The sequence below is a fragment of the Salvelinus fontinalis genome, chromosome 14, assembly GCF_029448725.1.
Source record: "Salvelinus fontinalis isolate EN_2023a chromosome 14, ASM2944872v1, whole genome shotgun sequence".
Lineage (NCBI taxonomy): Eukaryota > Metazoa > Chordata > Actinopteri > Salmoniformes > Salmonidae > Salvelinus > Salvelinus fontinalis.
Window position 1 is genome coordinate 47,601,482 of NC_074678.1, and position 140,134 is coordinate 47,741,615.

General features: G+C 42.7%; 2 protein-coding genes across 6 annotated transcripts; one reads left to right on the forward strand and one right to left on the reverse strand.

The window, feature by feature from the left end:
* The first annotated feature begins 19,788 nt into the window (after positions 1 to 19,788).
* LOC129811032 (choline transporter-like protein 5-B) lies at positions 19,789 to 81,138 on the forward strand. Of its 3 annotated transcripts, none has more exons than XM_055862134.1 (23): positions 19,789 to 19,974; positions 50,594 to 50,642; positions 59,225 to 59,298; positions 62,025 to 62,109; positions 62,784 to 62,868; positions 62,992 to 63,120; positions 66,491 to 66,551; positions 66,739 to 66,862; positions 67,498 to 67,530; positions 69,794 to 69,877; positions 70,039 to 70,151; positions 70,454 to 70,591; positions 70,918 to 71,017; positions 71,180 to 71,272; positions 71,572 to 71,659; positions 71,975 to 72,237; positions 74,067 to 74,161; positions 74,272 to 74,375; positions 74,517 to 74,590; positions 74,706 to 74,776; positions 74,973 to 75,061; positions 75,145 to 75,229; positions 77,667 to 81,138. In XM_055862134.1, the coding sequence occupies exons 1-23, from the start codon at positions 19,938 to 19,940 to the stop codon at positions 77,789 to 77,791; spliced, it is 2,199 nt and encodes a 732-aa protein (XP_055718109.1). In that variant the 5' UTR covers positions 19,789 to 19,937; the 3' UTR covers positions 77,792 to 81,138. The 3 variants fall into 3 exon arrangements, with proteins under 3 accessions (XP_055718109.1, XP_055718110.1, XP_055718111.1); XM_055862135.1 differs by lacking the exon at positions 77,667 to 81,138 and adding an exon at positions 75,792 to 77,498; XM_055862136.1 differs by lacking the exons at positions 67,498 to 67,530; positions 77,667 to 81,138 and adding an exon at positions 75,792 to 77,498.
* Positions 81,139 to 81,188: 50 nt separating this feature from the next.
* Positions 81,189 to 94,169, reverse strand: LOC129811033 (LIM/homeobox protein Lhx8-like). 3 transcript variants are annotated; one of them, XM_055862140.1, is made up of 9 exons: positions 93,920 to 94,169; positions 93,145 to 93,225; positions 92,649 to 92,795; positions 92,326 to 92,447; positions 91,678 to 91,898; positions 90,861 to 90,964; positions 90,485 to 90,580; positions 82,478 to 82,667; positions 81,189 to 81,772 (listed from the first exon to the last, which is right to left on the reverse strand). In XM_055862140.1, the coding sequence occupies exons 1-9, from the start codon at positions 93,992 to 93,994 to the stop codon at positions 81,693 to 81,695; spliced, it is 1,116 nt and encodes a 371-aa protein (XP_055718115.1). In that variant the 5' UTR covers positions 93,995 to 94,169; the 3' UTR covers positions 81,189 to 81,692. The 3 variants fall into 3 exon arrangements, with proteins under 3 accessions (XP_055718115.1, XP_055718113.1, XP_055718114.1); XM_055862138.1 differs by lacking the exon at positions 93,145 to 93,225 and having other exon boundaries at positions 81,193 to 81,772; XM_055862139.1 differs by lacking the exon at positions 93,920 to 94,169 and having other exon boundaries at positions 81,193 to 81,772; positions 93,145 to 93,907.
* Positions 94,170 to 140,134: the final 45,965 nt, after the last annotated feature.

The window sequence follows — 140,134 nt, forward strand, 5'->3', positions numbered from 1 at the left end:
TACCTCTGGCACTTTAGTCAGACTGCCAGACTGTGCACCAGAGCCAATCAGGAGAGAATACATACAGGTCAACGGTGCCAATTGAAAGTCAAGGGGTGTGTCTGTGCCTTTTGGATTACTCTCTCTTTACAGAGAACCCCTGTGGTTCAAGTCAAGAGCTACCCTTCCCATTTCAGTCTGCTCTGCGCATGTCTGAAAGTGACAGAGCCAGCAGCCAAGAGTTTTTCACAGTATGTCATACAAAATGATTACACTTGTGAATGTATGTAAAATCCTAATATGTATTAGATCCAGTACAATGGAATAACTGAGACCTGAATTTGAATGCAGCGTGTTTCGATTCCTCCTTCTCTTTCTGTCCAGCAGGTCAACCAAAAACACTGGGCCTGATGGTTCATGCAGATACTGGGGAAGCAATATAGAAATGTATTGATCCCTTAAATGATTTTACTATTAAATGACCCATATCACAACCCTCATACCTCTTCAAAAAAATGTACCTAAATCAATTTTGGAAAAAGAATTTTACTCACAAAAGACGTAGGAATTTATTTTTCCAGTTAGAAATAGTAGGCCATGCATCAAATAACTATTTTCATCAGAAAAACGAACCCTCAAATGCACTTTAGCATTTTGTAAGTTGTCTGCAGGTGGCTTGTTGTGAATGCACTCAAATATCAAGTCATTATCAGGTTATGTAAACTGCGTTCTAACACTCAACGTAGAAGGATTTGTCTTAATGTACAGTATATGAAAGTGATGCTATGAAAAGGATTCTTTCACGTTATCAAGCTCACTCTGACTGACAAATCCCTGCCTATTACTGTGATTAAAAAGAGCATATGAAATTGTTTTTTGTTTTTCATGAGGCTTACCTGTGCGCCTTCCTTTAAGAACCTCTCTTTGAACACCTCTCCTGTCCTTGATCCACACCACATACAGCCATTTGTGGATCTTTTCAGTGTCCATGTGAAAGATAGTTATTGCGAGGATGGAACATTTGTTAACTTCAAAATTTGTTTTTAACACCCATGTAAAATGAAGGCCTGCAAAGCTTACAGATTTAAGTCTAATAGCATGAGATGAAAGTAGACAAACATCAGAGTGTACGATATGAAGGTGTAGTCAGTGGACATTCTGAACCTTGTTTGAGGTCCGTAGGTCACATGACCAAGGAGCTATTGAAATTCTAAATGTTTAAAAATTAATGTAAAATCATGTGAGATGAAAATGGATGAACTAAATGGTGTGCAATATAGAAGGGTAGTCAGTGGACATTCTGAACTTTGTTTGAAGTCATTAGGTCACATGACCAAGGAGCTATTGAAATGGTTTGTTTTGACAAATTCATGTAAAAACGTGTGAGATGAAAATGGACAAACTAAATGGTGTGCAATATAGAAGGGTAGTCAGTGGACATTCTTAGCCTTGTTTGAAATCACTTGGTCACATGACCAAGGAGCTATTGAAATTTGAATGTAAATAAAGTTTGTACTTTGTTTACGCTCCCTAACTAATTCAACTAGGAATAAAAAATGCTGCTCACATTTCCACATGTTTATTAGCTTTGGAAAGCGAATAAATGTCCAAATCGTGAAAATAAGACCTGTGCAGTGTTGTGTGCAATTTTTCCAATGTCATGACACTTATTTGCCAGGTCGCAATTGTAAATGAGAACGTGTTCTCAATTTGCCTACCTGGTTAAATAAAGGTGAAAAAAAACAAACATTTGGAGTCTGTGGCTCAAGTGGTTTGAAAGCTATTGAGGTTTGAAAGAGCGATTATCCGTTGAATATCCAACTTGAAACTGTCTTTACCTCGGTGGTGCTTATTCACTGTCTTGAGGATGACAACCTGGTGTTCCTCAAAGTAGATGTCCAGCCCAGTCAGAGCAAAACACACCATCATTCTGGCTGGATTCTTGTATCATCTGTCGGCACGGTGGAGACTGCAGGGTGTTCTTGTGTTGCAGGGCAGGGGAAATCTTGCAGTCATGCAGATGTAATACTATGGAAGGTAGCTAGCGCGCTGTTTTTTTATTTATCATAACCCTTTCTATGACTGATACGTTTGACGTTAGCTAGGTTGTGGATGTGTCACTGCAGTGCTAGCTGCGCCACCAGAGTCTCTGGGTTCGCGACCAGGCTCTGTCGCAGCCGGCCGCAACCGGGAGGTCCGTGGGGCGACGCACAATTGGCATAGTGTCGTCCGGGTTAGGGAGGGTTTGGCCGGTAGGGATATCCTTGTCTTAGTATGTAAAAAATGTAATAAAATGTATGCACTCTACTGTAAGTCGCTCTGGATAAGAGCGTCTGCTAAATGACTAAAATGTAAAATGTAAATTCCACTCTATGGAGTATTGGTGTCTCTGAGGAGTCTTTGGCCTGGTTTGCTAACTACCTCTCTCAAAGAGTGCAGTGTATAAAGTCAGAACATCTGCTGTCTCAGCCACTGCCTGTCACCAAGGGAGTAACCCAAGGCTCGATCCAAGGTCACACACTCTTCTCAATTTACCTCAAGCAGTAGGAAGCTCTCTCATCCATTTATATGCAGATGATACAGTCTTATACTCAGCTAGCCCTTCCCCGGATTTTGTGTTAAACGCTTTACAACAAAGCGCTCTTAGTGTCCAACAAGCTTTCTCTGCCTATAACCTTGTTCTTAACACCTCTAAAACAAAGGTCATGTGGTTTGTTAAGAAGAATGGCCCTCTCCCCGCCGGTGTGATTACTACCTCTGAGGGTTTAGAGCTTGTCACCTCATACAAGTATTTGGGAGTATGGCTAGATGGTGCACTGTCCTTCTCTCAGCACATATCAAAGCTGCAGGCTAAGGTTAAATCTAGACTTGGTTTCCTCTATCGTAATCGCTCCTCTTTCACCCCAGCTGCCAAACTAACCCTGATTCAGATGACCATCCTACCCATGCTAGATTACAGAGACATCATTTATAGATTAGCAGGTAAGGGTGCTCTCGAGTGGCTAGATGTTCTTTACCATCCGTCCATCAGATTTGCCACCAATGCTCCTTATAGAACATCACTGCACTCTATACTACTCCGTAAACTGGTCAACTCTGTATACCCGTCGCAAGACCCACTGGTTGATGCTTATTTATAAAACCCTCTTAGGCCTCACATCCCCCTATCTGAGATATCTACTGCAGCCCTCATCCTCCACATACAACACCTGTTCTACCAGTCACATTCTGCTAAAGGTCCCCAAAGCACACACATCCCTGGGTTGCTCCTCTTTTCAGTTCGCTGTAGCTAGCAACTGGAACGAGCTGCAAAAAAACACTCAAACGGAGACTTTTTATCTCGATCTCTTCATTCAAAGACTCAATCATGGACACTCTTACTGACAGTTGTGGCTGCTTTGTGTGATGTATTGTTGTCTCTACCTTCTTGCCCTTTGTGCTGTTGTCTGTGCCCAATAATGTTTGTACCATGTTTTGTGCTGCTACCATGTTGTGCTGCTGCCATGTTATTTTGCTACCATGTTGTTGTCATGTTGTGTTGCTGCAATGCTATGTTGTTGTCGTAAGTCTCTCTTTATGTAGTATTGTGGTGTCTCTTGACGTGAAAGTGTTTTGACCTATTTTTATTAACATTTTTATTTTTAATCCCAGCCCCCGTCCCTGCAGGAGGCCTTTTACCTTTTAGTAGGCCATCATTGTAACTATGAATTTGTTCTTAACTGACTTGCCTAGTTAAATAAAGGTTACATTTTTTTAAGGAAACCGTGTAAACTAGTCAGCTGTGTACACCATGTAAACTAGTGTTCTGTACTGTAATTGACAATTCTAACAGTAGTATTTTGTTGAATGTGCAGAATGCTGTGTATGGAGGATTGATAGGGGTGTCTTGTACAGATGAGCAATGACAGTGGAACTCAGGGACGCAGCGGAATTTAGTTCCAAAATGGTTGAGCGAGATCCGTTTCAAACGTCACAAACCGAGTGACGAGTTCTCTGACAGCACCCCAGCCGCTTCTCCATCTCTACCTCCAACTCCTGCGTACCACTCCCACAGCACACTTTAGAAGAGTTTGGAAAGGGCCAAATTTTCCAGTGGGGAGTCTTCCGCACAAGTGCATCAAAGCTTAACCAAACAGTCAAGAGGTTCCAGCAGCAGCCACAGAGCTACAGCAGCCTCATGGTGAACACGGCATCAACATGCGGTGTCAGAAATGCTTGTCATTTTATGACGTTTATGTTAAGCTGGAGGAGTGTAAATGTGCAGGCTTGGAGGAGGTCACGAAAGCACAGATTGCCTCCCATGCGTGGTATGGCGCGCGCAAAACTTCGGATCACTGCTAGCTCAGCAAAGAAGGTTCTTGTGCGCACCTCAACAAATCCCGGCAACTTTGTGCGGGAGCATCTCTTCCCCAGGTTCCATAGGAACTCCGCAACCACATATGGCAACGAGAACGAGCAGGTGGCCTACACATGGACGGAGAGCTGTGGGTTTAGTCTGGAGAGTAGAGGCACAGTAGTGAGTGTCAAGGAGCCATGGCTTTCTGCAAGCCCAGATGGAGTGTTAAATTCCCAAGAGCTATTAGAAATCAAATGTCCTGTTCTGAGTAAGACGTGTGAGTCTCTGACTGACCTGTTCTCTGGCAAACGCACCGATGTGAAGCAGGTGGATGGGGTTCGTCAGCTGCAACCTAATGGAGCCCGTGGGTACTACATGCAGGTGCAAATGGGCATGTTCTGCACAGGACTGGAGAGATGCAAACTGCTTGCCTGGGCTCCATCCGAGCAGATTGTTATTCATGTGCCTTTTGAAGTGAAGTGTTCTGTGCTGATGTTATCTCTAAACTGAAGGCATTGTATTTCACACATATACTGCCAAGGACAGTAGATGAGTTCCTGTCAGGCAGACTACCTCTGTGCTCCAAATATGTTCATCTATGTGGTATCTAGATGCCTAATACTTCAGTGTTTTTAAATAGTTCCTATATTTTGTGCCTTGTAAAGCTCTCTGTCAGCTCTACCTTCTTATCTAAGCATAGCTCTTGATTGGTGTTTTGTTAGTCTTGCACAGTTCTTTTCATATGCACATTTACCTGATTATATTTGCATAATTCTTGTTGTTTAAAAAAAAAAAAAGATTTCCTTGTACAGCTCTCTTCATACATGTTTATCTAACTCCTTATGATTTATTAATATTTGTATTGTACCTTGTGTACCTTTTCCTCATATGGCACTTCATGAACTTATCTAAGCATACCATAAATTCATCTTGCACTTGGTGTTAATAAAAACACTGTGAAATTAAACTTTGTTGACATTTTCTTTTGATACTTAACATTTTGAAATGAAGGACGAGGAGGCATGTCTAAAGGTTTCAAATTGTGTTTTCAGTTTGATTCTGGGTTTTGGTTTTCAAGGGCACAAATTTCGAAAGCAGTGTCTTCCCTGTTCCCTGAAAGCAGTTGTCTTCACTGTTGGTCTGTTAGAGACATTTTGGTGTTGAAGAAAATGTATTTGAAATAGATTGAAGAAGGCATGATAACGGCACCTATTGGATGCCTGTAAATAATCAGGAACAGGCAAAGTTACAGTGTATTTCTAATGTAGGAACATTAAAAATGATTCACATTAAATAGGAATCTATATATACACACAGTATCTCATGTGGATAAAATCATAGTGTATAGAGTTACATTTCATATGTGTCAACATTATCACTGCTCACTCGGCATCCTCATGGATGATCTCACCATGCATGTTAACAAGTGCTGCACAGATTCTATGGACGTTGTCCATTTTGTGTGTCAGGTTGATGGGAACAGTCTGGGAGAGGATTTTGAACACCTTGAGTCATCTCTCAACATGTATACGTACATTAGCTATTCTTCTCGTGCTTGTGACATCCTCGTCAGACAGCTGCTCTCCTTTCTGAGTGAAGGCTGGTATGGCAAGGTTTTACCCTCCTCTCATACAGCAGATCTCGGATGGTGAAGCCCCTGTCTACCATAACGTCATCGCCAGGCCTAAGGTGTTCCAGGAAGCCAGAGTTTTGGGTGATGAACTTGTCACTGCATCTGCCCCCACATGGAGCAATGGCAACCAAATACTGTAGAGTATTGCTGGAATAATAATGGCTGTATGACTCCCCTCTGGAATCGAGATTGTGTGCTTTCTGATGAGTGGTTTCAGAGCTGTCAATGATGCAAGTGGTGTTGGGGAACATCTCTTTAAAGCACTGAAGCATTGTGTTCTGGATCGTCTCCCTCGGCAGCCATGGAATGTAGTTCCTCATGTGCTCCTCCATTGTGTCAATCCAATAGGAAAGGATTCTGCTCAATACTCCCTGGGACACAGCAAAGTGTTCAACAAGATCAGCCTGGAGTAGATTCAGATTCATCAAGGTTATCAGTATTTGATCAGTGATATGCATTTTGAAGTTAGTCGTGTAGAACTGCTGCAGAAACGCTACATGGTCAAAGAAAACACAAAAAGGAAGGCCAGTATACAACTCTGAGCTAGTGTCATTCTTCAGGATGGTGTCGGTCAAAGGCTCTGCACCACCACATTGGGTTTGTTTGTTGACTGGTTCTCTTGACACGTAGCTGTGATCAGTCAGTGCTGGAACCTCCCATTAAGTATCAGCATTTTTATGCTGCGGTGGCATTGGCACACAGATCAGACTCTGCATCCCCACAGACTACCTGGCCTGATGACAACAGTCCTCATCTGTCAAACAAACATAAGAGAGACCACAAGTTTAACACAATAAAATACACAGACAAAGAAAAAAGAAAATAGTTGAACGTTTAATAATTTAGCTAGTTAGACATGTCATGAGCATCGCCAGTGGCATGCCAGCAATGATGGGGATACTCATGGCACGGGGGTGACATTGTCAGACAGAAGTTGTTTGATAGCTAACAATGTAGGGACTAACTAGCTAGGCTAGTTAGCAAACAAAACTGTATCAGATGGGCTGTCCTCAAGCTAGCCAGCTAAGTGAGTAAGCTAGGCAACAGTTAGCTAGGTACAGTATGTTAGGACTTAGGAGTGGCTACCAACTAGTAACATAATTAGCTAAGCTAGCTAACTTCTGCCCGATTCAGGACACCCGTCTGTGACGATAGCTAGTGAGTAGCAGCTAGCTAACAGCTACCTGTATGTGTTGATGTCCTGATGAGATGTCACCTTCTGGTCTGTACTGGAGCACCATAGCCCAGCCACTTCTCAGGGAAAGGATGCTCTTCAGTCGGCCTCTTGTCCACAAAGTGATAGGAACACACATAGTTGGTGTCTGTTTTAATACATACAATCATGAGGTGTGTTATTGGTCAACCATGGCTTGCCAGTGCTGTGATAAGATAGTGTAAAACAATGAATTTGAAGATTATCTGCACTGTTTGTTCGTTAGCTAGATGGCCAGCCAGTTTTAGAAGAATGATTCCATACATTTTTCTAAATAATGGCCAATGTGCCAACATTGGGGGGTAGAGAGAGGAATAAAGTGAGAAAGATAGGATGAAATTGAGACTGGGAGAGAGAGGTGGGAAGAGAGTGGAAGATTGACAGAGAGAGAGATGGAGAGAGAGAAACAGAGAGAAAGATAGCAGTGCAAATGTACTTAGACTTGAGTATTTCAACAACTCTTCTCTTCCAACTTGTTAGGCAATCATATGTACCTACATGGGGAGGATGGCCAGCCACACAGGAGGGTGATTTTTACTAAGGAGGAGAAAGAGGCCGTGCTGACCGAGATGCATGCTGGGCATTTCGGAGTGAAGCACATGATTGCCAAAGTCAACCTAAGCTTCTTTTGATGGGGAATTGTCAAGGAGGTGGACAGCTGGGCAAGTGAAATAACCTTTTGGTTATCAATCACGTTCTATTATATCTGAAAATATTAGGTTTTCAATGAATTGTCATATCAATGTTTCAATTTGTCACTTTTTGCTTAAAACGTCAGCAGCCTGTCTAGCCTGCCAGAATTTTGAGAGGGCGAAGACTGTGGCGCCGGAGTTGAAGCCCATCAAAGTTGTCCCAATTCAATTTTTTTGTTGTTGTAATGGTCGCTTTATTTGACCACAGCAGAGTTCAATATTATAGAATGTGTGTGTCAGAATCCTTACAAATATGAAAATGTGCATACTGTATGACACAGATAGGGGTAAGAATAAAGTAATCTCTCTAACACTCTAAATGTTAGAGGTGGTCCTCATCTGACCCTTCACTAAATCCAGGAATGGCAACAGCTGGTGTCTGACGGCGACCAATCACTTTACCAAGTGGATGGAGGCAATACACATTAAGGTCAGTCAAGGAAGAGTACGTGGTTAACTCTAAATTCCCTTCTATAACCCATTAAAAAGGGTGCTTGGAACCAGAAATAGATTTTAGTTTTGTATGATACCCATCAAGGACAAGAGTGGCGAGGCCACCTCCAAGGCGATGATGGACATCTTCAACACCCACAGCTCTCCTGAGGTCATCTTGAGTGACCGAGGTCATGGACGCTGGGACAAGGTACGGATGTTATAGGTTATATTCTGTCACCAATGGTTTGTTTTATTTATTTTTTACAATTTGTTTTAGCTTTTCCTGTGGTACATAAAGCAGACATATTTCAATATTTTACTATTTTGTATTGTCAATAGATATCGCTTTCCTAACCCTTCCTCCAGGTTTGGTGATGGACCAACCAGACTCTAAAGACTGCCATGGGCAAGTCCCTTGATTGGTATCAGGAAGGTTGGGAGAACAACCTGAAGGAAATTCTCTTTGCACACAACACAAAATGTCCTGAAGCTAGTTTTAGTTTCCCTAACACTGATATTTTTTACTCTGTCTTCCTAGAGTTACCTCGGTGGAAGCCAATAATCATCTCCAGTTGGAGCAGTTGGACGGTCGATCACTGAAAGCACTGACGCCCTACACTTCAGGGAAGCCCAATAGACAAAGTGTGTTAAGCTTTGGTTGACATTTGAGAAAGCAAGAAATGGTAGTTCTGCTGAGCTTGTAAAAATGTACCTCTTCAATTTATCTCTCCAAATGACTTTAGGACCACACTGTCCGAGCCCCCCGGGAGGTATCCCACCCACCAGTGAGTTTTGATCAGTCTGATTCTCTGTGCTCTGAGTCGGAGGGGGACCAGCTTGAGGTAGGCTATATCTTCCAAAAGTGTTGAAAAGTACACATCTCCCATTTATAACACTGCACTAATCCATCAAATTTTCTCTTAGTAAAGTGTAATCTGTGTTTGCTTGTTTACGTCTCTGTCTCCTCCCCTGATCCGTTTAACTCTGGGTTCTGGACCTCGGGGCCTCGGGGTTCTGCCCAACACTCAGACGTGGATCCACCTGATGTCCTCTATTCCCAACCACCCTCCAACCTTTCATTACATCCTCTACAGCTACTGTTGTTGTCATGTTGTCATTATCTGCTTAGAAGGTATTCTTGCTCCATCATATCGGGCTTATAATATGTGAGATACACAGATGAACTGAAAACACTAGCACTGCAAACACTCAGAACAAAGAGAGCAGCAGTGCCTGGTCTTTGCAGTCTCCCTCTTCAAGTCCCCCTTCCGAGACTGGCTGCCTGTTGAGAACAAGTGACAGGCAGAACCTTCCACCCACACAGCAACCACCTCCTCTATATTCCACACACCAGAATTCCGTATTTTAGACTTTGATCGTGTACAAAAAAATCTGTGAAAATAAATGAATGACATAACTGTACCAATTTTTTTATATATATATATATATATAATATATATATTGGCAGGTTGGTTTTCACTGCTGTTCCACATGATTCCTTATTGTATCCTAGGACCTACAATATAGACATATATAATCAACCGCCAGAGTGTACTAATGAGCTATGCGAGATAGAAAAAAATCATCATAATAATAGAGGCCTGCTGAAATTATACACTGCTCCAAAAAATAAAGGGAACACTTAAACAACACAATGTAACTCCAAGTCAATCACACTTCTATGAAATCAAACTGTCCACTTAGGAAGCAACACTGATTGACAATAAATTGCACATGCTGTTGTGCAAATGGAATAGACAAAAGGTGGAAATTATAGGCAATTAGCAAGACACCCCCAAAAAAGGAGTGATTCTGCAGGTGGTGACCACAGACCACTTCTCAGTTCCTATGCTTCCTGGCTAATGTTTTGGTCACTTTTGAATGCTGGCGGTGCTCTCACTCTAGTGGTAGCATGAGACGGAGTCTACAACCCACACAAGTGGCTCAGGTAGTGTAGTTCATCCAGGATGGCACATCAATGCGAGCTGTGGCAAAAAGGTTTGCTGTGTCTGTCAGCGTAGTGTCCAGAGCATGGAGGCGCTACCAGGAGACAGGCCAGTACATCAGGAGACGTGGAGGAGGCCGTAGGAGGGCAACAACCCAGCAGCAGGACCGCTACCTCTGCCTTTGTGCAAAATGACCGTTAGAGAGACTTCCCTAGATAAATAAAAACAAATGCCATCTATTGCTCTGTTGCTCGGCCATCGCTCATCCATATATTTATATGTACATATTGTTATTCCATCCCTTTAGATTTGTGTGTATTAGGTAGTTGTTGGGGAATTTTTAGATAACTTATTACTGCACTGCCGGAACTAGAAGCACAAGCATTTCGCTACACTCATATTAACATCAGCTAACCACGTGTATGTGATCAATAAAATTTGATTTGATTTGATGCAGAAGCTCGGTGGCTAGGAAAAACTCCCTAGAAAGGCAGGAACCTAGGAATAAACCTAGAGAGGAACCAGGCTCTGATGGGGGACCAGTCCTCTTCTGGCTGTGCCGGGTGGAGATTATAACGGAACATGGCCAAGATGTTCCAATGTTCATAGATGACCAGTAGCGTCAAATAATAATAGTCACAGTGGTTGTAGATGGTGCAACAGGTCAGCACCTCAGGACTAAAAGTAAGTTGACTTTTCATAGCGGTGCATTCAGAGAGTAGAAAACCGCAGGTCTGGGACCAGGTAGCACATCCGGTGAACAGGTCAGGGTTCCATAGCCGCAGGCAGAACAGTTGAAATTGGAGCAGCAGCACGACCAGGTGGACTGGGAACAGCAAAGAGTCATCAGGCCAGGTAGTACTGAGGCATGGTCCTAAGGCTCAGAGGGAGAGGACAAACCTGTTCCGGTCTAACTAGTCTTCTCTTCCAGCCCAAGCACACATACAGTATATTCATACCCATCACCCGTTACATGAAGACCATCACATAAATACACAAAGAAAGGGGAAACCTAGTCAGTTGCACAACTGAATGCATTCAACCCAACCCCTCTGAATCAGAGAAGTGTAGGGGGTTGCCTTAATCAACGTCATCGGCGCCCAGGGAGCAGTTGTTTGGGTTAACTGCATTGCTCAAGTACAGAACAGCAGATTTTTCCACCTTTCCGGCTCAGGGATTCAAACCAGCCATTTTCAGCTACTGGCCCAATGCTCTTAACCGCTAGGCTACCTGCCAAAGAACATACCTTCGTTCATGAAGATCCGACATTACACGTGTGACACAGTAAAAATGTCGTTTTGATCAACCTTGCTCGAGCTGCGGAAAATGTAGATATCAAAGAACACTGCTGTTCACTTCAGAAAAAGGTGTGACGTTAAAGTTTTCTTTCATTATGTGTTGTCGAATTCATAAAAATATTTGCTGCCATTATAGTAAGGTTGACCATGCGAGAGGTCTTCGGACTTAACATTTTTGTAATATTTTCCTTGAAAGAACAACTGGTGGGTTTTGAGTGCTTCTCCCCTATTTGGAAAGTTGGTCTGTCTGCTCTTCAGTCAGAGAGATATTCTGAGAGCAGGTTTGTGTCTCCTTCTTCTGTATAGAAAAACTGTTGACAACTCTATAACAAAATAGTGTCTTTGGAAAACTGGTTCATATATCCCAAAGTCAATAACGAATGTGACTATGTATATATTTATGTTGCGTTAATGTATTTAAAGCCTATTTTGGCAAGTTAATCAAGTGTTTGCTGGCTTAGCTAGCCATGTTAATGACGAGTTAACTAGCACCGTCTGTTACGGCTCTCGTTTGTGGAATGACCGGACCAAGGTGCAGCGTGGTAGGCGTACATCGTTCTCTTTATTGATGACACCAAAAGCAAAATAACAACGACAAAAACGAAAGCGCACAGTTCTGTAAGGCAAAATAAACTATACAGAAAACAAGATCCCACAAAACCCAAAAGGAAAATGACAACTATATGATCCCCAATCAGAGACAACGATAGACAGCTGCCTCTGATTGGGAACCATACTCAGCCAAAACACAAAGAAATAGAAAACAGATTTTCCCACCCGAGTCACGCCCTGACCTAACCAAATATAGAGAATAAGGATCTCTAAGGTCAGGGCGTGACAGTAGCCCCCCCCCCCAAAGGTGCGGACTCCGGCCGCAAACCTGAACCTATAGGGTAGGGTCCGGGTGGGCATCTACTCTCGGTGGAGGCTCCGGTGCGGGACGCCGACCCCGCTCCGCTTGAGGTTCCCCCCACTTCGGTGACGCATCTGGTGCAGGGATCATCGCCGGCACCTCCGGACCGTAGATCGTCGCCAGGGGCTCCGGACCGGGAACCCTAGCTGAAGGCTCCGGACCACCGGACCATCGCTGGAGGCTCCGGACCTTCGCTGGAGGCTCCGGAACTTTGCTGGAGGTTCCGGACCGGGGACCGTCGCTGGAGGCACTTTTCCCTGGATCGTCACTGCAGGCTTCGTGCCACGGATCATCACTGGAGGCTTCGTGCCACGGATCATCACTGGAGGCTTCGGGCCACGGATCATCACTGGAGGCTTCGGGCCACGGATCATCACATGAGGCTTCGGGCCACGGATCATCACTGGAGGCTTCGTGCTACGGATCATCACTGGAGGCTTCGTGCCACGGATCATCACTGGAGGCTTCGTGCCACGGATCATCACAGGAGGCTTCGTACGTGGAGCCGGAACAGGTCTCACCGGACTGAGGAGACGTACTGGAAGCCTGGTACGTAGAGCTGCCACAACACATCCTGGCTGGATACCCACTTTAGCTCAGTGAGTGTGGAGAGCTGGCACAAGACACACTGGACCGTGGAGGCGCACCGGAGGTCTGGAGCGCAGAGCTGGCACAATGCATCCTGGCTGAATCCCCCCTGTAGCACGGCAAGTGCGGGGAGTTGGCACAGGCCGCACTGGGTGGTGCTGGCGAACTGGGGATACCGTGCGTAGAGCTGCCGCAGGATATCTTGGACCGAGGAGACGCCCTGGAGACCAGGACCGCTGAGCTGTGAGTGCGCACTGGAGACACCGTGCGCATCACCGGATAACACGGTGCCTGACCAGTCACACTCTCCCACGGTAAGCACGGGGAGTTGGCTCAGGTCTTAAACCTGACTCCGCCAATTTCCCCGTGTGCCCCCAAATGTTTTTTTTGGGGGGGGGGGGGGGGGGGGCGCCTCTCGTGCTTGCTCCGTTGCTCTAATTGCTCGTATCGTCGCCGTTCTGCTTTCGCTGGCTCCATCTGCTCCCTTGAACGGCGATACTCTTCTACCCGCGTCCAGGGTCCTTCTCCATTCATGATCTCCTCCCATGTCCACTCATCCTGGCCACGCTGCTTGGTCCGTTTTTGGTGGGTTCTTCTGTTACGGCTCTCGTTTGTGGAATGACCGGACCAAGGTGCAGCGTGGTAGGTGTACATCGTTCTCTTTATTGATGACACCAAATGCAAAATAAACTATACAGAAAACAGGATCCCACAAAACCCAAAAGGAAAATGACAACTTATATATGATCCCCAATCAGAGACAACGATAGACAGCTGCCTCTGATTGGGAACCATACTCAGCCAAAAACACAAAAACATAGATTTTCCCACCCGAGTCACACCTTGACCTAACCAAACATAGAGAATAATAAGGATCTTTAAGGTCAGGGCGTGACACCGTTAGTCAGTGCACTGTAATGTCACGCTAGCTATTGCTAGCAGGTGATTTATTCGTAATTCAAGACTTCTTTATTGAAATATTAAGTGAATGTTTATTTTCTTACTACCTTAAAAGGTTTTTACAAAAAGGGTTGTGCTCGGTATTTATGGATTAATATCACTTCACATTGAGGGCATGTATCATTACTGTTGCTCCTATCTAAAATATATATTGTGTCCTACCTAACGAGTGAAGGTGTGGCTGTGACCGTCCTGTCAATGCCTGTTATCACTGTTTAAATATTTTACTGCAGGTATGCTTTTCTGTATTTTTGTTATATATTTTTATTTAAATAATACAGACTATACGATCACTTTGTGGATTGAGTCTGAGAGAGATATTCTGAGATCAGTGAACGTGTGGCTGTAACCGTCTTTTCAATGCCTGTCATTAGTTTGATGTCTTTTACTGCAGATAAAAACCAAGTCAACCTGAAGTGTGGGTGTCCGTGTGCCTTTCTTCTGGTTGGCTATATGAAGTTGGTTAACATGCACACATGAAGACTCACTCAAGGACCCAAGTATTGTGCATTGTATAGTCATTTTCTTTGGACTGTACTGAAATTGTTATATTTTAGCTTCATTGCTGTCACAATAATGGGGGTGGTGTGTTAGAGCGATTTTGCATGTGAAAGAAGATGTATTGATGAGATTTTTTTATTTTTTTTCCTACTGTGTTATTGACTTGTTTATTGTTTACTCCATGTGTAACTCTGTGTTGTTGTCTGTTCACACTGCTATGCTTTATCTTGGCCAGGTCGCCGTTGTAAATGAGAACTTGTTCTCAACTAGTCTACCTGGTTAAATAAAGGTGAAAAAAAAAAAAAAAAAAAATTGGTTTATTTATTGTGGTATAGAAATTGTATGAAAACTGTTTATTTATGTGGAATATCCCTTTATTTTCTGTAGTGAAACCTAGTGCTCCTAGAATTTTATTTAAAGGGTGAGATGGCATCAGAGAACCTTGATTTGAACAGGTGTATGGAGCCTGCTAGATAACAACTCAGTGGCGACCTGTTATTTGATCCCCATATTTTTTTTGTTTTGGGGGGGGGGATTAAATTCCTGACATTTAATCCTAGTTAAAATTCCCTGTCTTAGGTCAGTTAGGATCACCACTTTATTTTAAGAATGTGAAATGTCAGAATAATAGTAAAGTGATTTATTTCAGCTTTTATTTCTTTCATCACATTCCCAATGGGTCAGAAGTTTACATATGTAACAGTATAGTTTCCGTCCCTCTCCTCTAATCTGTCTGTAAACAATTGTTGGAAACATTACTTGTGTCAATCACAAAGTAGATGTCCTAACCGACTTGCCAAAACTATAGCTTGTTAACAAGAAATTTGTGGAGTGTTTTAATGACTCCAACCTAAGTGTATGTAAACTTCCGACTTCAACTGTATATATAATTGAGTCAAAGCCGCATACAAACATGGTATTTTTTTGGATTTCTTGAGTAAGGCAGCTCTAAAATGCAGATAATTCAACCTAGCTCAGTGCTTTCTGTGGTAGTGGGCCAGCAGAAAATACGGAGTGTTGCGCCGTGATTGGCTCAGTGTTCTGTCACTCATGAGGACACTACGTCACCACCAAGTCTAAGGGGAGAACTAGAAGATTCTAACCCTTTGGGTGCTGTCATAGAGTTACACTAGATGTGTCCATCCAAGAAGGCTCAAGGTCATTGACCAGAGATAAAATGACGTCAAATCACATTATATGTACAGTAGCTTTGATTGGACTGATCATGTCAACATCATACTTTCAAAATCTTAGCTGGTAGTCATCTTGAATAAAGTCTACAATCTACTGGCAAATCCTTTTTAATCCTTGTCATATGAAGAGAAATAATGAAGAGAAATTATAGATAAAATGTATCGGTGCTCATTGGCCGTTGGACATAAATATTACACAACAAGTTGGAAATCTCAAATTCAACAATGAGTGGTTTGGAAGGAATCAGTGATAGTGGCTAACGTTAACTGCAGGCATTGCAAAGCAATCACTAGCCTGCTATTCAGTGGAGTGTATCAGGAATCGAGGTAAGACCCAGATGCAGACACGTCGAATTGACAATGGTTTAATATTCCAACAGGGGCAGGCAATAGACAGGTCAAGGCATGTAAAATGTAATGAAATGTATGCACTCTACTGTAAGTCGCTCTGGATAAGAGCGTCTGCTAAATGACTAAAATGTAAAATGTAAAAGGCAGGCAGGGGTCAGTAAACCAGAGGTGGGGCAACGGTACCGGACGGCAGGCAGGCTCAGGGGAGGCAGAGGTCAACAATCCAGAGGGGGGCAAAGGTACAGGTCGGCAAGCAGGGTCAGGGGCAGGCAGAGTGGTCAGGCAGGACAGGCAAGGGTCAAAAACCAGGAGGGCGAGAAAAAGTGATTCCAGGTGACTACCTTATGAAGCTGGTTGAGAGAATGCCAAGACTGTGCAAAGCTGTCATCAAGGCAAAGGGTGGCTACTTTGAAGAATCTAAAATGTACAATATACTTTGATTTGTTTAACACTTTTTTGTTTACTGTCAGGACCCGGTGCGAGAAACAGTCACTAATAATCGTCAGAACCCAGAAGATGAGGCAGACACAGCAGTACTAGAGATGGTGGTTTAATTAAAGAACAAAATCTTCAGGCAAAGAATCTAAATCCACAATGTCCAAACATAAAGCCAAGAAGCACAAAATGGATATCCTCCAAAATACAAAGAAACTCCACAAAGTGGTAAAAACAGCAGGGAAAAACAAACCTCAAAAGACTACTCAAAAATACACAAGAACTAAACCAGAGAACCTCTGGAAAATCCAATAAGAGAATCGTATGTTCAGAACAAGGCTGGGGCTGGGTGCTAACATACAAACACTGAGCAAGGAACTGAGGAACACACAGGGTTTAAATACTAACAAGGGAACGACACACAGGTGCAAACAATAATTAGAGCAAGGAAAAACAAAATGTACAAAAAATATGCAATGGGGACATCTAGTGACCAAAACCTGAACAGTCCTGGCCAAAACCTGACATTTACTACATGATTCCATATGTGTTATTTCATAGTTTTGATGTCTTCACTATTATTCTACAATGTGGAAAATAGTTCAAATGTACAAAAACCCTTGAATGAGTAGGTATGTCCAAACGTTTGACTGGTACTCTATATTTATACATATACATTTTTTTTAAACTAAACAGGTGGTGCTCAAAACACCTGCCCTGAATGACGAGTCACCACTGATAGTAGCAGAGATGTATTTTCGGAGGGAATTGAATATCTTCAACTCCATTGAATGCATTCTGATATCCAGGACTAATCAGGATGTAGATGAACGTTTCTTCAGAGCAGAAAAAAATAACTCCTCGTTTCAGTGCAGCAAGTCAGTAAATCACCATATAATCTGCCTGGGGGAAATAAATCTCTTTTTATTGATTGCTTTTCTGAAACTTTAGTACTTTAAATGGGTTTCATCGACGGCAGCATTAGAGAGAGACAGAAGCAGTCTTTGGTCAAGGTATAACAGCAATCCATGCTTTGGTTTTGTTTCCATGGCACATTTGAGCATTTGTGGCACAAATCCCATTCAAGTTATCATACCGATGTTAGCATTTTTCGCTAATATCCAAATCATTCGAAAGTGTCTCAAATTTATTGTGAAGCTCAACAAACTGACTCATACATGATTTGAACATGATGCGCTTTAATGGGATTTGTGACACAAATGCTAAAACGTTAGCATGTGGGAACATTGCCAGGGAAATTAAACCAAAACATGGATTGCTGTCATACCTTGTCCATAGACTGCTTACAGGGTAAGGAAAACAATATGTAATCTTGTAATTTGGATAAACCATCCCTTTAAAACAGATTCCCTTATTTGAACACAGGGTATGGGTTGTAAAATAATGATAAAGAAGTTGTATTTCATGTTAAAGTACATAAAACATAAATATTCAGTACAAATAGGCAGATATGCACATTACATCCTGCCAGTACCAAACCTACAGTATGTTTATGGCTTTTTCTACCCTCTGCTGCCACTTCCTGGTCATGCTCATCTACTGTTTTTGTGTGTGTGTGTGTGTGTGTGTGTGTGTGTGTGTGTGTGTGTGTGTGTGTGTGTGTGTGTGTGTGTGTGTGTGTGTGTGTGTGTGTGTGTGTGTGTGTGTGTGTGTGTGTGTGTGTGTGTGTGTGTGTGTGTGTGTGTGTGTGACGTTCCCAAAGAATTTGAGCAATGGTAAGAGTCACTCGATAATTAACTTGTCACACTGCGATGGACACTCTCAGCTCAACACCACTTTTCTCCACTGGATGTCACATGCTTGAAGGAGCTCTATGTGAGGACTATCTCAAACCACTCTTAACTGGTTAGGGGTACAGACTTTGTGTCATTCAAGACTAGTAATGTTAATTGGATACTTTGCTTGAGCTTAACACTTATAGCCATTGCTTTGCCTTGACCTTAACATGACATTTCTCCCAAATACTGTCAGGCAGAGATGGGATCTGTGCTGCCACAAGAAGCCCTGCAGAGGACAGTGATTCTGTGTGTGTGTGTGTGTGTGTGTGTGTGTGTGTGTGTGTGTGTGTGTGTGTGTGTGTGTGTGTGCGTGCGTGCGTGCGTGCGTGCGAGCGTGCGAGCGTGCGTGCGTGCGTGCGTGCGTGCGTGCGTGCGTGTGTGTGTGTGTGTGTGTGTGTGTGACGTTCCCAAAGAATTTGAGCAATGGTAAGAGTCACTCGATAATTAACTTGTCACACTGCGATGGACACTCTCAGCTCAACACCACTTTTCTCCACTGGATGTCACATGCTTAAAGGAGCTCTATGTGAGGACTTTCTCAAACCACTCTTAACTGGTTAGGGGTACAGACTTTGTGTCATTCAAGACTAGTAATGTTAATTGGATACTTTACTTGAGCTTAACACTTATAGCCATTGCTTTGCCTTGACCCTAACATGACATTTCTCCCAAATACTGGCAGGCAGAGATGGGATCTGTGCTGCCACAAGAATCCCTGCAGAGGACAGTGAATCTCCACAAAGGGTCCATGTCAAAGTCAAGGGATGCTGCACAGTGAAATAGTGAAAGTTGTCCGAGAGAAAGCTCTAAGTATAGGCCACAGAATTAGGTTATATGCTATCAATCCATTCTAACTTCTGGTGGATATTAGCAATAGAGCTGACTGGATATGGACCTACTATATCAGTCAACCTATAGCTAGCTATAGATTTCATCAAAGAAATTATATTTTTGAAAGTGTTCTCGTATCACTCACTCAAAAGAAAAGCCAACTGACATTTGCTCCTGAGGTGCTGACATGTTGCACCCTCTACAACCACAGTCATTATTATTATTTGGCCCTGCTGGTCATCTATGAACATTTGAACATCTTGGCCATGTTCTGTTATAATCTCCACCCGGCACAGCCAGAAGAGGACTGGCCACCCCTCATAGTCTGGTTCCTCTCTAGGTTTCTTCCTAGGTCCCGGCCTTTCTAGGGAGTGTTTCCTAGCCACCGTGTTTCTACACCTGCATTGCTTGCTGTTTGGGGTTTTAGGCTGGGTTTCTGTACAGCACTTTGAGATATCAGCTGATGAAGAAGGGCTTTATAAATAAATTTGATTGATACATTTGCTTTCCAATTTTACTAATACATTCACAATATAGATTATGGTGACTGTGTCAAGTGTGAATCAGGGTTATATCGAGATTCATGTATAACATTTTTATTTGCCATCAGTGTGCCTACCTTGGTGCCAGTCTCTGTATGCGTCTCCTTTAAGAGTGTTTTATCACACGGTTGATGACGCTCTCTCGTGCTGTAAACACGGCTCGCTCAGCTGCGTGGCGGAGACAGCTCATACCAAGGGCTCGAGGTAGGCTACTGTATTTACGTAGACTGGGCCATTAAAACACTATTCACATCCTCATATGATATCTGCAGAATCTCCTGTCTGAGGTGCAATGGCTAGGAAGACGGACATTCCTCCTTCATACTATGGTGAGTCGCCACATTCGTCTTTGTTTAATGTCGGAAACCGTTCTTTCTTCAAGACATGACAAAGGATAGCCGACAACAGTACGCTTCGAACGCTATTCTGACTTGTGTTATTGGCTCGCTTCTGGCGCTAGCACAGATTTTCTAATGTAACATTGAAGCAAGATACAATACAATATTATGCAAATGTAACGCTCATATAAAGCGATACTTTGTTACAAAACTGGATGCCGAATTAACCATGAGTGAAGGCTACAAAAAAATAAATATTTTAATTTCGAAAGTAGGCCTACTGGATATAATAATGCCATGATATTGTTTAATTCACTCCAGTCATGAAATATGACACAAGTGAAACTTTCTATTATAGTTTGCTATGGAACTCTGCTTTTGTTGATCACAGAACACAGTGCACCCTCTTGGGGATTAACACTTGGCGTGCAGTGTACACAAACATATTGGTACAAAGGTTATTGTTACAGTTTTAAACACATACTCTAGTTAAATTCAAATGATTATTGAAACTTTCCATTTTCCTGTTCAACGATTGACAATATATGACTTAAATGTATTGCTTTCATTAAGAAAACAAGTGAATTGCTTCTGAAAGCCAAGATAAACAATGCTCATAAACAATGTCCATTGTTATTTGGCAAATAGGCAAACAGTGTAAATACAATATATGTTTCCCTTTGTCCCTAAGTGACAGTTTTCTGAATGGTTGGCATATGGATATTCAATCTCTGGGCAGATTTACTGTCCATTAGCTGGTCCCCTTTGTTAGGTTGTTTATGAAAACGATATAATCCTGGGCTCGTGCCAGATGCCATAGAAGCCACATAACTACAGTATTTCAAGTGTGAAATGACAGCTTTTATGAGCAGTAATACGGTAATAACACAGTTTACCGCAGATTATTAGACAAAGGAGCACTGCTACAGTATTGCAGGCAGAGATATGTAAGCTCTAGCTGTGGCTTATGTAATTACAGAGTAATAGTCAATACACTGAAGGCTATTTTACTCATGTCTGTTGTTATTACAGAAAGTACATGTCACAACATCTTATAAGTAGTGATTTTACAGTCATTATTAGAGGATGGCTTGACCCTCATTATAATCAATCATTACTGTGCATGGTCAGTCATTATCATTGGGTCATCCATAAAATAGGTGAATGAGTCACAAGACCAGTGTGTGAGCCAGCCCAGTCCAAGCAGCTTATCTGAACACATACAGTATCTTATCGACAATGTAGTCTTTGAGACAACAGGCAAAGGTAGTCTACACTTCCCTCGTATTTATTTGGACAGTGAAGCAATTTTTTTTATTTGGCTCTATACTCCAGCCTTTTGGATTTGAGATCAAATGTTTTCATGCATAGCTATCTGTTTTCCCATTTAGAAATGAATGCACTTCATGTACTCTACATGACCAAAGTATGTGGACACCTGCTCGTCAAAAATCTCATTCCAAAATCATGGGCATTAATATGGAGTTGGTGCCCACTTTGCTGTTATAACAGCCTCCACTCTTATGGGAAGGATTTTAAATAGATGTTATAGACATTTCTGCAGGGATATGCTTCCATTCAGCCACAAGAGCATTAGTGAGGTCGGGCACTGATGTTGGGCGATTAGGCCTGGCTCACAGTCGGTGTCCTAATTCATCCCAAAGGTGTTCGATGAGGTTGAGTTCAAGGATCTGTGCAAGCCAGTCACGTTCTTCCACACCGATCTCGACTAACCATTTCTGTATGGACCTCGCTTTGTGCACGGGGGTTTTGTCATGCTGAAACAGGAAAGGTCCTTCCCCAAACTGTTGCCACCGGTACCCTCTGTATATAGCCTTGCTATTGTTATTTTACTGCTGGTCTTTAATTATTTGTTACTTTAATTTCTTATTCTTATTTTTTTAATACATTTTTGAAACTGCATTGTTGTTAGGGCTTGTAAGTAAGCATTTCACCTGTTGTATTCGGCGCATGTGACAAATAACATTTGATTTGAAGTTGGAAGCACAGAATCGTTTAGAATGTCATTGTATGCTGTAGCATTAAGATTTCCCTTCACTGGAACTAACGGGCCTAGGCCGAACCATGAAAAACATCCCCAGACCATTATTCCTCCTCCACCAAACGTTACAGTTAGCACTATGCATTCGGGCAGGTAGCGTTCTCCTGGCATCCGCCAAACCCAGGTTTGTACGCCGGACTGCCATATGGTGAAGCCTGATTCATTACTCCAGAGAACGTGTTTCCACTGCTCCAGAGTCCAATGGCGGCGAGCTTTACACAACACCAGCCAACGCTTGGCATTGCGCATGGTGATCTTAGGCTTGTGCGCGGCTGCACGGCCATGGAGAGCCATTTCATGAAGCTCCAGACGAACAGTTCTTGTGCTGACGTTGCTTCCAGAGGCAGTTTGGAAATTGGTAGTGAGTGTTGCAACCGAGGACAGATGGAGGTTCCGTTCTGTGAGCTTGTGTGGCCTACCACTTCGCGGCTGAGCTGTTGTTGCTCCTAGACGTTTCCACTTCACAAAAACAGCACTTCCAGTTGACCAGGGCAGCTCTAGTAGTGCAGAAATTTTATGAACTGACTTGTTGGAAAGGTGGCATCTTATGATGGTGCCATGTTGAAAGTCACTGAGCTCTTCAGTAAGGCCATTCTACTGCCGATGTTTGTCTATGGACATTGCTTGGCTGTGTGCTCAATTTTTGTAAATAACAGCTGGTGCACAATATCTAAGGAAGTCTCAAGGTTTTGCTCGCCTGAGGTAGAGTATCTCATGATAAGCTGTAGACTACACTATCTACCTAGAGTGTTTTCATCTGTATTTTTCGTAGCTGTCTACATACCACCACAGACTGATGCTGGCACTAAGACCACACTGAATGAGCAGTATTCCGCCATAAGCAAACAAGAAAACGCTCTCCCAGAGGCGGCGCTCCTAGTAGCCCGGGGATTTTAATGCAGGCAAACTTAAATCAGTTTTACCAAATTTCTATCAGCATGTTAAACATGAAACCAGAGGGGGAAAAAACTCTTGGCCACCTTTACTCACAGAGACGCATACAAATCTTTCCCTCACCCTCCATTTGGCAAATCTGACCATAATTCTATCTTCCTGGTTCCTGCTTACAAGCAAAAATTCAAGCAGGAAGCACCAGCGACTCGATCAATAAAAAAGTGGTCAGATAAAGCAGATGCTAAGCAACAGGACTGTTTTGCTAGCACAGGCTGGAATATGTTCTGGGATTCCTCTGATGGCATTGAGGAGTACACCACATCAGTCATTGGCTTCATCAATAAGTGCATCGATGACATAGTCTCCACAGTGACTGTACGTACATACCCCAACCGGAAGCCATGGATTACAGGCAACATCCACACTGACCTAAAGGCTAGACCTGCCACTTTCAAGGAGCAGGACTCTAACCCGGAAGCTTATAAGAAATCCCGCTATGCCCTCTGACAAACCATCAAACAGGCAAAGCGTCAATACAGGACAAAGATCGAATCGTACTACATCGGCTCTGACTCTCATCGGATGTGGCAGGGCTTGCAAGCCATTACAGACTACAAAGGGAAGCGCAGCCGAGAGCTGCCCAGTGACACGAGGCAAATAACACTGAAACATGCATGAGCGGACCAGCTGTTCCGGAAGACTTTGTGATCACGGTCTACGCAGCCGATGTGAGTAAGACTTTTAAACAGGTCAACATTCACAAGGCCGCAGGGCCAGACGGATTACCAGGACGTGTACTTCGCTGCATGCGCTGACCAACTGGCAAGGTTGAGAGCTTCAAGTTCCTTAGTGGCCACCCAGACTATAACGCATTGCCCCCCCCCCCTCTTTTACACTGCTGCTCTCTGTTGTTATCATCTATGCATAGTCACTTTAATGAATAACTCTACCTACATGTGCATATTACCTCAACTAACCGGTGCTCCCACACATTGACTCTGTACCGGTACCCCCCTGTATATTGTCTCGCTATTGTTATTTTACTGCTGCTCTTTAATTACTTGTTACTTTTATTTCTTATTTGCATTTTTGCAATTTTTTTAAATTGCATTGTTGATTAGAGGCTCGCAGGTAAGCATTTCACTGTAAGGTCTACACCTGTTGTATCCGGCGCATGTGACTAATACAATTTGATTTGATTGAGTCTTTGAATGAAAAGATTGAGTGTTTGTTGCAGCTCGTTCCAGTCGCTCGCGACCCAGGGATGTGTCGGTGTGTCCAAACTTTTGACTGGTACTGCACATATTCTATTCTTTATTAACAAAAAAAGTAACTCCAATATGTCACAATACCTTATTTACCATTCATTTCTATTGGGCACAACATCATCCGGAACACAACCAAAACAACTGCAAATGCATCCAACGAGTTTTAGTCAGAGGCTTGATGTAGTCATTGCATGCTATGAGTATGGACCCAAATACTAAACTTTTGACTAAATTGAAAACACTGTAAGTGAATGTGTGTATATACAGTGGCAAGAAAAAGTATGTGAACCCATTGGAAATACCTGGATTTCTGGATAAATTGGTCTTAAAATGTGATCTGATCTTCATCTAATTCACTTCAAAAGACAAATACAGTCTGATTAAACTAATAACACACTAACAATTATAAGTTTATGTCTTTATTGAACACACCGTGTAGACATTCACAGTGCAGGGTGGGAAAAGTATGTGAACCCTTGGATATAATAACGGGTTGACCCTCCTTTGGCCACTCCAGAAGGCATATTTTCTTTTGTTGAAGCGTATTTTCTTCTGTTGTTGATTTACTTCTGTGTTTTGGGTCGTTGTCCTGTTGCATCACCCAACTTCTGTTGAGCTTCAATTGGCGGACAGATAGCCTCCTGCAAAATGTCTTGATAAACTTGGGAATACATTTTTGTGTCGATGATAGCAAGCTGTCCAGGCGCTGAGGCAGCAAAGCATCTCCAAACCATGACGCTCTCTCCACCATACTTTACAGTTGGGATGAGGTTTTAATGTTGGTGTGCTATGCCATTTTTTGGTCCACACATATTGTTGTGTGTTCCTTCCAAACAACTAAACTGTAGTTTCATCTGTCCACAGAACATTTTGCCAGTAGCGCTGTGGAACATCCAGGTGCACTTTTGCAAACTTCAGACGTGCAGCAATGTTTTTTTTGGACAGCAGTGGCTTCTTCCGTGGTGTCCTCCCATGAACACCATTCTTGTTTAGTGTTTTACGTATCGTAGACTCGTCAACAGAGATGTTAGCCTGTTCCAGAGATTTCTGTTAGTCTTTAGCTGACACTCTAGGATTCTTCTTAACCTCATTGAGCATTCTGCGCTGTGCTCTTGCAGTCATCTTTGCAAGACGGCCACTCCTGCGAGTAGCAACAGTTCTGAACTTTCTCCATTTATAGACAATTTGTCTTACCGTGTACTGATGAACATCAAGGCTTTTAGAGATACTTTTGCAACCCTTTCCAGCTTTATGTAAGTCAACAATTTTTAATCTTAGGTCTTCTGAGATCTCTTTTGTTCGGGGCATGGTTCACATCAGGCAATGCTTCTGGTGAATAGCAAACTCAAATTTTGTTTATAGGGAAAGGCAGCTCTAACCAACATCTACAATCTCGTCTCATTGATTGGACTCCAGGTTAGCTGACTCCTGACTCCAATTAGCTTTTGGAGAAGTCATTAGCCAAGGGGTTCGCATACTTTTTCCAACCTACCCTGTGAATGTTTAAATGATGTATTCAATATAGACAAGAACAATACAATAATTTGTGTGTTATTAGCTTAAGCAGACTGTGTTTGTCTGTTGTTGTGAATTAGATGAAGATCAAATCAAATTTGATGACCAATTTATGCAGAAATCCAAGTAATTCCAAAGGCTTCAAATACTTTTTCTTGCGACTGGATAGTGTATCTAGTCCCCCCATTTGAATGTGTCATATAGTGTATTCAATTGAATCAACATTTTAATATTTGGGCCCATATTCAGAGCATGCAATGACTACCACAAGCTTGTGACTATAAACATGATGGATGCATTTGCAGTTGTTTTGGTTGTGTTTCGGGATTATGTTGTGCCCAATAGAAATGAATGGTAAATAATGTATTGTGTCATATTGGAGCCACTCTTTTATTGTTAATAAGAATAGAATATGTTTCTGAACTCTTCTAGTTAGCCTTGGCTGGCCCAACTACCTCTAACGTGATTTAGACTGGACGCAGAAACATTAACAATGGTATCCACGAGTTCATCTGACTCTGGTGTAGGAGACAAAGGGCTTCATTGCCAACATCCTGAAGTATCCCTTTAATGTGGATGCCACCATCTTTACAGATAACCATGAATTAATTGAGAATAATGATGAGTGAGAAAGTTATAGATGCAGAAAGGTCATGCCCCATAACATGCTAACCTATCACCATTACCACCAACTGGAGAGGTTAGGATTTTCTTGGTTGTATGATATTTATGCATCTGCTACTTTCTCACTCATCATTATTCACGATTCTTTCAGGATTTTTCTTAATCATGGCAGCATTCACGTTAATGTAGAAGTCTTCAGAAACATATTCTATTCTTATTTACAATAAAAGTGACTCCAAAATGACACAATACATTATTTGCCATTAATTTCTATTGGGCATAGCATCATCTGAAGCACAACCAAAACAAACTGCAAATCCATCCAACAAGTTGGTCGAGTCACAAGCTTGATGTTGTCATTACGTGCTAGGAATATGGGACCAAATACTAGACGTTTGACTAAGTGTAATACACGATAAGTGAAATTGTCCATATACTTGTGACACCTTCAAATGGAAGGACTACATACTTAAATTGCTTTCATTTCTAAATGGTAAAAAAGATACTGTATGTATGAAAATATCCTCAAATAAAAGGTGACATTTTGTACTGCCACCTCATGAAACAAAATGCTGGAGTATAGAGCCAAAGTATAGAGCCAAATTCTAAATAAATACGTAGGGGAGTGTATATAGTAGACCTAATTGTCGTTGTTTGTGAGTGACATGGTCGGTGTACTCAGTATGACTTCATGGGAAAGCTGCCGTGTCTGTCATCTCTCTAACCCTGTGTGTCACTCGGTTCCCATGACTGCAGGCCCCTGCCAATCATGTTTCTAGCATGTCAGCTGGAGTTTGACCTCTTACCCCAAACACAGGATTCCGCCCACACTTTAATTAACGGGATAGTTCGGGATTTTGGCAATGAAGCCCTTTATCCGCTTCCCCAGAGTCAGATGAACTTATGGTACCATTTTTATGTCTCCGCGTCCACTGCTAACTAGTGTTAACGCTATGTTAGCGCAAAGACTGGATGTCTTCGGGAAAAGCTAGCATGTCTTTGCGCTAAGCTAGTTAACGCTGTCTCGCAAAACTACCTCCAAATTCCTTCATACTGGACGCAGAAACATAAAAATGGTACCACAAGTTCATCTGACTCTGGGTAAGTACATAAAGGGGCTTCACACAAAATCCTGAACTATCCCTTTAACACAGTGGTGAAGCAGAGCTAGAGAGAAAGCTTTACTACAACAATCTGAACATAAAGTTTCAACATTTGATTGTACTTTTGTATGCTTATGGTGTAAACTACCTGATCACTCGAGTGCCAATGCAACATGTTGCTGTAATTTATCAAAAGGATTGGAATAAGCTCCTCCATCTGAGAAGGGAATTGAGGCTCTGCGTCTTTAAATGCAGCCTGTGCAGTTGGAGACTTAGTCAGTGGAGCATGGGATGGAGTTGTGCTGACTCCCCATGTTTAGGTCAGCTGCTCTGTCCAAATGGCCTCTCTCTGGTGCTGTTGCTCAGTCAGCCAGCCTGTCCAAATGGTCTTTCACAGGCAGAGAGGGATACTAGGGGTAAAAACTCTCATCCTCCCCAACCTGCCTCTAGCAAAATGGAAATGGATGAGATGGGGACACCCACACACACACCCACACACACACACTAGGCAAGCAAGCAACAATACACATTGATTCGATACACACTTGCAGACATGCTCAGTTTGTGCACATTCTATCACCCACCAACTTTCACACTTCCAGTGCTTTTTCACAGACAATCAGAAACCGTTATTAAGTGACTATTTAGATAGAGTAGCGTTCACCGTCAAAAAATGATGAGCTGGGCACCTTGATAATTAACACATTTCTCGCATGATCAGCTTGCCTGAGTGTGGCATTTTTACACCCATGATTGGCTTTTAAGTGCCTCGGCTCTCTGCTACCACTCACTCAATATGAAGACTGATGGTATCACAGTGTGGTACTCCTACACACCTTCGTTTACTCTTTATGGTGCTCGTACTCATTATTTTGACCAAGGTTATGTTCTTCCCCAGTGAAATGCCTCAGCACTTTTCTCAGACTATCACAGTGGAGCTTATCACGGTTGCCTGACGTTTTGGAGATTATGACAGACTTGAGTCGGTTAAAAACTTCCACAAACTCACGTTGTATCAAGTCAGGCGAACATGAACTGCCTTTTCTTGACCCTGCGCAAATTGAACAGAGTTGGCTCTAAATGGACAACGATGTCTCTTTGTTTCAGGCAACGCTATGCACACAGGCGTTGCTTCAATATCCAATTTGCAGCACGGATACAGTCCCTCTCTGTGTTGGACTGCTGGGCTAACTTACAATGACAGTGATTTATTAAGCACAACCCAAAGACCAAGTGAATGAGACGGCTGCAATCACAGCATGCAAACAGCTTCAGGTCTTTGTTTGAGTCTGTGATACTGTGAGGTCGGTGGTGATGATGACTGGGGTGGAGCATGCACTGTGTCGAATGATTCAGGTCTATCAACAGATTCCGCACACAGCTGGATCATTATCCTGAGATGAAAGTCAGCGATTGCTGCTCCCGTGCTATTTATTCTGTGTGTGGGGCTGCAGAGGTGAGGGCCTTATGTAAAACACTTCAGGGATATGCTATTATACCGGGTTCTCAGCCAACTCCACACTGATGTGAATTAGAAAATGACTGAGAGAGAGGAGAGCGAGAAAGGAAAAAGCGCTAGAGGCATAGGCTTATGAGAATCCCTTAGCCTGAGGATAAGCACCAAGAGGTTCTTATTAACATTAACCACATTAAGAGGCTGGCCCTCCCTCAAGGCCCCAAAATCAATTCTTACTGTCACTTAATCAATTAAGTTTAACTAAGTGATTGTTTTGGGTACTGGCTGTAACGCCACATGCAACTTTAGTCAAATTGGCAACAGACTGATATTAGATATTGTTGTGCACGTCATTGAAGTGTCACATTTGATTAGATGGTCAGGAGTCTTATGGCTTGGGGGTAGAAGATGTTTAGAAGCCTCTTGGACCTAGACTTGGCGCTCTGGTACCGCTTGCCGTGTGTATTGCTGTGAATTGTTACATACTACTGCACTGTTGGAGCTAGGAACACAAGTATTTCGCTACACCCGCAAAAACATCTGCTAAATACGTGTATGTGACCAAACACATATGATTTGATCACTGTATTAGGGAGAGGGTTTAGTCTGAAATGCAATATGTAGTGTTAATAGCAATAAAGGAAGAACATTGCATGCGTGTGTGTGTACTTGATCTAGCGTTTAAGCTGTGGTGCCTCTCCCCAAACCTACATATTACACAAGCCACCGAAGGTGAACCGGGATAAATAAACAGACGTCGTTCCCGCGTCTCACCCCTAAAATCCATATAAACCCAAACCAAAGCCAGTTGAGCCTGTCACTGGTCCAGCATGAGACTCATTTCACAGGAAAACAGGGCTGCTACTGACATGCCTGGGGACCTAGCTTTTCCCCCCTCCCATCACACCCTGCTACATCAAACAAGTAGCCAAGGTCACAGTCCCCCAAACACACTGCCTGCTTGCCTCTTTCTCTCTACTCTGGCTCTGTCTGCTGCAGGCTAGCTGTCAGAGGCCGACACTGAAATGCTAACCCTAACCCCCTGGGGGAGCCCGCCCTGTGCCCTGCTGCCTCTCTCCCACTACAGAGTGGATGTCAGTGTGGTGTCTTACTGTTTTGGAACAGCGGGCTGTTTAAATATTGCTCATATGTTGATGTACTCACTCATATCTGGAGTCCACTCCAGATATGCCAGCCACAGTGCATCTGTGGTTCTGGTGGCTCAGTTGGTTGGAGCATGGTGGTTGTTAAGCCAGAGTTGTGGATTTGATTCCTGCATAGGCAGAGGGATCTATTGGGGGAATTGAGTTAAGCTGAGTGAGGACTCAGGAGTCTGTGATATAAGTGCAGACATTTGGGAGGTCTAGTTTGTTAAAGGAGAAGATAGACTTTTCCAGGTGTATGTGACATTAGTGAGAGAGAGGGAACAGTGCTGCGAGAGAGAGGGCGGTTGTGTATGCATGTCCTAATAAACTGAAATATAATACAGCCCTCTAGAGTGTTTAGACTGCTTTGATTTCTTCTGTGAGGGATTCCAAATCCTTTATTTAGGTTGGGCCATAGCAGGGAGAGTGGGTAGTGTGATCAGCATGCTGCACCCAATGTGAGGCTCAGCGTGCTTTTATGTTAAGGCCATTCTCACTGTGTGTGTGTGTGTGTGTGCGTGCTCGCACGTTCGGTGGGGTTTACTAATATCTAATATACTAATAGCACTTTGAAGCCGAAGGTCTGCCCTAAAGATCCGCTCCGATCAAGCTTGTGATAAGTTGGGTTTGGTGGAGTGTTATGACAGGAGACAGACAGACCGGGTCGATACAGTATACAGGCCAGAGAGAAGAAGATGAGCCTCAAAGAACTGCTACAGTTTTCAAATCAAATCAAGTGGAATTGTATTTGTCACGTGCACCGAATACAACAGGTACAGGTAGACCTTACAGTGAAATGCTTACTGACAAGCCCTTAACCAACAATGCAGTTTTAAGAAAAATAAGAGTTAAGAAAATATTTACTAAATAACCTAAAGTTTAAAGAAGTAACACAATAATGAGGCTATATACACAGGGTGTACCGGTACCGGGTGTATTGTAATATGTACATGTAGGTAGGGGTAAAGTGACTATGCATAGATAATAAACCGTGAGTAGCAGCAGCGTAAAAAAGGGGGGGGGGGGTCGATGCAAATAGTCCGGGTAGGCATTTGATTAGCTGTTCACCCATCTTATGGCTTGAGGGAAGAAGATGTTGAGGGGCCTTTTGGACCTAGACTTGATGCTCCGGTACTGTTTGCTGTGCGGTAGCAGAGAGAACAGTGTATTGCTAGAGTGGCTGGATTCTTTGGCAATTTTTAAGATCTTCGTCTGACACTGCCTGGTATAGAGGTCCTAGATGGCAGGAAACTTGGCCCCGGTGACGTAATGGGCCGTACGCACTACCCTCTGTAGCGCTTTGCAGAATTATGGTAAGATATGCCAAATGGAGGGCAACGGAGAGCTTTGTACATGTCTCTGTGTGTGGTGTAAAGGTGGTCTATATATATTTTTTTTTCATTGGTTGCTGGTAGAAATGAGGTAAAACAGATTTAAGTTTTCCTGCATTAAAGTTCCCGGTCACTAGGAGCGCCGCCTCTGAGCATTTCTAGTTTTGCTTATACAGCTTGTTGAGTGCAGTCTTAGTGTCTACATTGGTTTGTGGTGGTAAATAGACAGCTACAAAACAATATACAGTGCCTTCGGAAAGTATTCAATCCCCTTGACTTTTTCCACATTTTGTTACGTTACAGCCTTATTCTAAAATGGATTAAATAAAACAAATTCCTCAGCAATCTACACACAATACCCCATAATGACTAAGCAAAAACAGGTTTAGAACATTTTTGAAATGTATTAAAAATAAAAACAGAAATACCTTATTTACATAAGTATTCAGACCCTTTGCTATGAGACTTGAAATTGAGCTCAGGTGCATCCTGTTTCCCTTGATGATCCTTGAGATGTTTCTACACCTTGATTGGAGTCCACCTGTGGTAAATTCAATTGATTGGACATGATTTGGAAAAGCACACACCTGTTTAAGGTCCCACAGTTGACAGTGCTTGTCAGAGTAAAAAAGAAGGTAACCAAGAACCCGATGGTCACTTTGACAGAGCTCTAGAGTTCTTCTGTGGATATGGGAGACCCTTCCAGAAGGACAACCATCTCTGCAGCACTCCACCAATCAATCAATCAATCAATCAATCAAATTTATTTATAAAGCCCTTCTTACATCAGCTGATGTCACAAAGTTCTGTACAGAAACCCAGCCTAAAACCCCAAACAGCAAGCAATGCAGGTGTAGAGGCACAGTGGCTAGGAAACACTCCCTAGAAAGACCAGAACCTAGGAAGAAACCTAGAGAGGAACCAGGCTATGAGGGGTGACCAGTCCTCCTCTGGCTGTGCCGGGTGGAGATTATAACAGAACATGGCCAAGATGTTCATAGATGACCAGCAGGGTCAAATAATAATAATCAGTGTTTGTCAAGGGTGCAACAGGTCAGCACCTCAGGAGTAATTGTCAGTTGGCTTGTCATAGCCGATAATTCAGAGTATCTCTACCGCTCCTGCTGTCTCTAGAGAGTTGAAAACAGCAGGTCTGGGACAGGTATCACGTCCGGTGAACAGGTCAGGGTTCCATAGCCGTAGGCAGAACAGTTGAAACGAGCAGCAGCACGACCAGGTGGACTGGGGACAGCAAGGAGTCATCAGGCCAGGTTGTCCTGAGGCATGGTCCTAGGGCTCAGGTCCTCAGAGAGAGAAAGAAAGAGAGAATTAGAGAGAGTATACTTAAATTCACACAGGACACCGGATAAGACAGGAGAAATACTCCAGATATAATAGACTGACCCTAGCCCCCGACACAAACTACTGCAGCATAAATACTGGAGGCTGAGACAGGAGGGGTCGGGAGACACTGTGGCCCAGTCCAACGATACCCCCGGACAGGGCCAAACAGGCAGGATATAACCGAGCCCACTTTGCCAAAGCTCAGCCCCCACACCACTGGAGGGATATCTTCAACCACCAACTTACCATCCTGAGACAAGGCAGAGTATAGCCCACAAAGATCTCCCCCACGGCACAACCCAAGGGGGAGGGGGCGCCAACCCGGACAGGTAGATCACTTCAGTGACTTAACCCACTCAAGTGACGCACCCCTTCTAGGGACAGCATGGAAGAGCACCAGTAAGCCAGTGACTCAGCCCCTGTAACAGGGTTAGAGGCAGAGAATCCCAGTGGAGAGAGGGGAACCGGCCAGGCAGAGACAGCAAGGGTGGTTCATTGCTCCAGTGCCTTTCCGTTCAACTTCACACTCCTGGGCCAGACTACACTCAATCATAGGACTTCAATAAAATAAAGACTTAAAGGTTGAGACCGAGTCTGCGTCTCTCACATGGATAGGCAGACCATTCCATAAAAATTGAGCTCTATAGGAGAAAGCCCTGCCTCCAGCTGTATGTTTAGAAATTCTAGGGACAGTAAGGAGGCCTGCGTCTTGTGACCGTAGTGTACGTGTAGGCATGTACGGCAGGACCAAATCGAAAAGATTAGGCCTTTATGTTAGGCCTTTATGGTAGAGTGGCCGGACGGAAGCCACTCCTCAGTAAAAGGCTCATGACAGCACGCTTGGAGTTTGACAAAAGTCACCTAAAGACCCTCAGACCATGAGAAACAAGATTATCTGGTCTGATGAAACCAAGATTGAGCTGGAGGAAACAGCTGGAGGAAACATAGCACCATCCCTACGGTGAAGCATGGTAGGGACAGCATCATGCTGTGGGGATGTTTTTCAGCGGCAGGGAATGGGAGACTAGTCCGGATCGAGGCATAGATGAACGGAGCAAAGTGAAGAGAGATCCTTGATGAAAACCTGCTTCAGAGCACTGAAGACCTCAGACTGGGGTGAAGGTTCACCTTCAAACAGGACAACGACCCTAAGCGCACAGCCAAGACAACAAGGCAGGAGTGGTTTCGGGACAAGTCTCTGAATGTCCTTGAGTGGCCCAGCCAGAGCCCAGACTTGAACCCGATCGAACATCTCTGGAGACCTGAAAATAACTGTGCAGCAACGCTCCCCATCCAACCTGACAGAGCTTGAGAGGATCTGCAGAGAAGAATGGCAGAAACCCCCCAAATACACGTGTGCCAAGCTTGTAGCAACATACCCAAGAAGACTTGAGGCTGTAATCACTGTCAAAGGTGCTTCAACAAAGTACTGAGTAACGGGTCTGAATACTTATTTAAAAGTGTTATTTCAAATTTCTTAAAACCTGTTTTTGCTTTGTCAATATGTGGCATTGTGTGTAGATTGATGAGGAATAAAAAAAAAAAATCTATTTTAGAATAAGGCTGAAACGTCGAGACTCCTATTGATCTGCCTATGGCTTTGCCTCATCAAATATGAATGAAAAGATAAGTTCTCTCAAACCTGCACGCTGTGCTTGCTTTGCTAAGTTGTTGATATTTGCAATGCAGAACGTTGAAGATTTTTTTTCTGCATGACACCATGCTGAAAGAAGGGTGAAAGGGGTTGAGGAACACCCGACCCTCGAAGATGAGAAACACCCGACATTCTGCAGCCAGTCACTCCCTGTCTAATTATGTTCATGAATGGGCAGAATGGAAAAGGCCAACTGAAAGGCGTCTCAGCTCCAACCCAGGCGCTGCACCTGCAGTGGTGGAGCCGTTTGCCTGGCCACCCTATGAAAGAAGCCTGTGTTACATAGTGGAACATGAGGACACTGGTGCCTGTGTCCGCCTGTGTTGTTGTGTCTGTGTACTGGATGTGTTTATGGGGAAAGGCTGAGAAAGTCGGAGGAAGAGGGGAGAGAGATGAGAGTGAGCAGGGGGAAACAGTGCCATACTGTATTTGTGTTGACATTGACAACAGTGTATATGAGGACAACCAAAAATACAAAAGCCCAATATATCTCCATAAAGATGCATTTAATCAAGGAATATACTGCTGTTTTTGTGGCCTTAACACATCCCCGAATAATGATTTTATAACAGACACAAATACATTGTCTGGCATACCTTTCTAGCCTTTTACAAAGCCTCTTCAGCCCTATCACAGTCCTCTACCAAGGACATCCAGTCCTACCAAGGATAATGACACAATTCAGTTCAGTAAAAGGTCTCTTTTACAGTGATTTTGAAAAGATCTTTGCCCAGTAGTTTTTTTTCCAGTAATAAGATACATTTTTGTTTCTGCTCTATCTACATTGCTCTCACATGGAACTAGACCAAGAACTGACTGAATGAATTGATAAATTATGCAGAATCAGACAGACTATTTGCCTGGTGAATCAGTTTGGGCACTAACTGTCTCCATAAGTCATAAGTCTACACTATTACAACCAGCCCCATCAGGAGGGCTCCAGTAGAGGGATAACAGCATCATTTTCTCTTCCACCAAAAAAACTTGAAATACAACATGATGAAAAACACCCTCAAATTATTTTCACTGAAGCGCTGAGCTTTATCACTCTACGCCGGGCTGTTACGTTTGGAAAGGCTCCAGCACAGGCATTTTGAAGTTGCTTCCCACCACTCAGCTTACTTTAGCACTGTTTGGAATCGGCCTGACTGAAATGAAGACTGTCTAGTTGAGGCTCTCCTATAATACTCACCGGCCAATTTCTTTAGGTACACCACCCCGTTTAGGAAAATGGTTGTGGCTTGTTATATAAAGCAGGCAGACAGGCATTGAGGCATTCAGTTACTGTTCGATTGAATGTTAAAATGGGCAAAACAAGTCACCTAAGTAACTGTAGTATCCTTAAAGGCTTCTTAGAGTTATGACTCATGAGACTTAAGTACAGTTTAGTATTTAATTGTAACTTAGAATTACATTCTCTAATGCACCTGGCGTAAGCTACCTGAAGCTTTCTTAAATCATAGTTATATAGGCAGACATAGGAAATAGCTACGGATAGCGGGAAGCAAACCCCCGACTTGAGTCAATACTGTCATCTATTGGTAAACATAAATATACCAGGTTACTACATTCCCCTCCCTTTAAAGCTAATAACCCAATTTAATTCCTTTCTGAGCTATGCTATTTTCTTATTTAAATTTTTTCAAAAATGATCTCCTTTAGGATCTAAAAAAAAGTCTGGCGGATGTCTCTCTCTAATAGAGTGTCTCAGAGGTGGTGTAGCTGGTGCCACCAGATCTTCACCCCTTGATGGTGAAACAAAGTCCTTTTGTGGAGACTTCACAGGAGGAGGGCGTCCCGGACTGGTGGTCTCAGGAATTAGAGCATTGGTGCTCTCAGGTGATTTGTCCAACTGCAACTCAAATGTCCTTTCCTGCTCGTTTAAGAATTGATCCAGATCTCCGGATGGAACTGGAATTCGAGCTCGGATCTGATCCACGTGTCTCCTTAGTCTTTGTCCACTTCCGATGATCACAGTATAAGATACTGGTCCTGAGCAATCATCAATGGTAGCTGGAATCCATTTAGGACCAAACCCATAGTTTCTTGTATAGACATCATCTCCAGGTGAGAAACTTCTGAGTTTGGCTCGGGTGTCATGATTAAATTTTTGATTCCATTGCTTTTGTTGTATTTTCAGGTCTGGTCTGATGAGATCCAAGGTTGACCTTAACCTCCTTGACATCAACATTTCTGCAGGTGACAACCCAGTCGTAGCTTGAGGAGTAATCCTGTAGCTAAACAAGAATCTTGACACCTTTGTTTCAATGCTGGGCCCTTGCATCTTCCTCATCCCCTCCTTCAAGGTCTGAACTGCACGTTCTGCTAATCCATTTGAAGATGGGTGAAAAGGGGCCGACGTTACATGTGGAATTCCATTTTGTTTCATGAAACTTGTGAAGTCAGTGCTTGTAAAACAAATAGCATTGTCACTAACCAACATTTGAGGCAATCCCATAACACTGAAGCTTTGTCTCAACTTCTCCATCGTAGCGTATAATGTTGACGTGTTCATGGGGTAAACATCCATCCACTTTGAATGAGAATCAATCAGCACAAGGAACATTTTTCCTAGCAAAGGTCCAGTGTAGTCCACATGTAGTCGTGTCCATGGTTTTTCTGGCCATTCCCATGGATGTAATGGCGCGGTGGGGGGTGACTTTCTGTTACTCTGACAATCTGCACACCGGCTAACCTCATTTTCCACATCGTGGTCCATCTTTGGCCACCAGACATATGACCTCGCTAGGCCTTCTCGACATACCTGGATGCGACTGATGCAACAAATTCAGTAGCACACACCGCCCTTGTGGTGGGATAACTACTCTTGAACCCCACAGAACACATCCATCTCGAACACTCAATGCCAAGCGGCGAGTGTAGTAAGGCATGATCTGAGGGTCTGTCACTGTTGGCCATCCTTTCAGGATAAATTCATGCACTTGTGATAACGTCACATCCTTTGAAGTCCATTGCCTGATTGGTGTTGTGTTCACCGGTGCATCATCCAACACATCGATCATCAAAACCTGGTCATTTTCTTCTTCCTGAATGATGATTTCTGGAACGGGCAGCCTACTCAGAGCATCAGCATTCCCATGGTATCTACCTGGTTTGTAAATGATTCTGTACTCGTAGGACCTGAGCCACACAGCCCAACGTTGAACTCTTGGAGAGACCATTTGTGGTACTGGCTTTTGTTCATGGAACAGAGAGATCAGAGGCTTATGGTCAGTCACAATAGTGAATGTTCTCCCGTACAAGTACTTGTGGAATCTCTGTATTCCGAATATGACAGCCAGTCCTTCCGTGTCCAGCTGAGAGTACTTTTTCTCCGCTGGCGACAACGTTCTTGACAGGAACCCGATAGGTTTCTCTGCACCATTCTCCATCTGGTGGGATAGCACCGCCCCCACACCATACGATGAGGCATCACACGATAAGATGAGATCTCTGTCTGCTGAGTAGTGCACTAGCACTTCAGCTGATTGCAGTAACACCTTTGACTTTGCAAAAGCTTCTTCCTGTCTTTCTGACCATTTCCAGGCAACATCCTTCCTTAGTAGTTGATGTAGAGGAGCTACGAGGGTAGAGAGGTTCGGGAGGAAGCGATTATAATAATTCAGTATGCCTAGATAGGCTTTCAGCTCTGTACCGTTTGTCGGAGCTGGAGCTTCCACAACAGCCCTCACTTTAGCTTTGACAGTGTGTAACCCCTTGGCATCCACCTTGTGACCCAGGTACTGCACTTCATCAGCTAGCAGTATACTCTTGCTCCTCTTCAGCCGGAGATCGGCGTCCTCCATCCTCCTCAAAACTTCACCTAAGTTTGAGATGTTCCTCCTTCGTGACTCCCGTGACAAGAATGTCGTCGAGGTAAATCGCTACCTTGGGTATCCCCTGCAGAATTCCCTCCATAGTTCTTTGGAAGATAGCTGGTGCAGAAGACACCCCGAAAGGTAAGCGTTTATAGGTAAACATCCCTCTGTGGGTGTTTATGGTCAGGTACTTCTGTGAAGCTTTATCCATTAGCACTTGCTGATATGCGTGACTCATGTCCAGTTTTGTAAACTGTTGCCCTCCGGTTAATGTTGAAAGCAAATCCTCCACTTCGGGTATGGGGTACTGCTCCAGAGAGGAAACTATTTACAGTCAGCTTATAGTCACTGCATAATCTGATTGAACCATCTGGTTTTAATATGGGAACAACTGGTGCTGCCCACTCAGAAAACTTGACAGGTACAATTATATCCTCTGCTAAGAGTCTGTCAATTTCCACATCCACTTTAGGCTTCATGGCATATGGAACTGATCTTGGCCTATAGAATCTGGGAGTAGCATCAGCAGCAACATGAATGGTAGCTTGGACCCCTTTTAATGTCCCTAGCTCTTCTTTGAAAACACCCTCATGCTTTGAAAGCACCTGCTGTAGTGTCAATGTCTCTGTGGTGACATGTTTGATTTCATCCCAGTTAAATTTTATTTCCTCCAACCACCCTCTCCCTAGTAAGCTGGGGCCAGTACCTTCCACTACTAAGAGAGGCAGACTTTTCTTTTGTCCATGATATTCCACTTGAACATCAGCAAATCCAATCACAGTGATCTTCTCCCCTGTGTACGCTTTGAGTTTAATGGGGGTGTCTCTCAGTTTAGGCACTTCAACGGTTTATCACTTCCTGTAGAATTGGGACCTGTTCATCAGAGTGACACTACATCCTGTGTCTAGTTCAAACGGTACCTTAAATCCATTTATTCCCATTTCCACAATGAAAGGCGTCACCTTCTTGATATTCGCCCCCTGTACACTGTACATTGAGAATGCTTGCTCTGCGTCTGCGCACTCACTTTCACTTTCTATTAGAGCTGTAGCTAGAGCATCTGGAAGTATTCGGTTTTCTGTCCGTTCTCTTTTCTGCAGCCCGTGGCTTTTTTCATTGCGGCACGCCCTCGCAATGTGGCCTATTATCCCACATGAATAACACTTTTCATGTTTGAATTTACAGTCAAACGCTGCGTGTTTGCCTTTGCAACGATAACAGTCTCTATTGGCTGCTGCACAACGGCTTTCCGTTCTTTGCAATTCTATGCGCTCAGCGCTGCTCTCTTTTACTGTATAGCACGCAGTTGCGCCCCTTGCCTGCAAATCCAGTGCATTTCTATTTGCGGACTCCATGGCCTGGGCCAGTTTGAGTGCATTGTCAAACGTGAGATTAGGCTCTGATAACAATCGTATTTGTATCCTGTCATCATTAATCCCACACACCAGCCGATCGCGTAGCATTCGCGATAATGTATTCCCATAGTTACAATCCAATGCTAGTTTTCTCAACTCAGCCACATATACATGATTCGATAGTACAAAGATTCAAGTTTGATTCACGAAAACCTATCTCACTGAGTTTGGGGTTGAAGTGATTTCTTAATAGCTCGACTAAATCTATGAATGACTTTTCTCCTGGTTTATCTGGGCTCAACAGGTTTCTCATTAACTTCTCTGGGATATGTGGGACGGTAGCGTCCCACTTGGCCAAAAGCCAGAAAAAATGTAGCGCGCCAAATTCAAATATTACTATAAAAATCAATCTTTCATGAAATCACACATGAAAGACACCAAATTAAAGCTATACATGTTGTGAATCCAGCCAACATGTCTGATTTTTAAAAGGATTTACGGCGAAAGCACACCTAACGATTATGTTAGCTCAGTACATAGCCACAGAAAAACACAGCCATTTTCCCAGCCAAAGATAGTAGTCACAAAAAGCAGAAATGGCTGCCTGATTGTGACTCAATCGTTTCCATGGTATTTTGGAATGTTCTATCAACTCCTGGGTTGCCATGGTAATGTAAAACATTTATTCAAATGATGCTAGCTGATGTGGCTCATGCAATTGAATGTATTTTTTTTTGTAAAATAAAATTAATCACTAACCTTTGGTGATCTTCATCAGATGACACTCATAGGACATCATGTTACACAATACATTTATGTTTTGTTCAATAATGTGCATATTTATATCCACAAATCTCGGTTTACATTGGCCCCATGTTCAGAAATGCCTCCAAAATATCCGGAGAAATTGCAGAGAGCCACGTCAAATAACAGAAATACTCATCATAAACTTTGATGAAAGATACATGTTTCACATAGAATTAAAGATACACATGCTCTTAAGGAAATCGCTGTGTCATATTTCAAAAAAACTTTATGGAAAAAGCTCACCATGCAATAATCTGAGACGGCGGTCAGATATAACAACATTTCTCCGCCATGTTGGAGTCAACAGAAATACGAAATGACATCATAAATATGCCCTTACCTTTGATGATCTTCATCAGATTGCACTCCCAGGAATCCTAGTTCCACAATAAATCGTTGTTTTGTTCGATAATGTCCATTACTTATGTCTAAGTAGCTACTTTTGCTAGCATGTTTAATGTCCAAACGCTCGCGCAGATGCAGGCGAACTCGGACGAAAACTTCAAAAAGTTATATAACAGGTCGAATAAACTGGTCAAACTAAGTAGAGAATAAATCTTCAGGATGTTGTTATCATAACTATCCAATAACGTTCCAACCGGAGAATTCCTTTGTGTCTCTAGAAGTTATGGAAAGCAAGACGATATCGTTTGGAACGTGCGTGACCAGGAACTGTCATTCTGCCAGACCAATCACTGAAACACCTCCCATCCGGCTCAACATCACAGTAGAGGCTTAATTCCACGTTCTACAGACTCTTGACATCTAGTGGAAGGCGTATGACATGCAAACAGATCCATATCTTACAGGGAATTGAATAGGCGATGAGTTGAACATCGACCAGCCTCAGAATTCTCACTTCCTTTTTGGATTTTTTTCTCAGGTTTTTGCCTGCCATATGAGTTCTGTTATACTCACAGACATCATTCAAACCGTTTCAGATACTTCAGAGTGTTTTATATCCAATAGTAATAATAATATGCATATATTAGCATCTGGGACAGAGTAGGAGGCAGTTCACTATGGGCACGCAATTCATCCAAAAGTGAAAATGCTGCCCCCTATCACAAAGAAGTTTTAAGCTGTACGTCTGTGCACCGACAACGCTTATGAGTATGGATTTCTGTATAGTGGTATAGTGGCATCAGTTATTTCATTAGCAGCAAAGAAATGTTCCATTATTTCACAGTACTCCTCCCGTTCCTGATTTTTAGGATCAAATGGTGGTAGCGAGCCAATTGTTGCCAAAGCCATCTTTTCCGATTCTTTCTCCCCTCACACAGTCAATAATTTGTCCTACCCGTATCCAGGGAATCAATCCTTCAGAATCTTCCACCGCTCACTTGAGTCTCACCTCCCGCGTCGCACGCCAAACACTCTGTTAAATTCGTGGCAAAAAAATCCACCGCAGTTCTCCATAATTATTCTCATCGCCAAATATGTAGTATCCTTCAAGGCTTCTTAGAGTTATGACTCATGAGACTTAAGTACGGTTTAGTATTTAATTGTAATTTAGAATTACATTCTCTAATGCACCTGGCTTAAGCTACCTAAAGCTTTCTTAAATCATAGTTATATAGGCAGACATAGGAAATAGCTACGGATAGCGGGAAGCAAACCCCCGTGGTGAGTCAATACTGCCATCTATTGGTTTAACATAAATATACCAGGTTACTACAGTAACTTTGAGCGTGGTATGATTGTCGGATCCAGTATCTCAGAAACGGCCGCCCTCCTGGGCTTTTCACGCACGACAGTGTCTAGGGTTTACCGAGAAGGGAGCGATAAACAATAAACATCCAGTTAGCGGCAGTCCTGTGGTCGAAAACAGCTTGTTGATGAAGTAGGTCGAAAGGAAAAATGGCAAGAATCGTGCAAGCTAACAGGCGAGACACAAACAGACACAAACAGACAAATAACGACGCAGTACAACAGTCGTGTGCAGAACGGCCTCTCGGAATTCACAACTTGTCAATCCTTGTCACAGATGGGCTGTTGCAGCAGACGACCACATCGGGTTCCACTTCTATCAGCTAAAAACAACAAGAAGCGGCTCCAGTGGGCACGCGATCACCAACACTGAACAATTGTGGAGTGTGAAAACATAGCCTGGAACATGACAGTGAGTGGCCTGCGAAGTCCCCAGACCTCAACCCAATAGAGTGCCTTTGGGATGAGATGGAACGGGCTGTTCACAGCATGAATGTACCACCGTCCAATCTGCAGCAACTGCATGATGCCATCGCGTCAGCATGGACCAACATCCCTGTGGAATGTTTCCAACACCTTGTAGAATGTCCTGAAGAATTCAGGCTGTTTTGGAGGCAAAGGGGGGTCTGACCTGGTACTAGATGGGTGCACCTAATAAACTGTCCTGTGAGTGTATATCTTCAAGGACGTCCATTGATTAACCACTGAATGATTGGAATTGGAATGTGGAATTTGAGGGGAGTGACACAACTTTGTTAAACCATCAATGATGGCAGGTCAATGCTGTTGTGTAGATTGACCCATAATATGTTGCTTTGGCAGACAGAGGATGCATTTGAGATTGTAGTACAATGATTTGTGATACTTAATTCTATACCCAGTCTGCTCTCAATGCCCCAGAGAGTAGCTATAATGACCAGTTCATTTGCGGTGGATGATGAAATCCTATTGTTTTTCTCCTACAGAAATGGCAAACATTAGACATGAGAGATTTGCTGAGGCTTGTTATTTGCCCGGACAAATAATGGCCATGTTAACCCCTCACTAGCCTCGATATCTAGCCTACGGCATCTGGCTTCGCAAGACTAAGCCCCTCACTACATCACACATACTTGCAAACTGTACATTGCATCTGTGTATACATATTGCTAACATCCTCATTCTGTATCTAAACACTGTAAACACAAACCAACTACAGACACATACCAACTACAGATAACTACATACATATTTTCAGATAACTACACAACATATTTGTCTGTGCCCTACGGGCACAACATGCACCATCATCCCTAATTTCATACGTAAAGTCTCAATGTGAGATAGACTAACACAGTGTCAGTAGAGGGGCCTAGCAGACACCAGTCGCCCTTACAAGAAAAATTGATTTAAACATATTTTTGGATGTATAAGGAAATATTATGAATTAATCAAATCATATATTTATCAAAAATGTATTTAATACATTGAAATACATCTGGACATTATAAACACCTGCTCCTTCCCTGACATAGACTGACCAGGTGAATCCAAGTGAAAGCTATGATCCCTTATTGATGATGAATCCACTTCAATCGGTGTAGATGAAGGGGAGGAGACATGTTAAAAAAGGATTTTGAAGTCTTGAGACAATTGCATTTAAAAATGTTTCTGATAAATGTATGAAATATATTTTAGAAAAATATGATTTGGCCAAATCTTTATATTATCTCATGTATTGTGGAAATGCATCTAGAAATCTATGTATTTTAAATGTAACATAAAATAAACACACTGAATTAAATGTTTTATTTAAAACAGTTCTTGAACTGAATCTGGGTTGGTGATTGCCTTTGGTGGGTTTTTTCATCTGATAGCTGCAAAGAAAAAGGAAATGTTGAATCAGATTGAGAAATAAAATCATGTATATTGCTTGAGCGTTTATTGAACAGATATTCAAAGTTCAATCTTACCATGAAATATGATGCTGCTATCATAAAGGCATCAGGCAGGCACCATCAGTTTGCATCATCAATGTGTTGGGTAGATTTTTAGGGGGTGGAACTGCTTTAATATTGCAGACAGATTGTGGCTTCTGTCAATGTCTGCATTATATTATTTTTATTATTAAATATTTATTTTAATATATTTTCCATCTTTCTTATTTTACCCTAACCCTATCATCCCTCCCTTAATTTGAGTAAACTAATGGACAACAATACTTAGGCTTCTACTTCCAGCTTATAGATACATTTTACAGACACATATTTTACATTAGTTTTTTTTTGTTGTTACATTTGTTATTTTTAGTCTGACCCTTCAGCTTCTATTAGCCATATATTTTTCAACTGTGCTGTGATGTTTCACAAAAGTCTTGCACCTTTCTATTCACATAGTTTCTACAGAATGTAAATTAAAGATACAATGTTTTGATAAGAGTATTACATTATTGATTGACTGTGTCTTTTCAAATCACCTAGCAGTGCTATTTGCAGAGTTAGCTAAATCTTCCGCCATTCCTGAACCTGCGACCAAAAACCATCAATGTTGGCGTGGACAGTGGAATTAGTAATTAGGTGTATTCATTGCAGATCAGCAATTTTGAATTTAAAATGATGTGCATTGTCCTGAAAAAGGATTGCAGCGTGTCTAACATTTTTCTTCCACATTTAGTCCATTCCCTTCGACAAAATTCTTAGCATTGACTCACAATTCCAAGCCTTATTCATCTCTGCTTAGTGCTTACACATACAGTATGATCTTCAGGGCTGAACAGACATTCTCCATTAACTTCAGCCTTTGGAAACAAAATGGGAGAGGCACATTTTGAAGACATTTCTTGTAATTAGTTAGAAACATGACAGTCAAAGCTTAGAAAATCATGCAGTTATAAATACTGGTGAATCAAATTTGAAATAAATATATATTACTTGACTGTTTATTGAACACCTTATTTAGCAGAAGTTCAATATTTACCTTCAAAAATGATGCTGCTATCTTTAGGGCATCAGGCACCATCAGTTTGCACCCTCCATGTTGCTGTGCACGGGTTCAACAGAGCCAACACAATGATGTTATCTAACTGCCACAATATGCCTCGCAGGCATTTTCCAAATGTTGTTGACTATAGCCCTTCGTTCATCCTGACCCCAGCAAACACATCACACGTCAACTACTCTCTTTGCACTGGCTAAGTCTAAGTACAGTCATCAACCAAGGCCAAGTATACTGGTGGTTCAGTGTTACTGATGAATGTCAGGCCCCCCGGTAATGTATAATGGGACTATAGTCAGTGTTGTGAACCAGAGTAAAGCTCAGAGGCCTTCTGAGAGGAGGAAACGCCAGGCTACTGTGGTGAGCACACCAATGAAGCGAAGCGTTCAGGATTCACAGGTTGAGCCCATTTTAAGCAAATCCTGGTTTAGTGTGTTTGTACTGATGATAATCTAGTGAATTTCAGCCACTCATGTTGTTGATTAATGTTGTAAGAGTGCTCTGGAAACTTGCATTTAGGTATTTACTTCTGTGAGTATATGCACCCAATAGTATGGTGACATTGACCGCCAAGCTGGTGCCCGCTTTTTACACCCTAACAAGAGGCTGATGCCCACGGCCCCCATTGGTTCCCCAGTAGAACACACTGGCAGGCCTCTGCATGGACTTACTGAGTGTTCATCACTGACATAGAGACAGAGCGATATCTCAGGCTCTCCCAAGACTTTCCTCCTGCCCCTTGCTGTTGCGCAATCTGTCCTCTTGCCGTTGGCTTCCCTTCATCTCTGTATGAATTCACATCCTCAATCCTCCACTTGATACCGACCAGTCTGTTTTCACCACGATGGCTGACAAACACCAGGGAGCACTCAGTCGCTTGGAATATTCACACACCATAGCAATATCAATAAAAAAAATGTTTTCTGTCTATTTGCATTCTGCCTGGTTGCTTGAGTCCCCGTCCAACAGATAGCCAGCTCACAACCCCCGGCAGCTGGAGCTCTAATTAGCTCTGATATGAGTTAATGTGATGCAACCGGCCAGCCGCTGGTTTGTAAGAACATCCACCGGGATATAAAAGCAACTTAAGGCAACTAATGATGCATCACAGAGAGGTAGCAAGTTTCTATTAGTATCATACGCCATGCGGAAGTGCTGACACAGATCCAACCAATCTCCTTCTGCACAGAACCCACTTTCAATATCTACTCTGAAGCCATATACTGTAGGAATTGTCAATGGTGAATCTGTTTGGCCAATAGTCATTGCCAGTTACTTGAACTGGCTGTGAAAGTTCTGTTGGAAGTGTCTATAGCAGGGGATTTCAAACTTTTCTTGCCCAGGGACCCCCCACACAGGGAAACCGGCAACCCCGGGACCCCCATCATGTTATCAACAAAATAAAGTCACTTCTTGTCTTGTCATGAAGTGAATGTTAATGGCAAATAAGTAATCAACATTTCAAATGAATAGATTTGGTAGACAGTGTCATTATTTTGACCTCCGCACAGTTCATTGGAAGAGGAAGTATAAACTAACATCTAAGTCTATTAGCTAGAAAGGTATCTTGGCGGTGTAGAGAAAATGTTGCTGTTGTAAAGATCATTTCCAGCAATTCTAAACAGTTTGGCATGGAGCTGAGAGACAATTTTGCAGTTTTAAAGCTAATTTCCTGCAATTCTATGCATTTTGCCATGGCTAATGCTATGTTCCGCCGCTTTTGATTCTCCCTGAGTGTCTAGCTTTTATTTGACTGTAAAGCCTTGTTCTTATTGGCAGTTTGAAGTGACTCAAATCATATTTAAAAAAAAAAATCATATTCAATTCAAAACTGTTCTTTTTCTTGAAGTCTGAACAGCCAAAAAGCACATGGAATCTGATATTTTAAGCCACATTTTAAAACCAACTTCATAGGTTGTTTGAAGTCAGATACAAATCTGATTCCTGGCCAATCGGATATATTTGCCCCTCAAGTGGTTTTTAGACGGTTATTTGGAATATCTTGTTGCTTGCTAGCTACTCTGTTGACAGTTTGACGAGGACATGTGGTAGTTAACTAGCTTGTTAATTGTTCACAAACAAATAGGGAATGTGCTAGAAAGCTAAGCATCTACCCAGCTAGCTAGTTGACTGCTGTGGCTAGCCAAAAAGGACTTGTTTCGTAAGTCAGATCATTATCACACTATGATTTTAAACCTTCAAAGCAACTGGGAAATGTCCATGACAGGCATTGTTGTCACCTTAGCTTGCTACAGAACTTCTGAGTGATCAGAAGCACGAGCACCACCATAAATCAGCCTACACCACTGTGCACGGACCCATCGTTACCATGACAACTAGCATAGCCATGTCAGCAAAGGACTGCTGTCAGAACACACACATACGATTTGGTCACTTCTAAGAAAAAGGATTTGAGAAGGAAAACTGATTTGAATCATTAAGGCCTGCAGTGTGAACGAGGCTTTAGTTTTCAAAGATAGTAAGATGGACAGATTTTCCATCCTTTAAAATGAACACTTAGACGACCTGCCTAAGAATTTTCTGTACAAAAAAAAAACTTTGCTCCAATGACTGTAATTTCCTGGATGCAGAGACATAAAAAGGCTACCCACGAAGGTATTCTGTTGCAGCTAGTGATGGTCATAAAATAATAATGTCCACATACAAAATCCCCCAACCCCCCCCCCCCCCAAATAAAATCGTGGGCCCCCTGCAGTACCTCGTCTGCGGATCCCAGTTTGAAAACCCCAGGTCTATAGCATCATGCTGGTGCAGGTGTCCTGGGTCCCATTCCTACATCTTGCACTGATGTAATGCAGAGTTTTTTTTGCTGCTTTTGCCTGAGGAAATAGATGGTGTTGCTGTCATGACCTTCAGGTCTTGGAACATGGCAGGCTAAAGCATACTGCCATAGTACATCCGTGTCTCAATCATATCGATGTAGTTTGCCAATTAAAATAAGTAAATGTGCTCTATAAGGCAGTAACACATTAGCCTGGTCCCAGATCTGTTTGGGCTGTCTTGCAAACTCCTGTGGTCATTGTCATGCGAAACATGACCAGGCTATTAACACACGTCAACTACGACTGCACCTGGTCCTGTGTCTACGTGTCCTTGGCTGAGAGATGCAGATTTATCCAAGAAATCCTCCAAGGTCCCATCTTTTATTTAGAATCAAAACACAACAGCAGTGCATAACTCTAGAGCAGTACAGAACAATAGGCTGCATACTCAGTGGTTTGGATTATAGTGTTTCTCTCGCACGGGTTATGGGTTCAATCCTCTTGGATCTGATACTTTACATTCTGTACATCGCTTCGGATTAAAGCATCTGCTAAATAACTAATGGCTCTTCTGAATGTTATGCTAATTAACTAATGACTCTTCCGAATGTTATCCCTGAATATCCTAACAGTGCTGCTGAGAGAATGTCTTAAACCAGAAATGATGAACATCACAGCCATGGGATTGATCATCAACGTAAGAGCAATTCCATGCGTCTTTCTCACTCTCTCTCCGTCTCAGCCAATGACATCCAGTGATTAATGAGTGCTCAGTTAGGAGGGCAAGTGCATAGTACAGTATCCATGGTGCTGGGTTCTGCCAAGTGAGCTGTATCTCTCAGAGCAGAAGCAAGTCTTCAGAGACAGGCAGATGGGAGATAAGCCCACTCATGCTGCTCTGAGAAATTACACTCTGTGTGATGATGAATGTGCTCACAGGAACCGTTCATACTGCAACTCCATGGGGGCACTAGCAAACATATGCATTATGCATACGCACACGTGTGGGCATACACGTCGACACACACACGTGTGGGCATACACGTCGACACACACACTCGTATACACGCAACAGGCACACACGTGCGCATGCACACACACACACACACACACACACACACACACACACACACACACACACACACACACACACACAACCAGATTTTTAGGAGGGCTACGTGGGGTGGTGTATAGTGGGTTTAAAGTGGGACTAATAACATTTACAGGGTCAAGTGGAGATTCCTGTGCAGTGACCCAGATATGCCTTCTGTGCTTCTGTGCAGTAAAATTAGATGATTTATAAACCCCCAAAGGCTCTGTGCGAAACACAGAACTTTCTGTTATCTGTAGCTGTCACGACTCCGACCGAAGGTGACTCCCCTTCCCGTTCGGGTGGCGCTCGGCGGTCGTCGTCGCCGGCCTACTAGCTACCACTGACTCTTTTTCCTCCCCCTCCTTATGTGTTTATTTGTTACACCTGTGTTGAGGTGATTATAATTAGTTGGGCTTTATTAGTCAGCCAGTCCGTACGTTTCTTTGTGCGGGATTGATTCTGTTGTACATTGGTATCGGGAGTAGACGAACGTATTGTTTGTTTCGTTTATAGAGTGTATTTGGACTGGGTTTTTGTCCCCCGTGTATGGGACATTTGTTTGTTACACCCAGTGTTTTCGTGGGGACATTGTTTACCGTGTGTGCATTAAAAGCACTATATTGAACTCTCTGTTGTTCCTGCGCCTGACTTCACACCCCCCGACACCCAGAGCGTTACAGTAGCAGAGGTTCCCAAACTGTGGGGTGGGACTCAGTCCGTCTTTCAACTTACTCTTGAAAGGTGTAATCGTAGAATGCACAAGGTGCAATTTTGAAATTGGGTAATGCATCATCAGTTTTCCTCTTGTCATGTCAGTCATTGCATACCTTAGAGAGCTATTTATAACTTGTCAGAAATGTCCAGAACAACTAGCCTATGTCAGCTAATGTTTTTTAAGTCCATATATTTTGTTGTAATGTTTGAGTCACTCAAATATCACATGAATACACGTACGACATGGCAAAATGCAAGACAATTAGCTTTAAAACTGCAAAATGTTCTGTTCACCCTATGACAAAATGTGTAGGATTGCAGGAAATAAGCCTTCCACCAACAAGAGGCTTGTGTGCAGAGTATTAGACAGAAATAGACGTGGGATGTTCCCCAGTGCTGAGTTTGGGAACCCCTGATCTATAGTAGCTTGGCATCATGTTAGCACCTCAGTACAGCTACGGAGGCTGTGTCCCAAAATGGCACCCTATTCCCGACATAGTCCACTGCTTTTAACCTGAGCCCTATGGGTCCTGGTAAAAAAAGTGGTGCACTATATAGGGAATAGGGTGCCATTTTGGACACAGTACACAGAGAGGAGCTGTGAACTGACCTAGTTAGTTGCCTCCCAGGCAGTTGCATGTTATGTTTATTGCAGGACAGGACCAGACACAATGTTATGACTACAGGTAGATGTGCTGTTGTTTTACTCTCATTGATCACCATGAGCATTCTTGTCAGTAATGACATGTGCAGTTATCGTATGTTTCTCGAGGACAGTTTCTGCTCTATAGTCTGAGTCTACATGCAACAACTTATCATTTGCTCTCTTACATGACGTCACTTGTCTGGTTATTGGAGATTTACTCTGGATGTTCCTGTTTCTAAGCCTAGTTGTTCACCAAGGGGCACAGTTGTTTTGCATGTTAGAGGCTAACCGTGCAATGATCTGCTTCGCCTACAGGTGAGCCGCGCAAGTTTGACCCGGGCTTCAGAGGACCTATCCATAACAGGTACTGTATCCTCTGGTCTCCTCCAACTTCCCTTGCATGAGGAAGCAATAGAAACATGTTCAGTAATACGCTTGTGATTGACTCCATGATGGACATTCAACCGCGTATTGCTAGTTATTCCCCAAAGTTTTTCCTCTCTCTCTCTCTTTTTGATTTGCGCCAAAGATAGGCCTATAGTCATCTTCTCAATCTGCCATAGAATTGAATTGTGCACTCCATCAAAACCACGACACATCTTATATTATTATTTTTTTCCCCCCCAAATGAAAATATGGACCTTATTGTTTCATAAGCTTTTTTTGCACGTCACTCACTGTTGACGGATTGATAATTTGTCAGGCACTGTTAACAGAGAGGGAGGCTGAGTGCTGGCAGCTGTCTTCGCTACATCACACAGATCAATAGCTGTTAGTCACACGATCGGCTGGCGTTAGCCCAATGACACGCATTGTTAACCAGCCTGGGAGACCGGAGGAACACAAACTCATATATCACAGGGAAGCAGCCAATTAAGTACTTCTTTCCACATATACCATTCACGTATAACCTGGCTACGTCCTTTTTATTTGAATGCCTGGCTTTATCTCATAAATATACCAATGTCCTGTTGCTGTGTCTTGTTTACATTTGTTTGGATTGTCATTGGCTCTCACTTGAGTCCGCCATCCCACAAGACAACATGGTAAACAAGATTGCTCAATTACCAATTTAGGATGCAGCTGTGTATGTCTTATAGCCTTTCAACTTCGTGGTTTTACTCTTTACACCACTAATATCTGTCCTAAAGCGTATCATTACTTCATACTGCGTAGAATAGACATATTCAAGACCAGCTTCATACACTGGTGGGGAAAGCATGTTCCGCCCCCCCGAGCCTTTATCTCACCCTCTCCAGCTCATTTTTCTCCTACAGCTGTGGACTAAAGTGAAGACACTTTGATGTTTATTTGGCTTAGAGGTGTTTTTAAATGAGAACTGAGCGAGAACTGACTCTCCTCCGGTTGTCTTTTTGTCTCAGAAGCTCACTGCCTAAATTAAGTCTGTATCTGTGGTTATTGAACAGTCCTCCAAAGAGTAGAGAAAATGGAGATGCATTGTAGCTCTGAATAATTCCGGCTTCCATTATGCTGCGGTACGGGTGATAAATCAATCCATAAAGTACATCTAAATAATGTATGAATTGAATAATGCCATTGACTAGGGCCGGCACGATACCAGTATCAGGATTCCCATTAGTATCGTGGCAAGGAAACAAAATGCGAAGTAGATTTAAATTCTTTAGGAAAACAGCCTTAATGTTGGAAAATCAACATCTTTATAGTGTCCTCCAGAGTCGCATGTATTTATTTTCCAAGCTACAGCACACAATATTTTACATACAGAAGGTCTGCTTTGTTTTCATTTTTGCCTTGAAAAAAATATCCCGATACTGGTATCGTCCCGGCCTAAATAGTGGACTGCACACCTTTTAGTCAAGACACATACATGAACTGTAAATTTGTCCTTGAGACTTCTGCAGGGAAGTTGAAAATCATTCAAAACCCCTGTGCCTTTTACTGCTATATCTATTGGCTCTCCAGACCTTGAAACTTCCCGGTGTGTTCTAACATGTGGGAATCCATTATCTCTACCCCTCTCTCCCAAACTCTCCCTGTTAATTCTCATTATGTGGTGGAAACAGGCGGCCAATGGAGACACACCAGAACTGCAGCCACGCTATTCTGTGGCAGCGTCGACCGGTCATCACCACCACAGCCATGGCAGCCATGGCTCCCCAAGTGGAGTCAGCTTTACGAATAGAACACACTGTCACAGAGCTTCACATGTCACTGACAGGAATGCCAGCCGGTACCCTCTGCCTCACAGCACTTAGAGTAGCAGCACACATACATACCCACCCAGCAGGGGAAAGGAAATGGTTCTAGCCGACAGGTTTTGGTTCAGCTATGGAGACCTAAGACTTTTAGACTATGACTGGGATTTGGCATTGGACCACATTTGCAGTCGGGCTGCGTTTGCGTCACAGAGATGAGAGAAAGAGACCTAGTTTTTTAGTCTCGTTTACCAGCTTCCTTTCAGCGTTCACCTGACTCAAAAGTTGTTCTGTATTAGCTCTGTAGTGCTAGCTTTGACTTTGCCTTAATAGGTAGTCTCTACTGTTTAATGTAGCCTATTTGAAATGATGAGTGCTTCTTACAGTCACCTTTTCCTGTTTGTAATGAAAATACTTTTCATTCAAGTCGTACAGTTTGGTTTCAATACTTCAAAACCAGATGGTAGGTCCAGGTAGTCACAAAAATAGATGGGTGTTGGTTAAATTGTGATTTTTAATGATTCGAACACATTTGGAGTGGCATTTTTTTCCCCCTGTGAGCGAGGAGCGGTTTTTCACGGTGCAGTTGGAAAGGACTTGGAGCACCGGAAAGCACCCCTCCATGAGCGATAAGCGGGATTTCTGACTGCTCAACTCCGCTCACATACTCTGCTGAGTACCTCTTCATATTTTCAGCATGGTGGTGGCTGCGTCATATTATGGGTATGCTTGTCATCAGCAAGGAAGTCTCTATGCCCTGGGGGTTTGGGTAGAAGACAGTGGAGACTCACTTCACGGTAACACAGTGAAGAGGTGACAGAAGGTCTGCTTCAGGGTCCCATCCCCTGGGATCTCATCGACTAATCACCCATGATTCCTAGCTGCCCTCTGGTCCGCTACACTACCTGACTCAACTCCTAATGGACACTGAGAAATGCAGTCCTCACCATGGCAACCTCGACAGCTCTTGTTCCTTGTCTTTTGAATGAAACGAAAAAGTAGTCCCTCGTCTGCCTCTTTTTAATACCGTGTTTAATATTAGAGCCGGCAGTGCCTTGGGCACCGCAGGTCCACTTCACACTGTATCACATTGTCTCTACAGGAATGTTGTCGGTGTGAGGATGGAGACATTTTCCGCCTCGGCTCCCTTGGATGGGTTTCTTTGTGAAATATGGCTTAGCCGTTAAAGTCTCAGTTCCATAACCATCATGTTATAAACTTGTGTCATTCCTTGAGTCTATTCCATCAAATCTGATTTACGGTCAGGATTTTTGAGGGTAATGGTCTTTGACAGGGGAATGCAGATCTGAACAGATGGTCTATGGGTCAGCTATTAGCTGGAGGGGATTTATGGGCAATGTCATTTGGAGAGATATCTCAAATTGGACATTCACAATTAAGGATCGGGTCTTAATGGGAAAATTGCAATCACTGATGGCCACTAGATTATCACCAGCTGATCTCTCGTTAAACCATCATTACGTTCTAAAGTCACCCGCACAGCTGATGTCAATTGCAACCATCATCCGTCACCGATTTACCACTCCGTAACGTGGATTTCTGAATTGGAAAGAAATGTGGTAGGAAGAGTAATTTCTTATTATTTGGAAATCGTTATCTTAACCAAAGAAACTGTTGCAAAGTATTTTGTTTTATAATTACATTTTAATTGTCTATCAATGTTGTTGCATTCCATATAAAAAAGTATGTGAATTTGGCTATTTGGTGGATTCGGCTATTTGAGCGCACAGCCATGCAATCTTCACAGACAAACATTGGCAGTAGAATGGCCTCACTGAAGAGCTCAGTGACTTTCAATGTGGCACAGTCATAGGATGCCACCTTTCCAACAAGTCAGTTTATCAAATTTCTGCCCTGCTAGAGCTGTCCCGGTCAACTGTAAGTGCTGTTATTGTGAAGTGGAAACGCCTAGGATGTCAGGTATGAAGGTAAGACGCAGATGCAGACCACGTCGAATAAACAATAGTTTAATATTCCAACAGGGGCAGGCAATAGACAGGTCAAGGCAGGCAGGGGTCAGTAAACCAGAGGTGGGGCAACGGTACCGGATGGCAGGCAGGCTCAGGGTCAGCAGAGGTCAACAATCCAGAGGTGGGGCAACGGTACCGGGCGGAAGGCAGGCTCAGGGTATGGCAGAGGTTGGTAATCCAGAGGGGAGCAAAGGTACAGGGCAGGCTCAGGGGCAGGGGCAGGCAGAGTGGTCAGGCAGGTGGGCTCGGAGTCAGGACAGGCAAGGGTCAAAACCAGGAGGGCGAGAAAAGAGAGACTGGGAAAAGCAGGAGCAGAGACACAACCCTGGTTGACTTGAACAAACAAGACAAACGGGCAACAGACAACACAGGTATAAATACACAGGGGAAAATGGGGAAGATGAGCGACACCTGGAGGGGGTGGAGACAATCACAAAGACAGGTGAAACAGATCAGGGTGTGACATAGGAGCAACAATGGCTCAGCCTCAAGCTCACAGAACGGGACCGCTGAGTGCTGAAGCGCATAAAAATCGTCTGTCCTCATTTGCAACACTCACTACAGAGTTCCAAACTGCCTCTAGAGGCAACGTCAGCACAAGAACTGTTCATCGGGAGCTTCATGAAATGGGTTTCTATGGCCGAGCAGCCGCACACATGCCTAAGATCACCATGTGCAATGCCACAAGTCCTCAACTGGCAGCTTCATTAAAAAGTACCCGCAAAACACTAGTCTCAACATCTACAGTGAAGAGGCAACTCCGAGATGCTGGCCTTCTAGGTAAAGTTGCAAAGAAAAGCCATATCTCAGACTACCCAAGAAAAATGTAATATTAAGATGTGCAAAAGAACACAGACACTGAACATAGGAACTCTGCCTAGAAGGCCAGTATCCTGGAGATGCCTCTTCACTGTTGACATTGAGACTGGTGTTTTGCAGGTATTATTTAATGAAGCTGTCAGTTGAGGACTTGTGAGGCGTATGTTTCTCAAACTAGACACTAATGTACTTGCCCTCTTGCTCAGTTGTGCACCGGGGCCTCCTGCTCCTCTTTCTATTCTGGTTAGAGCCATTTCGCGCTGTTCTGTGAAGGGAGTAGTACACAGCGTTGTACGAGATCTTCAGTTTCTTGGCAATTTCTCGCATGGAATAGCCTTCATTTCTCAGAACAAGAATAGACTGGCAAGTTTCAGAAGAAAGTTATTTGTTTCCGGCCATTTTGACCCTGTAATCAAATCCACAAATGCTGATGCTCCAGATACTCAACTAGTCTAAAGAAGGACAGTTTTATTGCTTATTTAATCAGAACAACAGTTTTCAGCTGTTTCAAATATATATATATATATGTTTTAAATAGTGCTAACATAATTGCAAAATGGTTTTCTAGCCTTTTAAAATTATACACTTGGATTAGCTAACACAACGTGCCATTGGAACTCAGATGTGATGGTTGCTGATAATGGGCCTCTGTACGCCTATGTAGATATTCCATTTAAAAAATCTGCCATTTCCAGCTACAGTAGTCATTTACAACATTAACAATGTCTACACTGCATTTCTGATCAAGTTGCTGTTATTTTAATGAACAATTTTTAAAACATTTCTTTCAAAAACAAGGACATTTCTCAGTGACCCCAAACTTTTGAACGGTAGTGTCCATGTTTCAAGCAGAACACCATAGTCCATGTGCCCGAGAAAGCGAAAGTAACCTACCTAAATGACTAGCACCCAGTAGAACTCACATCAGTAGCCACGAAATGCTTTGAAAGGCAGGTCATGACTAACATCAACACCATAATCCCAGAAACCCTAGACCCACTCCAATTCGCATCCCGACGCAACAGATCCATAGATGATGCAATCTCGATCGCACTCCACACTGCCCTTTCCCACCTGGACAAAAGGAACACCTATGTGAGAATATTGTTAATTGACTAAAGCTCAGCTTTCAACACCATAGTGGTATATTTCACTGGTCATCCCCAAAGCCAACACTTCCTTTGGCCGCCTTCCAGTTCTCTGCTGCCAATGACTGGAACGAATTGCAAAAATCACTGAAGCTGGAGTCATATCTCCCTCTCTAACTTTAAGCATCAGCTGTCAGAGCAGCTTACTGATCACTGTACCTGCACACAGCCAATCTGTAAATAGCACACCCAACTACCTCATCCCCATATTGTTATTTATCCTCTTGCTCTTTTGTACCCCAGTATCTCTACTTGCACATTATCATCTGCATCTATTACTCCAGTGTTAATGCTAAATTGTAATTATTTAGCCTCTATGGCCTATTTATTGCCTTACCTCCCTACTCTTCTACTTTTGCACACACTGTACATAGATTTTTCTATTGTGTTATTGACTACGGTATACGTTTGTTTGTAACTCTGTGTTGTTGTTTTTGTCACACTGCTTTGCTTTATATTGGCCAAGTCGCAGTTGTAAATGAGAACTTGTTCTCAACTGGCCTACCTGGTTAAATAACGGTGAAATAAAAATAAGTCAAATAAAAAATAAATACGATGAGACAGCCTATAGGGACAACAACCTCTCCCTCATTTTGAGCAAGCCAAAGGAGCTGATAGTGGACTACAGGACAATTAGCATCGACGGGGCTTTAATGGAGCGGGTCGAGAGTTTCAAGTACCTTGGTGTCCACATCACCAACAAGCTATCATGGTCCAAACACACCAATACAGTCGTGAATAGGGCACGACAACATGTTTTCCTCCTCTAGAGACTGAAAAGATTTGGCATGGGACCCCAGATCCTCAAAGTTCTACAGCTGCACCATCGAGAGCATCCTGACCGGTTGCATCACCGCCTGGTATGGCAACTGCTCGGCCTTCGACCGCAAGGCACTACAAAGGGTAGGGTGTATGGCCCAGTACATTACTGGGGCCAAGCTTTCTGCCATCCGGGACCTATATACTTGGCGGTGTCAGAGGAAGGTCCAAAAATTGTCAAAGACTCCAGTCACCCAAGTCCATAGACTGGTCTCTCTGCTACCGCATGGCAAGCGGTACCGGAGCGCCAAGTCTAGGTCCAAAAGGTTCCTTAACAGCTTCTACCCCCAAGCCATAAGACTGCTGAACAATGAATCAAATGGCCACTATTTACATTGACCCCCTTTGTTTTTACACTGCTGCTACTTGCTGTTTATTATCTGTGCATAGTCACTTTACACCTACCTACATGTACAAATTACCTCGACCAACCTGTACCCCCACACATTGACTCGGTACCGGGACCCCCTGGATATAGCCTCGTTATTGTTATTTTTTTGTTACTTTTAATTTATTTCTTAAATTTATTCAGTAAATATTTTCTTAACTCTATATCTTGAACTTCATTGTTGGTGAAGGGCATGTAAGTAAGCATTTCACAGTTGACATGCGCCGAATACCTGTTGTATTCGGCGCATGTGACAAATACATTTGGATTTGATTTAAAGGAATCCAGCGTTAACCTGCAGGAGCATGTTAAGTTCTGACTGTTTGTTGCAATCAAGCCCATGTAATTCAGATGAGATTGGTAATAATAGGCCCATTTTAATTCGGCAGTGAGAAATACGTTTATTATAGGTACTGTAGTTCTGGATCTCAGCCATTTTTAACTGGGAAAGGAATCTAAATCTTCACTAATGTTGAACTCAACAAGCCCCATTTTCACCAATACAACTCATTAGCATGGAATGCAAATCCAGTTGCAATTACCTACAGTATTTATGTAGGGCTATGATCATTCTGCTTAGTAGCAACAGCACAATCCTGGATCATTTGTGATGCAAAGATTGAACTGTGCAACTGCCTCAGTCTAAATCAGTCTAAGAGCCACCCATAGTAACCTAAACGTTTTTGCATGTGTGTTTGTATGTGTATACAGCATATTTGTTTCTGTGTATGTCTCTATCTAAGTAGTTTATCCTTTTTAATATCCATTGCAATGAAATTGATATTCTATGTGCATCAGTGGCCTGAGCACCGCGGGACCATCTGCTATTTAATCACAAAATGGTGTTCGGAGGCTCAAAAGCAATGTGCGTATGTGCTGCTCGTGGAGTCTATGGTGCCACCACGCTGCATACAAAACAAGGACAAGCAGCTACCTCAAAGGAGCACCACGGCAGAACTGCCCCTGGCCTCCACTCGACACAGGCTTTCTTCCTGGGGATGAACGAGGAGTGTTTAAAGTACGAGGGCTTCAAGGTCTTACTTTTGGGTGTGTAGTTCCTTATTGTAGCATTCACAGAGCATGCTCTGTATGATAAAGTTCAGACTTGGATTGTACTTGCTCTGAGGGGACACCACAGGGTGGAAGTTGGGGAGGGTTTTTGAAGACGGGGCCAAGGCGGGGCAAGGCTGACAGCTCCTCTGGGGTGAGAGAAGTGTGAGAGATGAGAGAGAAATTCTTATATGTGGACAGGAGGAGAAACCCCAGCTGTGTGAGAGAGAGCCTCCCTTCTCTAAAGCAGAGATGTAACATACTATTGTGCAATCCAACTTTCAAAACCTCTGTGGAGAGCATAAACTCTGGGGGTTGGAGCATGTCTCATTAGAAATTGGAGCTCGGAATGTTTTTCTCTGAGCCCTGTGTCTTGAGATGCCACCTGGTCTTGTCAGGTGGCAAATGCTGCACCCAGTTTAGGAGCTCAAGTACAAGCCCACTGTCAGGGATGCCATGGCAAGGGCAGAGCCCTTGGTACTAGGCTCATCTAATTGACACTCTTTCTCTCTTTTCTCACTCCTTCTGTCCCTCTTTCTTTGTCTTCTCTCCAGGGGCTGCACGGATGTGGTGTGCTGTGTCGTATTCGTCATCTTCATCCTCGGCTACATCGCTCTGGGCACCGTGGGTGAGTTGTCATGCTGCTGCTTATTTCATCAGACATGTTGGTTTCGCAACACCACAGCCCACCCTATGATGATGCTCCACGTTGTGCGAGTCGACGGCCCATGTAAATGTAGTGTGTGTGTGTGCATTCGTCTGCGTTCATGAGTTTCTGCTTGCCTAGCTCTCATCTTGACAAAGTCTTTGGGTGGGGAAGGGAAAGGGAAATGCATTCGACCAAAATGTGTCTTCTGCATTTAACCCAACCCTTCTGAATCAGAGAGGTGCGGGGGGCTGCCTTGATCGATGTTCACGTCATCGGCGCCCAGGGAGCAATTTTTTCCACCTTGCTGGCTCGGGGATTCGAACTGCGTGTCACCGACTGCGTTGCCATTTAAATGCTAGATAACGTTTTGTATTGGATCCCGTTTTGCATTGAGCAACAGAGCCTCTGGTATTGTGAAGTGTGTGGGAGGTGGAAATATAAGTACTTGAATTTCCCCAGAGACAGACCCCTTCCTTAATGAGTGGGAGTCAGCAACATCAGAGTTTATTGATTTTATGTGAGTCACTTTCTGAGGTTACTGAATGGCATCTCCCTAATCTGTGCGTCTAATCTCTTGATTGGGGGTTTGACCATGTTCTCCAGAGTTATGGGTGACATCCTCTGGCCTCCATTCCTTTTAAGGGACTTAGAGTAGTTGTGCGTGACGACGTAAACGCAGGCCTACTGCAGTGTGTTCCTCTCAGTAGATTGGAATCAATCATGTGACTCTCCTCACACGCACACACCTCAGTCTGTACAGACACAGACATGCATGCTTGAAAACACACACGTGCACACACACGTGCACACATGTTTTACTATTCTTGTGGGGACCAAACAATTGATTCCCATTCAAAACCCTATCTCCTAAACCTTACCCCTAACCCTAACCCTAATTCTAACCCTAACCTTAAAGCCTACCCCTAAGCCTAAACTATACTTTTTCCTTGTGAGAACCAGAAGGATAGTAAAACCGAACACACACACACACACACACACACACACACACACACACACAAGCCCCCCCCACACACACACACACCATAAATTAGTCAAATCGGCTGTCTTTTCTCAAAGTGCTGCCCTTCTGACTCCCGTGTGCAGTGGAGTCACGTCTCAGTCTGGGCAGAGGAAGGACTGTCTGTTGCCCAATTACTTTAAGAGAGCCAGAGCCATGAAAATGGAGGTGACTTCAAATAGACGCTGGCATGTTCGCAATTACGTGAACAGCTTTTCATTCTTTCTTCTCGCCCGTGGTCTTTCTCATGCATAAACTCTCTGTTTCATCCGGACTATTGGGTGAGGCAGGTACAGTGTCGTTGGCTAGAAAGGGAATAGAATAGAATGCCTTGTCCTCTAAAGTAATTATTTTCTGTTAATGTCTTGAACAGGTTAGAAAAACAAATTTGCAGCTTGGATTGAATTTCAGAGTAGTCTCAAAAGATACAGACTGGTGTTGAAAGAGTATTCCAATAATTGGGTGACCTTGGCCTTGGTTTTGTTGGTGGTGTCATTCCATGAAGAGAGCTTTTTGCATTACTTTGTATAAAAAATAAAAATTGTACACCAATATTGAATTTGAAAAGACTTTGAAGTGCCCTTTTTAATATAGTGCCCTTTTAATATAGACCTCAAGGAAAATTCAACAAATCAGATTTTTTAAATGTATAAAGACTTGCTAAAGTGCCACATTTCAGCATTTTTACATGTCCCTCCGGGCACCTTCTGTGACTTCTAGGGAGATTTTAACCCGCTTAATCCCAAGATGTCAACAAGTTTTCACCATTGTTGTTATACCCTAGTAATTTTGTTGCCTCGACAAAGTCATTTCTAAAATATTATTTATTTAATGTGATTAGTGACTCATTTTAAGGTCAACCCTGTTACGTAAGCAGAACTCTCGATTTAATATGAGTAAACTGTTCCTTTTTAAATATTATTTTCTAACGAAACATTGAACATCTAATAGTCAAATCATCGTGTAAAAGCAGGTGAGCTGGTTTGACCCTTTTTGGCCATTTTCTGGTGTTTTGTGATGGAAAACTGACCATAATACCCTGTAACCCATAGGCACTTTATTTTTTTACAATTAAATGTATTGCATTCAATTGTCTTTCCCTGTTGCACAAATCAAGCTTCCATTCCCCCTGTCACAAGGGGATTTTTGGCTGTTACTTTATATGGCACTTAACAGGCACTTACTGAAGTCATTTTTAAAATATAACCTCTTGAGATGGGAAAGTTATGAAGTTAAACATGTGCTCTTTATGACAATGTTAAAAGTAGTTGAAATCAAAACGTATTTTATTTTTCTATACAAAGTTACACTTCTCAAAAGGTACCGAATTGGTGGAACAACCCAGTGGTTTTCACTCATATTATCTCTCTGTATTCTGTAAGGGTAGTCTCACAAGGTTTTCAGGTTGTCCTGTAATTGCTGAACAGCCAGCTCTCAGCTTGACTCGCTAATCTTTTCATATCTGGCTTTTCTGATTGTGATTCATAATAGGAGTCTACCTTTGATCCCGTTTGACCTGCTTTTTTATTCGGAAGTGATTATGTTAGTGTGTGTTACAGGCGGGCAGAATATTCCCATGCACACACAGCCAGGGAGGTCCTGTCACTGACTCATAAATACACAGAGTGATTGACAGTTGCAGGGCCAGGGAATGAGGCTAATGATGCGGCCGTTTGTCTGGTTGCAGCCTGGATCCATGGCGACCCCAGGAAGGTGGTCTACCCCACCGACAGCCACGGACAGTTCTGTGGACAACAGGGGACGCCCAACGCGTGAGTATAAAGAAAGATGCCAATCTTTTAGTGCACTTGGAAGAGATACTAAGCAGCTTGGCAGGTGTGTCGGCTTTAACACTTTTGACACCTGCAATACGGCACAAACAATCTGAGACAAAACATAATGCAGAGAAACTGCTGTTCCCTACGATTTAATATCCGGCCTCAGCATGTCAGTAGTATTAGTCTCAGTGAGTATGATGCAGAATATATTTTTTTTAACTATATGCAAGTTAGATTTATAATAATACAAATAAGGAACAACGTTGCCTGAAGAAAACTATAGTTGAAACACGTTGCAGTTGTGCGTCCTGTTATGACAATCATAGGCTGATCTGCTCCTTATACGTATTCTTTGTCAATATAATCTGAGTATAGTTTTTCTATAGGTTTCCCTGCATCACACTGGCTGCCTACTAGTTGTATTATTCTGTAATATTTAGTTTATTGAGTGCTTTGCGCACCGTGTATGAAAATCGCTTTATAAAGAAGCATTAACAATCACCACGGACTTTCCTGCTCCCTGTGTTTTTACACACTGTTTGACAGACAGATCAATCTGCTGTTAGATTTTCAAAACAACGTTTGTCCTCAGCGTTCGCTAATAAAACTGTCATTGCCTTCGTGTTGGGAAACTAATGACTATTCTCTCCATTTCCCTGTGGTTACAGCAACAAAGCCATATTATTCTACTTCAACATATTGCAATGTGCCAATCCTGCCGTTCTCATTAACCTCCAGTGCCCTACAACCCAGGTGAGAGCTGCCTCTTAACGCCGCAGACATTATGCTATTATGTTCCCGCTCGTTTTCCCTCGCTTGTTCTCTGTCATTAAGCGTTGATTCATGTTTGGCTGTCCCTTTCTCGTCTCTTCCCAGCTCTGTGTCTCCAAGTGCCCAGACAGATTTGCCACATACCTAGACATGCAGTACAACTACAGGTACAACAACAGCTACTGGGAGTATTACAGGCAGTTCTGCAAGCCGGGCTTCGACAATCCTAGAAAGGTACGAAGACTGATGCCTCCAGTCACTTATGGTCTCACTTATCAAGTCCTTGAGTGTTCTGAAACAGATATCTTCTGTAAAAAAAAAAAATCACGTCCATCGCAGCCGTTTTCATCTCAATATTAAAATATTTTCGATGGAGCGTTCAAGTACATTACTGTGATTGTTTTAAATGAAAATGCTCAAAAAGTAACAAAAATAGCTTCCTGGCAAAGAGAATGCAAGAATTTTGCTAGGACTGTCTGGGAGTGGTCTGAGTGGGGAGGGGAAAACTGATAACTAGCTGTTATTGGCAGAGAGGTTTGGAACTCTCTTTCTTATTGGTCTATTAACTAATTTTCCACCTAGCGATGTCACCAGACAGGCCAAAACTCCATCCCACCAAAATAGGCAGAAATTTCAGGCAGTCTTTTCAGACAGCTCTTACACAATTCCACAGTATTATTCCAATTAGGGCTGACCCCAATTAGTCGACTGGTTGATTGTTTGGTCGATAGGCTGTTGGTTGACCAAGATTTTTTTTTTTTTGGAGCAGTAGCAAATATATATATATTTATTTTATGGCACACAAGAAACCTGTCTGATTCGCACCCATCTCAGTAAACGAATCCTTTGCGGAGGCCGTAGGGATGGCACAGCCCAAGAAGAAGGGGAGTGTGGCTAAAATGCACAATGCACATCTCTCTGCAGAAGGCGCTCTCTCCCGACAATTTGTGCCCATTTATTGTTTCTTTCCATAACTTCATTTTGTGAATGTTTGCGTTGTATTGTTAGTGTATATCAATTCCCCATTACATATATCACCAGTAGTACATTTATCATGAATTCCTATAATTTCTAATCGCAATGTTACGGTAATGTCTGTTAATGCATTCAATATATTATTATTCCAGTCTTTTACCGTTCTCATTGTCGGAGTAGACACGCTGTTTGCAGAACACACAACCTATGCTTGTGAGAAACAATTTTTGGTTTATTCCATTCCATTTACGGGTTTTGTCAATTTAGTCATTGTCTTTTGTTTGGAGTGCTCATGTCAATGTTGAGTAAGACGCGCACCTGATTACGCATAGAAGTAGGCCTATAGGCTACAAATGTAGGCATGTAAATGTGCCCATTTGGGGATCTGATAGTATTTCTGATTGGCTTAACGCACCACCACTAATGAGTGGTGGAGCTTCTCAAAGTAATGTTTTCTTCACCTCAAACAGCAAGCAAACAAAGTCTGTTTTTACATCCATTGACAATGACATATATTTTTCAAATACATTGAAGAACTATTCCAGCTCTTCCTTTCAATAACCACTCGGCATGAAAGGGAAGAAAATATCATGCTGGGATCCAGTGGAAACGTCATGAAACAGGCCTGCCTAATGACCTCTTATCCCTTGCGCAAAATAGCCTACAACTGTGTCTGTCCTGAGCTCACTGGTGCAGGAGACAATAAGCTCCCAGGATATTTTATACAATGTTGCAAGTTTGCTAGCACTAGCTTTGGGCCTGACCCAAGTTGATACAATGCTTCAAGTTTGTTGCAGACATGCCATGCATTGCCAATGTGATTTATATGATATTTATTTTTATCCGGATATTTTCTACCTGCAGGCTGCAATGTTTTTGTTTGTTGGCTTTATGTAGGCTCCTGACACAGGGAGTCAGGAAGCAAGTGCAGTTGGTAAGTTGAATAACAAGGACCATGAAGATATACAAAACCAATACTGCCTGAAGACTGAGGCTAATGAGGGCTAAATAAAGGTGAAGTACTAAAAGTAATGATGAAGTCCAGTTGTGCATAACGATGGGGAGCAGGTGTGTGTAATGATAGTTGCCAGGTGTGCGTAATGTAGGTTGCAAGGACCGGTGCTTAGTAGTCTGGCGGCGTCAAGCACCGGAGCGGGAGTAGGCATATCATCATTGGCAATGGCAATGAAAGTTATGTTTTAGGTTTGTGTCACTTTGATTTAGATTTGGATAGAATTTAGATGAACCACTTGACAATGATTTTGAGATATGAAGACGTTATTATGAATGAAATGAAACAGTTCCACGAAAATGTGCATATGAAAACCATAACTGGAAGGCAGATGGGTAGAAATGGTAAGATAAATTGGCATTCCACATGAGAAAGGTTGACAAATCCTCGTGTAGCCTATTACCAGCAACTTCAGGAGAGTAACGGCAGAATCTGCGAAAGCCAGCAGGAGGGAGAGGAGGATGATCGGGTCAGGTTAAGGTTTTTTTCTTCTTGTTATTTGGCTCCCTCTTGAGTAATTTGTTTCTTATTTCATCAAACAGTGTGCTTAAAGCATCAGATAAGCTTAATATATATAGTTGATTTTATTTAATCACAAAGGGTGTGTTTATACATGGAAAATACACGTTTTAAAATTTAGACCAATCGATTAGTCGAAAGAACAGACGACTTTTGGTCGACCCAGATTTGTTTTAGACGAGGACAGCCCTAGTGGAAATATATGTAAAACACAGGACAATCATGATTTTGACGACACTGGGCCTTTAAAGGAACTTTCTCTTTTTTTGGAATTAAAATAAGATCAATAATAGTGTTCAATAGTAGCGACCAAGGCCCTTCCTCTTCAGGAATTCAAATCTTATTGGAGTCAGATTGAGTCATTTAGTTGTTGCATAGAATATCTCTTGTTGTATAGAAATGATACAAAGCAATATCATTGGATGTGTTTTTCTGTAAGTACTAGGCCTAATGTACTATGTAAAGGAAACATAATGAGAATGTCATTTGAAAGTCCTGTGAGAGAAAAGCGTGAGGAAGGCGGCATCTGCTGATGTCACTCACAGCTCTGACGAGTTGGTTTTGTGGGACACAGACTGTGATACTTGTCCATGTTCATCAGACATGCTGGCATGGCACCTCAGATGAGACTTAGAGAGACAGAAAGATAGAGAAAGGGGGGAAGGGAGAGTGTGAGAGATGGTGTGTGGGAACTCATAATCACACAATCACACTGTTACTGCTGAATCGTTGGTTCTCCCACCCACACTGTCTACTCAGTCAGTACCCAGAGCAGAGTGCTAAACTGAGGAATAGAAGATAGAGCAGAAAGGGTTCCCTACCATTCTGTTCTGTACTGTATGACAGACAGTCGTCTGTTCCTAGTCAACTCAGCCACACGCCCACTCTGCTCATGGTCCTGTTGGATAATGGCAAAGTCATAGGATATGATGATAGGATGTCTTACCAGTCATCCTAACCTAAAATACACGTTTTAATATTCAGACCAAGTTATTAGTCGAAGGAACAGACGACTTATAAAAACTAAAGTCTGAGGCTTTGACGTCACCAAGTGGGTATTGTTTGACTTCTTCTCCCTCTCCCCTTTTCTCTGTTTAGTCCGTTGCACAAGTCTTGAGAGATGAGGACTGCCCTTCCATGATAGTGCCAAGCAGACCTTGTAAGTGAATCCAAGTTCTGCACACAGTTCATCCACTATCATTATTGTGACTTTCATACTTTCTATTCCTAAGACTTAGATTCTGTGGGAGGGGAGGGTATGTGACGGGTTGGAAAAGGGGATATATATATCACAGTGTATGATATTGAAATACCAAATTGTCAAAATATTTGTTTGTGTGTTTCAGTCCTCCAGCGGTGCTTCCCAGACTTCATCACCAGGAACGGGACGCTAACTGTCGCCAACAAGACAGTCTTCAAAGACGGCTTAGGTAAAACAAGGAGCGTGATCGATCTCCGAGACGCTGCCAAGTAAGTCCTGCTCTCCCCAATGTCGCTCTGCAGAAGCCTTTGTTGTTGTCGAAATCTTGGAGTTTCTGCCGAGAGAGACTATGGGATGAATTGTGTAAGTGGGAGGGCCTATTAGGGGTGGTGGATTCACATGGTTGAATATTTTTGACCAGTAGACCTGAAAGATGAATTAACGCTGTACAAATCTGTTCACTGTGGCCTCGTTGAGGCCATGTTTGGGAATTCAAATGCATTTAAACTATTATATTGTCATAGGGATTCTAACTTGGAACCCAGAGTCAACTGGACAGCTATTGCAGGGTAGGACAACTGGGCCATGATCACTCATGCCCAGTAGAGTGTGTAGTGTGGATCGTTCATGCACATTGAAAGCCGTCTATGCATGTTTGCATGGAAATGCAGCTCACGCTGTAGCTTCAGAGCAGTACAGTTAAGTGACTTTCCTCATGCTATGCATATACAGTTTATAAAACAATCAATACGTATGGATTCACTTGTGGGAGAGATAAGAGAAGAGCAATTAAGACAGATGCAGGGTCTTGATAGTTTTGTGTTAAGGAGCTGCCATCATTAGTACATCATGTTTGCCTTTGAAAGAAGGATGTTATGACCAGTTGAATGCTTTTCCTTTTTAGCCGAGTTACCGCCATGCAGCAAGGAGTGGAAAGGTCTCAAACTAATAACAGTATTTGAACCTTTAACCGTAACCTTCTGTAGCCCCGAGCTCACTGTCTGCAAACTAACCTTCCCACCTGACTGTGCGTCATGGGTAATCTGCTGCTGTTCCTCTCCGACTGTGGCTGTGGAAAGGAAAGAGGACAGATTACCTTCAAATGTTGCCTGATGTGGAGCTAACATCCATATTGAAGCCCTAACAAAGAGTAACAACTTAGCTTACAGTTCATCTACTGTATTGGTCTTTAAAAGCTGAGAGTTACGTCACCCCCTAGCTTTCATCAACATCTTCCTTCAGTGATATTTTCTTATCATAATGTTTGCAAAGATTTCAATTCGTGAAACTGGATAAGAGCAGCCTCAGCATCAGATGAATGCAGTAATTAGCATTATTACCACAGTAATTACCACAAGTTATATATATATATAGGCCTACCTCTGACTTTCATAGAATATATTTGAACACAAATAGAGTTCCACAGGGGACTAGTCATCTAATGTCATCTGCATTGTTTTGACTGGTAATGTCATTGTTTTGACTGGTAATGTCATTGTTTTGACTGGCAATGTCATTGTTTTGACTGGTAATGTCATTGTTTTGACTGGTAATGTCATTGTTTTGACTGGTAATGTCATTGTTTTGACTGGTGTAATGCTTTTGTTATGACAGGTGTAATGCCATCTTTCATCTCGCCCAAACTTTGAGCTGTGTATGTCCTCAGCATCTGTAGTTAGGATGACTGCGCCACCATTTCCTATTAGAAATTACAGTCTTTGTAGAGGGGCGTTTTTGTCAAAGTAATTTAAAAAAAAAAAAACATCTCTCCAGCTATTCTTCTGTTGTTATGCCTGATGGTGAACCCTCAGGCATGGCTCATCTCACCCTCACGCATGAGATGTCAACAGCCCACCAGTGCCTTTCACATATTTCCCCCTGAATGCCAAGCACTTCAAAGAGTTGTCCAAGGACAGAGAATTTCCTTCCAATTACATTGCCTCCCCCCCAAAAACTTTAACAAAGCATCAATTATTTTGTTTTCGACAGGTTCGGCCAAACTCCATCTGTTAAGGCCTGGTCTGTGGAGTGCGTTAGGCACAATAGCACAGCACTTACGTTTTCATTGGTACACACAGAATTACTGGGGCTCCTTTTTCATAACAAAATTACTTTAGTAGGTTGCATTATGTGCTATTATAGCTGTATGGTCATGGGCTTTTTAGAGAAATATGATGGTCCAGATGAAATTAATGCCTAGAGTGAGCTTTCCTCCTGACGTGTGGTAGCTGTCCTCATAAAACAGACCGAGATTGGTGCTCGACTCACGAGACATTCTGCACAGCTCCAGGGGAAGGTTGGTTCTAGTCTCTTGCTACTGCTCTTCAACAGTCCTGTAGAGGCTGATAATCTAGTGAGTAAAAGCATCAGGGAATACTTTGGGTCAGATATCTACAATAACACTCTAGAAAAAAAGGTTCCAAATGGGTTCATTGGCTGTCCCCACAGGATAACCCCTATTGGTTCCAGCTAGAACCCTTTCGGGTTCCATGTAGAACCCTCTAAAATGGTTCTACCTGCAACCAACAAGGATTCTTCAAGGGTTATCCGATGGGGACAGCCGAAGAACACTAAGGTTCTAGATAGAGAGTGTAGCGTTGCCAGTTTACCAATGCAGTAATGAGGACTCACAAAGCCAGATATTTGCACAATGTTTTGTCGCGGAAGAGCTGTAGGTACAGTGGTTCTACAGTGGATATCTGATGAAGTATTCCTGGTGATTTTTGCCATCAGCTCTTTGTCCAGCTTGTACTGTATGTTGAACTGTTACCATTTTCTGCTTGTTCGTGTAGTTATGACCAAAAGAGATGTCTACAGGAATAACTAAGCTTCAAGACCCATTTGTATGTATTTTTCCTGTTAATAATCCCCGTTCCTGAGGGTTCCTTTGCTACTGTGGTGGAGTAGTAACCTGCTGCTTCAGAGTCATAGAGAGCATTGCTGCTTCCTAGCGCTTTGGTGGTACTAATATGTTGGCGTGTGACACATTTATCAGGGACGCCTGCCTACAACCTGTGCCGTCTCCCAGGGTTGTACAGCCCCCTCATAAACTGCAGTGTGTCGTGACCCTGTGCTGTGTGTGCAAGTGAGAGGGGTTGCAACACAACACAGGCCAATGTTCTCTCCGTAAATGAGCATGCTCTCATTCTTTATTTCTCCCTCAATCTTTCTCTCTCGCTTCTCCTCTCCCTCCTGCACAGTGGCATTACCAGTCTGCTAGACGCCAAGGAGGTTGGCATGAAGATCTTTGAGGACTATGCCAACTCCTGGTACTGGATCTTAATGTAAGACCGACACCAGTGTGTCCGTGTGCATTCATGCATGTATTTTTGTATGTGTATATGTTTTACTGTGGTCCTCACTCTTACATAAAAGGTGTGTGTGTGTGTGTGTGTGTGTGTGTGTGTGTGTGTGTGTGTGTGTGTGTGTGTGTGTGTGTTTCTAGAGGTCTGGTGATCACCATGGTGGTCAGCCTGGCCTTTATCCTGCTGCTGCGGTTCACAGCCGGAGTGCTCCTGTGGCTCATCATCTTCGGAGTCATCGCTGTGGTGGGCTACGGTTAGTAATACAGTACGCTCTCCGTCACTGACCCGACAGCTGCTTTAGCCTCACTAAAAGAGGACAATGCTATCTTTAGCCTGACTACATTATCCACACTTCACCAGCCCATACTGTACTGAAGGTAAACATACCGCTACTGTATGTAGATTTGTGTGCGAGACAGTGTCCACATCTTCTCACTTCCAGCTGTCAGTCAACCCCTCTGTTGTCATGGCAAGCTAAATGTAGGGGATGTACATGTGCAGTATCTCACCGTGTCACATCTATTTCTCTCTCTCTCTCTTCTCTGTCTCTCTCAGGGATCTGGCACTGCTACTGGGAGTTCAGTACACTGAGAGGGAAGCCGCACGGGGATGGTGACGTCACCATCTCTGACATCGGCTTTCAGACGGACTTCAGAGTTTACCTGCAGCTCAGTCAGACCTGGCTCATCTTCAGTGCGTGGCCATCCACTTCTCCCATCTATTTGTTTAGCACAGGAAATACTAGCCTAGCACAAGGCTGTCAACTCAGTTTTACTGTGTTTATCACAAGGTGCAGAGTCTCTTGGACTTGCTGTGAAGCAGTTGGGTGCCAAACATGTCTGCTGGTTTTGCTTTTGCTTCTCAATCAGTAAATTAATTAGAGATGGGGAAACCATAGGATTTCCTGTTAACTGTATGCAACCTGGTATTGCTTAAATGAATTGGTCAAACGCCAGGAGAGGCTATGGTCTGAGGAATAGCACGTTTTTTCTACTTAGTAGTAATCATTTGTATTGCAGTGATCTCCCTATCGGTCATTGAGGCGGTCATCATAGTAATCCTGATATTCCTGAGGAGGAGAGTACGCATCGCCATCGCTCTGCTGAAGGAGGGGAGCAGGTGAGTGGCAATCTTTTCTCAGGAGAGTGACTCTGACCTTCTCTTGTTGTGTCACTTTGAATAGAACCCATCGTCTGTGTGCTGGAACATTAGCCTAACTTTTAACTACTATTTTTCCCCACCCCACTTTCTCTCCATTCTCTTTCTCTCTCTCTTCTCCAGGGCCATTGGCTACATCATGTCCACTCTCTTCTACCCGATCATCACTTTTGTGCTGCTGGCCATCTGCATAGCGTACTGGGCGGTCACTGCTGTGTATCCTCTCTATATATTTACCAAGCCTCATCCTCACTGTACTATGTGCACACTTTGCACAGTTATCTTGACATGCAGCGTTACCCATTGTAGCTACGGGTGAAGCATTCTGAGCTATCACCCATGGAGTCATAGTGATTGGAATATACTTGAACTTGACTGGTCTTGAATTGAACCTAATAAAACTGCTGACCCCTTAGTGGAAATCCCAATATTGATGGCTCATAGGCAGGTACAAATTGTGATGCTTGTTTCTGCTTCCATTCCTCTGTGTTGCCCTTAACTGGTTTTGCCCTCAGCTTCTTGGCGTCTTCTGGCGACGCTGTTTACAAGGTCATGTCGACGCAGGACAAATGCGTGTATGCCAACCTCACCTGTGATCCAGAGGTTTGCTTTTCTCTCTACTCTCTTCCTCTTTATCACATTGGTGTTATTGCTGCATTGAGAACGACTGTATGCTATTGGCCTTGAAATCCTGAACAGGAGTACACATCATTCAGCTGTGAAATCGCTAGCCAGTGACAACATCTGTGAGCTCTGGCTACATTCGGTCTTTCATGAAATGGCACCCTAGTCCCTATTCTGGGGAAATCGAGAATGGGAGAAGGGTGCTGTTGTATGCTTCTGACCAGAGGGAGTGCTCAATATAGGGAATTGGGTGCCATTTCCTTCTAACCCAATAACTTCCCCTAATCTCTCCAGACCTTCAGTCAGACCAACGTGACCAAGGTGTGCCCTGGCTCTCAGTGCACCTTTGCCTTCTACGGCGGCGAGAGCCTCTACCACCGCTACATCTTTGTGCTGCAGCTGTGTAACCTGCTGGTGTTCCTGTGGCTGGTCAACTTCACCATCGCCCTGGGACAATGCACCCTGGCCGGGGCCTTCGCCTCCTACTACTGGGCCCTTAGGAAGCCCCAGGATATACCATCCTGTCCACTGTTCTCCTCCTTCAGTAGGGCTGTAAGGTAGGCTGGCTCAAATCATTTCACTCTTAAGAAAACCCCCACGTTCATTGAATGGGGTGGCAGGTAGCCTAGCGGTTAGAGCGTTGGGCCAGTAACCGAATGTTTGCTGGATCGAATCCCCGAGCTGACGAGGTAAAACATCTGTCGTTCTGCCCCTGAGCAAGGCAGCTAACCCACTGTTCCCCGCACGCTGACGACGTGGATGTCGGTTAAGGCAGGCCCCCGCAACTCTCTGTTTCAGAAGGGTTGGGTTAAATGCGGAAGACACATTTCAGTTGAAGGTTGTAGAACTGACTTTCCCAGTTGTATGGGATTAGCACATAAGGAGGAGGGTGTTGGGTTGATTTCCCCCTGAGGGAGTAATCCTAGTCCTGCACTATAAATCTATCCTAATGGAGAGTCTCTATTAGGCATGCCTTCTAGTCCAGGACTACACTTAATCTGTGTCCAGGAAACTGACCCTAAGTGTGTTTAGGTGTTTAAGCTTATGATTTGAAGGGGGAAGTGAGTGTGTGTATGGTGGATGTATACAGTGCATTCGGAAAGTATTCAGGTCCTCATCAGTCTAGACACAATATTCCATAATGACAAAGCGAAAACAGTTTTTTTGAATTTTTGGCAAATGTATAACAAATAAAAAACATACCTTAAGTATTCAAACCCTTTGCCATTTGACTCGAAATTGAGCTCAGGTGCATCCTGTTTCCATTGATCATCCTTGAGATGTACAACTTGATTGGAGTCCACCTGTGGTAAATTCAATTGATATAGACAGGCACACACTTGAGCAAAAACCAAGCCATGAGGTCGAAGGAATTGTCCATAGAGCTCCAAGACAGGATTGTGTTGAGGCACAGATCTGGGGAAGGGTACCAAAACATTTCTGCAGCATTGAAAGTCCCCAAGAACACATTGACCTCCATCATTCTTTGAGAAGGACAACCATCTCTGCAGCACTCCACCAATCAGGCCTTTATGGTATAGTGGCCAGATGTAAGCCACTCCTCAGTAAAAGGCACATGACAGCCTGCTTGTAGTTTGCCAAAAGGCACCTAAAGGACAGACCATGAGAAACAAGATTCTCTGGTCTGATGAAACCAATATTGGAGGAGGAAACCTGGCACCATCTGGAGGACACCTGGCACCATCCCTACGGTGAAGCATGGTGGTGGCAGCATCATGCTGTGGGGATGTTTTTCAGCAGCAGGGACTGGGAGACTAGTCAGGATCAAGGGAAAGATGAATGAAGGTTAACCTTCCAACAGGACAACAACATTAAGCACACAGCCAAGACAACACCGGAGTGGCTTCGGGACAAGTCTCTGAATATCCTTGATTGGCCCAGCCAGAGCTCCGACTTGAACTCGATCTAACATCTCTAGAGAGACCTTAAAATAACTGTACAGCGGCGCTCCCCATCCAACCTGACAGAGCTTGAGAGGATCTCAAGAATGGGAGAAACTCCCCAAATACAGGTATGCCAAGCTTGTGGGCTCATACCCAAGAATGCTCTAGGCTGTATTCGCTGCCAAAGGTGCTTCAACAAAGTACTCAGTAAAGGGTCTGAATACTTAGGTAAATGTGATATTTCAGTTTTTTATTTGTAATATATTTGCAAACATTTCTAAAAACCTGTTTTTGCTTTGTCATTATGGGGTATTGTGTGTAAATTGATGAGGTGGAAAAAAACGATTTCATCAATTTTAGAATTAGGCTGTAATGTAATAAAATGTGGAAAAAGTCAAGGGTCTGAATATTTTCCGAATGCACTGTAAGCAAATTTTTTCAACACACACATGAGCAGTTTGGTAATACAGTGCATCGTCCAGGTACCACACAGGCTCTCTGGCGTTTGGCTCTCTGATCCTGGCTGTAGTGCAGATGTTCCGCATTGTTCTGGAGTACCTGGATCACAAACTCAAAGGTGGGTTTTGTGCTCACACTAAACCCACTGCCTTTTTTTCTATGTTTATATACAGTGGTGTACATTTATTTGACCTTCATTTCATGACGATGGTCATCATGTCTTTTCAGGCGCGCACAATGCTTTTGCCCGCTTCCTGATTTGCTGTCTCAAATGCTGCTTCTGGTGCCTGGAGCATTTCATCAAGTTCATGAACCGGAACGCCTACATCATGGTGAGTCTGGGACGGAGCAGAGTTAAATCTCTTGTTTTCAGACGTTTACTTTCGATACAGTTTCTATAGAACAGCTGCTCAGGCAGTTCTGATAACCATCTTACGCAAACTGTTGGAATCATGAATACTTTCTCGCACCAGATTGCGATATATGGGAAGAACTTCTGCACCTCGGCTAAGGATGCTTTCTTCCTCCTGATGAGGAACGTAGTAAGGTAAGGCACTGTAAAGCTTGCTTTCCGTTAGAATAGAGTGAGTCTGTCTGTCATGGGGGTGACTGTCTCTCTCTGGGCCTCTGGGCTTCTCCAATGAGTTTCTTCTCCTCTGTAGGGTGGCAGTGCTGGACAAGGTGACAGACTTTCTGCTCTTCTTGGGAAAAGTGCTTATTTCAGGGAGTGTTGGTGAGTTCCCGGTCTTTCCCACACGCTGGTGTGTTGACAATGTCTAACCACTGTATGAGTCACGGTACACAAAGGGATGGAGTACTTTGAAACAGTGACACTGTGCATGCTTGAGTTCAGGCGTCTCTTTGAAAGGCACTCTTTGTATTCTCGTTATTAGTCGTTCATTTTTCTATTGTTATTTCCCCCCCCCCAGGTGTTTTAGCGTTCTTCTTCTTCACCCGTAAGATACCAGTTATTCAAGAAGAAGTGCCATCACTAAATTACTACTGGGTCCCCCTGCTGGTAAGAAATATCATTACATCAAATGTAGTTTGGGTTAGCATTGCTTGTTGCTAAGTGTGTTCACGGACTTCTCCGATTGACAGACGGTGATATTTGGATCCTACCTGATCGCCCATGGCTTCTTCAATGTCTACGCTATGTGTGTGGACACCTTATTCCTTTGTTTCTGTAAGTACACCATTCATCTCTTTAAATACAGCCCAGCCTGGGGGTGCGAGGGCGTTTATATGATACAAAGACACAAGGGTCTGTGTTGGAACTTTGTTGGTGAATTGAAAGGTTCTCCATGTCATATGACCCTATTAGAAAGTTAGTGATGGACCGTTTTCTTAAATACGTCAGGCAAAAGGTTATTCTAGTTTAATTTTTTTTACACTGTAATTATTGATGATTTCTATCACGTGTTCTTACAGTGAAGAACTAGTGAAGACTATTAAACTTTTTGAATTGTACGGAGACTGTGTTATTTGCATGTCCTCTGTCAAACCTTGCCTTGGCTGCACTCTAATCACTGAACTAGATGGTTATAATTCACTGGCCATTTTGGCGGACTTAAACCATTCTAAACTTTTCTCCAAATTCATTTTGCTGCTTGACTTTCTAAATCGTTTGGCTCTGCTAACTCCTTTCTCTCGTATTCTCTCTTTCTGCCTTCCTACCTACATGTTGTCTGCTCCTCTCCTCCTTCTCCTCTGTGGCAATGCTTCCTATCCCGTGGGGCCCGGTTAAGGTGAAGACCTGGAGAGGAATGACGGCTCGCCCCTCAAGCCCTTTTACATGTCCCCTCAATTGCACCGAATCCTCCGCAGAGAGCAGGGCTCCAAACTCTATGCTGCCTCCTGATAGGCCACCACACTGAACATCTGCCTAGTGATAGGCCAGAACACTGACTCACTGAAGGACTGGCCCATTCACCGTCTGTGTGGGAGTGTTTGTGGTCTGGAGCATACTAGAGCAGAGCCTAATGGCTGGGCTGGACTCCAGACTGGCCAGGACTGACCAGAAAGGCCTTGGCAGGACCCAAGAGGGTGGTGTATGTGGGTGGGGGTTATGTCTATTCAACTTCCTCCCTCTTGCTGCCACCGCCGTTGATACTTCTGATATTTGCCTTTTTTCTCTGTCATGCTTCTGTCCCTTTCTTTCTCTGCCGTGCTGATCTCACCGTGCACTGCTGATCTCTGCCTTACTTAGAGAGCGCTGCAGCAGCACAGTGGACGTGTGTGTGTGTGTGTGTGTGTGTGTGTGTGTGTGTGTGTGTGTGTGTGTGTGTGTGTGTGAGACAAGGGTGAAATTGCCATTAGCCCAACACATAGCAAGAGGCACACATACTGCAAAATGAGATCTCTGTATTTCGGATGCAATTGATGTACTTTTTCAGATGGTCAAAACATTATGGAGTTGTGGGGTGACACAGTACAAGGGCACCCCCTTCTGACACTACTGTGTTTGTGCAACGGTTATATGTACTGTAATGTAAGGTCATGTTTAAGGTGAAGTTGCCCTTAGACCCTGATCTTGGGTTGGCCTGTATAGCATTTTCCTCACCAGTGGTTAAGGTTAGGATTGGGGGAGGATTTACCCAACCCCAGAGCTGTTTTAGGCACTCATGTGTGGAAAATAACCTTGAGGTGGCTTTTCTGTCAAGCATGATCGTTTTTTTGGCTGTTTATGCTTAACATTAGTTGAAGAGGCACTTTTGGTCCACCATATTTATAGACACTGTTACAGATACTTCTACAGAGTCCTGGGCACAAGAACACTGCTCCAAACGTAATGTGTAACGCTACATAGATAAACTCGAACGCACCCATGAGTCTACAGGGTCACAGACACTCGTAGGACTGTTTGGTTTAACAATCATTGGTATACTGTAAGTGACAGATATGATGTTTGGCTGACGAAGGTTCAAGACTTTTTGTACACACGGATGCTGATGCTAAGAATGAGATTTGAATAGACCCTGACACGTTTCAGGAATTCCCGAATGCAGTTGCTAGTAAACGTGCCTAATTACACGGGAGAAATGTTCCTCTTATTGTTTTGTGGTTTTACATTCTAACGCCGAGAACCGTTTCTAAAAGAAATACCGTTTCTAAAAGGATGTTAAAGCCATTGTTAGTCATTTTATATGGAATAGTAGTGCTGTTTTTAATACTAGGTACTGTAACTCGCATCTGTATGGAGGATTTTTTATGTTTTTGTACAGCAGAACTCTTTTGTATCAATGACTCCATTTTTTTGGGGGGGGGGGGTTGTTTTTGTGAATGGTTCAATTATAGCACAACTCTTGGGTAATTGATATCTTGATTTGTATTAAACATAGGGTTTATGAAATGTTTACATTGACACTGGGGTTGTGGTATTGCACAGGATTTGGGGAAGACCTGTTGTCAAACAATGGGTTTGAGGTAATAAAAGATGGTTTGGTTGGGATCAAGTGGATTTTATGAAACCGTGCTTTGAGAGTAAGTATCTGAAAAATGAGTTTGGTATTTCAAATAGATTTGGAGGAATATGACTGTGTTAGAGAATGTTTAATGGTAGGTTAAGGGGTATGTAACATAGTGTCTGTGGTATGTGACTGGCTGTGTGTTCCTGTCCTTAGTGGTGGATCTGGAGGTGAACAGCGGCTCTGCTGCCAGACCCTTCTACATGAGCAGCACCCTGAGGCAAATTCTCGACAAGAAGAACAGCAAGAGGAGGAAAGACAAGAGAGAGCGGGGAAGATGAGAAGAGAGGAACAGATACAGGGTGACTGGAGGAGACAGAGGCAGGAGAGGTGATGGAGATGGGGGAAGGCACCTGTGCATGATGTAGAGATGGAAGACAGACAATTCTAATCCTGGTCCATATTGTACCTGCTACCATTATTATTATGCTCTTTGGACATAATATGTGAATTGTCTTATCTTGCCTTACAGTACTTGGATGTACTAACGAACTATCACCATGAACAATGACAACAGTGCGGTTAGCTTAACTGTGGCCAAATCGTGCATTTTAAGGCAACGGCAAGTTCTTGGTTTTACCAATGTACTGTGAAGCACTTACTTGAGTGAACAGCGAAGTGTACATTTGTATAATAATAGGTTGCACCACATACTACCTGTCAGCAGGCCCATGTCACTGTATGCAGGAACTCAAACCAGCCACAAGATGGTACTCTTAAGGTGGACATCTTAAAGGTCCAGTACAGACGTTTTAAATCACGATATCATGTCTGGGTAACAATTAAGTACGTTACTGTGGTTTCAATTAAAGAGGTCAGAGAGAAACAAAAATAGCTTCTCAGCAAAAGAGCAATTTCTCAAGCAAGAATTATGCTAGGACTGTCTGGGACTGGTCTGAGTCGGGAGGGGAAAACCAGCTTTTATTGGCAGAGAGGTTAGGAACTCTCGTTCTTATTGGTCTATTAGCTCATTTGTCACCTGGTGATGTCACCAGGCAGGCCAAAACTCCATCCCACCAAAACAGGAAATATGAATGTTGACTGCACTGGGCCTTTTAAGAAAGGTTACACCAAGACAGCTGAGTGAACGGCTGCTTGGGTTAATACTGTACACGAAATGTCCGTAGTTACCATGTATAATTACGCTCTTCAAGCTCCTTGGAGCACTAACTTTTATTTTCTCCTATTGAGAAAGCTATTTGCCATACATTGTCCATTGTGCTAATGTCTCGTTGTAGCAACCTTCTAACTTGTCCAATTGTAAGTATGTAATAGCCCTACAATTAGGTGCTTCAGTAAGTGCCAAAGTGCAACGGAAATCAGCAGGAATGCAGCGTCGAGGACCCTTACCTGTATGTATTGGATTCTGGCCTCCATTGACCATAAAACGCACAGTGTTACAAATTATGTTTCCCTCTTGTATGCCATTCAAGGTTTTTGGTCTAAGGTCTTCGTCCCATTCCTTCTTTGTGCAACAGCACTGTGGGGACAGATAATGTGCCATTACTACGTCTGTCCCATAGTGGCATCACTGCCAGTATCAGAGATAGAGCATCCTTTTCCACTGGGATACAGTACAGTAGCACATGTCCATACCATTTTTGTTATTGAAATTTGACCTGTGTAAGGGCACAACAACCTCATGATCATGTAAATATGGAAGTAATGCATATCCGTGAATAATCTGAATGGATTACTACAGGCGCCTGTGCTTTCTTCTCTCCCTGTTATTGCCATGAAAGAACAGTCCTCCATTAATGCAACAATGCCAATAAACTATGACTATGCATATGCTATAGTATGTACAGTGCCTTCAGACAATATTCACACCCCTTGACTTTTTCCACATTTTGTTGTTACAAAGTGGGATTCAAATGGATTTAATTGTAATTTTTGTCAACGATCTACACTAAATAATCTGTAAGTGAAACAAATTGAGAGAATGCAAAGAGTGTGCAAAGCTGTCATCAAGGCAAAGGGTGGCTACTTTGAAGAATATCAAATATAAAATATATCTTGATTTGTTTAACACTTTTTGGGTTACTACATGATTCCACATGTGTTATTTCATAGTTTTGACGTCTTCACTACTATTCTACAATGTAGAAAATAGTCAAAATAAAGAAAAACCCCGGAATGAGTGGGTGTGTCCAAACTTTTGACTGGTACTGTAAGTGAATTATTGCAGACAGGATGCATGTTTTGTAATTTTTTTATTCTGTACAGGCTTCCTTCTTTTCACTCTGTCATTTAGGTTAGTATTGTGGTGTAACTACAATGTTGTTGATCCATTCTCAGTTTTCTCCTATCACAGCCATTAAACTCTAACTGTTTTAAAGTCACCATTGGCCTCATGGTGAAATTCCTAGCGGTTTCCTTCCTCTCCGGCCACTGAGTTAGGAAGGACGCCTGTATCTTTGTAGTGACTAGGTTTATTGATACACCACCTAAAGTGTAATGAATAATTGCACCATGCTAAAAGAGATATTCAATGTCTGTTTGTTTTTACATATCTACCAATAGGTGCCCTTCTCTGCGTGGCATTGGAAAACCTCCCTGGTGTTTGTGATTTAATCTGTGTTTTTAAATTCACTGCTCAACTGAGGGATCTTCAAGATAATTTAATGTTGGTACAGAGATGAGGTAGTCATTAAAGTACATTTTTACTCCTGAACTTTAGTTTTGCCATAAGGGGTTGAGTACTTATTGACTCAAGACATTTCAGCTTTTCATTTTTTATTATTTTGTAAACATTTCTAAAAACATAAGTCCACTTTGACATTATGGGGTATTGTGTGTAAGCCAGTGACACAAAATCTAAATGTAATCAAGTTTACATTCAGGCTGTAACACAACAACATGTGGAAAAGGCAAGGGGTGTGAATACTTTCTGAAGGCACTGTACAAGATGACAAAAGAATTTACAGTCTGTAGAGTCATTTATCTTTCTACTCACCCATTCATTTCCATCACCATGTGGTAGAACACTGTACCTTTGACAAATCAGATGAGGAGATCAATAAGAGGAATCCCTCCCTCCTTTGGGAAGTGAACTCTTTGGGTTTACCACAGTAAACACATGGTTAGTGTATGCCTTACATTCCCCTCTACCTCTCAAGGTCATCGCATGGACGGATCACAAACAGCACGGCGACAAGATGCTAAAAGACTCTTGCGGACAGAGTGCCTGACATGTCTGTGACTGATGCATGCAGTATGTCTACTCTATCTTCTCTCCAATGGTAGATTCCTAACTTCGTTCAGAGATTTTTTTTTTGTAAAGAATTTTGCATATCTATATTTTATTTTAAACGGTGAGTATGTATGAATGTTTGGACTGTATATAAGCATATTATTTAATAACAAGAATATTTGTTTGGGGTTTGCTTTAGTTTTTTTATTTTATAAATTGATGCTAATCAACCATTTGTGTCTTATTGAGTATATGGAGGTGCCTTCCATGCCATGTGTCATTCTCCAAAAATGTACATGACATTTATGACGTTGACTGAGTCCATTTCTCCCGTTTAGCTTTGCTTCATTGTGGTACTGTTGGTTGATGTTGTTGTGAGTAGAAACTGTCACTGTTCTATAAAGTAATTTTGTCAATAAACATTTATTTTCTTAATCACATACATTAAATACATGAAACAACAATAATTTAAATACTGATGTACAAATAATTCATAATTTAAGATAAACTTCACAATGGTTTGTCAATGGCAGTCTAGTTTCCCCCCTTAGATAAAAGATCGGCATCAAACTGTGGCACTTTGCAATAAATACACAAAGCTCTGTACACACTCCGGTTATCCAACTGATGTTTAAAGTATGACACAATAGTTGTGATGCAACTCATGTTTGTATTGTACAAAAAAGAGTTTGTACGCGCAAACATGTTTACTCAACCATTGTACTTGTGTAGTAATTGTGTATATATTTTTGGAAGGGGGGAAAAAACTGCTGTATCAACCGTTGTGACAAATGCATTGAACATCAGTTGTACAACCTAAGTGTGTATGGGGCTCCTTTCAGACAGATAAGGCTTCTAGCATGACCCTTACTGACAAGTCACATGAAATGTTACACTTAATTAATTTGTTAAGAAGAAACCTACTAGACTGAAGATCCCTGGTGGTGTGTGAGGCTCTGGCAAATTGTGTGCGTGTGTGTGTGTCTGGCTCAGGCGTGGGTCACAGGAAGGGAGGTCATGGCGTGGGGGGGCAGCAGGGGATGGAACAGCATAGACTGAGGGGAGTGCACTGTGGAGATAGAGGACAAGCATGAGACACTAATAATACATCCATCACTACTTTATAGTGCACTACTCTGGTCTTATAGGCCACATAGAGCTCTGGTCAAAAGTAGAGGCACTATATAGGGAATATGGTGCCATTAGGGACGTATCCCATATTGAAAACAAATGTTTCGTCAAACCCTAATATCTCTTCTATTAAATCTGTTTCTATAATTTCAGAAAACCAGAACTAAAATCTTGAGTAATTGGGTCAGATACTCGACCCATTCCAAAACGTTAAGCTTGAAATCATTGCTAGAAATACCCGCTCCCACTTTAAGCACCACCATCACCCAATCCTGATACGTCCAAATAACCAGTGGCAGAAAACCAGAGCACCGGAAATACGGCCTTTTTTAAGTCATCGCAACCCACAGTCTTTTGACAGACAAAACGTTAAATGATACCACTTATGTTCCAGCCTATCCAGAAGAGATTACTGCTCCTATAACTCTATTTGACTGCTAAACACACTGCAGCCCAGAGATATACTCATATGTCTTTCTATATGGCTCTGGTGCAGCCTATCGTATGTCCCAAATGGCACCCTATTCACTTTATAGTGCACTACGTTTGACCAGGGCTCATAGAGCCAAAAGGCAGTGCATTATAAAGGGACTAGGGTGCCATTTGGGACGCAAGCTATCTCGCAGGCTATCTCTCAGCTTACCATCGATGTAGGAGTGCAGCGCGGTGAGCATGGAGCCCTCTGGGGTGCCGTAGGCTGTGTACTGCAGCTCTTCTGGGGCTGGGGTGGGCTGGGAGTGGCGACCGGGCTGCAGGGAGGACAGGGGGGTGGCTGAGGAGTGGTTGGGGCTCACATGCTTCTTATGGCGTGCTCTGCAGTTCTGGAACCAAACCTGGATTGTATATAAGAAGTGTCATGTTTTAGTACTGGCATTCAATAGTGACACACTTAATTAACCCTCATACTTACTACCTACCAATGGGGTCATTTTCATGACTGTGTCAATCAACTTGTTCTTAATAAATCCATATAAATGTTTAGCGTTTCTGTATCAATATGGACCTTTGGGGTAATTTTGACCCCAGCCAAAAGGACCTAATTCTGCCTTTACACTCTTAGAAAAAAAGGTGCTAAGTAGAATCATACAGGGTTCTTCGCTTTGTCCCCATAGGGGAACCCTTTTTGGTGCTGGGTAGAATCCTTTGCAGAGGGTTCTAAAACCCTATATGTAGGGTTCTTCAAATAACCCCCTTTATATGGTTCTACCTAGAACTCTCTATGAAGGGTTCTAACAAGAATTTATCTTTGGAGAGTTCTTCCTAGAACCCTCTATAAACGGTTCCACCAGCCTTATTAGCCTTTAAAATTGTATTATTTATGACAATACATTACATACTGTACTGTATGTCATAAGGCCTTTATTTGAGGGCCTAGTTATACCCTAACACAGAGCTGTTAGGAATCCCCTGGTTTACAGGCCACAACAGGCCTGCAAGTCACATTGTGCTGGCTTGCAAAGTGATGTGTAATTCCTATTGGAATCCAGCCAGAGTTAGGGTATCCAACAAGTTGATTTGTTAATCACCCACAACCTGCATTCAGAATGACTGCCAGGGTAGGGAAGATTGAATACTGAGACTACCTCAATCATCTAAACTGTAACAACCATCTCAGTAACTGGTGCAATAAATCCAATTACTAACAGATTGGATTAGTTTAGAAAACAGTATGTTATTTATCTTTGTGTAGCATTACATTAATCAACCAATCAATGTGCATGGAAAAACACAGATATTACTTCAGCAATAAGGCTAAGGGCTGTTCTTATGTACGACGCAACACGGAGTGCTAGGACACAGCACTTAGCCGTGGTATATTGGCCATATTTCACAAACCCATGAGGTGCCTTATTGCTATTATAAACTGGTTACCAACATAATTAGAGCAATAAAAATAAAACTGTTGTCATACCGATGTTATACGATCTGATAAACCCCGGCTTTCAGCCAATCAGCATGCAGGGCTTGAACCACCCAGTTTACAAAGTAAAAGAAACAATTCTGAAAATCTCCCGGCAATAGAGCATGCTGGGAAATATAATTCATGGTTCTATGTGAAACCCTTCTTCCCTTCCAAACCTACCCTAACCACTGCGTTTAACCATGGAAAAAGGTGTGGGAATACGGATGAATATAAAAAGTGTAGTTATTCCCTCCGCAAGGCAATCAAACAAGCAGAAAGCCGGTATAGGGACCAAATGAATTTGCAATTCAACGGCTTAGACACGAGACATATGTGGCAGTGTCTACAGGAAATCACAGACTACAAAAGTAAAACCAGCCACGTCACTGACACAGACGTCACGCTTCCAGACAAACTAAACACCTTCTTTGCCCGCTTTAAGGATAATACAGTGCCACCGTCGCGGCCCGCTAACAAGAACTGTGCCCCCCCCCTCCCTCCGTTGCCAACGTGAGTAAAACATTTAAACGTGTTAATCCTCGCAGGGCAGCTGGCCCAGACGGCATCCCTAGCAGGCTGGTGTGTTTACGGATATATTCAATCGCTCCCTATCCCGGTCTGCTGTCCCACATGCTTCAAGATGGCAACCATTGTTCTTGTACCCAAGAAGGCAAAGATAACTGAATTAAATGACTACCGCCCCGTAGCACTCACTTCTATCATCATGAAGTGCTTTGAGAGACTAGTCAAGGATCATATCACCTCCACCTTACCGGCTACCCTAGACCCACTTCAGTTTGCATACCGCCCAACAGGTCCACAGACGATGCAATCGCCATCACACTGCACACTGTCCTAACCCATCTGGACAAAAGGAATACCTATGTAAGAATACTGTTCATTGACTACAGCTCAGCATTCAACACCATAGTACCCTCGAAGCTCATCATCAAGCTGGAGGCCCTGGGCCTCAACAACACCCTGTGCAATCGGGTCCTGGACTTTCTGATGGTCCGCCCCCAGGTGGTGAAAGTAGGAAACAACATCTCCACCTCGCTGACCCTCAACACTGGGGCCTCACAAGGGTGCGTGCTCAGCCCCCTCCCCTCCCTCAGCCCCCTGCACGTCTCCAACTCAATCATCAAGTTTGCAGACGACACAACAGTAGTGGGCTGGATTACCAACAACGATGAGACATCCTACAAGGAGGAGGTGAGGACACTCGGAGTGTGGTGTCAGGTGTCAGGAAAACAACTTCTCACTCAACGTCAACAAAACAAAGGAGATTATCGTGGACTTCAGGAAACAGCAGAGGGAGCACCCCCCTATCCACATCGAAGGGACAGCAGTGGAGAAAGTGGAAAGTTTTAGGTTCCTCTGTGTACACATCAACGACAAACTAAAATGGTCCACCCACACAGACAGTGTGGTGAAGAAGGCGCAACAGCACCTCTTCAACCTTAGGAGGCTAAAGAAATGTAGCTTATCACCCAAAACCCTGACTAACTTATACAGATCAACAATCGAGAGCATCCTGTCGGGCTGTATCACAGCCTGGTACAGCAACTGCTCCGCCCTCAACCGCAAGGCTCTCCAGAGGGTGGTGTGGTCTGCACAATGCATCACCGGGGGCAAACTACCTGCCCTCCATGACACCTACAGCACCCGATGTCACAGGAAGGCCAAAAATATCATCAAAGACAACAACCACTCGAGCCACTGCCTGTTCACTCCGCTACCATCCTGAAGGCGAGGTCGATACAGGTGCATCAAAGCTGGGGCAGAGAGACTGAAAAACAGCTTCTATCTCAAGGCCATCAGACTGTTATACAGTAATCGCTAACTCAGAGAGGCTGCTGCCTACATGGAGAACGAATCACTGGTCACTTTAAACAATGCCACTTTAAATAATGCCAATTTAATAATGTTTACATATCTTACACTTCTCATATCATATATATATATATATATATTGTATTTTATACCATCTATTGCACCTTGCCTATGCTGCTCAGTCATCGCTCATCCATATATTTATTTGTACATATTCTCATTCACAGGTAGTTGTTGGGGAGTTGTTAGATAACTTGTTAGATATTACTGCATCCAGAAGCACAAGCATTTCGCTGCACTCGCATTAACATCTGCTAACCATCTGTATGTGACCAATAACATTTGATTTGATTTGAAATAATCCTTCTTGCCTTCCAAAGAATCATCAAAGAACCTTTTTTTCTTTCTTCCAAAACCAGTTCTTAATATGTTAAAGGTTCTTGGTAGAACCCTGTGCCGTACAAAGAACCCTTGACTTCCGAAAAGGGTTCTTCTGATCAAAAATGTTATTGGTAGAACCCTATCCCTCCGCAAAGAACCCTTATGGAACTATTTGGAACTATCCCCCCCCCCCCTCCCACCAGAGAGTGGAGGGGGGACCTGTATCAGTGATTTTGACCAGATAGACCGATCATCTGCCGAGATATAGCACATCATGTGCTCTTGCCTGAAATTGTACTTTTCTATACCACGTTTCGTACGACTGTGTACAAAAGAAAAAGTGTTGGGGTTTTTTGCAATAAAAATCTGCCAATGGTATACAACATCTGTCAATGGTATAAATATTTGATAGAACTGCAATACAGAACTCAGAAACACTCTGAATCTACAGAGAGCTGTATTGGTGTGTTTTCTATGAAAAGTAGTTATTCTAGGCCAAGTCTAAAAATATATATTTTTTTGTATCCAGGTTTCTTTGGAGACATAATATTTATTTATACATACGGTATCATCCGTGGGTGGAGGGGGACCTGTATCAGTGATTTTGACCAGATAGACAGATCACCTGCAGATATGGAGCACCTTATGTACTGTCCTATGGTTATACCTAGTTATAACTATGTATGACACTGTACAAAATCAAAATCACCTTACATATATGCTTAGTTGCAGTCAAAACAGCTCATAAAAGTATTTCAGTGGTATGAATACTTGGTAGAACTGTAACACAGAAACCAGCAACCCTCTAAATGTATACAGTGCATTCGGAAAGTATTCAGACCCCTTGACTTTTTCCACATTTTGTTACGTTACAGTCTTATTCTAAAATTGATTACATACAAATAAAAATCCTCATCAATCTACACACAATACCCCATAATGACAAAGAAAAAAATGTTTTTTAGAAATGTTAGAAAATGTATTACAATTAAAAAACAGAAATACCTTGTTTACATAAGTTTTCAGACCCTTTGCTATGAGACTCGAAATTAATCTCAGGTGCATCCTGTTTCCATTGATCATCCTTGAGATGTTTCTACAACTTGATTGGAGTCCACCTGTGGTAAATTCAATTGATTGGACATGATTTGGAAAGGCACACGCCTGTCTATATAAGGTCCCACAGTTGACAGTGGACGTCAGTGCAAAAACCAAGCCACGAGGTCGAAGGAATTGTCCATAGACCTCCGAGACAGGATAGTGTCGAGGCACAGATCTGGGGAAGGGTACGATAAAGTTTCTGCAGCATTGAAGGTCCCCAAGAATACAGTGGCCTCCGTCATTCTTAAATTGAAGAAGTTTGGAACCACCAAGACTCTTCCTACAGCTGGCCAACCAGCCAAACTGAGCAATCGAGGGAGAAGCGCCTTGGTCAGTCGAGGTGACCAATAACCCAATGGTCATTCTGACAGAGCTCCAGAGTTCCTCTGTGGAGATGGGAGTGCCTTCCAGAAGGACAACCATCTCTGCAGCACTCCACCAATCAGGCCTTTATGGTACAGTTGTGAAATGGATGCCATTCCTCAGTAAAGGCACATGACAGCCCTCTTGGAGTTTGCCAAAAGGCCCTTAAAGACTCTCAGACCATGAGAAACAAGATTCTCTGGTCTGATGAAACCAAGATTGAACTCTTTGTCCTGAATGCCAAGCGCCACGTCTGGAGGAAACCCGGCACCATCCCTACGGTGAAGCATGGAGGTGGCAGCATCATGCTGTGGGGATGTTTTTCAGAGGCAGGGACTGGGACACCAGTCGGGATTGAGGGAAAGATGAACGGGGCAAAGTACAGAGAGATTCTTGATGAAAACCTTCTCCAGAGCACTCAGGACCTCAGACTGGGGCGAAGGTTCACCTTCCAACAGGACAACGACCCTAAGCACACAGCCAAGACAACGCAAGAGTGGCTTCGGGACAAGTCCCTGAATGTCCTTGAGTGGCCCAGCCAGAGCCCGGAATTGAACCCGATCGAACATCTATGGAGAGACCTGAAAATAGCTGTGCAGCGACACTCCCCATCCAACCTGACAGAGCTTGAGAGGATCTGCAGAGAAGAATGGGAGAAACACCCCAAATACAGGTGTGCCAAGCTTGTAGCGTCATACCCAAGAAGACTCGAGGCTGTAATCGCTGCCAAAGGTGCTTCAACAAAGTACTGAGTAAAGAGTCTGAATACTTTTGTAAATGTGTTATTTCAGGTTTTTTTTATTTTATACATTTGCAAACATTTCTAAACCTGATTTTGCTTTGTCATTATGGGGTATTGTGTGTAGATTGGTGAGGGGGAAAACGATTTCATCAATTTTAGAATAAGGCTGTAATGTAACAAAATGTGGAAAAAGTCAAGGGTTCTGAATACACTGTACATAGTGCTGTATTGGTGTTTACTCTCTGAAAAATGAAAAAAAAAAGTATTACTTGGGAAATGTTATATAATTCATTTGGTTTGAAGTGACTTTTAGGATTTAGGCATGCTTTTTGAAGCCTCCTGCCATAGATAGGTACTACCACTCCCATTGTTTCACTATCTGTGATGCTAATGCTGGCTGTGGGGTAAGTACTTAAAGAAAACTATACCATATTCATGGTCGTGGTCTCTCAGGATCAATGGATGAATAAATGTTTGTCAATAAAATTAAGTATATTTCGAATTTTAGTGTTGTTTTTTACCACATAAATATGACGTAATTAGTATTTACTTAAAACTTTTAAAAACGAAATGATACTACAATGAACTGACGCTAAATCTGATTTTTTTGTACTGACAGTGCCTTCAGAAAGTATTCACACCCCTTGACTTTTTCCACATTTTGTTGTGTTACAGCCTGAATTTAAAATGGATCAAATTGAGATGTTGTGGCCTACACAGAATACCCCATAGTGTCAAAGTGGAATTATGTTTTTCAAAATTTGTACAAATTAATAAGAAATTCAAAACTGTAAAGTCAATAAGTATTCAACCCCTTTGTTATGGCAAGCCTAATATGTTCATGGGGTAAAAATTTGCTTAACGTTTCACATAATAAGTTGGACTCACTCTGTATGCAAGAATAGTGTTTAACATACTTTTTTAATGACTACCTCATCTCTGTACCCCACACATACGATTATTTTTAGGTCCATCAGTCGAGCAGTGAATTCCAAACACAGATTCAATCACATAGACCAGGGAGGTTTTCCAATGCATCGCAGAAGGGCGCCTATTGGTAGATATGTGTAAAAAAAAAAAAAAAAGCAGACACTGAATATCCCTTTGAGCATGGTAAAGTTATTCATTACACTTTGTATGGTGTATCAATATACCCAGTCACTACAAAGATACAGGTGTCCTTCCTAACTCAGTTGCCAGAGAGGAAGGAAAACGCTCAGGGATTTCACCATGAGGCCAATGGTGACTTTAAGACAGTTACAGAGTCTTTCAGGATAAAAAAGAAGTGGAATGGAGCTAAGGACAGGCAAAATCCTAGAGGAAAACCTGGTTCAGTCTGCTTTCCACCAGACACCTTTCAGCAGGACAATAACCTAAAAAAACAGGCCAAATCTACACTGGAGTTACTTACCAAAAAGACAGTGAATGTTCCAAAGTGGCCGAGTTAAAGTTTTGTCTTAAATCGGCTTGAAAATATATGTCAAGATCTGAAAATCGTTTTCTAGCATTGATCAACAACCAACTTGACAGAGCTTAAAGAATTTTGAACAGAATAAAGGGTAAATGTTGCACAATTCAGGAGTGGAAAGCTCTTAGAGGCTTACCCAGAAAGACTCACAGCTCTAATTGCTGCCAAAGGTGATTCTAACATGTATTGACTCAGGGGGTTGAATACTTATCTAATCAAGATATATTAGTGTTTTAAGTTTCACGAATAGTTTACAAATGTTAGAATTTTTCTACCACTTTGACATCAGAGAGTATTTTGTGTAGATCGTTGACAAAAAAATACAATTAAATCAATTTTAATCCCATTTTGTAACACAACAAAATGTTGAAAAAGTAAAGGTGTGTGAATACTTTCTGAAGGCACTGTATGTGGATTGTACTTTGGAAATATTATATATATATATATATATATATATATATTTATATAAATATATATTTAATATTTTCCTCCACTTTGACATTAGAGAGTATTTTGTGTAGATCGTTGACAAAAAAATGAGAATTAAATCAATTATATATATATATATATTTCCAAAGTACAATCCACATACAGTGCCTTCAGAAAGTATTCACACACCTTTACTTTTTCAACATTTTGTTGTGTTACAAAGTGGGATTAAAATTGATTTAATTGTCATTTTTTTGTCAACAATCCAAACAAAATACTCTCTACAGTCAAAGTGGTAGAAAATATTATATATATTTATATATATATATATATATATATATATATATATATATATATATATATATATATATATATATATCCTATGTTGATTAAGGCATGCGTTGATTAGAACTGTGTATGAATATCTAACCTGTATGACTCTCCTACTCAGGCCTGTCTGCTCTGCCAGCTTCTGCAGGGTCTGGGCATCTGGGTTGTTGTCCTGGGCAAACTGGGCCTGCATCACCTGGAGGGATCATAAGTTCTAAAGAGGTCAATCACAGGTCAATCACATCCATTGTTCCTCACTTGGCCTGAACCCATTGACTGGGGACAGTCAGACACTATTGACAATTAATGCTTGTCAAGCAGAATTTATGCTCCCATTAAGATTTTAAATCTCAATAGAACAAACCTGTGGCATTAATCCATATTGAACCAAAATTCAATATCCAGCTATCTCACAATGCTATGTAATATATATTGTGGCTATGTTTGGGAGAGATTGACAGGACGGTGATACTCACCTGTAATTGGTCAGCGGTGAAGCTGGTGCGCGCTCTTTTCGACGGCTTGGGCTGATTCACTTCCTGTTCTGTTGGCATCGCCCCCTCTAGGTTCACACCATTTCCTAGTTAAAGATGATGGATCTCCTTAATTAATGAGCTCATAATCATGATACTCGACATGGCAAGCGTAAGACAACAATATTAAAGCTTATCTTGTTTATTGACACCAAATGGCTTCTTATCTGAGAAATGGGAAGTTACTTTGTTCCCTATCAGAGACAATAGGCAGTTTTTACATTTTTGAATCAATTGACAATCTAATTTAGGCTGTTTTATTATAAATGTCAAGGGGCTTTATCTTTTGGTTGATGTATTTTACAGTATAGTAAAGGTATACATATATATGACCAATTTGACCAGAAATTATGAATCAAAGACAATGCATCCATTGTATTGTTATTTCCTCAGTGGTTTCCAGAACGTATTAACAAACATAATACAATATACATTGTTGAAAGATTGCGAGCTGCTGGTGCAGTCGTTCTCCAGGCACCACATTAAGCATTGCTTTATTCCGGCATAGGTAGACATATCAGAAATTTAAGTAAGAAACACTTTCAACATTATCTATTTTGTTAGTACTACTTATTTAGGCTCCACTTGACCTATGTTGATAATAAATAAGCATTAGTATATTTTTTAATTGCAGCAAAAATGCAGCAAAGATTGCTGCATTTTATAATGAGTTATTCGATTTATTTTCTATCATAATTCAGGTCGCTATACCAGTATAAGTTGTTCTAATATTTGTATTACTCTGCTACAGAATGCTCACCTTTCTCCACGGCCCGTTTCAGGTTGTCCAGCATACAGTCGTAGTGGACACGACACAGCACCTTCTCCTCCACCAGGGCAAACTCTTCCCCCGTGGACAGCTGCCTCTTACAGGAGAAACAGGCGAAACACGCCAGGTGGTACACGTTGCCCTTCGCCCGGCGGACCCAGTCTGTAGAGTGGATATTTCGACCGCAGCACGCGCACCATGTTCCATATCTTCTGCAATAAATAGTCTACAGGTTTTAATAGTCAGGTAAATACTTGCCATTTTGGTTAGATGGTGGTTTAGCCGTGGAATTAAATGCTAAATCAAATAAAAGGACATCATAAAAAGCATATTGACTTATCCCCCCCTCCTCTCCGCTGTAACTATTCCCAAGGTCGTTGCTGTAAATGAGAATATGTTCTCAGTCAATTTACATGTTAAAATAAGGGTAAAATATATATATTTTTAAATGTAGCCGCAACATGCTATCCAATCTTGTAAATAACATGTTACAAATAAATTATAATATGTTTATTTATTGGTTTATTATTTAGGCCAAATACGATGACGTGAACACGCAAACAAATGCCTTAAATTCAAAACAAAACAAAAAAGCCACTCTATTTTATTGGATATGTATTCACGAACAATTTCAAATACCTAAAGTAGTCCAATTTGCAAAAGACCTCTTTTTCTTTGATGTAACAACTTGTATGACTGCCAAGCGATGTTTGGCACACGCTACAGGAGAGACAACGCACATGCCAGCACAGGTCGTTAACCTATGAAAAAAAAACATACAATAATGAAATAACAAGAATATTCTTACGTTATTTAGTAGTAGGCTAATGCTAATAGAAAAATAGCCTATTGTTGTACAGTAAGTCGACTAAAATCAATACAAAAAGGTACAAGCTATGCACGAAAATGACCACCCAAAGAAAATGTGAAACGTTGCAACAAGATGCAATCACAAATGTTACCTTCAGCAAGTATTTATCCAAAATGTCCTCGCTGCAACTTGCACAAACAGTTCTACCCAACAGAGGTGCAGACACCATCGCCTGTAGCGACGGGGAGGATGAGCCGAGGGAGCAGGAATCGTCACCCAAGACTTCCACCGGTGTGCCCTGAATAGAACAACATACCGCGGTTAAGACGCAGGTTCTGCCTAATATTACTTTATACACCTGCTAACAAAAACTTTGGCGCAAATTACGCATTGGTGCCAATTACTAATGCGGGAATTAGACGTCTCAGGTTATCCGCTCCATTCCAATTATTATTATTATTTGCTAAATTACTTATTTTTTTAAAGATTTTGACAGGCTCATGCGATTGAAACAAAACAAACAAACATCTCTACCTTTATAACTTTAAAAAAAATCGCATGTGAGTAGCCTAACGCATGGTGAATTTGTTAGCAAAAAATATTTTTAGTTTTCAAATTATTCATTAGATCAAATGAGGAAATTTTACCATTCGAATTTCTCTCCTGCCCTCTCTCCACCTGCTGATAACCTCTACGTCGCCTTTGCAATCTTCACACATGACCACAAGCTATAGGAACAGGGGATTTTGGTCTGTCACACTCAGCGGCTTTAAAAAAAAAACTCCCCAAGCTACATCCCATAACTATCATCCTCTTCACCTTTTAACATGACAACCCTAGCGATTATCAAAATTACATTTAAAAAGGGAAGGATAGCCATTACTTTAAAAAAAAACAGCCGACACTTGAGGTAATAGTTATCAAATGTGCATTATGCTCTTGAGATTTGCATTTGGGGATTTTGAACTGCTTAGCACATCGCTTGACTCCCCAACGTATCAATTTCGCATGTCAATCAAAACCAGCGCGAGGTAGACAGGGAAAGGGAATTGATTTATTTAATAACACCAATTAATTTTGACACAAACGTTTGCCCGGGACAACCTAAAGGTGAAGAGCTCTCATTAACTACTTGAGTCTTAATTGCTGAATATTTAGGAAGTGAAAACACTGAACCTGCCGCTATAGAAGACGGACAATATAATATTGACAGGTATAATTGGCAAAGTAATTTCAAGCAATTCTATTTCAACCCCTTTTGTTGTCATTTTGCGCACTTTTTTTTACAATACACCTATAGCTATATCTTTGCAGGCTGCGGTGAAAGGAAGGCACAATTCTTGTTCCGATGAAAGCAGAATCTTTGACTCGTCCTTTTCTTTTTTAAGTAGGTTAGTCCTAGGCTAGAAAAACAGAACTTACCCCATCGTTGGAAACGTTTTCATTCTCATCAACAACATTGCAACATTCTAATTTCTGTTCACTTTTCCAGTGCATTTAAAGTGTAATTATCGGTAGTGCACTAAACAACCCAACAGCAACTTCCTGACAGTTTCAAATGTCAATATCCCTTTCAAGAGTAGTTAAATTTGTGGTAAGATTATTCCTTTTGTCTCCTTCGACTCCGAGAATAGCCTACTTATAGATTTAGCCTATACCAACCCAGGAGGTTTTGTTTTCTTGAGGGAGGGACATAATTCATATTTCCCTGTCTGCTTTGGCCGCGCCTACCGCGACTCAAATATTCACTATCGTAAAAAAAAAATAAAAAAAAATAGACCTACTGTATAGGCCTAAGAGGAGGAAAATGCCATTCAATGGCATATAATTAACCCCAATGGAGTATTATAATTGGTGCCATTGTTTTTGAGCATTTGATAGCCTATGTAAAGGCATGCAAGTGTATGCCGAAGTGGTTATTTCGAATTAAACCACTTTCGATTCAAATTCGTTTTTATGAAACTGCACAGAATATTTTGAGCATAAACAATGAAACGACAGGCTAGGCCGTGTGCGTATTTGATTTTATAGCATGGGCATTTGACAATACAACATTTATTTAAATGAATTGGTAATGAAAGGCTGGTTGTATAGTATCTGAATATGTTCATTAGACTACCTAATTTATTTGACTAAAAAGATGCAACAAAATGTCACTTAGTTCCAGCCTGTATCTCGTGTTTCACAACAAATGCTTTATGACACAATCTCACAAGATATTGAAATAGTAATTCTACACGAAGCTTGCTAGAGTGTTGAGTGATTTTCCATAGTCAATGGTTATTTTACTATCAAATTCTACATATACCATCAGATTGTGAAGATTTGTCATCTCAATTCACCCTCAAGTTCATTTTTGCTCAACCTCTCTCAACCTCTATATTTTTATTTGTCCCGATGGAGGAGAGTTGTAGCCTGTCTGTTGTGCCATCATGCCACTCCTTGCCATTCCAGGACAAGGACTTGACATGATAGCACATGTCCGGTACTAGGAAGTTTTACCTATCCGTTTTACCTCATTGTCATATACTGTATTACCTTCAGTGAAATTCATTTGTCATCTTATCTCGCTTTTATGGCACACCCAAGGCTGGAAACATGCTGAAGTCGGTTAGAATGTCATGTTTATTTTCAGGGTGTTATTTTACGTTTCTTTTATTGATCGTGGGTATTTATTTTCATCGTAAAACGATTATTCATTCATTGATTAAATTAACGATTAGGCGGTTCACTTTATTGTTTTTTTGATCGGTGAGTCTCTTAGGTTTTGATAATAAACCACATGCTAAATAAAATCCTCCATTGCACTTGAATTGAATTGACTGTCTCCATAGAAGTCCATTGAGCCAGCTCATATGCTCTCAAAATGCAAACTCATTCAGATGAGGACAGTGTTTCTGCATTACTGAGAGGTGGATATTGGAAAACATGTTTTATGACAATTACCATACTTTATAAATCAGCATGCAAACCATCAACATATCCATCTCAACTCATCTTATGATATGGGGCTATTCATTAAATGTTACTATCATACAAGACTCACTACCAATTTTTCTTTCAACTCAAATTGTCTGGATTGACCGCATTTGTCAGTGATGATGATAACAAGACACGTGAGATGAGGGGAAGGGGTGGGAGTGAGGAAAAGGAATTCTGTAAATATCTGCCTTGCAAGCAGACACACACATGCAGTGTTTCTCTCTCTCTCTCTCTCTCTCTCTCTCTCTCTCTCTCTCTCTCTCTCTCTCTCTCTCTCTCACACACACACACACACACACACACACACACACACACACACACACACACACACGCACATGCACATGCACGCATTCGCTCTTACACAAGGAGAAAGGAGACCTGCAGTGGTATGAGCAATGTGCCTTATCATTCCATCTAAGTTCCGCTGCAGTGGTGGATAAAGGGCCTAGCGTGCTTCCGTCGAGATGCGTCCTGTTCCACCTTCTGGAGATGAATACTCTCCTATCAGACGACTCATCTCAAGCATGGCACATTGTAGCGCAGACAAACACTTTTGGGGGTGGCATGAAAATAGCGGCCTGGGGCAAATGCAATGTGTGTCCTGCACCCCTGGGCATGCGCCACCAAAATTCACATGGCTGTGAGCGCCTAATAGAATCATCTCAGATATCTAAACACAGAACCAAACAAATAACATTTACTTCTTTACCTGCGTTACATCCCTGTATATCACATTACAAAATCAATATCAATAGGATATTTAACTGATTTCAAGTGTTGCCTGGGTAAGGTTTGAATCAGGCATGAGGTTTTCCTTCTAACAGTTATAGGCATTTGCACGGCTGAGTGAATCCCCAAATGTATCGCATGATGCAGACGAGACAAAACATGAGAGATAAGAGAGAGGGTAGAAGTGCCTCCTCTATCAACATGCTTATGGACTGATTTTACTTCGTTTTTCTCAGCTTTTGTCTTGCCATCACCGCCTTACTGTCGTAGGTGAGCTCTGGCGAGGTCTGGGACCGGTTTCCAGATAGCGATGGAACTTAGTCCTACGAGTATCTCAACGATGCCTCTTTCCTACAACGGCTGAAGATGTATCATGCTTTTCCCAAAACGCCACGCAGAGATAACGGTCGCTAGGTCCGTCGTTGGAGCACGTGCCGATGGTGGTGGGACGGAAAGAAAGAGAGCGCTGCTCTCAGATCAGCTTTCTCCATTAAAATCTTTCCTTAACATTGGAATTATTTCACAATATTGATGGCCCCTCATTTTCAACCCCCCAAAAATATATAAAACATATATGAATATATTTTTTGGGGGGTGGGGGGGCTTGCCTGTTTTGCATGTTATTTTGGCATTAATACGTGTCACATATCAATTTGTAAACAATTTAAAAAATAAATATATAATTTAGTTAATAAAGTCGCATACAAGCATGGTCTCTTTTTTGTTTTCTTGAGTGAGGCAGCTCCAGAATGCAGGTGTTTCAACCTAGCTCAGTACTTTCTGTGGGGGTGGTGTAAATAAGAGCATTGCGCTGTGATTGGCTCAGTGTTCTGTCACTCATGGGGACAGTATGTCATCGCCAAGTTTAAATCCTTAGTAAGTGTAGACATCCAAAATTTCAGCCCTTTGGGTCCTGCCTTAGAGTTATATTACAAGTTCCCTTCCAAGAAGGCTCAAGGTCATTGGCCACAAATAAAATTACGTCAAATCACGTTATATGTACAGTAGCTTTGATTGGACTGATCATGTCAACATCTTACTTTCAAAGTCTTATCTAGCAGTCATCATCATCAATCAAGTTGACAATCTACTGGCAAATCATTTTTAATCCTTGTCATATGAAGAGAAATAATGAAGAGAGATTATAAAAACGTATCGATGCTCATCGGCCATTGGACATAAAGATTACACAACAAGTTGAAAATAACAAATTCAACAATGAGGACTCAGTGGCTAACTGCAAGCATTGCAAAGCAACCACTAGCCTGCTATTTAATAGAGTGTCTGTGTATTTTAAATCCAGGGAATGCCAGACTTTGAGGACAAAATTTTCCTTCACAAGGTGAGTCCAAAAATGTCTTGTATGCCGCGGCATAAATTATGTAATATTCCAGGGAGATATGTATACTGCAGCTAAGAAAGTAATACTAAGTGTATGTTGTGTAGTAAGCTGTTAGTAGCCCATGTGCCTGGTCTATTTTGATCTATTTTCACCAGCGCGGTATTGTAAACACATCTTTCGTTGCCTTTGTGTGCTTGATTGCAAACTTTTTTTTGTACAGCTTTGACAGTGCTACTGATAGTAGTGGTGACGCTTGGCTTGCACGTGCAAATTCAGCACACACAACATTCTATTTTAGAATTGTGTTATTTGACGTGTCAAATTAAAAGCTTATTTTAATGCGTCAAATAGTGGTATGTAACGTGTATCTTTTTTGACACGCAAAGACCCAAACGGCCTTCAATGTGCCTCACCCTAATAATTTGGTCTATTTTCACCTATTCACCTATTTTCACCTATTTCACCTACTGTTCTGACTTGGTGGGGCACATGTAGCCTATGACCTGTTTTTGAGAAATGTAATCATTGAATATTGTAAGAGCTTTCATTGTCTGTTTATATGCCCCCTTTATTTATCCTACGGTTCTGACTTGTTGTACAGGGAGTAAACTGTAAGAACAGCCCATGTTCTGAATTCTGTCACTGTACATCTCAAAAGTGCTGAACAAATAGTTATATTAACTACTTCCGCTCGCTCATTAATGTCTTAATCGAAATTAAGGATTTCCTCTTATCCGCTTGTCGTCCCATTATGCCATAGTTTGTACATTCAATTTTGTTTAAGCAAGTCAGCCATATCAGCTATGTTTTTTTTAATGGCAGTAAATGAGGCTGAATGAACAGTTTCGCTGCCCGACAAGGCTCCGCTGAAAGCCAGGGGTAGCAGTGGTAAGGTTTTGGGACTGCTGTTGGAACTCTGCTGTTGTGACAGCTTTATGTAGGCCCTAACAGTTTATGGGCACTTTTTGTCATCGTTTTATTGCAATTAATGTATTGTTTAGTGTTGTGTTGTGTAGTGGCTTTGCTGGCATGCAACCCACTTTTCTTTTTTTAGCCACACCAAGATTTACATGCTAAAAATCGCCACTGAATAGGCTAATAGCTTAGGCCTACTGTTTATATTTTAATGCAATCCTCTCGGTTTTCATTTGAAGCTTTTTTTTTATATGTCACTTGTTTGTATCAATTTCAAAGACATTGGCAACTTTGTATTTGTATATGTTGCTTGTTTGAATCAATTGCAAAGACACGGGCAACTTTTTATTTGTGGTCAACTTTGTTCTGTAGTTATCGTGGTCACAGAGAGATGGATAGGCTAAACCATGGGTAAGCAGCCCAGGTCTTGGAGTGCCGCAGGCACTTCATATTTTTGGTTGAACTGAACTGGAAGACCAGGTGTGTTGAATTCAGGCAATCACTGAACTGATCAATTTGCTCAGTTGGTCAGTTGAGGTACCTAGCTGGAACGACGTTTTACATCGTTACATTCGAGTGTACCTTAAATGTCCCTTGCCCAAGCGAGGGAGAGTGATGATCAGAGAGGCAAGTTGTAACGATCTTCGTTGGGAGAAAGAGAGGGGGACCAAAGCGCAGCGTGGTAAGTGTTCATGATGAATATTTAATTTAGAGTAATTATCGAGGTTAGCTAGCCAGCTATTTTCGTCCGCCGCGCCGCGCCACCGTTCTCCTACCTAGTCAACAACTGCTAGCTAGCTAGTCAACTTCTACCGACTAGCAGCACTGTAGAAACTAATACATTACAACGGAACGATTTGATTAGTGTAGTGTTAGCTAGCTACATAGTTGTCTTTGCTGTCTTTGTATCTAAGATAATTGTGTAGTTTAGAGTAATTATCGAGGTTAGCTAGCCAGCTATTTTCGTCTGCCGCGCCGCGCCACCGTTCTCCTACTAAGTCAACAACTGCTAGCTAGCTAGTCAACTTTTACCGACTAGCAGCACTGTAGAAACTAATAATACATTACAACGGAACGATTTGATTAGTGTAGTGTTAGCTAGCTACATAGTTGTCTTTGTTGTCTTTGTATCTAAGATAATTGTGTAGTTTAGAGTAATTATCGAGGTTAGCTAGCCAGCTATTTTCGTCGCTGCGCCACCGTTCTCCTACCTAGTCAACAACTGCTAGCTAGCTAGTCAACTTCTACCGACTAGCAGCACTGTAGAAACTAATAATACATTACAACGAAACGATTTGATCAGTGTAGTGTTAGCTAGATACATAGTTGTCTTTGCTGTCTTTGTATCTAAGATAATTGTGTAGTTTAGAGTAATTATCGAGGTTATCGAGGTTACCTAGCCAGTTATCGAGGTTACCTAGCCAGCTACACTTTCAAACAAAGTCAACAACGCAGCCACTGCTAGCTAGCCTACTTCACCAGCCAGCAGTACTGTATCATTTTAATCATTTTAGTCAATAAGATTTTTGCAACGTAAGCTTAACTTTCTGGACATTCGAGAAGTGTAGTCCACTTGTCATTCCAATCTCCTTTGCATTAGCGTAGCCTCTTCTGTAGCCTGTTAACTATGTGTCTGTCTATCCCTGTTCTCTCCTCTCTGCACAGACCATACAAACGCTTCACACCGCATGGCCGCTGCCACTCTAACCTGGTGGTCCCAGCGCGCACGACCCACGTGGAGTTCCAGGTCTCCGGCAGCCTCTGGAACTGCCGATCTGCGGCCAACAAGGCAGAGTTCATCTCAGCCTATGCTTCCCTCCAGTCCCTCGACTTATTGGCACTGACGGAAACATGGATTACCACAGATAACACTGCTACTCCTACTGCTCTCTCCTCGTCTGCCCACGTGTTCTCGCACACCCCGAGAGCTTCTGGTCAGCGGGGTGGTGGCACTGGGATCCTCATCTCTCCCAAGTGGACATTCTCTCTTTCTCCCCTGACCCATCTGTTTATCGCCTCCTTTGAATTCCATGCTGTCACAGTTACCAGCACTTTCAAGCTTAACATCCTTATCATTTATCGCCCTCCAGGTTCCCTTGGAGAGTTCATCAATGAGCTTGACGCCTTGATAAGTTCCTTTCCTGAGGATGGCTCACCTCTCACAGTTCTGGGTGACTTTAACCTCCCCACGTCTACCTTTGACTCATTCCTCTCTGCCTCCTTCTTTCCACTCCTCTTCTCTTTTGACCTCACCCTCTCACCTTCCCCCCCTACTCACAAGGCAGGCAATACGCTTGACCTCATCTTTACTAGATGCTGTTCTTCCACTAATCTCATTGCAACTCCCCTCCAAGTCTCCGACCACTACCTTGTATCCTTTTCCCTCTCGCTCTCATCCAACACTTCCCACTCTGCCCCTACTCGGATGGTATCGCGCCGTCCCAACCTTCGCTCTCTCTCCCCCGCTACTCTCTCCTCTTCCATCCTATCATCTCTTTCCTCTGCTCAAACCTTCTCCAACCTATCTCCTGATTCTGCCTCCTCAACCCTCCTCTCCTCCCTTTCTGCATCCTTTGACTCTCTATGTCCTCTATCCTCCAGGCCGGCTCGGTCCTCCCCTCCTGCTCCGTGGCTCGACGACTCATTACGAGCTCACAGAACAGGGCTCCGGGCAGCCGAGCGGAAATGGAGGAAAACTCGCCTCCCTGCGGACCTGGCATCCTTTCACTCCCTCCTCTCTACATTTTCCTCTTCTGTCTCTGCTGTTAAAGCCACTTTCTACCACTCTAAATTCCAAGCATCTGCCTCTAACCCTAGGAAGCTCTTTGCCACCTTCTCCTCCCTCCTGAATCCCCCCCCCCTCTCTGAGGATGACTTCGTCAACCATTTTGAAAAGAAGGTCGACGACATCCGATCCTCGTTTGCTAAGTCAAACGACACCACTGGTTCTGCTTACACTGCTCTAGCCTGTGCTTTGACCTCTTTCTCCCCTCTCTCTCCAGATGAAATCTCGCGTCTTGTGGCGGCCGGCCGCCCAACAACCTGCCCGCTTGACCCCATCCCCTCCTCTCTTCTCCAGACCATTTCCGGAGACCTTCTCCCTTACCTCACCTCACTCATCAACTCATCCTTGACCGCTGGCTACGTCCCTTCCGTCTTCAAGAGAGCGAGAGTTGCACCCCTTCTGAAAAAACCTACACTCGATCCCTCCGATGTCAACAACTACAGACCAGTATCCCTTCTTTCTTTTCTCTCCAAAACTCTTGAACGTGCCGTCCTTGGCCAGCTCTCCTGCTATCTCTCTCAGAATGACCTTCTTGATCCAAATCAGTCAGGTTTCAAGACTAGTCATTCAACTGAGACTGCTCTTCTCTGTGTCACGGAGGCGCTCCGCACTGCTAAAGCTAACTCTCTCTCCTCTGCTCTCATCCTTCTAGACCTATCGGCTGCCTTTGATACTGTGAACCATCAGATCCTGGGTGGAGATCTGTCCGCGGTGGCGGCTCTGGCGCTGGACGTGGACCCCACTCCACCATAGTCTTGGTCCGCTTCAGTAGCATCTTTAGAGCGGCGACTCTCGCCGCCGAACTAGGGCTTAGCAACCCTGATAAAGGGCCCCAAAGTGAAAGGATGGGAGATTATGAGACATTTGATGAGTTGTTGGTGATATTGGGGGAGAGCGAAGAGAGAGAGATGTTGGTTTGGCGTAGCATACACGGTACTCGCCCTGAGGTGTGTGATTACCGTGGAGAGCGGGAGTACGGGCAGACACCGTGTTATGCGGAAGAGCGCACGGTGTCTCCTGTACGCGTGCTTAGCCCAGTGCGGGCTATTCCACCTTGCCGCACTGGGAGGGCTAGGTTGGGCATCGAGCCGGATGTCATGAAGCCAGCCCAACGTATCTGGCCTCCAGTACGTCTCCTCGGGCCGGCGTACATGGCACCAGCCTTACAGGTGGTGTCCCCGGTTCGCTTGCATAGCCCAGTGCGGGTTTTTCCACCTCGCCGCACTGGCAGGGCTACGGGGACCATTCAACCTGGTAGGGTTGGAGAGGCTCGGTGCTCAAGAGCGCGTGTCTTCCTTCACGGTCCGGTATATCCGGCGCCACCTTCCCGTCCCAGCCCAGTACCACCAGTGCCTACACCACGCACCAGGCTTCCAGTGCATCTCCAGAGCCCTGTTCCTCCTCCCCGCACTCGCCCTGAGGTGCGTGCCCTCAGCCCGGTACCTCCAGTTCCGGCACCACGCACTAAGCCATCTGTGCGTCTCCAGAGCCCTGTACGCACTGTTCCTTCTCCCCGCACTCGCCCTGAGGTGCGTGCCCTCAGCCCGGTACCTCCAGTTCCGGTACCACGCACCAGGCCTATAGTGCGCTTCGAGAGGTCAGTGTGCCCTGTCCCTGCTCCCCGCACTAGCCTTGAAGTGCGTGCCGTCATCCCGGTACCTCCAGTTCCGGCACCACGCACCAGGCCTACTGTGCGCCTCAGCAGGGCAGAGTCGGCCGTCTGCCCAACGCCTTCTGCACTGCCTGTCTGCCCAGCTCCGTCTGAGCCATCTGTCTGCCCAGCGCCGTCTGAGCCATCTGTCTGCCCAGCGCCGTCTGAGCCATCTGTCTGCCCAGCGCCGTCTGAGCCATCTGTCTGCCCAGCGCCGTCTGAGCCATCTGTCTGCCCAGCGCCGTCTGAGCCATCTGTCTGCCCAGCGCCGTCTGAGCCATCTGTCTGCCCAGCGCCGTCTGAGCCATCTGTCTGCCCAGCGCCGTCTGAGCCATCTGTCTGCCCAGCGCCTTCTGAGCCATCTGTCTGCCCAGCGCCTTCTGAGCCATCCGTCTGCCACGAGCCATTAGAGCCGCCCGTCTGTCCCGAGCCATTAGAGCCATCCGTCAGTCAGGAGCCGCTAGAGCCGTCCGTCAGTCAGGAGCTGCCAGAGCCGCCAGCCAGTCAGGAGCTGCCAGAGCCGCCAGCCAGTCAGGAGCTGCCAGAGCCGCCAGCCACTCAGGAGCTGCCAGAGACGCCAGCCAGTCAGGAGCTGCCAGAGACGCCAGCCAGTCAGGAGCTGCCAGAGACGCCAGCCGGTCAGGAGCTGCCAGAGTTGCCCTCCGGTCAGGAGCTGCCCTACAGTCATGAGCTGCCCTACAGTCATGAGCTGCCCTACAGTCATGAGCTGCCCTACAGTCATGAGCTGCCTTACAGTCATGAGCTGCCTTACAGTCATGAGCTGCCCTACAGTCATGAGCTGCCCTACAGTCATGAGCTGCCCTACAGTCATGAGCTGCCCTACAGTCATGAGCTGCCCTACAGTCATGAGCTGCCCTACAGTCATGAGCTACCCTACAGTCATGAGCTGCCACTCAGTCATGAGCTGCCACTCAGTCATGAGCTGCCACTCAGTCCGGAGCTGCCACTCAGCCCGGACCTGCCAGAGTCCCTCAGCCCGGACCTGCCAGAGTCCCTCAGCCCGGACCTGCCAGAGTCCCTCAGCCAGGACCTGCCCCTTATCCCAGTGCTGCCCCTTATCCCGGTGCTGCCCCTTATCCCGGTGCTGCCCCTTATCCCGGTGCTGCCCCTTATCCCGGTGCTGCCCCTTCATTTAGGTGGTTTTAGTTGGAGGGTGGTCATTGGGAGGGGGATACAGAAGCGGGGAGTGACTATGGTGGTGTGGGGACAGCGTCCGGAGCCTGAGCCACCACCGTGGTCAGATGCCCACCCAGACCCTCCCCTGGACTTTGTGCTGGTGCGCCCGGCATTCGCACCTTGAGGGGGGGGGGTTCTGTCACGTTCCTGACCTGTTTTCTGGTGTTTTTTATGTGTGTGATGGTCAAGGCGTGAGTTTTGGGTGGGCAGTCTATGTTTTCCGTTTCTATGTTGGTTTTGGGTTGCCTGGTATGGCTCTTGATTAGAGGCAGGTGTTTTGCGTTTTCCTCTAATTGAGAGTCATATTAAGGTAGGGTGTTCTCACTGTTTGTTTGTGGGTGATTGTTACCTGTCTCTGTGTTTGTGTTCTGCACCAGATAGGTCTGTATCGGTTTTGCACATTTGTTATTTTGTAGGTTGTTTGTAGTGTTTCACTTGTGTTTGTATTAAACATGTTTAACACTAGCCGCGCTGCATTTTGGTCCTCTCCTTCACCCCTGGAAGAAAACCTTTACAAATATTTAATGGAACAAACCTGAACACTGAAATACAAAACAATAAAGTGAACGAACTAAAACCGAAACAGTTCCGTGTGGAACACACAGACACGGAAGACAACCACCCACAAAACACAACAGAAAACAGGCTCCCTAAATATGGTTCCCAATCAGAGACAATGACTAACACCTGCCTCTGATTGAGAACCATATCAGGCCAAACGAAAAACCCAACATAGAAACACAAACATAGATTACCCACCCAACTCACGCCCTGACCATACTAAAACAAAGAAAATACAAAAGAACTAAGGTCAGAACGTAACACAAGTCCTTTGTGGAAATCTTGAAGTTGAGCTTAATAGCAACCCACCTAAATCTATTAATGCACCTAGCAAGCTAACATAGCTAGCTAGCACTCCTGCCAGGTAGCTAGCTACCCATAGCTGGCCAGCTGGCAAGCTAGTTTAATAGTTTGGTCATTTATTCCGATACATTTCAGAATTCCAAAAATATGTTTATGAATCTAGCTACGTTTTAGGCTCTTCACTACAAGATTAAGCCAATTTACTCAAGATAAAATCAATGGTATCTAGAGTATATATATATATTTTAGCAAGCTAGAATCATAATTTTGTCAGACATGCTGAAAATGCATCAGTGTTGGTTAAATGTTACACTTCGCGGCCACCGGAGATTGACATGTGACTAGAGTTTGCATTGAATTGTGGATCATATCAACCCCACAATTGATCAAAGTTCTTCACTCGCTCCGTAGCACTATGAATTTATGAATTGGACTTTGACGGGGATTCCAGAGGGAAAGTTCCAGAGGGAAAGTTGCTAGCGCAATGGCTGGGGGGATAAAACGAATGTATATGGACTGCAGCCAATGAACAGGGTTGCCTTTCCCCTGAGCTAAACCATGTGATTCTATGTTTAGTAGAGATCTTCTGTGTATAAAGTGACTCGGGAGGGCACTTAGCTGTTCTACGGCTGTGTCGACACTTGACACTTACATGGGACATTGACCTGATATCACAATACGAAGAAAGCATAAAAACTACAGATCTAGACAAACAAAAGTTGCATTGTGCTTGGATTGGGTTCAGATCTGGCTGACCACTTCAGGTGATCAGGGACACATTATGTGCAGATTTCTCTTCAGTCTGGATCAGTGGCAATTTTGGCTTGTAAATCTTGGTGGGGAAAAAATACATATATGTTTTTGATGCATGCCAGCAATACCACTACACAACACAACAATAAACAATAGATTAATTGCACTATAACTGTGACAAATGGTGCCCAAAGACTTTTAGGGCTTACATAAAGCTGTTCCAACAGCAGAGTCCAAACAGCAGTCCCAACACCTTACACCTGGCTATCAGCGAAGCCTTGTCGGCAGTGAAACAGTTCATTCATCCTCATTTACTGCCTTAAAAAAACAGCTGATATGGCTGACTTGCTTAAAGAAATGTGGCTTCTAATGGCAATTGAAACTATGGGATGACGAGCGGATAAGAGGCAATCCACAATGTCGATTAAGGCAGTAATGAGCGAGCTAGGATGGACGTAGTCAATATATCAATTTGTTCAGCACTTTTGAGATGTACAGCGTCAGAATTCTAAATATGGGCCGTTTTGCAATATTCTCCCTGTACACCAAGTCAGAACCGTAGGATAAATAAAGAGAGCATATAACCAGACAATGGAAGCTCTTACAATATTCAATGATTACATTTCTCTAAAACAGGCTATAAGCTACATGTGCACCACCAAGTCAGAACAGTAGGCGAAATTAAGAAGGGAAAAGGGACCAAATTATTAGGATGAGGCACATGGGCTACAAACAGCTTTCTACACAACATACAATTAGTATGACTTTCTTAGCTACAGTATACATATTTCCCTGGCATATTACATCATTTATGCAGCTTCATACAAGACATAATTGGACTCACATTGTTGTGCTGTTCTCACTTGAACAGGAAGGTGGGGTGGCGATCCTTCATGGGAAAACTTTGTCATCAAACATCAAAGTCTGACATTCTCTGGATTTATGGTGCTTTCAAGACAACTGGGAACTCGGAAAAAAACATGGTCGAATCATGATGACTCAAGTGATCTTCAGGTCAGAGCTCTAGAAAGAGGCCCGATTTCCTGACTTATAATTTCAATATCTATTTTCCCATTCAGAGGTTGTTTTTTCCAGAGTTCCCAGTTGTCTTGAACTCACTGAAGTCAGATTTCCCAGTTTTGAGTTTCCAGTTATTTTGAGCGTGGCAGAAGTCATGCTGGACAGACAGCATGGCCAATGTTGAATGTTTATCCTTTTAAGCTTGGAGAAGAGACCCTTAAACCCAGACTTGGACCACACACTTACTCCACTGAATAGCAGGCTAGTGATTGCTTTGCAATGCTTTCAGTGATTCCTTCCAAACCACTGATAGTTGAATTCGCGATTTCCAACTTGTTGTGTAATGTTTATGTCCAATGGCCGATGAGCACCGATACATGTTACCTATACTTTCTCGTCATTCTTTTTCTTCATATGACAAGGATTAAAAAGGATTGTCCATTAGATTGTCTACTTGATTCATGATGATGACTGCTGCTAAGATTTTGAAAGTATGATGTTGACATGTTCAGTCCAATCAAAGCTGCTGTAGATATAACGTGATTTGACATAATTCTATCTGTGGCCAATGACCTTGAGCCTTCTTGGATTGGCACTTCTAATGTAACTATGGCAGCACACAAGAGGCGCGAATTATCGAGCTCTACCCTTGGATTTGGCGGTGATGTAGTGTCCCCATGAGTGACAGAACACTGAGCCAATCCCGGTTCAACTTGAGAACATTACCAACCCCTATGCTCCATATTTTCCACTGACTGCCCCACCACCACAGAAAGTACTGAGCTAGGCTCAGAGCAATGATTCTTCATTTATTTTTGACATGGTTTGCTAACTGATATGTGACACGTATTAATGCCAAAATAACATGCAAAACTTTTTTTAAGCTTAAAACTTCATATGGCTCAAATCCCGTTAACGGGATCGATTTGACAACAGCCAGTGAAATTGCAGGGTGCCAAATTCAAACAACAGAAATCCCCAAATTAAAATTCCTCAAACATACAAGTCTTATACACCATTTCAAAGATAAACTTCTTGTTAATCCAACCACAGTGTCCGATTTCAAAAAGGCTTTACGGCGAAAGCATACCATGCGATTATGTTTGGTTAGCGCCTAGTCACAAAAAACATAGCCATTTTCCAGCCAAAGAGAGTAGTCACAAAAAGCAGAAATAGAGATAAAATTATTCACTAACCTTTGATGATCTTCATCAGGTGGCACTCATAGGACTTCATGTTACAAAATACATGTATGTTTTGTTTGATAAAGTTAATATTTATATCCAAAAATCTCAGTTTACATTTGCGCGTTATGTTCAGTAATGTTGTGCCTCCAAAACATCCGGTGAATTTGCAGAGAGCCACATCAATTTACAGAAATACTCATCATAAACTTTGATGAATGATACAAGTGTTACACATAGGATTAAAGATAAACTTCTCCTTAATGCAACCGCTGTGTCAGATTTCAAAAAAGCTTTACGGCGAAAGCACACCATGCGATAATCTGAGTACAGCACTCAGCCACCAAAACAAGCCATACAGATACAAGGTCAACAAAAGTCAGAAATAGCGTTATAAATATTCACTTACCTTTGATGATCTTCATCGGAATGCACTCCCAGGAATCCCAGTTCCACAATAAATGTTCATTTTGTTCGATAAAGTTCATCTTTATGTCCAAAAACCTCCTTTTTGTTCGCGCGCGGAAACTAAGTCCAGACGAAAAGTCAAAAAAGTTCCATTACAGTTCGTAGAAACATGTCAAACGATGTACAGAATCCTTAGGATGTTTTTATCATACATTTTCAATAATGTTTCAACCGGACAATTCCGTTGTTATTAGAAAGGAAAGGGAACGGAGCTCACACTCACGGCCGCGCACGATAAACAACTAAAGTCTTTCAGCTGAGCCACATACTGTGAGTGGGCTTATTCGCTCCCCTTTCACAATAGAAGCCTGAAACAACTTTCTAAAGACTGTTGACATCTATTGGAAGCCTTAAGAAGTGCAATCTGACCCCGTTTACACTGGATATTGGACAGGCAATCACTTGAAAAACTACAAACCTCCGATTTCCCACTTCCTGGTTGGATTTTTCTCAGATTTTTGCCTGCCATATGAGTTCTGTTATACTCACAGACATTATACTAACAGTTTTAGAAACTTTAGAGTGTTTTCTATCCAAATCTACTAATTATATGCATATTCTAGCTTCTGGGCCTGAGTAACAAGCAGTTTACTTTGTGCACGCTTTTCATCCGGACGTGAAAATACTGCCCCCTAGTTTAAGAGGTTAAAAGGTGTGGCTCAAAACAGGTGAACCATGATTGACGGGTCGCCTTTGGTCTGGATGCAATCAGGCTACCAAAAGCGCATACAGTGTGATGCGATGTCAGCAGCACTCCGCCCACAAGTCTCCAGAAAATGTGTGTTTTGGGAGCAAGAGGCAATTTTTTTCATTAAATGTTGGAGGAAATACGTTCCTAGCGTGTGAGGAACGTGTTTTATGGTTTTATAAATGCTAGCCAGCTAGTTTATTTTCAAAATGTTTTTGTTGTTGTTGTTTGGCTAGAGTTATGTTAACCTGTTTGCAATCCCTTTAGCTTTGCTAGCTAGCTTACTGGCTAGTTACAGAAGTTAGTTGGCTAGTTAGCTACAGTAGTTGGCTACAGCCATCAACTTGTTGTTGTGTTATTATCAGATTTAGCCTGTTCCACCCTTAGCAGAATAGGGTGCGTTTCCATTTAACTATCTTGTGTCGATAAAAACAGCTGGACGTAATGACGTCACACCTATATATAAAAAATATAGCAAAAACCAAGTGTGTAATAAAAATGTAGTGGTTGTAGTGTTTACCCTTGGAAACATTTCAACCGGTGATTTAGTGCATTTGTATTGGATGCGCATTAGTGATATTTGCAGACTAGGTGGTAATAGCCTATCTCTTCAAGAGCTGATCCGTAGTCAGTATTGTGAAATAATTATAATGTTATGGTAAGATTTGAATTGAGAAATATTATCTGAGAACAGAGCTGCCTTTCTTTCTCAATTCAGCTCCTAGAGAGATACTGTATTACCACCAGTGGTGTAAAGAGCTGAAGTAAAAATACTTTAAAGTACTACTCAAGTATTTTTTTAGTTTATCTCTACCATTTATTTATTTTACTTTTACTTCACTACATTCCTAAAGAAAGTAATGTACTTTTTTACTCCATACATTTTTCCTGACACCCAAAAGTACTTGTTACATTTTGAATGCTTACTGTAGCAGGACAGGAAAATTGTCAAATTCACACACTTAAAGAGAAAATCCCTGGTCATCCCTACTGCCTCTGATGTGACAGACTCATTAAACACAAATGCCTTGTTTGTAAAATGTGTGTGTGCCCTGGCTATCTATTTAAAAAACAAGACAATTGTCTGGTTTGCTTAATATAAGGAATTTGAAATTATTTATACCTTTACTTTTGATATTTAAGTCTATTTAAGTAATTATATTTACTTTTGATACTTCAGTATATTTAAAACCAAATACTTTTTGACTCTTTAGTAGTATTTTACTAGGTGACTCACTTTTACTTGTGTCACGCCCTGGCCTTAGTTATCTTTGTTTTCTTTATTATTTTAGTTAGGTCAGGGTGTGACATGGGGAATGTATGTGTTTTTTTCTGATTGTCTAGGGGTTTTGTACGTTTAATGGGTCAGTGTCTTGTCTAGGTGTTTGTATGTCTATGGCTGCCTAGATTGGTTCTCAATTAGAGGCAGCTGTGGTTCATTGTCTCTGATTGAGAGCCATATTTAAGGCAGCCATAGGCATTTGGGTTTTGTGGGTAATTGTCTATGTTCTAGGTTGCATGTGTGCACTTAGTCTTTTATAGCGTCACTTTGTTTTTGTTCGTTTTGTCTTCCAAATAAAAGATGGATTTTTCACACGCTGTGCCTTGGTCCACTCATTATCCTCAAGACGATCGTGACAACTTGAGTCATTTTCTATTAAGGTATCTTTACTTTTACTCAAGTATCACATTTGGGTACTTTTTGCACCAATGATTACCACGGCTGCAACAGTGAGGCGGCTTATTGTAATGCGTACTAAAAAAAATCACAAAATCACAGATTTGGCACTTCATTGCCCACATTTGAGGCTACATTTGGGGCTAATTTGAGACAAATTATAGACAGTAGCCTAAGTAGAAAAATAGAACTCAATTTATTGAACATGAAATGTATTTCAATATGATTGAAATAAAACTATAGCCTACTGTATCTATGTTTCAATGCAGTCATCTCAGTTTTCATTTGAAGCATATTGTTTTTATACATTTCTTGTTTGTATCAATTGCAAAGACATTGGCAACTTTGTACTTGTAGTCAACTTTGATCGGAAGTTACGGCGGCCACAGAGAGATGGATAAACCATGTGATTCTAGGTTTAGTGGAGATATTCTGTATATAAAAGTAACACCGCACTTAGCTGTTCTATAGGCGGTCTGAGGCAGGTGTTGGATTAAGAGTTTTCAAGTGCAACGTTAATAACGATGGTTTTGGTAAACATCTTGGAGATTTAACGATGCTCTAGGTTCTAAAGATGAATTTAGCCCTAAGACGTGTTATGTCTCTGACTATGATTAAATCAGATGACAGGCTATTTTATCAAATCGATTACCTAATGTTTAATTGATTACGTGATTTTTTTATTATTATTATTTTTCACCTTTATTTAACCAGGTAGGCCAGTTGAGAACAAGTTCTCATTTACAACTGCGACATGGCCAAGATAAAGCAAAGCAGTGCGACAAAAACAACAACACAGAGTTACACATGGGATAAACAAACGTACACTCAATAACACAATAGAAAAGCTGTATTGAGTGTGTGCAAATGAAGTAAGGAGGTAAGGCAATAAATAGGCCATAGTGGAGAAGTAATTACAATTTAGCAATTAACACTGGAGTGATAGATGTGCAGATGAGGATGTGCAAGTAGAAATACTGGTGTGCAAAAGAGCAGAAAAAAAAACAAATATGGAGATGAGGTAGGTAGTTGGTTGGATGGGCTATTTACAGATGGGCTGTGTACAGCTGCAGCGATCTGAAAGCTGCTCTGACAGTCAATGCTTGAAGTTAGTGAGGGGGATACATGTATAAGTCTTCAACTTCAGTGATTTTTGCAATTCGTTCCAGTCATTGGCAGCAGAGAACTGAAAGGAAAGGTGGCCAAAGGAGGTGTTGGCTTTGGGGATGACCAGTGAAATATACCTGCTGGAGTGCGTGCAGTGTTCGCGTGTTGGAGGCTATTTTGTAAATGACATCGCCGAAGTCAAGGATCGGCAGGATAGTCAGTTTTACGAAGGTATGTTTGGCAGCATGAGTGAAGGAGGCTTTGTTGCGAAATAGGAAGGCGATTCTAGATTTAATTGGATTGGAGATGCTTGATATGAGTCTGGAAGGAGAGTTTACAGCGATCGGTTGAAGAGCATGCATTTAGTTTTACTAGCATTTAAGTGCAGTTGGAGGCCACGGAAGGAGTGTTGTATGGCATTGAAGCTCGTTTGGAGGTTTGTTAACACAGTGTCCAAAGAAGGGCCAGATGTATACAGAATGGTGTCGTGTGGATTAAAGAGTCACCCGCAGCAAGAGTGATATATACAAAGAAAAGAGTCGGCCCGAGAATTGAGACCTGTGGCACCCCCATAGAGACTGCCAGAGGTCCGGACAACAGGCCCTCCAATTTGACACACTGAACTCTGTCTGGGAAGTAGTTAGTGAACCAGGCAATGCAGTCATTAGAGAAACCAAGATTGTTGAGTCTGCGGATAAGAATACGGTGACTGACAGAGTCGAAAGCCTTGGCCAGGTCGATGAAGACTGCTGTACAGAACTGTTTTTTATCGATGGTGGTTATGATATCGTTTAGGACCTTGATTGTCTGATTGAATTAAACCATGCAACAATTAACTCATTAATAACCTTGGGCACCACGGAAGCATGTTTATAGAGCTGCTGTCTTCCGAATAAAAACCTTGAGAAGCTATGCTACCATACATACAGTATCTTATGCATACTAATAACCGCTCATTCGGAAAAGGAAAATGCAAGATATATATTTACTCAGAGCTGCACTTCGATAGATGGAAGACCGGTTTGCCCAGCAGAGATCGCCATTGTCCTTTGAAGAATCTTTCTGCTCGTAGTGTTGTAGAGCGGATACATTGAAGTACCCTGTCGTTCTTAGGAGATTGTCTGTCATTTCCTAGGCCACGTACATTTACAGCTGCAGCTGATAACGCGACGTCTAGGATCTATCACTTCTTCTTTAGTGAATAATAGTTCAAAGTTCATACCAAGTTGCCATAATCAGCTTGTGCTGTATTTTGGCTGGTCTAGTCGAAATTCACCATTCCAGCGTGGTGATCGTCACCTCCAAATTGAAATTCGCCCTTCTAAACATTCGGACAGCAGTCCTCACATTTCTGGAACTAAATGTTAATGATCGTTATGGGGGCTTTTGTACTGGGGAGGAGAAGGGGCATGTTTCATCCTTCTAACCAATGTCTGTGCTCCCGTGGGTGGGCTTACTGATTGAGCATAAGTTTACTTATGAAACAATTCTCTCATTTAGGAACTAAAATCACATTTTATGTTCTCACAAATAGTTTCATGTTTAATCACAAGATTTGCAACATTTTGATGTTTCGGTGTGAAAGAAAGAAAGGGGGGGGGGGTTATGATCCTCACCTAACAGGGCAGTCATGACAGTCATGACAGTCCCTCTCTGTTGGGTTCAATCTTGTAATTGTCCAGCAAGTTGCAAACCAACATAAAAATGACCGTGGGTTTTCCTGGTTGTGGGTCATCATTGTTGTCCCCCTCTGGTGGTTTACCTTGGTAGGTTTTCTGGATGCTGCAACGTACCACAGGAATGGCCAGGGGATGTTTGGCTTGGTTTCTGTCCAGCAACTTGTGACATCAGCGGATGTAAGAAGGGCTTTATAAAGAAATTTGATTGATATCCGGGTTGGGGATCGCCGTTCCGGACCTGTCGTCTGGTCATCCGGACTGGAGGATCTGGGCAGTAACTTAGGCAGATGTTAACACACACACACTCCCAAAATATATAATTACATTTCCTCCCAAATGAGCGGTGTTGTGGCACTAACTGATGGTTGTATGGGAAAGTTGTTTATGGCTCTATCACGTCCTAAGTGTCAAAGAAAATGAAAAAATGAATAAAAGCATAAACAAAAGATAAATACAAAATATAGTTATCACACCTTAATCATCTAATTGGACTGTATTCTATATACGTCCAAGGTCTTGGCAAAATGAGTATCATGGCATTGTCGCTAATGTCATGTCTAGGGCGTACCTACTTTGCGGTGTGTTGCTTAGGGCACTATCCTAAGTTGATAACTAGATGTTAAGTCTACAGCTGCAAGGCACTAGTTTTGGGCAGTCGACAAGACCTATGGACTTCTGGGGAGAAACTGGTGAGTACGGTGGCAGTAGGGCCAAAAGCCTCAGGGTAAATTTTCAATTTTACCCAGGCTGGCGTTTTGCTCAGACCCTTAAGTGATCCTAGCCACAATCCTCATTGAATGTACCGTTGTACATGTGCGTTTATGCTTACACAAGCGTGCATGCCAAGGGAAGAAAACCAAGTATCCTGGTCTCCTACAACTTGTTCAGAATGAGTCTGACGCAATCAGGTAATTTTCAGGTCAATACCTGGAGGTCAGTCAGAATTGGTGTCGAGGGAGTCTGTAGTGGTTTTACTACAAGCCACTGTGTCTTCCACTATTGTAGGGGCGATAGGTATGAAGAAGTCTATTTCATAGCTATGTCATCCACGGAGGAGCTAGCCTAACGACGGAAGTACTCTATAAGCAATGAACCAGTCGTACGCGGTGTGATCATGGTCCATGACTTCTAATAACTTTCCTCCAGAATGGAGGGTTCTATTTATTAGTGGCATGTGTGCTAACCATTGGAAGAGTGCTCTGGAGATTCCCTTCCACGTGTTGCAATCTGGAGTGACTCCTAACTACTTTGTCGCTGTTGTCAAGCGCAATTTGATTTGTTAGGTCTCTAACCTTCTTACTGATTGTTGCTGGACTAACTGTTGCTGGCATTGGTACTGGTACTCAAGGAGACCAGGTATCCTACCGATTTGTTCTGAAATGTTATCCTACCGGAATAAATTATTAGAGCACATTACTAGTTGCATTGTAGTGGCTACTACACATGGCAAATAATCATTATTGTTGCCATTTGTTTTGGAGGTGGAAAGGTCCACTGGACTTCTTTTACGACCAGTGTGGTACACCTCAGTGATATCTCAGATGTGTTCTGAGTTATCCCCATCGAAGGGCCTGTCCGCTCCTCTCTGTTCTCATGGGAAAGTTTACAACAAGATTTATTCCTGCTCTGGCGGCCTCGTACGGTGCTGCACGTAGTCTCGACCCCCCCACCGGCCTCGAGGAGGCTCATGGGTCTGGGCTGGTATTCCCCCCCTTTGTGTCTCGGGACCCTCCCACCAGTGGTTGGTGTGGGTATCCGAGGCACAAATGAAAAGGTCGGACCCTGTGTACGAGTTGTCAGCAGCCGCGTAGTTTGTAGATTGTCTGTAACCATTCAACCAAATCTCCTCGTGTTTGTGCTTCAAAACGCTCAGTGGCTGTCGAGGCCTGTCACTCACCACAGCGTCCGTGTGTAGCGACCGTTCCAGTACCTGCAAATCATCAGGTCAGTTGCGGGACTGACGCCGTTAGATTCATTGTACAGGGTTTCAGTCCCCCTCAAATCAGAAAATGTATCATCGGAAGCAGAGTACACTCTGCTCGTTGATGCTTTTAATCCCGAGACGCCCGCAGTGCTTGCAGAAGTGTCCGGAGGACAAGGGAAGTTAAAACCTGTTTGGGATAGGGGGCAGCATTTTCACTTTGGATGAATTGTGTGCCCAAACTGAACTGCCTCCTACTCTGCCCCACATGGTAATATATGCATATTATTATTACTATTGGATAGAAAACACGCTGCAGTTTCTAAAACTGTTTGAATTATGTCTGTGAGTATAACAGAACTCATATGGTAGACAAAAACCTGAGAAGAAATCCAAACAGGAAGTGAGAAATCGATTTTCAAAACAGTGCCTATTGAAATCCCTGTTAGTTATGGATGTGCATGCACTTCCTAGGGCTTCCACAAGATGTCACCGTCTTTCGATACTGGTTGTAGGATTCTACTATAAAGGAGGGGCTCATAGGAGCTCTTTTACTGAGTGGTCTGCAGAAAGCCTCAGTCTCATTATGCGAGGTCACGAGAGAGTATGCTTTCGTTCCAATGCTTTTCTTCAGACAATGAAATTCTGCGGTTGGAACCTTATTGATGATTAATGTTAAAAACATCCTAAATATGGATTGCATACATCATTTGACATACATCATTTGACAGTTTCTACGACCTGTAACGGAACTTTGAGTTTGTCTGGAGGAATTGCTCGTGCCTCATGAAGATGGATTACTGGGCTGAACATGCTAACAACAAGTGGCTAAATGATGGGCTTTATGGAACTTTATGGAACAAATCAGTCATTTATTGTCGAACTGGGATTCCTGGGACTGCCTTCTGATGAAGATATTCAAAGGTAAGTGAATATTTATAGTGCTTTTTTGTAGCTTCTGTTGACGCCAATAGGGCGGATATTTCTTTGGCTATTTTGGGTTCTGAGCGCCGTTCTCAGATTATTCTTTTTCCGTAAAGTTTTTTTGAAATCTGACACAGCGGTTGCATAGAGGATAAGTTTATCTTTAATTCTGTGAATAACACTTGCATCTTTTATCAATGTTTATTATGAGTATTTCTGCAAAATCACCGGATGTTTTGGAAATCAAAACATTACTGCACGTAACGCGCCAATGTAAACTGAGAATTTTTTTATATATATATATATGCACGTTATCGAACAACACACAATACATGTATAACATGATGTCCTATGAGTGTCATCTGATGAAGATAATCAAAGGTTAGTGATTCATTTTATCTATATTTCTGCATTTTGTAACTCCTATCGTTGGCTGAAAAAATGGCTGTGTGTGTTTGTGACTTGGCTCTGACCTAACATAATCATATGTTGTGTTTTTGCTGTAAATCATTTTTGAAATCTGACACCATGGGTAGATTAACAAGATGTTTATCTTTCATTTGCTGTATTGGACTTGTTAATGTGTGAAAGTTACATATTTAAAAAATATATTTTTGAATTTCGCGCACTGCCTTTTCAGCGGAATGTTGTGGGTGTTCCGCTAGAGGAACCCCTGGGCTAGAAAGGTTAATCTCAGCAACAGAATCGCGTGACTCCAAGGAGGAGGGAAGCTGGCCATTCACAGAGACTACTGGCTATAAATCATGAACAGGCTTTTCAATCAGGTTTGCTGATTGAAGGTTACGAGATATCATACTATCTCCTTGGGTCAGATACAGCACCGAGAAGTGTTGAGATCTTTTTCAAAAGGGGTCCTTGTGATAAATGGTTCTTGTGGGTGACGGTGTTGCAGTCAACGGTTGGAGACGACAGTGTGGTCGATGGAGACTGCACCGCTGCCTTTGACCATACTTGGTTGGTCTTCCAATCCATTAGAGGGATCAAACGATCCATCAAGTCTGTTCCGAGTAGCAGTGGTTCAGATTCGAGGCTGGTAACATACACAGGGTGAACAAGCAATACGTCTTGGAAAAGTAGTTTCAGCATGATTCGTGTTGTGAGAGGCGAGGTAGCCTGAGTGACACCTCAAAGGAGCGTATTGCATTGTTCTGTTTTCAACAAATGTTTAGCTGGGTTCAAAGCATTTTTGAGATCATCGAACAGCGTTTGAGAGATGAGTGATATAGTCGAGCCCGAATCAATTAGCACATGACAGGTTAAGCAGTCCTCCAGGACTGTTTCCAGGTATGGGCGCCTTGAGTTGCGTTTTGTGGTCATGTAGTCCACAAAGTGGGGTGATCGTTCGCAATGAGGTGGTGTGTCATTTAATTTCTTCATGGTGAAAACAGATTGACTTCTCGGGTTGTGAAAACAGATTGACTTCTCAGGTTGAGTGGAATTTTATCCTGCAAAGTTTTTGACCTTTTTCTTCGCAACCTTTTTATCAGAGTCTATCAACAAATCCTGCGTGATTGTGTCTTGATCTAGCTGGCCCTGGATAGGGTTTTGAGTGAGAGCGGGGGTAATTTGATTGTTAACGTCCTTGCTAAGGGTGTAAATTCTGGCGGACCTGTTGTCCAGCAATTCCACGTCTAGTCATAGTGACTTGTCTGGGTTATCACATTTTTTCCACTTCTCTTAGCAGAGCTTTTAGAGAGTATTCACGTATGTTTCAGTTGTTATTGAACCCTTCATCACCTTTGTGTTCTGACACTTCGGGTGGATGTGGTGCAGGAACATAATGATCCGATCGATTGTAAAGGTAGCCGTTTCGTTGGCGACGTACTTTACAGTTATACCCACCATAGTGGGTATTAGTATTGTGGTTTTGTGGTAGAAACTGTTGCTGTGTGTCATCTATTGACGCTTCAATACCTAACAATGAACCCTCTAACTGGAGTGTGTGCTCCTGTTCAAACTTCAGAACTGGAATGTCAAGGCTCTCAAAGCTGCGCACTTTTGATGCCTCAAAAGCTTTGCGTGTAAATTGTCTGAGTTCAGAGATTGGCAAACCAACTTGGGCGGTAAGGCCCAAGTAGGTAATGAAGTTGGGATACATGTTCAACAGAAACATTTGTTTGAATGGTAACAGCTCTTCCATTCCTGTTTCTGTAAGTAGGCCAAAGTAAGCTGAACGAAGCCTATGATAGTAAGCTTGTGGGTGTTCATTCCGAGCTTGTTTGACAGTGTTAGCCAGTGAGCTGTCATGTTTGCGAGTCGCAGAACCACAGAATGAGGCTGAGAGAGGCTGGACTGAGGGCTTGTAGGCCTGTTGTAAGGCAGGTCCTCACCAGACATCACCGGCAACAATGTTGCCTATAGGCACAAACCCACCGTCGCTGGACCAGACAGGATTAGCAAAAAGTGTTCTTTTGTCTTACCAGGGGTGATGGTCAGATTCGCGTTTATCGTTGACGGAATGAGCGTTACACCGAGGCCTGTACACTGGAGCGGGATCGATTTGGAGGTGGAGGGTCCGTCATGGCCTGGGGCGGTGTGTCACAGCATCATCGGGCTGAGCTTGTTGTCATTGCAGGCAATCTCAATGCTGTGCGTTACAGGGAAGACATCCTCCTCCCTCATGTGGTACCCCTCCTGCAGGCTCATCCTGACATGACCCTCCAGCATGACAATGCCACCAGCCATACTGCTCGTTCTGTGCGTGATTTCCTGCAAGACAGGAATGTCAGTGTTCTGCCATGGCCAGCGAAGAGCCCAGATCTCTCACCCATTGAGCACGTCTGGGACCTGTTAGATCGGAGGGTGAGTGCTAGGGCCATTCCCCCCAGAAATGTCCGGGAACTTGCAGGTGCCTTGGTGGAAGAGTGGGGTAACATCTCACAGCAAGACTGATCTGACATCGTTTTCTTTAAGTACCAACGGACCATTCCATTTCAGAAATATTGTCTCATTGTTCAACTTTATGATGTTACCATCCTCTAGAGTCTTTCTCTGTGGTAACAAAATGAATATGAACAAAACAGAATATGACAGATGCTTTTGAAAAACCAGTAGATGGAACTTCAAGACAATTTATGCTTGATCCAAATCTTTCCAATTTGGGCCTGCCGTACATACCTACACGTACGCTACGGTCACAAGACGCAGGCCTCCTAATTGTCCCTAGAATTTCTAAGCAAACAGCTGGAGGCAGGGCTTTCTCCTATAGAGCTCCATTTTTATGGAATGGTCTGCCTACCCATGTGAGAGACGCAGACTCGGTCTCAACCTTTAAGTCTTTACTGAAGACTCATCTCTTCAGTAGGTCATATGATTGAGTGTAGTCTGGCCCAGGGGTGTGAGGGTGAACGGAAAGGCTCTGGAGCAACGAACCACCCTTGCTGTCTCTGCCTGGCCGGTTCCCCTCTCTCCACTGGGATTCTCTGCCTCTAACCCTATTACAGGGGCTGAGTCACTGGCTTACTGGTGCTCTTTCATGCCGTCCCTAGAAGGGGTGCGTCACTTGAGTGGGTTGAGTCGCTGACGTGGTCTTCCTGTCTGGGTTTGCGACCCCCCCTTGGGTTGTGCTGTGGCGGAGATCTTTGTGGGCTATACTCGACCTTGTCTCAGGATGGTAAGTTGGTGGTTGAAGATATCCCTCTAGTGGTGTGGGGGCTGTGCATTGGCAAAGTGGGTGGGGTTATATCCTGCCTGTTTGGCCCTGTCTGGGGGTATCATCGGATGGGGCCACAGTGTCTCCTGACCCCTCCTGTCTCAGCCTCCAGTATTTATGCTGCAGTAGTTTATGTGTCGGGGGGCTAGGGTCAGTCTGTTATATCTGGAGTATTTCTCCTGTTTTATTCGGTGTCCTGAGTGAATTTAAGTATGCTCTCTCTAATTATCTCTTTCTCTCTTTCTTTCTTTCTTTCTCTCTCTCGGCGGACCTGAGCCCTAGGACCATGCCCCAGGACTACCTGGCATGATGACTCCTTGCTGTCCCCAGTCCACCTGGCCGTGCTGCTGCTCCAGTTTCAACTGTTCTGCCTGCGGTTATGGAACCCTGACCTGTTCACCGGACGTGCCACCTGTCCCAGACCTGCTGTTTTCAACTCTCTAGAGACAGCAGGAGCGGTAGAGATACTCTCAATGATTGGCTATAAAAAGCCAACTGACATTTACTCCTGAGGTGCTGACTTGTTGCACCCTCGACAAGTACTGTGATTTTTATTATTTGACCATGCTGGTCATTTAGGAACATTTGAACATCTTGGCCATGTTCTGTTATAATCTCCACCCGGCACAGCCAGAAGAGGACTGGCCACCCCTCATAGCCTGGTTCCTCTCTAGGTTTCTTCCTAGGTTTTGGCCTTTCTAGGGAGGTTTTCCTAGCCACCGTGCTTCTACACCTGCATTGCTTTAGGCTGGGTTTCTGTACAAAACTTTGATATGTCAGCTAATGTAAGAAGGGCTATATAAATAAATACATTTGATTAAATAAATTTGATCCAAAAATGTGGTTGGAGGATGTGATGCAATCGTGGAGCTCTGGAGGCATGTAGAGGCCAATTTGAGCTCCGTACCGCATCGCCGTGCACCTCCCAAATGTTATAACAATGCGGAGGGCTCCCTACAGCTCCACATTGACATGATTGGTTGACGGTAGGTGAGGGCGGGAGGTCCTGTATAAACACAAACTCACTTCCTTTACAAGAGCTCTGCTCAACAGCTCTGCACCGTTTTAATCTCCTGCCATTTGCAGAGGCCTATTTCTATTTTCAATTTAATGGCTTTATTGGCATGGGAAACATAGGCTAACATTGCCAAATCAAGTGAAGTAGATAATAAACAAAAGAGAAATAAAAATTAAGAGTTGTAACAGCTCTCGTTGGTGGTAGAAAGAGAAACAAAGAAACAGAAAACATATAATTTCCCACCCGAGTCACACCCTGACCTAACCAAACATAGAGAATAATAAGGATCTCTAAGGTCAGGGCGTGACAAGAGTAGACATTACACTCACAGAAGACATTTCAAATGTCATATTATGTCTATATACAGTGTTGTAACAATGTGCAAATAGTTCAAGTACAAAAGGGAAAATAAATAAACATAAATATGGGTTGTATTTACAATGATGTTTGTGCTTCACTGGTTGCCATTTTCTTGTGGCAACAGGTCACACATCTTGCTGCTGTGATGGCACACTGTGGTATTTCACACAGTAGATATGGGAGTTTCTCAAAATTGGGTTTATTTTTCGAATTCTTTGTGGATCTGTGTAATCTGAGGGAATATGTGTCTCTAATATAGTCATACATCTGGGAGGAGGTTAGGAAGTGCAGCTCAGTTTCCACCACATTTTGTGGGCAGTGTGCACATAGTCTGTCTTCTCTTCTCTGCCTACGGCAGCCTTTTTCAATAGCAAGGCTATGCTCATGTAACAGTATAACTTTAAACCGTCCCCTCGCCCCGACACGGGCGCGAACCAGGGACCCTCTGCACACATCAACAACAGTCGCCCACGAAGCATCGCTACCCATCGCTCCACAAAGGCCACGGCCCTTGCAAAGCAAGGGGCAACACTACTTAAGTCTCAGAGCAAGTGACGTAACTGATTGAAATGCTACTAGCGCGCACCCGCTAACTAGCTAGCCATTTCACATCCGTTACACTCACTGAGTCTATACATAGTCAAAGCTTTCCTTCAGTTTGGGTCAGTCAGAGTGGTCAAGTTTTCTGCCGCTGTGTACTCTCTGTTTAGGGCCACATAGCATTCTAGTTTGCTCAGTTTTTTTGTTAATTATTTCCAATGTGTCAAGTAATTCTCTTTTTGTTTTCTCATGATTTTGTTGGGTCTAATTGTGTTGTTGTCCAGGGGCTCTGTGGGATCTGTTTGTGTTTGTGAATATAGCCCCAGGACCAGCTTGCTTAGGGGACTGTTCTCCAGGTTTATCTTTCTGTAGGGGATGGCTTTGTTATGGAAGGTTTGGGAATCGCTTCCTTTAAGATGCTGGTAGAATTTAACGGCTCTTTTCTGGATTTTGATAATTAGCGGGTGTCTGCCTAATTCTGCTCTGCATGCATTATTTTGTGTTTTATGTTGTACACAGAGGATATTTTTGCAAAATTCTGCATGCAGAGTCATTTTGTGAATTCTTGGTTGGTGAGTGGACGGACCCCAGACCTCACAACCATAAAGGGCAATTTGTTCTATAACTGATTCAAGTATTTTTAGCAAGATCCTAATTGGTATATCAAATTTTATGTTCCTTTTGATAGCATAGAAGGCCCTTCTTGCCTTGTCTCTCAGCTCGTTCACAGCTTTGTGGAAGTCACCTGTGACGCTAATGTTTAGTTCGAGGTATGTAATAGTTTTTTGTGTGCTCTAGGGCAATGGTGTCTACATGGAATTGCATTTGTGGTCCTGGTAAGTGGACCTTTTTTGGAACAACATTATTTTTGTCTTACTGAGATTTACTGTCAGGGCCCAGGTCTGACAGAATATGTGCAGAAGATCTAGGTACTGCTGTAGGCCCTCCTTGGTTGGTGACGGAAGCACCAGATCATCAGCAAACAGTAGACATTTAACTTCAGATTCTAGTGGTTGAGGCCGTGTGCTGCAGACTGTTCTAGTGCCATCGCCAATTTGTTTATATATATGTTGATGAGCGTTGCATCCCTGTCTCACCCCACGTTGATATATATGTTGAAGAGGGTGGGGCTTAAGCTGCATCTGTGTCTCATCCCACGACCTCGTGGAAAGAAATGTGTGTGTTTTTTTGCCAATTTTAACCGCACACTTGTTGTTTGTGTACATTGATTTTATAATGTCGTTGTTTTCCCCCCAACACCACTTTCCATCAATTTGTATAGCAGACCCTCATGCCAAATCTAGTCAGAAGCTTTTTTGAAATCAACAATGCATGAGAAGACTTTGCCTTTGTTTTGGTTTGATTGTTTGTGATTTAGGGTGAATACGTGTTCTGTCGTACGGTAATTTGGTAAAAGGCCAATTTGACATTTGCTCAGTACATTGTTTTCACTGAGGAAATTAACTAGTCTGCTGTTAATGATAATGCAGAAGATTTTCCCAAGGTTGCTGTTGACGCATATCCCATGGTAGTTATTTGGGTCAAATTTGTCTCCACTTTTGTGGATTGGGGTGATCAGTCCTTTGTTCCAAATATTGGGGAAGATGCCAGAGCCAAGGATGATGTTAAAGAGTTTAAGTATAGCCAATTGGAATTTGTGGTCTGTATATTTGATCATTTCATTGAGGATACCATCAACACCACAGGCCTTTTTGGGTTGGAGGGTTTGTATTTTGTCCTGTAGTCCACTCAATGTAATTGGAGAATCCAGTGGGTTCTTGTAGTCTTTAATAGTTGATTCTAAGATTTGTATTTGATCATGTATATGTTTTTGCTGTTTGTTCTTTGTTATAGGGCCAAAAAGATTGGAGAAGTGGTTTACCCATACATCTCCGTTTTGGATAGATAACTCTTCGTGTTGTTTTTTGTTTAGTGTTTTCCAATTTTCCCAGAAGTGGTTAGTGTCTATGGGTTCTTCAAATACATTGAGCTGATTTCTGACGTGTTGTTCCTTCTTTTTCCGTAATGTATTTATGTAGTGTTTTAGTTATTCACCATAATGAAGGCTCAGGTTTTCTGGGTCTCTATGTTTTCGTTGGATAGGTTTCTCAATTTCTTTCTTGTTTTTTTTGCATTCTTCATCAAATCATTTTTCATTGTTGTTAATTTTCTTAGGTTTTCTGTTTGACATTTTCAGATTTGATAGGGAGGCTGAGGTCAAATATACAGTTTAGGTTTTCTACTGCCGAGTTTACACCTTCACTATTACATTGGAACGTTTTGTCCAGGAAGTTGTCTAATGGGATTGAATTTGCTGTTGTCTAATTGTTTTTTGGTAGTTTCCCACACTACATTCTTTCCATCTATAGCATTTCTTGATATTATTCAGTTCCTTTGACTTTAATGTCTCATGATTGAGTATTGCTCTGTTCAAGTAGACTGTGATCTTGCTGTTTTCTGATAGGGGTGTCAGTGGGCTGACTGTGAACGCTCTGAGAGACTCTGGGTTGAGGTCAGTGGTAAAGTATTCTTCAGTACTACTGCCAAAAGATGAGCTATAGGTGTACCTATCATAGGCGTCCCCTCGAAGCCTACCTTTGACTATGTACATACCCAGCGTGCGACAGAGCTGCAGGAGTTGTGACCCGTTTTTGTTGGTTATGTTGTCGCAGTTGCGCCTAGGGGGGCATATGGGGAAGGGAATGTTGTCACCTCCAGGTAGGTGTTTTTACCCCCTGTGTGCTGAGGGTGTCAGGTTCTTGTCCAGTTCTGGAATTTGTGTCGCCACTGACTAGTACATGTCCATGGGCCTGGAAATGATTGATTTCCCCTCCAGGATGGAGAAGATATCTTCATTAAAGTATGGGGATTCTAGTGGGCGGGAAATACTGTAGGCAGCACACAGGAGGACATTTTTCTCTGTTGAAATAATTTCCTTTTGAATTTCTAGCCAATTGTAGAATGTTCCTGTTTTGATTACTTTAATAGAGTTAGTTAGGCTCCATAACAAATTAGCATACCCCCCGAGTCCCTTCCCTGTTTCACACCTGTTAGTTTGGTGGATGGGACTACCAGCTTTCTGTAACCTAGAGGGCAACCAGTAGTACTCTGTGCTGGGAGGTTTCCGCTTGGGGTTGCTCGTCTGCGGGGTTGTGTAATGAAGAGGTCTGGTATGACACGTTCGGGGTGGGGGCATCTTTCTCAAGAGAGAGATTATCCTGCTGAGCTCTCTATTTGATAATGTGAAAGTCCAGCTGAAACTATTTGGGGTTTCCCTGTACCTTTACTGTTCCAGATGTATACACGTTCACACTTGCTGACTCAGAGTCCTCGTTGTCTAGTATCCTGAGTTTCCACCCATCGGTAACAATGTCTGTGGGGATGGTCTGTGTGGAAGATTAAGTTGCTTATGTTCCCATTTTTATAACAGTCAGCAAAAAGCGTCTCTTGATTTTCCATAAGGAGTTTCATTTTGTACACTTTTTGTGCCTTATTGTTTTTTTTACATACAGAGGGTACTGTATTTGAATTACCTCTGAACAGCAGGAGGGGGCTTCAAAGGCCTCTGAATTTGGTTGGGGCAGGCTGTGCGACTCTCCTGCCATTGTTGGGCTCAAAGGGCTTTGACGCCTCTCACTTCCCACGTCAGTGCTAAATTAAGTTGTATCTCTTTGTCCTAGCAAGCTTGGTAGCCTTAACTTAGCATTCAGTCCTTATAAAGTAAAATATATCATTGTAATGTATTTTTCTTCTTGGCTTTTGAAAATAAAAAATTACTTCAGACTCAACATTACTCACTCAGTTCCAGGTTGGATGGTGTTTTCAGGTTTCTGTTTGTTTGCCAGAGCATTTGCTGTATAGCTTGGGAATAATAATCATTGGTATTAGGAAGCCTTCCAGGTAATTCCATCCAAAATCAGGTTGTAGGTTGGGAGTTTTGATTTGAAGTGAAGGTTATGTTGTGGAGGGTAGCATCCTGTATATGTCTCTTCCAAAAAAAAATCAAAGTTTATCTAACTCAGAATCTATTTTTTATTTATTTTTATTTCACCTTTATTTAACCAGGTAGGCTAGTTGAGAACAAGTTCTCATTTACAACTGCGACCTGGCCAAGATAAAGCATAGCAGTGTGAACAGACAACAACACAGAGTTACACATGGAGTAAACAATAAACAAGTCAATAACACAGTAGGAAAACACACTATCTTTTGGTAAAAACATGCTGAAAATGTTGGGACCTCATCTGCTCATCACCGTAAATGCTGTGCGGCCAATGCAGACGTCAGATTGACCCCTGTAGAAGCGCTACATGGCCAATCCAACGTTTGCATCGTCCGTGCAGCATTTATGGTGATATGGCCTCTGCAGAAGTTAGGGTATTCATACTTATTGTGCTTAGCCGATCAGTGCAGAGCTGTTGTGAAGGAAGTGTCAAGGAAGTGAGTTTGTGTTTATACAGGACCTCCCCGCCCTCACCTACCGTCAACCAATCACGTCAATGCGGAGCTATACAGAGCAAGTATACAGAGCAAGTGGGGCAGCACGTAGCCTAGTGGTTAGAGTGTTGGGCCAGTAACCGAAAGGTTATACTGGATAGAATCCCCGAGATGACAAGGTAAAAATATGTCGTTCTGCCCCTGAACAAGGCAGTTAACCCACTTTTCCCCAGTAGTCCGTCATTGTAAATAAGAATTAGTTCTTAACTGACTTGCCTAGTTAAATAAAGGTTAAATAAAAAATAAAAGTATGCCGTGTCGATCTTGCAACGGAGCCTTCAAACCCAATGGCCTACTGATGATAGATCAGCTCATAGAGCAGTGATATTCAAAGTTGTAAAAAAAAAAATTTGGAATAAAAATTAAGATGACAGATTATTCTATGGGAAAATGTTTTTGAGAAACATAATTTGAGGGGAAAAAATTATATTGAGTTAATGTACTTACTGGTTTCTTTGAGATGAAAATGCATTAGAATTTAATGATATTTGTTGATGTAAAAAAAAATCGACAAATACCAAAATGTGACAATTTTTTGATTTAGGTTGGGGTGGGGAGAAATTCTTGGAGATATAATGGGGTCCCCTGGAAATTCTGGTGCCAGAAAAGGAGGTCACTGCTGAAAATATTTGAATACCACTGTTCTAGAGAAATATTATCACCTATGGTTACAAATATTGAGGCTTATTCTAATGCTTACCCTATAATAATGTACTAAATCAAGATTTGGCACATCATTGCGCACATGTTACTCATCACGAAATATATCAAGGCAAAAATTACAGTAATTTTAATACAGTAATATCGGTTTTCATTTGTAGCGTCGATATCTTTCACTAGATATGCAAAGAAATTGGTAACTTTGTATTATTATCAGTAGCAATGTTTCCATGAACTTGTCCAGTGATATCTCTTTCGACATTTAAGTTCGGACAGAAAATAGATGCCACAATTGCCTGCATGCTAGGGTGTGTTTCTATTCAGCCCAACTATCTTGTGAAGATAAATAACATGTATTTTATTGCAATACAAATGTAGTGGTTGAAGTTTTTCCATTACCCTTTTAAGCAAACAAATGCGAGGGCATATCTGTTTCATGTCTCACGTAGGTCGTGAAAGGTCGTGAAAGCCAGCATGGCTAGAATGTAATAATTGACTAATATTGGCCATATTCTAATAATTATCATGTGCCAACTTGTCCCCACGGTATGTGCCATGGTGAAACCTGCACACCTGTAAATCTGAAATAGTTGATGGTGAAACTTGCCAGCCAACCAAAACCAATTTAGGCATTCTTGAAAGTTAAGACAATTCTTGTCCTGCAAAAAAAACGTTATTTCATAACCTAGTTGAAAAAGATGATTTTGCAAGCAGTAGACATTTACAATAAAGTGTAGGGGAGCTACGCTATATATACAACATATGTGGACACCCCTTCAAATTAGTGGATACGGATATTCAAGCCACACCCGTCGCTGACAGTTGTATAAAATCGAGCACACAGCCATGCAATCTCCATAGACAAAAAATGGCAGTATAATTACCTTACTGAAGAGCTCAGTGACTTTCGACGTTCGACCATCATAGGATGCCACTTTTCCAACAAGTCAGTTCATCAAATTTCTGCCCTTCTAGTGCTGCCCCGGTAAACTGTACAGTTGAAGTCGGAAGTTTACATACACCTTAGCCAAATACATTTAAACTCAGTTTTTCACTTTTCCTGACATTTAATTCGAGTACAAATTCCCTGTCTTAGGTCAGTTAGGATCACCACTTTATTTAAGAATGTGAAATGTTTATTTCTTTCATCACATTCCCAGTGGGTAAAAAGTTTACATACACTCAATTCGTATTTGGTAGTATTGCCTTTAAATTGTTAACTTGGTTCAAACGCTTCGGGTAGCCTTCCACAAGCTTCCCACAATAAGTTGGGTGAATTCTGGCCCATTCCTCCTGACAGAGCTGGTGTAATTGAGTCAGGTTTGTAGGCCTCCTTGCTCGCACACGCTTTTTCAGTTCTGCCCACAAATTTTCTATAGTTTTGAGGTCAGGGCTTCGTGATGACCACTCCAATACCTTGACTTTGTTGTCCTTAAGCCATTTTGCCACAACTTTGGAAGTATGCTTGGGGTCATTGTCCATTTGGAAGACCCATTTACAACCAAGCTTTAACTCCCTGACTGATGTCTTGAGATGTTGCTTCAATATATCCACATAATTTTCCTGCCTCATGATGCCATCTATTTTGTGAAGTGCACCAGTCCCTCCTGCATCAAAGCACCCCCAGAACATGATGCTGCCACCCCCGTGCTTCATGTTTGGGATGGTGTTCTTCGGTTTGCAAGCCTCCCCCTTTTTCCTCCAAACATAACGATGGTCATTATGGCCAAACAGTTCTATTTGTGTTTCATCAGACAAGAGGACATTTCTCAAAAAAGTATGATCTTTGTCCCCATGTGCAGTTGCAAACTGTAGTCTGTTTTCTTATGGCGGTTTTGGAGCAGTGGTTTCTTCCTTGCTGAGCGGCATTTCAGGTTATGTCGATATAGGCCTCGTTTTACTGAAGAAATGTATATTTTTGTACCTGTTTCCTCCAGCATCTTCACAAGGTCCTTTGCTGTTCTTCTGGGATTGATTTGTACTTTTTGCACCCAAGAACTGTACGTTAATCTCTACGAGACAGAACGCGTCTCCTTCCTGAACGGTTTATACTTGTGTACTATTGTTTGTACAGATGAACGTGGTACCTTCAGGCGTTTAGAAATTGCTCCCAAGGATGAACCAGACTTGTGGAGGTCTACAATTTTTTCTCTGAGGTCTTGGCTGATTTCTTTTGATTTTCCCATGATGTCAAGCAAAGAGGCACTGAGTTCGAAGGTAGGCCTTGAAATACATCCACAGGTACACCTGCAATTGACTCGAATTATGTAAATTAGCCTAAATTACTTGTGTCATGCACAAAGTAGATGTTCTAACTGACTTGCCGAAACTATAGTTTGCTAACAAGAAATTTGTGGAGTGGTTGAAAAACTAATTTTATTGACTCCAACCTAAGTGTATGTAAACCTCCGACTTCAACTGTAAGTGCTGTTATTGTGTAGCAGAAACATCCAGGATCAACAATGACTCAGCCATGAAGTGGTAGGCCACACAAGCTCACAGAACAGGACCACCGAGAGCTGAAGCGCGCAGTGCGCAAAAATAATCTGTCCTCGGTTGCAACAATCAGGTTTATTTTTATTTTATATAGCCCTTCGTACATCAGCTAATATCTCGAAGTGCTGTACAGAAACCCAGCCTAAAACCCCAAACAGCAAGCAATGCAGGTGTAGAAGCACGGTGGCTAGGAAAAACTCCCTAGAAAGGCCAAAACCTAGGAAGAAACCTAGAGAGGAACCAGGCTATGAGGGGTGGCCAGTCCTCTTCTGGCTGTGCCGGGTGGAGATTATAACAGAACATGGCCAAGATGTTCAAAATGTTCATAAATGACAAGCATGGTCAAATAATAATCAGGAATAAATGTCAGTTGGCTTTTCATAGCCGATAATTAAGAGTTGAAAACAGCAGGTCTGGGACAGGTAGGTGTTCCATAACCGCAGGCAGAACAGTTGAAACTGGGACAGCAGCAAGGCCAGGTGGACTGGGGACAGCAAGGAGTCATCATGCCCGGTAGTCCTGACGTATGGTCCTAGGGCTCAGTTCCTCCGAGAGAGAGAAAGAAAGAGAGAAGGAGAGAATTAGAGAGAGCATACTTAAATTCACACAGGACACTGGATAGGACAGGAGAAGTACTCCAGATATAACCAACTGGCCATAGCCCCCCGACACAAACTACTGCAGCATAAATACTGGAGGCTGAGACAGGAGGGGTCAGGAGACACTGTGGCCCCATCCGATGATACCCCCAGACAGGGCCAAACAGGAAGGATTATAACCCCACCCACTTTGCCAAAGCACAGCCCCCGCACCACTAGAGGCATATCTTCAGCCACCAACTTACAATCCTGCGACAAGGTCGAGTATAGCCCACAAAGATGTCCACCACAGCACAAACCAAGGGGGGGCGCCAACCCAGACAGGAAGATCACGTCAGTAACTCAACCCACTCAAGTGACGCACCCCTCCTAGGGACGGCATGAAAGAGCACCAGTAAGCCAGTGACTCAGCCCCTGTAATAGGGTTAGAGGTAGAGAATCCCAGTGGAGGGGAACCGGCCAGGCAGAGACAGCAAGGGCGGTTCGTTGCTCCAGAGCCTTTCCGTTCACCTTCACACTCCTGGGCCAGACTACACTCAATCATATGACCTACTGAAGAGATAAGTCTTCAGTAAAGACTTAAAGGTTGAGACCGAGTCTGCGTCTCTCACATGGGTAGGCAGACCATTCCATTAAAATGTAGCTCTATAGGAGAAAGCCCTGCCTCCAGCTGTTTGCTTAGAAATTCTAGGGACAATTAGGAGGCCTGCGTCTTGTGACCGTAGCGTACGTGTAGGTATGTACGGCAGGACCAACTCGGAAAGATAGGTAGGAGCAAGCCCATGTAACGCTTTAACAGTAAAACCTTGAAATCAGCCCTTGCCTTAACAGGAAGCCAGTGTAGGGAAGCTAGCACTGGAGTAATATGATCAAATTTCTTGGTTCTAGTCAGGATTCTAGCAGCCGTATTTAGCACTAACTGAAGTTTATTTACTGCTTTATCCGGGTAGCCGGAAAGTAGAGCATTGCAGTAGTCTAGCCTAGAAGTAACAAATGCATGGATAAATTTTTCTGCATCATTTTTGGACAGAAAATTTCTGATTTTTGCAATGTTACGTAGATGGAAAAAAGCTGTCCTTGAAACAGTCTTGATATGTTCGTCAAAAGAGAGATCAGGGTCAAGAGTAACGCCGAGGTCCTTCACAGTTTTATTTGAGACGACTTTACAACCATCAAGATTAATTGTCAGATTTAACAGAAGATCTCTTTGTTTCTTGGGACCTAGAACAAGCATCTCTGTTTTGTCCGAGTTTAAAAGTAGAACGTTTTCAGCCATCCACTTCCTTATGTCTGAAACACAGGCTTCTAGCGAGGGCAATTTTGGGGCTTCACCATGTTTCATTGAAATGTACAGCTGTGTGTCATCCGCAAAGCAGTGAAAGTTAACCTTAACACATGTTTTCGAATAACATCCCCAAGAGGTAAAATATATAGTGAAAACAATAGTGGTCCTAAAACGGAACCTTGAGGAACACCGAAATGTACAGTTGATTTGTCAGAGGACAAACCATTCACAGAGACAAACTGATATCTTTCCGACAGATAAGATCTAAACCAGGCCAGAACTTGTCCGTGTAGACCAATTTGGGTTTCCAGTCTCTCCAAAAGAATGTGGTGATCGATGGTGTCAAAGGCAGCACTAAGGTCTAGTAGCACGAGGACAGATGCAGAGCCTCGGTCTGACGCCATTAAAAGGTCATTTACCACTGTTTTTCATGGCTGTTTTTCATGGATCAGGCTAGGCTCCTTAGTTCCAGTGAAGGGAAATATTAACACCACAGCATACAATGACATTCTAGACGATTCTGTCCTTCCAACTTTGTGGCAACAGTTTGGGGAAGGCCCTTTCCTGTTTCAGCATGACAATGCCCTCGTGCACCAAGCGAGGTCCATACAGAAATGGTTTGTCGAGATGAAGAACTTGACTGACCTGCACAGAGCCCTGACCTCAACCCCATTGAACATCTTTGGGATGAATTGGAACACCGACTGCGAGCCAGGCCTAATTGCGCAACATCAGTGCCCAACCTCACTAATGCTCTTGTGGCTGAATGGAAGCAAGTCCCAGCAACAATGTTCCAACATGTAGTGAAAACCCTTCCCAGAAGAGTGGAGGCTGTTATAGCAGCAAAGGGTGGACCAACTCCTTATTAATGCCCATGATTTTGGAATGAGATGTTCGACGAGCAGCTCTCCACATACTTTTGGTCATGTAGTGTATATAGTTACACGGTGACATCACATGCCCCGTGTAGGCCTACTTCCAAAATGATTCGGCAATCCACATATATACAAAAAAACACAGTCGTTAAATAACAAGCGCTTTCAAGAGCAACCTTAGCAAGAATAGTTTAGGGAAACAGCTCTGAGATTTAACAATGCTCCTACAAAGGTTCTAACGATGAACTTAAATAACAAGGACTTTCAAGAGCAACCTTAGTAACAATGATTTTGGGAAACTGCTCAGAGATTTAACAATGCTCCTACAAAGGTTCTAACGATGAACATAGTCTTAATGCTTTTGGGGAACCGGGCCCAGTCACACACACAACCAAATATAAGTGTAGTAGATTATTTGAGATTCCTCTAAGAATTTGATTGAAACAAAACATTGTCATTATATCAATAGTTTTATTCAAGGGGTTTTGAACAGATAATAATTCAGCTTGATCAAATCAAGATTACGGTGCAAGATTTGGAGCATCATTGATAATAGAAACTACAAGCATTGGCCAAAAAGGAGTTTCTAAAATCCCATAATTTGCTACTTCCTTGCTTTCTTTCAAACTTTGGGGCTTCAACTACTTATTTGTTTCATTGAAATGAGGCCAAATTGTGGTGGTTGATAATTGAAACAATGACTTTGGCATGACCTTTTCTCCTTGATGTGAATGGTTCCTCGTTGAGGCTCAAGGGGGCCTGGTGTTGACTGGGGACCGATGAGGGATTCAGTAGAAATCACGGCGGTGAAAATGGCAGTGGCAAAAGGGCTCTGATTGCATCAGGACAGCATGCAAGGTGGTGCGACGTACTCGGGCCCAATCAGGGCGACGTGGGGGAAAAAGTGCCCTTATCAGCCAGTAATGGCCCACTTGACAATCACACAGGCACAAAACTGCTCTATTTAACACTGATTGCAAAGACTGGTGGCCCCCCCCCTTCATCCCCAAACCGCATGACTCCTCTAGATCTCCCTGCTACCCCTCCCCCAGCTTAAAGCCAAGCCGCCCCTCCTGAAAGGAATTTATAATCACCCCACATCTATTTGCAGGCTAATTGTTATTTTAAGAATTATATTAGACGTTTATTTCCAGGGAAATGTCGGCCTTGATTACTATGTTTAATATGGGCATTGGAGGTATTCATACACACACACTGTACCTCTCGAGTCCACCAACTTGACGAGAGGGGAATGTTAAATACACATTTGTCTGTCTTTCTGCCCGTCTGTCTGTATGTCTGCCTATCTGTCCATGTCTGTCTATCTGTCTGTTTGTTTGTCTGTCTGTCAATCTGCCCATGTTTGTCTGTCTGTCTGGTTGTCTGCCCATCTGCCAGTGTCTGTCTGTCTGTCTATGATTCCTGCTTCTACACTAGCCTCCAAGTTAGAGAAGCAGTCCAGTAACTGCAGGTTTGATGGTTTGAATCCCAGGGTTAAATGGGAAATCTGTTAGGAGTATGAGATGGCAACCAGAGAATTGCTAGCATCAGAATATCGAGTGCCACCTACTGCCATTGTGCCCTTCTGTCAAGTTAGTTGTTGATCACTGCTAGATCAGTTTAAGTCAAATCCGTAACTAGGCCACCCAAGAACATCCAATGTTGTCTTGGTAAGAAACTCCAGTGTAGATTTGGCCTTGTGTTTCAGGTTATTGTCCTGCTGAAAGGTGAATTCGTCTCCCAGTGTCTTTTGGAAAGCAGACTGAACCAAGTTTTCCTCCATTATTTTGCCTGTGCTTATCACTGTATCCTGTTTCTGTCTATCCTAAAAAAAAAAACCTAGTCCTTGCCGATGACAAGCATACCCATAACATGATGCAGCCACCACCATGCTTGAAAATATGAACAGTGGTACTGTCGTGTTGGATTTGCCCGAAACATAATGCTTTGTATTCAGAACAAAAATGATCTTTTTTGCCACATTTTTTTACAGTATTACTTAAGTGCCTTGTTGCAAACAGATGCATGTTTTGGAATATTTTTATTGTGTAAAGGCTTCCTTGTTTTCACTCTGTCATTTAGGTTAGTTTTGTGGAGTAACTACAATATTGTTGCTCCATCTTCAGTTTTCTCGAATCACAACCATTAAACTCCATTGTCCTCATGGTGAAATCTCTAAAGAGTTTCTTCCTCTCCGGACACCGAGTTAGGAAGGACGCCTGTGTCTTTGTAGTGATTTGGTGTATTGATACATCATCCAAAGTGTAATTAATAATTTCACCAAGCTCAAAGGGATATTCAGCATGTGCTTTTTTTTATTTTTATACATCTACCAATCGGTGCCCTTCTTTATAAGGCATTGACAAACCTCACCTTGTGGTTGAATCTGTCCTTGAAATGCATTACTCGTTTGAGGGACCTTACAGATAATTGTATGTGTGCGGTACAGAGTTGGGCTAGTCATTCAAAAATCATGTCAATCACTTTTATTGAACACAGAACGCATCCATGCAACATATTATTCGATTTGTTAAGTACATTCTTACTCCTGAACTTATTTAGGCCTGGCATCCGTGGCGACCCGTCATTCAGGGCAGGTGGGCCAGAACCCCACCTGTTTTGAGCCCCACATTTTTTGCAACAAAAAAGGCTTGCCTGTTTTGCATGTTATTTTGGCATTAATACGTGTCACATATCAGTTTGCAAACAATGTAAAAAAAAATCTATATCACTGAGTTAATAAAGCCGCATACATACACGGTCTCTTTTTTGTTTTCTTGAGTAAGGCAGCTCCAAAATGCCGGTGTTTCAGCCTAGCTCAGTGCTTTCTGTGGTGGTGGGGCAAGCCAGCAGAAAATAAGAAGCGTTGCACCGGGATTGGCTCAGTGATCGGGGTAGAGCGCAAAAATTCTATCCCCCTGGGTGCTGCCATAGAGTTACATTAGAAGTGCCAATCCAAGATGGCTCAAGATCATTGGCCACAGATAAAATTATGTGAAATCACATTATATGTACAGTAGCTTTGATTTGACTGAACATGTCAACATCATACTTTCAAAATCTTAGCTAGCCGTGATCATCATGAATCAAGTCGACAATCTACTGGAAAATATTTTTTAATCCTTATCATATGAAGAGAAATTATAGATAAAACATATCGGCGCTCATTGGCCATTGGACATAAACATTACACAACAAGTTGGAAATCGCAAATTAATCTGAGTGGTTTGGAAGAAATCAGTGGCTAACTGCAAGCATTGCAAAGCAATCACTAGCCTGATATTCAGTGGAGTGTCTGTGTGGTCCTAGATCTGGGATAACGGGGCTCTTTTCCAAGTTTAAATTGATAAACATTCAACATTGGCCATGCTGTCAATGAAGCATGATCTGACTTGGTGCACATGTAGCCTATAACCTGTTTTAGAGAAATTAAATCTTCAAATATTGTAAGAACTTTCATTGTCTGCAAGCATGCCTCCCTTATTTATGCTATGGTTCTGACTTGGTGTACAGGGAGAACACTGTATTTTTTTATTTAATTTAAATGTAACCTTTAATTAACTAGGCAAGTCAGTTAAGAAAACATTTTTGTTTACAATGACGGCCTAGGAACAGTGGGTTAACTGCCTTGTTCAGGGGCAGAACGGCCCAACTTGGCCCGTAAGAACGGCCCAAGTTCTGAATTCTGTCACTGTACATTTCAAAAGTAATAAACAAATAGTTATATTCACTACGTCCATCCCAGCTCGCTCATTAACCTCTTAATCAAAATTACGGATTGCCTCTAATCTGCTTGTCGTCCACTTATGCCATAGTTTGTACACCTCAATTGTCATGAGAAACCACATTTGTTTAGGCAAGTTAGCCATATCAGCTATGTTTTTTTTAAAGGCAGTAAATGAGGCTGAATGAACTGTTTTGCTGCCAGACAAGGCTCCGTTGATAGCCAGGTGTAGCAGCGGTAAGTGGTAAGGTGCTGAAAAGAAAGCTCTGCTGCTGGGACAGCTTTATGTAGGCCCTAATGTAACAGCATGGTTTCCGTCCCTCTCCTCGCCCCAACCTGAGCTCGAACCAGGGACCCTCTGCACACATCAACAACAGCCACCCTCGAAGCATCGTTACCCATTGCGCCACAAAAGACACGGCCCTTGCAGAGCAAGGGGAACAACTACTTCAAGGTCTCAGAGCAAGTGACATCCCCGATTGAACGCTATTAGCGTGCACCATCGCTAACTAGCTAGCCATTTCACATCGGTTACACTAACAGCTTGTGGGTACCGGTTGTCACCGTTATAGTGCAATTAATATATTGTTTAATGTTGTTTTGTAGCTTTGCTGGCATACATCCCACTTTGTTTTTATTGTTGCTGGCATTGCCCATTGCCCAACCATTGCCCAACATGCTAAAATCCCCACTAACTGGGATAACGAATACATTGAATACTTATTGACTCAAGACATTTCAGCTTTTAGTTTTTGATTAGTTAAAAAAAATAAAAAAATAACAAAATGTACTCTTTGACATTATGGGGTATTGTGTGTAGATCTCCATTTTAAATTCTGGCTACAACATGTGGGAAAAGTAAAGAGGTGTTAATACTTTCTGAAAGTAACAAGAGAAAAACCGCTTATGCACAACTCAATTTCAAAATTGCACCGTGTGTATTCTACTATTCTTACTCTCAGGAAATTGACGCCAACTGAGTTCCCTATTATTTGGGGTCGGGGGCCCTCCAGGCATACAGTTGAAGTCGGCAGTTTACATACACCTTAGCCAAATACATTTAAACTCAGTTTTCACAATTCCTGACATTTAATCCGAGTAAAAAATCCCTGTTTTAGGTCAGCTAGGATCACCACTTTATTTGAAGAATGTGAAATGTCAGAATAATAATAGAGAGAATGATTCATTTCAGCTTTTATTTCTTTCATCACATTCCCAGTGGGTCAGAAGTGTACATACACTCAACTAGTATTTGGTAGCATTGTCTTTAAATTGTTAACTTGGTTCAAATGCTTCGGGTAGCCTTCCACAAGCTTCCCACAATAGGTTGGGTAAATTTTGGCACATTCCTCCTAACAGGGCAGGTTTGTAGGCCTCCTTGCTCGCACACGCTTTTTCAGTTCTGCCCACAAATTTTCTATAGGTTTGAGGTCAGGGCTTTGTGTTGGCCACTCCAATACCTTGACTTTGTTGTCCTTAAGCCATTTTGCCACAACTTTGGAAGTATACTTGGGGTCATTGTCCATTTGGAAGACTCATGCCTCATGATGCCATCTATTTTGTGAAGTGCACCAGTCCCTCCTGCAGCAAAGCACCCCCACAACATGATGCTGCCACCCCCATGCTTCACAGTTGGGATGGTGTTCTTTGGCTTCCAAGCCTCCCCCTTTTTCCTCCAAACATAAAGATGGTCATTATGAACAAACTGTTCTATTTTGTTTCATCAGACCAGAGGACATTTCTCCAATAAGTACGATCTTTGTCCCCATGTGCAGTTGAAACCGTAGTCTGGCTTTTTTATGGCGGTTTTGGAGCAGTGGCTTCTTCCTTGCTGAGCAGCCTTTCAGGTTATGTCGATATAGGACTCGTTTTACTGTGGAAATAGATACTTTTGTACCTGTTTCCTCCAGCATCTTCACAAGGTCCTTTGCTGTTGTTCTGGGATTGATTTGCGCTTTTGCACCAAAGTACATTCATCTCTAGGAGACAGAACGCGTCTCCTTCCTGAGCAGTATGATGGCTGCGTGGTCCCATGGTGTTTATACTTGCATTCTATTGTTTGTACAGATGAACGTGGTAACTTCAGGCGTTTGGAAATTGCTCCCAAGGTTGAACCAGACTTGTGGAGGTCTACAATTAGTTTTATGAGGTCCTGGCTGATTTCTTTTGATTTTCTCATGATGACAAGCAAAGAGGCACTGAATTTGAAGGTAGGCCTTGAAATACATCCCCAGGTACACCTCCAATTGACTCAAATTATGTCAATTAGCATATGAGAAGCTTCTAAGGCCATGACATCATTTTCTGGAATTTTCCAAGCTGTTTAAAGGCACAGTCAACTTAGTGTATGCAAACTTCTGACCCACTGGAATTGTGACATAGTGAATTATAAGTGAAATAATCTGTCTGTAAACAATTATTGGAAAAATTACTTGTGTCATGCACAAAGTAGATGTCCTATCCGACTTGCCAAAACTCTAGTTTGTTTGCAAGACATTTGTGGAGTGGTTGAAAAATTTGTTTTAATGACTCCAACCTAAGTGTATGTAAACTTCTGACTTCAACTGTATGTATCTTATACCTGGAACAGGCATTGTACATACTGACTCACCATAAAGGGAATCATTTTGGTACCACATCCTTTTACAATACTTGGATTTTACAGTACTTGCAAATACTCGAACTCTTTCAACTATGTTATAATTACCAAATTAGGCACTAGCTAAGTCAAGGAATCTAGAGATAAGAGCAGACTTCATTACTGCTCCTCTGTGCTCTCAATATTTAACTAGAAAACAAAAAACAATCAAAATAGCTTGATATTGAATTTATATACAGTACCAGTCAAACGTTTGGATATACTTCTTCGAGGGTTTTTCTTTATTTTGGCTATTTTCTGCATTGTAGAATAATAGTGAAGACATCAAAACTATAAAATAACACACATGGAACACACATGGAACACACATGGAATTCCATGTGGTAACTTTTTTGGTGACTGCATGATTCCATGTGTGTTATTTCATAGTTTTGATGTCTTCACTATTATTTTACAATGTAGAAAATAGTACAAATAAAGAAAAACCCTTGAATGAGTAGGTGTGTCCTAACTTTTGACTGGTAGTGTATTTCAATGTTATTGAGACGTAAATTAATAGATTTATTAGCATAATTATGATCAAATATGATATTACAATTATAGGAATATTTTAAATATTTTCTTGTGTATCTTATATACTTATGTGAATAAGGTATTTCTATTTATTTATTTTTTATAAATTAGCAAACATTTCTAAATACCTGTTTTTGCTTTGTCATTTTGGGGTAATGTGTGTAGAATGAGGAAAAATATAATTCAATCAATTTTAGAATAAGGCTGTAACGTAACAAAATGTGGAAAAAGGGAAGGGGTCTGAATACTTTCTGAATGCACTGTACGAGTATGGGCTGTGAGGGTGAAGAAGATGCTGAACTCAGTAGCTCATGCTCTTCAACTATTGACAAACTGGGATCACAAGCATTTCCTACACATTTGCCAGAATTGCCCTTTGGCCAGTCCATCCCTGCCTGGAGGGCTGCAGAATGTGCAGGCTCCTGTCTCAACCTAGCACAAAAACAACTAATCAACAGCCGGACCTTGATTGGCTGGTCTCCAGGGTCAGTGAGGATTATTGTATCATACTGTTAGCCGCAAACATTCGTATAAGACCTATGGCTCTATCTACTGGTCAACTGCTGCACTGCAGAGGCCTCTTCAGCAAACAGCTGCTCTCTGACAGTAGCGAGAGGCATTTCTTAAGGACCAGGAACTGTTCCTGAGCAAAGATTGGCAACCTTGATCAAAGAGACAGACACAGGCTCTGTCTGGCAGAGATAGATGTGTAGCACGCTGTGAAGAATGCAGAAGACCCGATAACATTATTTACATCATATTCCTAACTACATCTTTTCATATTGTGTGGAATGGACCATAGATGTGGAGCTCGGTGACCTGTTGTGTTGGGTGGCAGGTAGCTTATTGGT

Excerpts from the sequence above, each read along its gene's own strand:
- LOC129811033 (XM_055862140.1), bottom strand. The coding sequence starts at position 93,994 with ATGCACTGGAAAAGTGAACAGAAATTAGAATGTTGCAATGTTGTTGAT. Across the intron at positions 92,448-92,648 it reads TGGATAAATACTTGCTGAAG|GTTAACGACCTGTGCTGGCA; the intron begins GTAACATTTGTG and ends TTTTTTTCATAG. Across the intron at positions 91,899-92,325 it reads TGCAAATTGGACTACTTTAG|AAGATATGGAACATGGTGCG; the intron begins GTATTTGAAATT and ends TATTTATTGCAG.
- LOC129811032 (XM_055862134.1), top strand. The coding sequence starts at position 19,938 with ATGGCTAGGAAGACGGACATTCCTCCTTCATACTATG. Across the intron at positions 19,975-50,593 it reads CATTCCTCCTTCATACTATG|GTGAGCCGCGCAAGTTTGAC; the intron begins GTGAGTCGCCAC and ends CTTCGCCTACAG. Across the intron at positions 71,018-71,179 it reads CTGCTGAAGGAGGGGAGCAG|GGCCATTGGCTACATCATGT; the intron begins GTGAGTGGCAAT and ends TCTCTTCTCCAG.